This window comes from Tenrec ecaudatus, chromosome 5 (genome assembly GCF_050624435.1).
Source record: "Tenrec ecaudatus isolate mTenEca1 chromosome 5, mTenEca1.hap1, whole genome shotgun sequence".
In the NCBI taxonomy this organism is placed as follows: Eukaryota; Metazoa; Chordata; class Mammalia; order Afrosoricida; family Tenrecidae; genus Tenrec; species Tenrec ecaudatus.
This window is the reverse complement of record NC_134534.1, coordinates 152,506,890-152,608,354: the sequence shown is the minus strand read 5'-3', so window position 1 is coordinate 152,608,354 and position 101,465 is coordinate 152,506,890. Positions and strand designations below refer to the sequence as shown.

General features: G+C 46.5%; 3 protein-coding genes and 2 non-coding genes across 7 annotated transcripts; 2 read left to right on the top strand and 3 right to left on the bottom strand.

Annotated features, from left to right (window-relative positions):
- Positions 1-10,408: 10,408 nt before the first annotated feature.
- LOC142449709 (small nucleolar RNA SNORA48) lies at positions 10,409-10,552 on the bottom strand. The gene has a single exon (XR_012784827.1). It is a non-coding gene; the product is annotated as a small nucleolar RNA SNORA48 (small nucleolar RNA).
- Positions 10,553-21,058: 10,506 nt separating this feature from the next.
- On the top strand, positions 21,059-22,544 carry H1-10 (H1.10 linker histone). The gene has a single exon (XM_075550112.1). The coding sequence runs from the start codon at positions 21,381-21,383 to the stop codon at positions 22,032-22,034; it is 654 nt and encodes a 217-aa protein (XP_075406227.1). The 5' UTR covers positions 21,059-21,380; the 3' UTR covers positions 22,035-22,544.
- Positions 22,545-38,928: 16,384 nt separating this feature from the next.
- HMCES (5-hydroxymethylcytosine binding, ES cell specific) lies at positions 38,929-57,160 on the bottom strand. Of its 3 annotated transcripts, none has more exons than XM_075550109.1 (7): positions 57,028-57,160; positions 56,158-56,359; positions 52,043-52,186; positions 49,190-49,315; positions 45,407-45,588; positions 41,927-42,119; positions 38,929-39,814 (listed from the first exon to the last, which is right to left on the bottom strand). In XM_075550109.1, exons 2-7 carry the CDS (start codon positions 56,338-56,340, stop codon positions 39,578-39,580), a joined length of 1,065 nt encoding a protein of 354 aa, XP_075406224.1. In that variant the 5' UTR covers positions 56,341-56,359; positions 57,028-57,160; the 3' UTR covers positions 38,929-39,577. The 3 variants fall into 3 exon arrangements, with proteins under 3 accessions (XP_075406224.1, XP_075406225.1, XP_075406226.1); XM_075550110.1 differs by lacking the exon at positions 57,028-57,160 and adding an exon at positions 56,676-56,955; XM_075550111.1 differs by lacking the exon at positions 49,190-49,315.
- An 834-nt stretch (positions 57,161-57,994) lies between these two features.
- Positions 57,995-82,687, bottom strand: COPG1 (coat protein complex I subunit gamma 1). The gene is made up of 24 exons (XM_075550108.1): positions 82,532-82,687; positions 81,685-81,737; positions 80,340-80,420; positions 80,081-80,152; positions 79,809-79,888; positions 78,145-78,220; positions 77,789-77,881; positions 77,300-77,386; positions 75,984-76,141; positions 75,755-75,888; positions 74,973-75,040; positions 74,568-74,756; positions 71,768-71,863; positions 68,912-69,155; positions 68,189-68,264; positions 66,341-66,444; positions 65,827-65,952; positions 65,509-65,577; positions 64,842-64,984; positions 64,366-64,537; positions 63,098-63,195; positions 60,563-60,701; positions 60,235-60,333; positions 57,995-58,441 (listed from the first exon to the last, which is right to left on the bottom strand). The coding sequence occupies exons 1-24, from the start codon at positions 82,566-82,568 to the stop codon at positions 58,311-58,313; spliced, it is 2,625 nt and encodes an 874-aa protein (XP_075406223.1). The 5' UTR covers positions 82,569-82,687; the 3' UTR covers positions 57,995-58,310.
- Positions 82,688-91,645: 8,958 nt separating this feature from the next.
- Positions 91,646-91,707, top strand: LOC142449550 (U7 small nuclear RNA). Its single transcript, XR_012784699.1, has one exon. It is a non-coding gene; the product is annotated as a U7 small nuclear RNA (small nuclear RNA).
- Positions 91,708-101,465: the final 9,758 nt, after the last annotated feature.

Below are 101,465 nucleotides of genomic sequence, written 5' to 3'. Positions count from 1 at the left end.
TCAGATTTATCAAAAAAGGACAATGGAAACAGGAACAGTAGTTGGAAAATGTGATTGAAGAGAAAGCTGGAGATTGAAAGAATTTGCAAGACCTACAATTTCTTCATTGTAATACCTTTTAACAACACAAGGTGACTAATGTGGACTTCTCCAGATGGAATACATCGAAGTCAAATTGACTTCATTTGTGGGGAGAGACGCTGGAGAAGTTCAATAGCAGCAGCTGAAGAGAGGCAGGGGCCAGCTGTGAAAGAGCCCATCAATTGCTCTATGTAAGTTCGCATTAGAAATTAAAACAAGTCCTCCAGAGTCAAATTGTGGCCTTAAGTTCATCTCGTGGTTTTCAACCTTCCTAAAGCCTCGGCCCTTTAATACAGTTCCTCATGGCCTGTCACCCACACCCCACCCCCCAACCATAAAATTATTTTCACTGCTACTTCACTGTAATTTTGCTACTGTTATAAAATCAGGCAACCCCTGTAAAAGGGTTCGACTCCCAAAGGGGGTTACAACCCATTGATTGAGAACTGATCTAGAGAAACATTTGATGCATTGAACACTAATGACAGGATACCTTATGGACTGTGGATAATATCAAGAACACCATTCATGAAGAAATCAGACTCCATTAACAGGAAAGCGGATGGTTTTTTTCGAGGAGGTTGGAGATCAAAATGGATGTTAGAGACTGAAACTTGGTCAGTTGTAAGTTAGCTAAGACATGGAAGCAATGAAACAGTTGAACAGAAATGTGCAAAGACCTAGACTTAGAATAATAAAAGGAAGAACATGCTAAGTGTATATTAAGCTGAAAGAACTAAAAAAAAAATAGCCTAGCACTGCAATCTGGAAAGAATCTATGGGCAAACTATTGAGCCATGCAGGAAAAACCAAAAGAAAATGGAAACCAATAAGAACTAGCTGATATTTCACCATTTAGCTGGTAGCACATAAGCAAGAACCAATGGTGCTGAAGGAAGAAGTTCAAGTTGCACTGAAAGCATTAGCCAAAAACAAGGCACCTGGGATTGATGGAATACCAATTGAAATATTTTCACGAGCTGATGAAGTACTAGAAGCACTTTTTTATGCTGTGAAATTTAGAAGACAGCTACCTGGTCAACTGACTGGAAGAGATCTGGATTTGTGCACATTCCAAATAAATGTGATGCAACAGAATGCAAATTATAGAACATCATAAATATCACATTCAAGTACAATTTTGCTGGGAGATCATTCAACGACAATTGTAGCAGTACACTGACGGAGCTGCCAGATTCAGCAGAGGACTTGAAACAAGGGATGTCATTGCTACCCTCTGATGGATCTTGGCTGAAAGAATACTAGTAAAATGTATAGTCATATTAACTATGTAAAGGCCATTTGACTGTATGGACCATTCCAAACTATGGCTAGCCTTGGGAAGATGCGAATTCTAGAACATTGTGTTCATAGAACCTGTACACGAATCAAGAGACACTTGTGCAAACTGAATAAGGGACTGCTGACATGTTTTATAATCAAGAAGGGTGTACACTTCAGGGCTGTAGCCCCTGACCATACTTGCTGAATCTGTGGACCGAACCATGAAAACTGGGTTATATGAAGAATATGGCGTCAGGATTAGAGGAAGGCTTATATACACTTGGCCCAGCCTTGCTTGTGTGAGGAGGACTTGATCAATGATTGCAACCTTTAGTATGGGTTTCAACAATTTGAAGACCAAAATCCTCAACCAGATCAGTGAATAACGTGGAGAAAGATTGAGGTGGTCCAGGATTTTGTCTTGCTTTGATCTCTGGAAGCAACAGTCAAATGATTGAAGGACACACTGCATTTAGTAAATCTGCACAGACCTATTTAAAGTATTGAAAAGCCAGTATGTTACTTTGAGGATTAAAGTGCACCTGACCCCATGGTATTTCAATCACCTCGAAGCATGTGAAAGTTGGACATTGACTAAGGAAGACAAAAAAATTCATTGAATTTTTGGTGGCAAAATGTTGACAGTACCATGGACTGCCAAATGAACAAATCTATCTGAGAAGTACAGCCAGGATGTTCTTTGTATATGTTATCAGGAGGGACCAGTCCCTGGAAAAGGACTTCGTGCTTGGTACAGTAGAAGGGAAATGAAAAAGAAGTACTTTGACAAGGTGAATTGACTTGTTAGCTGCAACAGTAAACTCGACCATAAGAACAATTAGGTTGGTACAGGACTGGGCAGTGGTCTCATTCTGTTGTATTTGGGTGTCACTGTGAATAGGAACCAGTTTCACAGCACGTAGTAAGACCACCACCGTAGATGGTGGGCCATGGCTTCTCTCCATCGTTTGGCCTAATCAGATACGTGTTTGGCCTAGAGAACAGCAGAATCCCTTCCCAGTTTTTGTGGTTTTAACGTTACAAATTAGGAATACCGAAATTTAACTGTTCACCTGGCCCTGAGCTTGAACATGACAGTGAAACCACTTTAAAGAGTCAGCTTGACATTGACTTTATGACCTTGAACTTGAGTGTGAATGTACACCTCCATTGTATCTACCATATCTCACTCTGGTTTTAAGGTTGACTTTGAACTGACTGCATCCTGGGTCTTGGCAGTCACGGTGACACCCAGCAATAGGCTGTGAAATGACTTCATATCCATCCTTTCATATGGCACCTTTTTTTCCTTACTCTTAGATTTCATCATGTGCTTTCAAGACAATGGAGTGGCACGAAGCAGAGTGGTATGGGCTCATCTCAGTAACCTCACGAGAGAAATCAGGATAAGCTGACCAAGTCTTATGCCTCTGAAGTCAAATGCTTGCACCACCAGCAGCCGTATTCATGCTGACCCCACCCTGCTTTCCCACAGCACTTTTCTCCTAGGTTCAAAAATTCATCTCAATAGCCACATAGACCTTGGATGGTACTCATAATTATGGAGTTTATTAAAGAAGTTAACAGGTTATAATTTAGATGAGAAGTACTCCGGATACAGTTCTGTCTGGGCAGCCTCTTTGCCCTGCTTAGGCAATGCTGCAAAGCCACTGTGCTGGACAAAAGCCTAGAGCAGAGAAGCTTGGCTCTAGTTCTGAGGGTCAGCAAATCATTCCTGAATGAAGTGCCTACTTGTAGGCATTCAGCTTCAACTTGATCTGTGGGTTGGAAGCACTGCTCTCGCTCTTAAGTTTGGCTGCTGGCACTTGTCTGCTACTCTTCTAGTGCTACAACTGTCTCCTGGACGGAAAAATTCCTTGCTGATAGTGAGACACCCCTGCCCCTTCCTGTTTCTGAGAGAGCTCATATACAGAATGACAGTCACTCAGATGAAAGACAATTCTCTCCGTGTAGGCCCATCAGAAGAATTTTTAACTATTTCCCCCCCAGATTTTAGTTTACCTTTTTCCTTGTTAAATTTATTATTTAAATTTTTATAATTTTGCTGGGGGCTCTTACAACTCTTATAACAATCCATACATCAATTGTATCAAGCACATTTGTACATATGTTACCATCATTTCCAAACATTTTCTTTCTACTTGAGTCCTTGGTTTCAGCTCTTTTTTTAAAAAACATTTTATTAGGGACTCATACAACTCTTATCACAAGCCATACATACATCAATTATGTAAAGCACATCTGTACATTCTTTGCCCTCATCATTTTCAAAGCATTTGCTCTCCACTTAAGCCCTTTGCATCAGGTCCTTTTTTTCCCCTCCACGCTCCCCCCTCCCTCATGAGCCCTTGATAATTTATAAATTATTTTGTTTTGCCCTGCCAAACGTCTCCCTTCACCCCCTTTTCTGTTGTCCGTCCCACAGGGAGTAGGTCACATGTAGATCCTTGTAATCCGTTCCCTCTTTCCAACCCACTCACCATCTATCCTCCCAGTATCGCCCCTCATAGCCCTGGTCCTGAAGGGATTATCCGCCCTGGATTCTCTGTGCCTCCAGCTCCTATCTGCACCAGTGTACATCCTCTGCTCTATCCAGACTTGCAAGGTAGAATTTGGATCATGATAGTTGGGGAGGAAACATTTAGGAACTGGAGGAAAGCTGTCTTCATTGGTGCTCCATTCAGGTTACACCTGACTGACTCAGCTCCTCCCCTAGACCCCTCTGCAAGGGGATCTCCAGTGGCTGACAAATGGGCTTTGGGTCTCCACTCTGCACTTCCCCCTTCATTCACTATGGTAAGATTTTTTTTTTTCATGATGCCTGATACCTGATCCCTTCAACACCTCGTGATCGCACAGGCTGGTGTGCTTTCAGTTCCTCTTATTTCCCCACTCTCCCACCCTTGATAATTCAAAAATTATTTTTATACTTTACACAATCTGCTATCTCCCTTCACCAACAATTTTTTTTGGTTTGGTTTTTGGTATTTTTTTACACTATATTATATTGTTTTCCTTTCAGGAATGTCCTTTAGGGCCATCTACAATTTTCTACCTTAGTAAACATGTGAATTAAATTGAATGTATGCCCTTTACATTTATCTAATTCCTTTTTTTATAGAACATTATGGTTTGGGATAGAAATCTCCCATCCAGTGATTATACACATTTCTGTTCATATTATTTGTAATCCCTTCTATGTAATAAGTCTTCCCACGTCCTGACCCCCAGGGAAGTCACCTCCATCTGTGAGGCTTGGGAGGATAAGAGGCACTCTTGCCAGGGACGTGAGGAGCCTGCATCTCCGAGAAGTGCAGATAATATTAGTGGACTCCGCTGCTCACAGGAAGGTTGAGCTTGAACCCACCCGAAATGCCACGGAAGAAAGGTCTGGTGATCTCTGAAAAATCACCCATTGCCAACCCTGCAGGGCACAGTGCTGCTCTGACAGACGTGGGGTCTAGTTGGAAGCCACTTCCAGACACCACTGAGGTTTCTCCAGACAGGTTCTCCTGTCCACCACATGGTGTCCATTCTGTTGTTTCCTGCTATGTGCCTCTAAATGCCCTGGGCTGTGCCAGATGCCCTCGGGGCAGCCTAAGGAGTTGGCCTTGCCATCTATCTTACTATTACTTACCGTGTATACGCTGTATAAGCCGAGTTTTTCAGCACATTTTTAATTTAGTTTTTGTTGTAAAATTAGGTGCCTCGGCTGATATTCGTGTGAACTTATACTCGAGTATAGACGGTACTCGTCAGGCATCGTGAGGAAGTTTGCCCTGTCTTTGAGTTATCTTTTTATCTCTCAGGGGAAGTCATTTGATAGGCTTACGTGTTTAGCTCTTAAGTCCCCCAGTCATCAGGTTTATCTAATGTTTGAAGATTTTTAGTTTTGTTTGATTTTATAGGTAGTTTCTTGTGAGAAGAATATCTGGGAATGAATTTGCTTGACTCATACAGATGTGTTTTAATAGTACTGGCTAGTTTGAGCCAGATAGTACCATGGGGAGTCGTTAGAAAATTCTTGGAAAAGTGGAATTACAAGATGGCATTTTTCCATGGACATTCTGAAGACCCTATACATTCTGAATGTGTGCGTTGTGTGCCCCTATCTATGCCCAGTTTTATTTGTTCCAACCCGCTATTATGAGGTGGTCATTTGGGACTGAGTATAATTTTATCTGTACTGCTCAGATTCATCTTAAATCATACTACTCAGTAAGTATATGCCTTGAAGATGAGTATGTACTACATTGTTAAATTAACTAGCATGTAAGATTTTACTTTTGAGAGAATTTTTTACTTTGTGCTTATTTGCTTGATTGTGGGTGATTCCCAGTAGCGTTAATTAGGTTCATCCTAATATGTTCCACCTCCCAGAAAGAATATGCCCCAGAGGTGAATGTACATTGCTTCCACTCATCTCAGTTTACACCAGCAGACTGGGAGTTACACGAGTCAATGATGGACACTGACCATCTTTGCATGCACACGGACGATTTCCACTACTGCTATTTGTTCTCACCTACTAGAGTGAGGGCATGTTTTAGAGAGAAATGTGTATCGCTGAGTTTGCATGCATCTAATTTCACTGATTCTGGCCCAGCCCTGATGCTCTGCAGAAGCACTCTCGATAGGACTTGGCTCCCAAGATGGCTCGCCTGAGGTCTGACGTTGACGAGTCATTTTCTTGATTCTTCATCCTTCCCTGTATCATGACCACAAAGATCTCCGAGGGCCTCACATCGACCCAGATCCTGACCTGTTGCTTCCATTTTGAACCTCACTTTAGCCCTGCGCCTCATGCTTGATGCTGAGGCCAACCAGAGTGGGTGGGGGCGGCACGACTTCTCCCTCTCCTCTCCCAGAATGTCTGCCTCCATCCGTAGATGGTCTGTCGGATTGCCATTTGGTTTGCCTGTGTCTCCTACTTTGAGAAACCAACCTAGCTTTCACTTCAGAAATGTACCCAACCCTCCAGCCTTTTTTCCTCTCCAGAAAGGACTGTTTGGGTCTCGTTTTGTTTAGGAGTATGGAGAGATGAGAAATTCACCGTCAATTCTGGTGATCTAGGTGAGCCCCCAAACCCTATTGTTTCTATGGCAACTTTCCCAGGGATCCAGTAAACTGCTGAACTCGAGTCCAAAGCAAATCGGTGTGGAGAGCACTACCTTGTGTGCTCCCCTCCCACGTTAGCCACTCTGCCTGGCTGTCGGGCTGGGCCTTGGGTACTCAGAATGACCCATCTTCAGGGTTGATACTGACTCAGTACTGCTCGTTAGCCTCCTGCTGCAGCCCTACCTCTGCAGCCCCCATGCCTAGAGAGTGCAAGGTTTTTACAACGTATGTGTGGGGAGAATGCAGGAGGACTCATTCCTTGGCCACACTTTAATTTTAATAAGATCCTGCCTTTACTCTCCTGTTTTGCTTTGTCAGGGGCTCTGCAGAGAGCTACAGAGAATGGCTCCCTGAGCCATCAGCAGGTACTTTGGCCTGTGAAGCAAGGCCCCTTCCCTTCTCTCCCAGCTTCAAATTGCCCTCCGCCTTTGCAGCCAGACCCTGCGTTCAGCACTTGATAAAACGGGTCTGCTGACCAAACCAACCCACTGCAACCCCAAGAACTAACTGCCCCATAGGGTTGCCAAGCCTGATCTTTCCTCCAGCCGATGGTCCTGTGTTTCTCTCAAGGGAGCAGCTGATGGGATCAAACGACCAGTCTTCCTTTAACCACTGTGCCACCAGGGCTCCACTCTGGGATACCCCAAAACCAGACGTGCTGCCATGGAGTTCACCTCAACTCATAGTGACCCTATACAGCATCGGTTCTCCACCTTCCTCATGCCGCGACCCTTTCAAACAGCTCATGTAGTGACCGCCCCAACCATCACTGTCATTTTGCTACAATTATGAATCGGGCGACACCTGGGAAAGGGTCATTCAACACACACACACAAGGGGTCGTGACCCACAGGTTGAGAGCAGCTGCTATAGAGGATTTTTTTGCTTTGTTTAAAAAAAAAAACTGCTATACTAAAAAGCTACATCTTTATGAGACTGGACAGCCTCATCTTTCTCCTACAGAAAGGTCGGTGGGTCTAAGCCACTGGCCTCATGATCAGCAGACTAAGCCCCAGCACCCTCAGAGCAACTAAGCCCCTGGGATTTTTTAAAAGCTCACCTGGTGATGGCAAGGTGTAGCCTACACTGAGGTACGGAAGCCTTGCCGCAGGGATGAGGTCTTTCTTCCTGCGTTCTGGCCCGTGGGATGGCAGGTTGGCCAGGAAAATTCAGTAACAGCAGACATAGATGGCTGGTTTTTATTCTGGCTTTATCTCTAGGGGGTAAGGGGGTTTCTTAGGGCCTGGAACTTGTGCAGCCTCTCCTCCACATCAACCTTATCGTTCACCCGTGAATATGGCTGGTGGAAGGAGCCACATGGGTCCCTGAGCTGAGGTGCACCTAAGCAGGGTTCTAGATTCGAGGTAGAGGCGGCAGGCAGGCAAAGAAAGACAAGTACCCAAGTTTGAGTGGCAGTTTTGTAGGGCTGTGTTTAGGCACCTCGGGCTAGGTGTGGGCCAGGCCTGGGGAAATGGCCCTCGGGGGCTGTGCTGCCAGGAGCCACAGAGAGGCCTGTTCGCAAGTCTGGGGCGTTAAGCGCAGTGAGAGGAGAGGCTCGCGCCGAGTGGGCCTTCGGGCCAGTTCCCTCTTTCCACAGGGCGTGCCCTCTGGGCTGGGCGCGGCGCTGTTTGGTCAGGAAGCTGGCTCGCCACGTCTTCTGTGCCAATAAGAAGGCACCAGAAAGCCCGCCCTCTGGTTACTGCGTACTCACTGACCTTCCGGGGCGGGCGCGCGCGGGGAATCTCCGACAGCAAGTTCAAAGGGAGCCTCCCAAAGGTGGCGGGTGGGACGGGGAGGGCTTGCTGACAGGCTTCCGGAGAAGACGTCGGGAAGAAACGACGGGTGGGGGGGCAGCGAGCAGAGGCTGCACCGAGGGCCGAGTTCTCGGGACCCCGAACTCCCTACCACACCAGCGTCCAGGGCTCGGCAGTGACACCCCGAGCCGAGGAGGAGCAGGAGGAGGCGGCGGCGGCGCGGGCGCTTCCCGACCCGGCCCGTCTGGAAGCGGGAACCACTGGGCCCGCCACGCGGCTGCGTCACGTCCCCGCAGACGCCAGTGGGAGACTGGGGGCGGGCCCGGCGCCTCCCTCGCGGTCTCCATGGAGACGGGGCGGGGCCTGCAGGCCACGCCCCCTGGCGGATTGGAGCCCGGGCCTGTCCGCCGGGATCTCGTGTGGGACGCGCCGCGCCCCACCTCTCCCAAGGCCACTCGGGGTCGCCGTGCTGCTGCTGCTGCTTCGCTCCTTCCTTTCTGCGTTTGGAAATTCCCTGGCGCCCCCGAATCTGCCGGGCGCCGACGAGGTCACAACATCAGCCTCCCCGGGAACAGTGGCACGCAGTGGGCTGCGGCTTCCAAGGTCAGCCGTCCGCGGGAGAAGACTGGACGGTCTGCTGCGCGGGCACTTGCCGTCTCGGTACGCCCCGGCCGCCCCATCGGCCGCTGAAGGAAGAGCGAGGGCAGAGAAACGCTTTTCCTGCCTCAACGCCAGCCGTCCCCGCCCGACACTTCTTACCGCCCCTTGTTCCCAGCTGGTGAGGGAAGCCTGGACCGACTGCACCGCCTGCTGCCCATGGAAGGCTCCCTGTGACGTCCCATCCCTGGGCTGTCGTCCCGGGGGCTTGTAAGATGCCAGGAATGAGCCACGCTGGCACCCTCACGTTGCGGCAAAGAGGAAAGCAAAAGTTTTTTTTTAAAGAGGAATTTATATTTTATTGTCTTTTAAGTATTCAACTCACCAGATCAAAAAAATGATGGATTGAAAAACAAAGGCCCTGGATCAGTTATCAGGCATCAAATAACAAAAAAACATATCATTGTGTGTTCACCTCCCCTAGACAATCACTGAAGACAAATGGGTACATAGCAAATGTGAAGAAAGCTGATGGTGCCCAGCTATCTAAAGAGACACTGTCTGGGTCTTAAAGGCTTGAAGGTAAACAAGTGGCCATCTAGCTCAGAAGCAAACCCCACATGGAAGAACACACCAGCCTGTGTGATCATGAGGTGTTGATGGGAATCAGGTATCCGGAATCATCAGAACAAAAAATCATATAGTGAATGAAGGAGGAGTGCGAATTGGGGACCCAAAGCCCATCTGTAGGCAACTGGACACCTCCTTACAGAAGGGTCAGGAGCAGGAGAAGAGCCGTCGGGGTGCTGTGTAGCAACAATGAAACATACAACTTTCCCTAGTTCCTAAATGCTTCCTCCCCCCTCCCACCCCACTATCAGGATTACAAATCTGGCTAGACTGGTACAGATAGGAACTGGAAACGGAATCCAGGGTGGATGATTCCTTCAGGACCAGCAGAGAGTGGCTGATACTGAGAAGGTGGGGTGGAAAGGGGAACCGATTACAGGGATCTATATAAAATCTCCCTGGGGGATGAACAACAGAAAAGTGGATGAAGGGAGGCGTGGACAGTAAGATATGACAAAATAATTTATGGATTATCAAGGGCTCATGAGGGCGGGGAGAGGGAAAAATGAGCTGATGCCAGGGGCTTAAGTGGAGAGCAAATGTTTTGAGAATGATGAGGGTAACAAATGTGCTTTACACAATTGATGTATGTTATGGATTGTGATAAGATTTGTATGAGCCCCCAATAAAACGATTTAAAAACAACGGTTCAACTGAGGCACTTTCTTTTCCTCCTTGTAAGTATAGACGTAGATTTGAGATTGCCCTGTAAATACTTAAGTGCACTAGGTTAAAAAAGTTAATTGTTTTAACGAGTTGAAAACCATGTTAAATCATTCATACTGGTTGCCAAGCTTCCACTGTGGACATGTCCCCCCACCCCTTCAAATGATGTTATTTGGAAGATGCTAACCTTCACGAGATGAATAAAAATTCCTCCGAGGACACTGAAGAAATTGGCAACAGGCGTGTGAGAACTTTTTAAATGTGCCTTGGGCATGACACAGCTCTGGCCACAATCCAGGCATCAAGCTAGGATGAACAAAGGACTTCAAGTTGGCTCTGTCCCTGACTGATGTAAGAGCACCACCACCAATCAGGTGTCTCTTTGCCCATAGGCTGGGGGATGGGGGGGGGTGGCAAAAGCTTTTTTAAGCGTAGCATAGACACACGTCAACAATAAATGATGCGGCAAACCGAGAAAGGACACTCTCTCAGGTAAGGTTTCTTGTTTTTAAAGGAAGGTGGAGAGGAGTTAAGCACATGGGCAAGCAACTTTCTAATTAGTTCGCTGAGTCTGTCCTTGGGTCTCCTGCACATTTACTTTCAAATGTAGCTTGGCAACCACTCTGTGCCAGGTTGTTTCACATTTATTGTAGCTCCAGTTTTGTCAGGATGCTCACCCAGAGTTCACCAGGGCTGACTCCCGAGGCCAAGATGTTGGTCGGGCCTGTCATCTCAGGGTCCGCACTTCATTCCCTTCACAGGGAGAAGTCCCTATTCAGTGCCTGTCGATACCACTATGTCGCCTGGGAAGGATCCAGCAGTAAAGCTTTACTTTTAGGAAAGATGATCTAGTTTTTCTAGTGACCCTAGAGGACAAGTCGAACTGTCCCTTAATGTGGGGTACCAGCCCCACAATTGAATGGGTCCAAGGGGCCGTTGTGTAGTTGAGAGACAGCAGACAAGATCAAGCCTCCCAAGTCAGGACTAGAGTGACTTCAGGAGCCTGGTCCGTGCAGAGAGAGGGGATACATGTCCAACCAAAGCTTATATATACTGGAGATGGGGGGTGGGCAAGCCCCCCTAGTTATAGGTAGCCAGGTACCTAACAAAGTGGGCTGTACCCTAATCCTAAAGATCTCTGCGTACCTAACACCAGTGCTGGGGGCAGGCAAGGGGGAGTGGCTGTCTTCAGAGCCCAGAGAGCAATAGCACGTGTCTGCTGCTACACTTAAAGCTGCCGGCTAGATAGAGGTCACTGTAAGGTAGCACTATGATGGGGAGCAATATGAATGATGAGAATGTGATGGGGACTCACCTCCAACTCACAAGGGTGAAGGCCTCCCTCCACCCCAGAAACCCAGCCTGTTGGGCTCCTTAATATAGGATTCGTCAGAATACATTCTCTCTACTCCCCACACCTTAGGACAGTGGTTCTCAACCTTCCTCATGCCGTGACCCTTTCATACAGTTTCTAATGTTGTGGTAACCCCAACCATAAAATTATTTTCATTGCTACTTCATCATTGTTATTTTGCTACTGGTATGAATCTGGCGACCCCTGTGAAAGGGTTGTTTGACCCCCCCCCAAAAAAAGGGTCGTGACCCACAGGTTGAGAACTACTGCCTTAGGCTTCCCAAGGCAATAAATCCTGACAGAAACAACTCCTCTGGGTGCCCCCTGCTAATTTCCCAGTTAACCACTGAGCGCTTTAGTCACTGCCTCTGAGCTTCCCAAACCCTCACTGCAGAAGCCACTGCAGAGCAATGAGTGTTTCCCTGCCACTGCATGCTCTACTTACAGCAGTGGCTAAGAGGCAATTGTGGCAACCAGGTGTTGCAGCCTCTCAAACAGAGACCCGCGCAGGCCTTTCACTACATCCTGATCTGGACCCAGCAGTGAACACCTTTCAGATGAATCTCTGGGATTTTTCTATGTGCCTTCAAATGCCTCCAACACTGTGGGTGGTCCTAGCCTTGGCCAAATTGATCTATAAAAAGAAAACACAAACTTGTCTATAGTTCTACAGCATTCTCTGGGTCATCTGCTCCCTCAGTGCCATCCTGTCAGAGTAACCAGCCTCTGACAATATCATGGGTTCACAGGTGCAATTGTACAGTGATAATATATAAAGATCATAGGAAAGTCATAGAGAACAGGGAGGGTAGGAGAGAAGATAAAGGACTCAGACCATTTAGGGTAGCATGCTCACCTCCTGGATGGCCATGATAGCAGCAGCCAGGTCGGCGCAGAGAGAGGGAGGAGGAGAGAGCAAACCTTTACTGTCGGGCTGAGGGTGAAGGTGTAAGGAGAGCACTTTGGTTGGGGACTGTGTGTTGCACACAGCTTGCGCCGAGTCTTATCTCCCCTAGTGGACTGGGCTCTCCTGGTGCAGGGATCCATCCCTTTGCCCTGGGCCAGAGCCTCGGACCATGGGCCTAGGAAGGGCTGCTGCGTCCTCAGGGACGCTCTCCGAGGCAGGTTTGTGTCTCGGGAGGGGGATGGTGTGGGAAATTCACGCGGAGGGAAGCATGAGGAGGACTAGATTCCCTAACTTATAATAACAGAGGGAGTCTGGAAAGCTAGTATTCCATGGTAGGAAAGCCTCCACTTGGGTAAGTTAGAGATAAAGTACGTTATCCTGCTTTAAAGATCACTCCCACAGATTCTCCCCTAACAGCTATGCTGCCTTAGTGAGCACACGGTTGATTCTGTCTCCCTGTAGAAGCAGACATCCCATTACCTCCATCCCCCCTCATACCTTCTCCCAATGCAGGTATTGGGTTTCCTCCCGTGAGCTCAGGGACTTTACTGTGGTTACCGTCCACCTCATGACCTATGTAACTGCTGCATATGCATGTCTATTGGTTGTTTCTGCATGCTGATGATAGACAAGATCACATTCTCACCAAAGGTAAACAGTGTTACCTACACAATCACGCAGGCCTGGTCTATGCGTAGATGCAGGTACAGTTATGCTACGCAGACTGGGTGTGGGAGAGAGTGGAAGTACAAAGAGAAGGGGAAAAAACACAAGCCTGTATGAACGCTCCCAAGGACAGAAACCCCACTGAGTGCTGAGCACTGGAAAGATACTGCCCAGAGAAGTGGTCGCGAAAGAGAGATGGGGAGGGGGACTCTGCTTCCGACGGGATGTTCAGGGAGGGCCTCCGAGGAGGCGATTCTCACTGGCAAGCCATTCTGAGAGCAGAGAAGCGGCCGTGGGAAGCACTGCTGGAGGATGGGGCTTGGTCATCCAAGGAAGAGAAAGAGGGCCACTCAGTGAGGTTAGTGAGGCGTGGGAGGCACTTGGGTTTGACCCTAAGTGTAAGGGGAAGCCACTAGAGTTGTGGGGCGAAGGCAAAGGCAGTCTCAGGTGGGACGTGCGGTGACAAATGCCCTAGCTGCAGGCAGGCTCTCAGTCCAGCGGGGCCCAGGACACAGCGCTCGGGTGCTGTGTGGGTTCAAGGCTTCTGCACCTTTAGGTTTTCCAGGAAGACAGATTGTGGGTCTCCTTGCCTTCGGGTGGCTGTCTTCAGCTCACATACCAGGAGGGCACAGGCTGAGTGGCTGGTCTCACAGGGGGCGCTTCTCTCCAGCTGTGTCTCCCTATGACATGCTCCCACCCAATGCTCTAGAGTCAGCCAAGGGCAAAGAAACCTTGGTTTCTTTCCCAAAAGAGCACTGTCATGGGAATTAGATTGGAGTATAATTCAGGGGCTCCCTGGGGTCTTCCTGCATTTGCATCATTGCATGTGACTGTGTGAGTCCTGAAGAGGGATTCAAGGACTAGTATCAGACTTACAGGCTAATATAGGACTTATGGACTTGACCTGGACTGAGCTGGGATGTTTTCTCAATATACAATTGATCTTTGATATAAAGCTCTCTCTTACACACACGAGTGTCTCTAGATTCGTTTCTCTAGTCAATCTGGTCTAAAGCACGCATTCATGGTAAAAAAGAACATTTTTAAATCTATCTTGAAGTACAATGCTGCCTGTGATAGGATTGTGTTTGTGCTCATTCAAGGAAATCCAATCAATAAAACCCGCATTAAACTGGGTAGATGGGCTGGCCGAACCCTCTGTAAAGTGTTGACAAACATGGAAGACCGGAGAAGAACGGGTGCCTTTGACGGTGCTGGCGAAGAAGACTGAGCGTGCCATGGACTGTCAAAATGCACCATCTGTTTGGGAACAAGTAGAGCCAGAATGCTCCTCAGGGGCAAGGGTGGTGACCCCTGCTCCCACACACTTTATCCATGATACATGCAGTCGGGCGAGACCAGGCCCTGGAGTCTGCAGAAGAGGGCTGCCCAGGGGAACGCGATGGCGCCGGACCACAGACTCCGAGGGGAGACTGCCGGACCCAGAAGAGACCAGGGCGACACGGGATGATGGGGGTTAAGAGGCGTTAGTGATGAGGTGATGGTGTGTGTCCTGGAGTCGACTTGACCCACAGTGAGTACCCCTTGGGACAGAGTAGACCCCCCTCCACAGGGTGTCCAGGGCTGCCGAGTCTCTTCTCCCAGAGCCCCTGGCTGGGTTTGGATCGCCCGCTTTTGGTGGAAGTGGTAAGACTTGGTCCAAGGAGAGAGGATAATATGGAGGGAGAGGAGCCGTCCGTGTCCTCAGAGTGGGATGGTGGCAGGTGGACACGGCGCCCCCCCCCCCCCGGGGGGGGGTACACACAGCCCAGCTGGGGGCTGGCTCCGTGGGGGCGTGCTGTGTGGAAGCAGGCTGAGCCGGGCCGCGTGGACCCCGAGGACCTTGGGCAAGGGGTAGGTTATCAGTCCCTCCATGGAGAAATTCCGCCAGAGGAGCCACCGAGAACAAGTACAAACACCGCAGGTCCCACGCGAGAGGAGGGTGGACCGGCACACGGTTTGGGCCACTCTGCAGTTCTAAAAGGAATGCGTTTTGTCTGAGCGCCGATGTAGATACCCCGAGGATAGTGTTCAATGAAAACGAAAAAGGGGAAAAAGCCACAGAACAGTTAGGTCATAGCCCGCTCGGGAGAACAGGTAAGCGCCCAGTGTTGTCTGACCCCGTCGCCCAGCTGTGCCCGGGCTGCTTTCCAGTCGGTGGTCCTGGGCCACAGGACAGGGCTTGCTTTCCACCGACCTCCTTCGCACCCAGCTGGGGTTCTGTGCCAGGAGTTAACAGAAACGGTGCCGCCAGCGACTGCAGCCCAGGGACTCCATCTGCTCACTCAGGGAACTGACAAGGAAGGGGGGTCCAACCTCTCTGGGGATGAGCGCCCAGTCTCCAAACCCCTACCCGCTCAGCCTTTCACGCCCTCCTCTAGCTGGGGCTATGACCTCGGCACCTGTGGGTCCTCAGCTCTGGTCTGAGGTGGCTTCGCCCTGAAGGTCGCATGCAATAGCTCGCAGGTGCAATGCCTCCCTGGGGGAGGGGGGTGTCAGGCTGTTACCTTTAAGGGCTGTGGGTGGGGGCAAAAGAGCACTCACAGTAATACACATCAAGCCCAACAGAATTCTATTTCTCTGTATCAACTACTAATCCCATTCTTGAGAAACTACACTAAACACAACACTGAAGCAGTCTGTCTGCAATCAGTCACTTCTGGTTGTGGGAGAGGGACGTGGGGTTTGGATCACTTGGGATGCAAGGCCCTCCTTTCAGCTTTGGCGCAGAGGAGGCAGCCCCGGATCCTTTGATCTTGAAGTCCTGCATTCCACTCACATCACTTCCTAACCCGAGAAATGCACAGGTAGGTCGAAGCCCCTCACAAGTTGTCCATCCTGAATGCCAGTCACGTTTGTGTCTTAATGGCTGCCTCCCACCTGGTCTCTACAAGTGACTGAAGAATGTCCCTCTACTTATATTTTAAATCTTGACTTCCCCTTCAAGGGAGATAGGCATGTGTGCCCTCCCCCTCCCAGGTCACATACCCCTCCCAGGGCCAGCCTCTGGCCCCCTGTCCTGAGCCTCCAGCTGCAAACGCCCTTCCTGCTCTAGACAGTGAGAGTGGAGTCCCTGCAGTGCACCCTCACCTCCCTTTTCCGAGGATCCAGAGCTGGGACCCACATGGTCCCTGCCTGCCTGCCCAGCCTCCCTCCCATCCACCATCCTTGGCCTTCAGATCCTCTCTGGTGAGCCCACCCTGGAGGATCATCCTGCCTCTGCAGGAGGCTGGGGATGACAAACAAAGTCCCAAATCCATTTGCTGTGTCCCCACTTGGATTTTAAGGCTCCATTGACTTGTTCCTGACCATTAACCTGCGAGGTGAGGACTGTCTAACTCTCAGGCAGAGTGTGTTAGAAAGTGGATCACCTCCACTGACCCCTGACAGACCCCTCAGGGGCGTGCCTGGGTGTGTTCTTGATGCACTGTATGGGGTGCACACAGTCCTGAGTCATGCCCTGACTGCTTTGGTCAGAAGCCCATTCTGGCATAATATACCTGTCCTGGCCACGGATCCGGTCCCATGTGTAACTCGGAAGTACTGATCAGCCACCAGTCATGCTGTGGTGACAATTTCCTTAGGCTTCTTATGTCCTTTTTATGTCCTGGAATCTCAGTACAGCCTTGGACGTCATTTTGACCTCATGCTAGGTCTCCCTCATTTGGATGAAATGCCTGATGTTGTCATAAGACATAATAAATGTTCCCTTGAAATTATATTAGAGCTTTGGTGTCTCTGTGCCCTAAAACAAGACAGGCTCAGAAGGCAGAGCCAGCCCAGGGCCCTGACATTCGGGCCCCAGCGTTCATGCATCCTCTCTAGCAAGGCTGGATTCTTTGTCCCTGTGTATCCCTGCACCTCCTGAAACCGTCTCATCTCTCCGGAAGCTGGAAGGATCATTGAAACACCATACAGCTACCATGCCCCACCACACCCCCAGACCCCGCTGTCTCTCCATGCCAGCACCATTTGTTGAAGAGATCGTGTCTTCCCATTTAATGTTTCGTTTTTTACAAGTTGTATGGGCATATAGTTCACATATCATACAACTCAATAGTTAAGTCACATCCAGACATGTTGTACAATCATCATCACAATCCATTTTAGAACACATTATTTGTAAAATTTTTATAAAAAGATCATTTCATTGGGGCTCTTATTCATGACTATTAGCTCCCCATTTCCCGTCAAGCCGCTGCCATATCCCCAAGGATCCATTAATCCAGTTACTGTCGATAGTTACCTATCCTGGATTTTATACACAGAAAAATAGTAATCAATAACAAAGAAAACAGAGAAAAACTCAATAGAAAAGAAAGCAGAAAATATTCAAATCTGGAACAAATTTAAAATAGATCAAAATGGAGATCAAATGCTAAGGCATGACATTTTAACCTAACGCATCTGCAAGAATCCACTTTCTAATGCACTCCCCATAACAGCAAGCCTGTCCACATCCCTGGTCTATAGTCAGAGGGGATTCACCAGAGGCGTCATCCATATGTATTTCCTTTCACATTAAAAAAAACACTTTAAAATTGATCAAAAGGGAAATCAGACGATATTACGTTTTAACCCATGTCTACCATAATCAACTTTACAGTGCTGTTTGGTAACAAGGCTGTTCACATCCATCAACTATGATCAGAAGGGGTTCACCAGAAGCTAAATGCAGGTGTGGACCCTGAAAATAGATTTTGGGTTTCCACTGTCATCCATAGCCTTCTGCAAACCAGGTCTCTCACAATTTAAGCTGATACCGTTCCCTCCTTCGGATTTGATCATTTGCGATGCTTGGATCACACAATGCCTTTCCCCATTACATGGTAAATCTAGTCATCACGTGCTGATTTCTCAGTGCTTGATTTCAGACTGTGTCGCTGGTTTCAAAAAAAGCCCCTGGAGCATCATGTCATCACTCACTCCAACGCCTTTCAGGGCTAATAGGTGTGCTTCTATTATGGAATGTCCGGATAACCCAGATAATTGAGGACTTTCTCTGGAAGGAGTTCCTAATGTGGATTGAGGGGTACCTCCAGTGGCTTTCCTGCAAGGCCATTTTGGATTGTTGATGTTATCTCAGACGTGTGGAACACGCTGCGGTTGCTAATTAAGAAATGATAATAGGGGGGACTGATTAGAAGGATCTACATGTGACCTCCTCCCTGGGGGATGGACATCAGAAAAGTGGGTGAAGGGAGACATCAGACAGGGCAAGATAACAAAATAACAATTTATAAATTATCAAGAGTTCATGAGGGAGGGGGGAAGGGGAAGAAGGTGAAATGAGAAGCTGATGCCAGGGGCTTAGGTGGAGAGCAAATATTTTGAGAATAATGAAGGCAATGAATGTACAAATGTGCTTTACACAATTGATGTATGCATGGATTGTGATAAGAGTTGCATGAGCCCCTAATAAAATGATTTTTTAAAAAAAGGCTTACAGTCTTGGAAGCTGCTATAGTACAGAGTCTTCATGGGTCAGCACCAGCTCCACCACAGTGGTTCGCGGTGGCTTTGCAGGGGCCGTGGATGTTTTGGTAATCTTTATGGGAGCAGATTGCTGAGTCTTTTCTCCTACAGAGTAGCTAGTGCGTTCAACCCCTGACTCTTTGGTTAGCAACCCAATACTTACCCATTGTACCACTGGGCTTCTTAAGAAACGTAGAAGGAGAAAAAAAATCTCTTAATTATTAATGAAAATGATTCATTGATATGCAGAGTAATTTGAAAACCCACCTTTCAATGAAATGTTGATTTTTGGAAAATTCCTTGATTATATATGTATTGGAAATAAAAGGAATACATAGCATAGAAAAAGAAAAGAAATGATAGTGGGGGGTGGGGAAGCATTTAGGAACTAGAGGAAAGTTCTATGTTTCATCGTCGCTACACTGCACCCTGACTGGCTGTCAATTGCCTGTGACCCTTCTGTAAGGGGATGTCCAGTTGCCTACAGATGGGCTTTGGGTCCCTACTCTGTACTCCCCCTTATTCATAATGATATGATTTTTTTTGTTCTTTGATTCCTGATACCTGATCCCACTGACACTTCGTGGTCACACAGGCTGGTGTGCTTCTTCCATGTGAGCTTTGTTGCTTCTCAGCTAGATGGCTGCTTGTTCACTTTCAGGCCTTTAAGACCCCAGACGCTGTATCTTGTGACACATTCCCATTTCACCTCTATGTGCCCTAGGTAAAGTTGCCACATCCCGCCCTCATGGCAGACCCTTTTGGATGGCTCCAAATTCCTTGGGAAATTGTTCCCCTGGGCCTCATCTGGCCCCAGCTGGAACATGTGGTCTCTGCCCTTCCACGCAGCCCATCTTGGAGGGCCTTGTCCTTCTGGAGCAGGAGGTCCTTAAGCTGGCTCACCCACCAGGCACTCCATGGGGCAGTGTCCAAGGTACAGGACGGCGGCACTGTCAGGAGTCCATCCTCCTGCCACCTGTTAGGGAAGTGAATAATGGCATCGCCTGCTCTGGGTCCTGTGGATCCTCAAGGTCTGCCTGCCCTTTACAGAGGATCCATTCGGTGGCCCTTCATTCCTTCGGCACACCCGCTGTCAGAAGTGCCGAAGCCCTGACCTGTGCATTGGGGTTCAGTTGTTCGTGTGCTGCAAACACCGCGCCCCCAAACACATCAGTTCCTACTTCTCCCAGCCTCACTTTCCCCATTTTTGTGGGCTGCCTCTCTAGCCTGTTAGGGGTACAGGGTGGCTAGGGAGTCTGTGAAGGAGTTTGAAGTGGAGTGGGTGTGGGGAAGAAGCCTAAGACTAGGGGCCTTGCTCCAGGAGCCTCATCCAGGGGCCCAAGTCCAGAACCAGACCGTGGGAAGTATCTCCTTTGTGCCCCTGGGGTCTCCTCCTCACCAAATAGCCCTTCCTGGAATCCTGGAACTCCAATTCCCTGGGGTCCCGTCCTGCTCCACCACTCTATTGCCCACCCTCACGAGTGCCTGGCTCTGAAACCACACTCCACGGGGGGGGGGGGGGAAGTGGGGGGCTTTGGTCCTCCTCCAGTGTCGGCTCTCCCTGGCTTGCACAGGTCTCTCAGAGTGACTGTCACCATCAGACCCATCCTGTGGGGCTCCGCTGCCTGGGGGCCTCTCCCCAGGGATCTCTCTCCTTCTATGTGCCCGTTGGATAATTTTCCTTCTCAGACTAGAAGGGAGGCTCGGGAAGAGAACTCTTCCGTCCTTCCGCAGAAGCTTCTCTGGGGGTGGCAGCCCTACAGACACCTAGCTTGGAGGCCTCAGTTGGCTTTGGGCTGCACAGGGTCGTGTCGGCTATTTGAGTTATAAAGTAAGTGGCATCAGCAACCGGGAAGGATGGCGGCTAGGAAACGTCTCCGAGAAGCCCCGCGGTCGTCCTCTCCCACCCGCGACGTTGCGCCGGGATGCCCAGCGCGCAGCCCCTGGCGGTCTCCCATACTCTCAGCCCCTTTGGATCTGCGGAGACCCCCTCCTGCGGTCCCAGTGCACTTCACGTTGCCCCAGCCGACCGCGTGAGGGCGTGCCCTGTGTTAGTTGGGACAAATTAAAGCCCGTCCTGCGAGCAAGCCCGGCGACCCCGGGGCCCGGCCACGGCGCGGGTGTCCGTGGCGTACTCTTGGCTGCGGGCTGCCGAGATCCGGGGCCCGGAGCGGCCCCCGGGGCCCGCGCTATTCGCTCCCAAACAGGGTACCCCCATCCTCTCGTGCTCCCACAGTCTGGGGTGACCCTCTCCATTGCCTTTTGCGGAGCCCATTCTGGGCGCAGGCCGCCTCTCCGCGGCGCCACGGGCTCGGGCCGGGTCCCGGGCGCACGGCGGCGGGCACCGCGGCGCAGGGGAGGCCGAGTCCGGGAAGCCAGTGGCCAGGGAAGGGGTTCCAAGAAGCACAAGTTGGCGCTGCCTCCGGGCCAGGCTGTTGTTGTTCTCAACTTGGTCCGCGGCGAAGCCATAAAAGCAGAGAGGGGCGCCCTCCTCGCGAGCAGCACGGCGCGCACGCCCAGTGAGCGCGGCCTGCGGCGGCGGCAGCAGCAGCCCAGTGGCGTCCCCGGCCCGGTCTCCATCCTGCAGTCCGCTCCTCGCCCTCCGACTCCGGCCTCGGCTCCCGCCCCGGCTCCCGGGCCCCCGCTCCGCTCCGGCCCGGCCCCCGCCCCAGCCCTGCCGCCAGGCCCCAGGCCCGGCCGCGGCCGCTCCCGCCTGGAGCCGCCGCGCGCCCCTAGTCCCCCGGCGCCCGCCCGGCCCCTCGCCTTCCTCTTCCCGGCGCGGCCCCCCGGCTTCCGCGCGCCGCCCGCCACCAACCCGCTCGCCACCATGTCTGTGGAGCTGGAGGAGGCCCTGCCGCTGACGCCCGCCGTGGGGACGGCCAAGAAAGCGGCCAAGGCGGGCGCCTCGGCGGCGCTGCCCTCGGCCAAGAAGAGGAAGAACAGCAAGAAGAAGAACCAGCCGGGCAAGTACAGCCAGCTGGTGGTGGAGACCATCCGCCGGCTGGGCGAGCGCAATGGCTCCTCGCTGGCCAAGATCTACACGGAGGCCAAGAAGGTGGCGTGGTTCGACCAGCAGAACGGGCGCACCTACCTCAAGTACTCCATCAAGGCGCTGGTGCAGAACGACACGCTGCTGCAGGTGAAGGGCACCGGCGCCAACGGCTCCTTCAAGCTCAACCGCAAGAAGCTGGAGGGCGGCGGCGGCGAGCGGCGCGGGGGACCCGTCCCCGCGCCCGCCCCGCACAAAGCCAAGAAGGCGGCTGCGGCCCCGGCCGCGGCGGCGCCCCGGCGCGGGGACAAGACCCCTGGGAAGAGCAAGAAGCCCGAAAAGCACTCGCACAAGAAGGACCCCGGCGGCGGGGCCGCCGCCACCAAGAAGGACAAAGGCAGCAAGGCCAAGAAGGCGGTGGCCGCCGCGGGCAAGAAAGTGAAGAAGACGGCCAAGCCCAGCGTCCCCAAAGTGCCCAAGGGCCGCAAGTGAGGCGCCCGCCCCCCCTGCTGGGTCTGCTCGGTCTTACGGTTTTTTTTACACCCCCCCTCCCCCCGCCGTAAGTTTTGTACAATTTCCCCCGGGCCTGAGCCGCAGAAAGGGAACCCTTGCCCGCCCTCCCCCCACCCCACCCCCTGGCCTTTTCCCTTCTCAGATAATGGAGGGTTTTTTTGTTGCTTGCTTTAGATTTTTGAAACAACCCCAGAGACGGCCCTATTGGCTCTGGCCATTGGCAACGGTTGTCGCCATGGTTACAGACCTCTAGGCGCCAACGGCCCTGCCTGTGCCTGCCCACCCTGTTTGACCGAGGTAGTCAGGGCCCGATGGGGGCTGCTGTCCTGCCTCTCCCCGAGTCGTTCCCCCACCCCCCTGCTCCTTTGGGTGTGCGACAATCGCTCGGCGGCGCGTGCGGCGTAATCTGACATTTCACTTCACCATTTAGCCCCATTGGTTTCTTCCCTTTTTTTTTTTTTGGACACAATAAATTGTTTAAACCTTTGAGCCGTTCTGCCTCTTCTTTCTAGTGGACTTGGGGTCGCCACGGTGGGGGTATGGGTTGGGTCGGGTGGTGGGCCCTCAGATGCAGGGTGCAAGTCTCAGGAAGTTGGAAGAGGGGCAGCTGGGTTGCTTTGCAAGGGAGCTGGGGGGATAGAGGTGGCAGATGGCTGTAATCTGACACCTGACTGTCCCTGGGAGCACGATGCTGGAGGGTCCCGTTAACCTGTTGGGAACCAGGAGTCTAGGGTGGGAGGAGAGCAGTGGATTTGTGGGGCCTACTGGTAATCTAGTAAGGGGCGTCCTCTTGCATCCCTTGGGAAAGCTTTGACCGGGTGGCCTCAGGTATTAGTTGAGGTTATCAATTCTGAATCTAGGTAGACTTTGCATTGGTGTTACTACAGAAACCCTAAGGTATAGTCAGGGAGGTAAGACTGGAGACTGGCCTGCCTTGGCCACAAATTGATCATCTTTGAGCCTGCTCGGCAGCCAGAAGGGATTCGTCATGCAAACAATGCTTACCCAAAGAGTTTCCAGAAAAGCTAGGGACAAAGTGGCCCTAGCTCTAAGACACTTCTAATGTCCAACTGATGAGAAGGTGGGATGGTTGTTCACCCAGGTGGTCAATAGGCTGAGGCCTAGTCTGACAGAAGGGAAAACGCCTGCCAGACTGGGAAAGCTCTGGTGGCAGTAGGAAGCCAGGGAAAATCCCAGAACAGTGGGAAACGTGTTCCAGGCTGGGTGAGAGGTGCAGGGTAGGTCTCTGCCTCTGTCATACTTCATTCTGAAATCAGTACAGGGAGACCTAGAAAACCATAGGTTCTCTCCGGGAAATCAGGTTTGGGGAGCAGAGAATCACTGGAGAGTAGCTTTCCTCCATTGCTGGTACCCAAGACCTGAGTCAGGCCATTGCCTTCTAATAGGGTAAGACCAGAACAGGACTGGCCCACTCCAGCGCTCACCACTCTGCAGGGCTAGTCTAGACCCTTTGCTTGGAAGTTCCCTTTACCCATGCTGGTTGCTCCACTCTTCTGGCTCAGGATTCTCCCCAATTCGGGGAACTGCAGAAGCCATGTGGAAACATGAGTCCTGTGCCAGGTGCTGAGAATTTAACAGTTGGCAAAACCAGTGTTAGTGCTTGCCCTTCCCAAGGTCCCGTGCCATTGGGAGACAAGTCATTACACTCTCCTCAGCACACTGTGAGCAGGAGTTCAGCAATTGGACCTGAGTGTGAGGCCCTGCTCTGGCTCTGGTCACTGAAGGGGGCAGAACTGGACTTGACTGTGGCTATTATGGGGGCAACAACTCCACCCTCCCTGCACCTCTACTGACTAATAGGAGCGTCAGCAACTTAAGAGCTCCTGTCGGAGAGCAGTGTGCCTGTTCCAGGGCCCCTGGGCCAGCCCACCCCTGTCCAGACTGCTGCAGGGGCAGCAGAAAGGACATCAGCTAGGAAAGACCTTGGCCTGCCAAGATTGATGGGGTGGAAGTAGGGGTGCTATTGACCTGCTAAATGGGATGTTTCAGGTTCCATTAGCCCATCAGCCGCCAGACAGCTAGAGGGTTTGTTTTCCTCCCAGATGCAACCCGGGCTTCTGCTAGTTGTCTACATATGAACCTCTGGGGCTAGCCCTGGGGCTCTTTTCTTGGGTGGTTCGGAAAGATTAGGACTGCTGCAGGCCTGAGCCTCTGCTCTCCATGAACTCCGATTTTCGGATCCAACTGCTCTCTGGATGACTCATGGCCCTCTTTCTGAGCCTCCAGGAACTACTCATGCTAACCAAAGTCCCTGCCCTGCTGACTGCTGGTCCCCTGAGGACATTCTAGCAGTTCCAGAGTCCTAAAGTGCCCTTTGCAGCAGTACACTGACAGAGAGCTGCCAGAGGTTCAGGCTGGATTCAGAAGAGGATGCGGAACAAGGGATATCATTGTGGATGTCAGCTGAGAGCATACCAGAAAGATGTTTACGTGCGTTTCATTGACTATGCCAAGACATTCAGCTGTCTGGATCATAACAAACTATGGATAACCTTGAGGAAAAATGGGAATTCCAGAACACATTATTGTGCTCATGGGGAACTAGTAGTACATGGTCAAGAGGCAGTTGTGAGAACAGCACAAGGGACTCCTGCATGGTTTGTGTCAGGGTTATAGCCACTTAATATATTTAACATTTAAGCTGAGCAAATAATCAGAGAAGCTAGATTATATGAAGAATGCTGTATCTGGATTGGAGGAAAGCTTATTAATAACCTGCTGATATGTAGATAACACAACCTTGCTTGAAGGTGAGAACAAGCACGTGCTATGAAGATCAAGAATTGATCTTCAGTGTAGATCAGATGTCAATATAACAACAACTCAACTGGCTACCATTGAGTCAATTCTGAGTCATAGTGACCCTGCAGGACAGGATAGAACTTCCCCCGTGGATTTCCGAGTCTGTAACTCATTATGGGAGTAGAAAGCCTTTCTACTATGTAGCGGCTGGTGGTTTGTTAGCAGCTCCACGTGTGCCAAGACCCCAACAGGACCAGTAGGAAACATCCAGGTAAATGAAGCAAAGATTGAAGTTGTCAAGAATTTCATCTTGCTTGTGTGCACAATCAACACTCAATGCTCATGGAAGCAGCAGTCAGGACTCCACCAAAGTCTGTCCTTTGATGCTCACATGTGGGATTATAAAGAGACTTTTCCCCAGCTTTGTCTCTCCCAAAGACATGCCAACTATTAGGGGCTTTTTGCTAGCATATAGGGAGAGGTCAGATGCTTTCAGACATCCTCCCTGAAGGCAACTATACCCTCCCCCCCCCCTCTGCTGTTAAGGACAATGAGCTAGAGGCCTGCAGTCATTGATTTGGTTTCTGTGGGTGGAGTTTACACCCTACTGATAATGGTGCCAAGGGACAGGTCCAACCAGTTCTTAACAGCCAAAGTTAAGCTGCCATCCTGAATCTATGATCTGCCCATCTTGTCACATGTAAACCCCCAATCCCTCCTCTTCCTATTGTGTGTATATCCCTAGATTGTCCCCCTTCCATTGCTGTATAACCTATAGTGCAACCCCTTCCTGTGACGTATGTCTTTACCTGTAATTAGCGGGCTTGTACACCCTCCAAAGGTATATAGGCCTGGGTTAGCAATAGAGAGCTCTCTGCTCCCCTGGTAACCTCTTGTTGGTTCCCCCTCTCCTCTCCAGTCCTCACTCCCCTGTTCCCTTGTCCTTCTTCCCTTCCCCCTCTCTCCACATGGACCACCAAGCGGGGCTGAGGTGAGCATGCTACCATGAAAAGTGTCAGACTCTATTATTTCAATATCTTTTCTATCTCTCATGCTCTTGATGACTTTGTTATAATATATTTGTATATCTCAACCGTACAATTGTGCCTATTGAACCCATGATTAGTGGTGGGGGGCTGGCACCCCCTCCAACATACTCAAACAACCTGGTATACCAGTTGCTCCCTCTGGATGCTGCTGGCCTCTCCCCTCCACATTGTTTCTTCTCTTTCATCACCTGTACATTCCTTGAACACATATGCCCTGCTCACGGTCTTCTTCATCCTCTGGTCTTCATCTTTCAGGAACAGCCAGTGGCTTCATGTTCAGTAGACCCACTCCCAAGCCCCACGCTCAGGCCTCTGGTCTCTTGCACCTCCTCTCCGGGGCTGGTCTTGTAATACCAGGGCTTCAGTCCGTTGTTCTCTTGGTCACAGGGATTAGATCATAGTTTTGTGGCCCCAGTTGGTTCAATGTGGATCAATCCTGGCATTTTCCCTATAATTACTGAGAAAGACCTTTCCCTTGAGATCACAGAACTGTGCAGGGATGTGGAGTTAGAATTGCCAGTGTTTTCTTGTCAACATACAGGGATTGTTCACCTAAAAAGGGGGCCAAGAAGTGGAGGGACAGAAGCCAGCCAACAGAAGAACACCTGGACCCAGCTATGCCTGACGACAGCATAGACCTGAACTATTATTATAAACTGATACATTGTTTGTTTGTTTTTAACTTTTCATTGTGAATTAAGGGAAGATTTACAGAGCAAAACATCAGTTTTGCATATGATAGTTCATACATATGGTTTCAACTGATCCATTACAATCTTTTCAATATACTTACTCCACTTCCTCCCTCCCTGTGTTTCCAGTTTATTCCTCCCTTTTCCCAAACCCTCTTTAGTTTGTCCTTTTGTAAATGTTGCCCTTTCAATCTCCACCATTGATTATTCTAACTTGGGAATTAGTTCCAGACCTGCAGGCTGACTAATGGTCATTGTCTTGGCAGTTCCACCAATCTCTATTAGCCAAGAAAGCCTTTTATGATTGAGGGTTTTGTTCCACATGTTTCTCTCACTCTATCCAGGACCCTCTAATGTGATTCTTTTCAGAGCAGTTGTTAGTGGTCATTGGACACCATCTAGTTCTTGCTTTGCATCATGGATCCATTGCTTTGTATGTACCACAGTCTGCCTGGGTTTCTGTCACTTTGATCCTGGCTGGTGTCCCTCTCTCTCACTCTCTTGCTTTGCCCTACATTCTCTCATATCCATTCTGAATCTACTCACCCTCGGATATGTGTCTCCCTGCAAACTCTCACCTAAGTGCTCCACTCTCGATTCATAGGTTGCTCCTCTCTTCCTAGCTTGTTGCTCTGACTCTTCAGCTAAGCCTTCCTGGGACTCCCCAGAGTGGATGAGGTCTTGGCCATGAAGGGAACCCCAAATTGAAAAATGGATAGCAGTAACCAGCCACACATGAGCATTCTCTGAGGAGGATCACACAGGTCTTATCTCAAGTCCCCAAACCTTAATGAAGTGGCAGCTGAGACTTTGAGATGTCAAAGAGCTAGCAAATGGCTAGCCAAGATTTTAAACCTAGTCTTCCTACCTACAAACAAAGCTAACACCACACTCAGCTCCTGGCCACAAGGTCTGGGTCATAATAGAGTTGTGGCTCCAACTGGTTCAGTGAGAGTCAGTCTTGGCATTTTTTCCTGTACTGCCTTGATTTGGCTTCAGGAAGCATCCATTTGCACACTGGAGACACCTGACATTGCAAAGGGGAAGAGGAGGACTTCCTGGAGAATGTAATCCTGGTGCCGAGATGAGGCAAAGGACTGGGTATAACACTTTCGGTTTACTTTTCCGTGGAAAAAAAGGGAGAGCAATAACACACGTCATCCCCCCCCCTCCCTGCACCCACTAATCAGGATTAGGTTAGTGGGACCAAGCCCTTAGAAGTCGAGGTCGGGGTTCTGAGTCTGACTCCATGGTGCTCTCTTTGCGTGGTCCAAGATTATTCTTCTCCAAAACAAGCAATTACAAGTGGATCTCTAATCTAGCAACAAAAATTGTCTAACTGCAATATGAAAAATAATCACACAGGGCTCTGAAGAACTATACTACACCAAATTTCAATATTATTAATAACCTGCTGATATGTAGATAACACAACTGCTGATATGTAGATAACCTAGAAGAAATGGACAAATTTCTAGAAAAGGCTAGTTACATAAACTCGGATTAGATTTTCAGTGGCATCTTCCTCCACAGGGGAGACCTGAGTTCTTCTTCACTGTCTTAGTCTGGAAGCTCCACTGAAACCTGGCATTTGAAATAGCAGTAACATAGTTTCCAGCATCACAGGAACAAACAAGCCATCACAGTATGACAAACTGACGGACACGTGGTGGTAAAGTGGTTGGGCAGCAAAAAGGAGGAGGGTCCTCAACAAGCTGCACTGACACAATAGCTGAATCAGTGGGCTCAGGCATAGGGACAATTGTGAGGATGGCACGGGACTGAGCGGTGTTTCATTCTGGTGTGCACAGGGTCCCTATGGGTCAGGGCTGACTCAACGGCAGCTAACAACAAGACCCAAGCCAACACGGACTTAGGTAGAAATCGGCCCATAACAGGGAAAGGGGAGGGAGCAATCTTTAGAACTGATGACGATGAGGACTTCCGGGAAGATGGCGACAGAGTGACACATACCAGAGGGAACTCCGCAGACTTCAGCCCAGGAGAGTTGCTTAGAGGGAAATTCAACGCTGCTGGAATGCAGGAAGAGCATCATAAAGATTAGTAGGCACAGACCCACGAGGTTTTGAGGGGCTGGGGGCTTTTGGCTTACCTCAGTGGGGGCCGGCTGGGGCTTGACTTTGGCCCCGCCAATGTCTCTGGCGGAGCCTGAACCATTTGGAGCCTGTAGGGCCGCTTGGTCTCAACACAGCCACAGTTTGCCACCACCCGCCTCGGGGCAGGGACTGAACGCTTGCTCCATTGGCAGGAATCTGGGTTCAGCTACATTGCTGTGCTTGTTTCCTTCTCTTCACTGTATCCCCCTTCCCCCGGCCCCCGCAGGCTCAGCAGGCTGCTCAGGGGCCTTCTCTCAACACAGCCACAGTTTGCCACCACCTGCCTCGGAGCAAGACTGGACACTAGCAGTTCTGCTAGCAGGATCGAGACTCAGCTACACTGTTGTGTTTGTTCCATTTCTTCACTATATTCCCCCTCCCCCCAACCCACAGGCTCAGCGGCTTGCCTTTTAATTTTTTTCTCCTCTTTGTTTCTTTCTTGGTTTCTTATACACTACTGCTAACCTCCAGACCACTGCCCTTAGCCTAGGGCATTTACGCTTGTGCCACACCCAGCTAGGTGAGCTCCACTCTGTGAAGCTAGCCCTGCTGACCTCCACCAGGGGATACGCTGCTCAACAACTTACAGGGGAATTCCTACCCATGTGCCTGGGGCCCTAAGGCAGCTCGGCAAACACTCCTCAACATTCCAAACTGCTGCAGGAGCATCTGCCCAACCTCTGAAACGCCAAAGCAGGCAACCCACCAGCCTTCTGGGGCACTCCCCTAAGAGGGAAGCCACAGGAGGATAAAGTGGTAGGTTAATTCCATACCGAAAAAAGCTGTAGGTAGTTTGAAGAAGCATTCCTACAAGTATCCCAGAGAGAGCCAGTGCTCTTCGACTCCCTGGGAAATGGCACTTGGCTCCTCTAAAACATCGCAAAGCAGACAGCCATCAGCCCCAACGATGTCAACGGAAAAAAAAAAAAGGAGAAACAAAAGGCAATGCCAGAAGATGTCCTGAACATAATGACATGCATAGAAGAAGCAGACATTGAGCTGCCACAGAAAGAAATTTTCAGAATGTTACTTGGAGTCATACAGGATATGAGGGAAACAAAAAAGAAAAAGGATGAAATGATAGAGGAGATAAAAGCCATAAACCAAAGGGAAATACAGGAGATAACAAAAACAAAAACCAGTAGCAGAAACATGGTCCTCGAGAATCAACTGGAGGAAGCAGAGAACTACATCAATGACTTGGAGGACGGCCAAGCAGACTTTAACAAACGTGAACAAAAATGTAATAAGATCATCAGATAAGCTGAAGAAAACTTAAGAGCTATGTCTGTGCTATGAAGCAAAACAATATTAGAATTATTGGCTTACCGGAGGAAGACACAACAAAGAAGTCATCTGCAACAATAGTGAGAGAATTCTTGGAGGAAAACTTCCCCTGCTTAATGAATTAAAACCAGGCAACCATTCAGGAGACTGAAAGAACACCAGCTAGACTGAATCCCAATAAGAAGTCACCAAGACACGTAATAGTTAAACTATCCAACTTTGAGGAAAAGGAGAAAATCATGAGAGCAGCCAGGGAAACAAGCAATCATATATAAAGTTTCCAAAATAAGAATATACTCAGATCTATCAGCAGAAACTATGAAGAAGAGGAGAGAGTGGAGTAACATATTCCAAAAATTGAAGGAAAACCATGCAAACCCAAGAATACTCTACCCAGCTAAATTATCGATCAAGATAGATGGAGAAGTAAGAGTCTTCCCAGACAAGGGAAAACTTAAAGACTACGTTAGAAGAAACCCAGCCCTACAAAAGATCCTTGCTGACCCAGTATGGGCAGAAGAACAACATTCACCAAGCATAAATAAGAGACCGCCACATACAACAACCTTGCCCAGAGGGCAAAAAAGAGAAACAGACCTCAGGATAGCACTGACTTAAAGATGGAAAGAATTCAAAGGCTGCTGTGGTAAGCTTTAAAAAAAATGCAAAAGGGGCATAGGGAAAAAGCTATGGCATACAAACATTTCTACAGTGAGAATCAGGTAAAATGGCAGGGACCAGACCAAAGACAGGGATACACTTGGTAGACCATTAAAAAGGAGGTAGGGAAAGGAAAAAATAATAATAATACAAAAATAATAATAATACAAAATGGTAGCGGGGGCATAGGGCACTAACCCAACCAAGGGGAGGGTATTGTTAATATCTCCACAGGGATAGAGGAATAAGACTTCAACCCAGTGCTCCAAGATGTGAATGCAACATGCTGACATGGAGTAGGGAACCAGTGGAGAGTTCTGGGGAACCGGCCCCAACCCCAGCTACTAAGTGGACACCTGTCCCTCCCGTCAGAAAAATTTATTTCAAAGGACAGCAATGAATCTACAGCTCTGGGAGAAGGACATATCTGATCAGAGCACACGGGAGAAGATGAAGGGGCAGGAGGAGAGAGTGGAGCACAGCCTGGCCCACCAGGCCGTGATGATGATGTTCCTGAGTAGAGCAGCCAGTCCACAGAGAGAACAATATGGCTGGCCCCACTATGAGAAATGATGCCAATCAGTGACTAAGGGCGATACAGGGGACAGCACCGGAGACACAGTGTGGGAACTGCACCTGACCTGATCCCACCACACCGAGGCAAATCACTGGGGGAGTGCAGCAGAACAGCAAGGGAATGGAGTGGCAAGGTCCCCAGGGAATGCTGAAAGTGGACTTTGGGGCCAGGGCCTGGTGCCCCAACAGACTGGACTGGAAAAACGCTCCTAAGGGCCAGCAAACGATCCCTGAACTAACTACAAGGGGAAATGGTAGTCTCTCCAATCAATGGTGATGGCAAAATTAGAATTTCATTTACCGAAGAATTAATCAGGACCCATAATCACTCCATTTTCAAAAACCAACTCAAGATGGGGATTAAAGGACTAAAAGTAAACCTTAGAACAAATATATGGCACAAACACATTTCAAACATAAAGAAAAGCGTCCGCACAGCAGGAGACAAAGTAGATGACAGGGACCTCCTGAAAATAAGAAACTTCTGTGCATCACAAAATTTAACAGAGTAAAAAGCAAAGTATAGACTAGAAAAAACTGGACAATGACATATTGGATGAGTAACCAATCTCTAAAACTTAGGTGGCCAACAAACCCATGAAGAAATGCTCAAGATCACTCGTCATTGGAGATGTAAATCAAAACAGTGATGAGATGTCACCTTACTCCAGCATCTTAGTAAAGTTCATGAAATGCTGGAGAGGGTGTGGTTAGGTGAGACCGCCTCATATGCTGCCTGCGGGGGTCTGTAAAACTGTACAACCAGAGTGGAAACTCTTTTTTTCTTTTTGCATTCAACAATTTGACGTATCAAACCTCCCATTGGTTTCCCTTGTGCCCCCCTCACCCACACCCCCATCCTTTTCCTTCCCCATCTCCCTCTTGTCCTATATTCCCCTTCCCCCACTTTAACACCTACTCATATCTACCTACCTTGTGGCCTACTGTATCCTCTTCCTCTGTCTTCCCCTCCCTCCCCTTCAATGATCAAAGTCTGTAACCATCAAAACCCAACTCATTGCCATGGACATTAGAAATAGTTGTTTTCTTGATCTCCTTTTCAGAGTTCTCTTTGTTAGCATAAAGGAATCCAATTGATTTTTGTATATTAATGTTATACTCTGCCACTTTGTTGCTGAATCCTTCAATTAGTTCTAAGTTTCTTGCTCCCTTACTGAACTATGGTGGAGCAGGGGACAGCGCTGGAGGCACAGTGGTGGAATAGCACATGGTCTGGTCCCATCACACTGGGGAGAGGCACTGAGGGCATGCAGCAGAGCAACAGGGGAGCAGAGTGATGAAACCCCCAGGGAATACCAAAAATAGACTTGGGAGACAGTGTGGCATCCCATCAGATTTGACTGGAAAACACTCGTAAAGGCCATCAAACAGACCTTGAACTATTTATAGGCTTTTCCATTTTTGTCAGTGGCTTTTTTTTTGTTGTTATTTTGTTCAAACTTTCTGCTGCTGTTGTTACTGTTTTGTTGGTTTTGACTTCCTTTGTTGTTTTATTTGGCTTTCCTGGGATTTTGCACTTATTAATGTATCTGCATGTCTCTCTAGATAAGATCAATGGGATCAATAATTCAGAGATGAACAGAACGGGACCAGTGGTTCCAGGGGGATACCGGAGAAGGGGAGGAAGGGCATATGATGCCTAGTGGGGCTCAGTCAAGGGCAATGTAGCAGTGAGAAATTACTAAACCTGAATAAAGGCGGAACATGATGGTGGGACAAGAGCGAAGTAAAAAGGAAATAGAGGAAAGAACCAGGAGGCAAAGGAAATTTATAGAGGCCTAAACACAGGCATGTACTTATGTATGTGTATATATATATAATGAGAGGGGAATAGAACTATGTACTCATATCTAAATGTTAAGAATTAAGGTTGCAGATGGACATTGGGCCTCCACTCAAGTACGCCCTCAATGCAAGAACACTTTGTTCTATTAAACTAGCATTCCATGATGCTCAGCTCCCTGACACTATCACTGAAGACAAATGGGTGCATAAGCAAATATGGTGAGGAAAGCTGATAGTGCCCAGCTATCAAAAGATATAGCGTCTGGGGTCTTAAAAGCTTGAAGGTAAATAAGCAGCCGTCTAGCACAGAAGCAACAAAGCCCACATGGAAGAAGCACACCAGCCTGTGTGATCCCAAGGTGTCAAAGGGATCAGGTATCAGGCGTCATCAGAACAAAAATCATATTATTATGAATGAGGGGGGGAATGGGGAGTAGAGACCCAAAGCCCATTTGCAGGCCACTGGACATTCCCTTACAGAAGGGTCTCGGGGAGACCAGCCAGTCAGGGTGGGAGGTAGCAATGATGAAACATACCACTTTCCTCTAGTTCCTAAATGCTTCCTCCTCCCTCACTATCATGATCCCAATTCTACCTTATAAATATGGCTAGGCCAGAGGATGTACACTGGGAGAAAAGGGAAGCCCTGCCCTGGTTGGCTAGGGGACAGGACCCTACGGAGAGCAGGCCCCCTTTTCTCTTAGCACCAACCCAGGGTGGGAGGACCTCTCAACTTCTGCCTGACTCCCCACTGTCCCCCCATCTTCTTTTGAGGAGTGGAGGTCAGTAGTTGAAGCTCAGGTTACACATTTTTACCCCTTTTTACATTTTTTGGATAAAAGTTGAAATAAAATGGCATGTGTGTTTAAAAAAAAAGAAGTGTTTAAAAAAAGTTTCTTGCTTTGGGATTTTCTATGTATTTAATCATATCTGCAAAAAAAGAGAGGGTTTTACTTCTTAGCATTTTAAGACTCTAACTCCTTGGGATCAAATAAATTCTGCCTCACAGCGATGCTGAAGTCAGAGTAGAACTACGGCTGTGGCTTTCGGAGGCTGTAAACCTCTCTGGGAGCACAAAGCCTCATCTACTTCACTTCTGCCCCAGGTGAGAGCTCTGTAACTATAGTAGTCCCTCTACTTACTTTGTAATTATCTTCATGACAACGTGCTAATATCGATGGTCCCCTACTTTCAGTCTGGTAGATCTGTTTTGCTTTAGATATGTGTTTGTCTGGGTTGGCTTTGGGTGATGGGATCATGCAGAGTAATCTTAGGTTGTGTCTACGGTTGTTATTTTCTATCCAAAGACTCCGCTTTAGAATTTATGCTAAGGTTGGTGATGTTTTTCAGATTCCATTAATTTCAGTTTATCTGGAAACCGTCCTGATTTCACCATTGTTTTTTAGTGTTTTTTTAAAAAAATTTTATTGGGGGCTCATACAACTCTTATCACAATCCATACATACATCCACTGTGTCAAGTACATATTGTACATTTGATGCCATGATTCTCAACACATTTGCAGTCTACTTGAGCTCTTGGTATCAGCTCCTCATTTTTCCCCCTCCCTCCCTGCTCTCTCTTCTCTCATGAACCCTTGATAATTTATAAATTATTATTATTTTGTCATTCACCATTGTTTTGAGGTACAATTTTGCTGGATATGATTCTTGGCTGGCAATTGCTTCCTTTCAGTGTTAGCTGCCACCTCACTGCCTGCCTAGTGAATGCTGAGAAATCTGAGCTGAGTCCTACTGGTTCCCCTTTGTGGGTAACTTTCTGTTTTTCCTGACCTTGGGATTCTTTCTTCATCTTTGGTTTTGCCAAGGTTGATATTCTGTGCTGATTTTCATTTGGGGTCCGTCTTGTTTGTGGTTTGTTCAGCTTCGTGACTGCCTATATTCTCATCTTTCACGGTGTTAGAGATGTTTTTCCCAACAACCCTGGCCATTATCTCTGTGTTTGGTTGTTTCTTCCTGGTCTGTAATTCAATTACACATAAGTTCAACCTCTTGAGGATGCCCTTCATAATTCTTAGGCTTTCTTCAGATTAAAAAAAAATTGTTCCTCTAGCAGATTAGTATTGAGAAATTTGTCTTCAAGCTTCAATCAGTGATTGATTCAGTTCTACTCCTTTGCTATATCAATGCATTACCTATTTCTGAAATCTTAGTATTATTTTTTACATTTTTAAATTTTATTTTTCTTAGTATTATTTTTACTGATTTCTATTTGCTGATTTTTACAAGTTCTCATTTTTATTTTGTCAGTGTTTTTTGTATACTTTTCCAAAGTTTATTCTCCTGTGTTTCCCCTTGATTTCATCTGCAGCTTTCTCTCAATCCTTTGAAGAAATATGAATACCATGTAAAAATTTGGCCTCTAGATTAGTTACATGTTTGAGCCACTCTTATTTTCTTCAGGAGAAGTGAAATGATCTCTGAGATATTGTTGGGTGGTTCTACTTGTATTTGAGAAATAAAACCAAAGTTGTTCGTGTGAGGTGCCATCTAGTCAGCTCCACCTATAGTGACACTCTGGGGACAGAAGGAAACAATGCCCAGTCCCACGCTCTCCTCACAATCTTTCCAAATCTGGGCCCATTGCTACAGCCACTGTGCGAATCTTTTGCTTGGGAACCATGGGAGCCAGCAACTGTGACCACAGGACCCAGCCAGAGGCATTCATCCTGCATCCACACCTACTCCCCTATCACCTGATCATTGATAGATAACCGAAACACCAGCTGTGATTACATTGTTTGAGCAAATTAATACTTCTCCTGGTACATGGTATGCAGGTATTGATCTGGCTAATGCCTTCTTCTCCATACCAGTCTCAAAGGAACATCAGATCAAGGAGCTCACTTCACAGCAAATACAGTGTGGCAATGCACCCATTCCCATGGAATCCACTGGTGATATCATGTTCCTCATCATCCTGAAGCTGCTAGCTTGATAGAACGATGGAATGGGCTCCTAAAGACACAATTACGGCGCCAACTAGGTGGCAACAACTTGCGGGGCTGGGGCAGTGTTCTCCAGGAAGCTGTATACGCTCTAAACCAGCGGCCAATATATGGTGCTGTGTCTCCAATAGCCAGAATTCATGGGTCCAGGAACCAAGGGGTGGAAGCTGGAGTGGCACCACTCACTATTACTCCTAGTGATCCCCTTGCAGCATTTTTGCTTCCTGTCCCAGCAACCCTGTGTTCCTCAGGCCTGGAGGTTCTGGTCCCAAAGAAAGGAACTCTCCCACCTGGAAACACAGCACGGACTCCACTGAACTGGCAGCTGAGAATGTCCCCTGGCCACTTTGGGCTTCTCATGCCTTTGGATCAACAGGTCAGGAAGAGTGTCACCATACTAAGTGGTGTGATTGATCCTGATTACCAAGGAGAAATTGGACTGGTACTACATAATGGAGGTAAAGAAGAATATGTCTGGAATCTAGGAGATCCCATAGGCCGACTCTTAGTGTTACCATGCCCTGTTACTAAAGTAAATGGTAAGTTGCAGCAACCCAATCCTAACAGGACTTATAATGACCCAGACCCCTCAGGAATGAAGGTCTGGGTCACCCCGTCAGGCCAAAAACCACAGCCAGCTGAGGTGCTTGCTGAGGGCAAAGGTAATACAGAATGGGTAGCAGTAGAAGGTAGTTCTACCTATCAATTACAACCACGTGATCAATTGCAAAAGCGAGGCTTGTAACTGTCAATGTATTTTCTTTGTATGTGATTATTGTGTATATTTCCTTTGTTCAAGTATGTTATATCAGATATAATTTGACTCAGTGTTTTCATTTATATGTATGATAGATGATTAAGTATAAGTGTGATTTCATTAATATCTGGAAATTATATAAGTATATATTGGTAAAGAATTGTGTACAGGTGCCAGGCTGGCAAGGGGTGGATTGCTATAGTTTATTGTGCCAGCCTGGCCGATAAACACAAGTAGGATTAACTGAAGGGCAGAGGGATAAATGGCTTGGTGAACCTCACCTTGGTTGTTCTGTGCCTCAGTTTAAAGGGGTACACTACCTGTGGGATGCCTAGCCTGTGGACTGTGTTGCTATAAGTTGAGGTCCCTTTAAGCCCACAGGATTGGAATGTTCCTCTCTGGAGCTGGGGACTGACAGTTGATGATAGTTGGGGACCTGCCTTGCTGTTTGCTGCCTGAGTATATATAGCCCAGCTCTCTCTACAAAAGGGGACTGGCACCTCGCAGCTCTCAAAACTTGAAGGACTGCTAGTGTCTCACTGCTTTATAATCTGTTAATTTCTTATATTATCTATCTGTATATTATTTAATAGTTTACTTCTTGAATTATATATCTATCTTTATAAATATATTTATATATAATTACTAGCAATCTGGTTTGTCTCTCTAGAGAACCCTGTCCAATACACCAGCCAAACCAGCCCTCCGAGGTGCTGAATGAGCAGCTAACAGAAACATGCCCAGAAAGCCCTATTCTCTTTTACACCAGCCAGAAGACAGAGTGCTAAGGTCTGACCAACATACAATCACCAACTAAATACCAGGTGGGCGAGCGACATCAATGGCATCAAACATGAAGTAAGCAAAAGGTCCTTAGACACAGGAAAGAAAGACCAAAATGGATGCCAAGGAGGGATCCTGAAACTTGCCTTTGAACACAGATTAATACATAATGTAAACAGAAGAAATAAAAGCTGAGCAGAAGATTTCATTGACATAAACCTGGAACTCATAAAAGATTCTAAGATTCTATTCTTTGAGAAGAGGACGTGTGTGTGACATTTCTCTGTGGAAGTACAAAATCCTGAATGAAAAAGATACACGCCAATGCGAATTTTTCATAAGGCCTCACCAAACTGATAAGCTACTGCAAAACCCAGAGAGGTAGTCAGGAGAAGGGGAATTTCATTTTGTTACGTTTATTAAGCTTAAAATAAATCCCACAGCAAAGAACCCAAACGAAAGCGGAGGCCGGGAGCGGGAGGCAGTCCGTCTTCCCAGGCGACTCCCACGCGCCAAGCCGCCTCCACGGGCGGAAGGGAAGGCGCTCGGAGCCAGGCCGGCAGCACAGCGCAGGCCGCACGCCGGGGTGGGGACACCGGACACCGGGGCCGCCAGGGCCGCCGCTCGTCCCGCCCCAAAGCGGGCTCGAAGCTCCCTTCCAATTGGTGAAAATTCCTATCCCTGATTTGCATAGGCCTCGGCCAGACTCCGCCCCCGCCCGCAGCCCGCGCCCGCGGAAGGCGGAGCATGCTGGGCCCGCGGCGCCGACCTGCGCTGCGTGCGTCCGTGAGCAGCCTAGAAGCTAGCCTGCGGCGGCGGTCGCCTCCGCACTTCCTGTCGCCGGCACGGTTTTCTGGTTCAGAGTTCTTACCTCCCGGATGCTTCAAGGGGGACGGGGACTAAACCCACCCCTTCCTATCATGACGATCTGCCAGCACCGCCCTTGTGCTCACTCCACCCTGCTTTGAACCATCCACAGCTGCCCCGTTTCACTGCTCACTGTATACATTTAGTATACAAGCATGTCCTTAATCTGATTGTGCCCCCCCTACCCCCGAGATGTAATCAGGCCTCAGCATACTCTTAATAAATTGGCACAACTATTAGGGACTCTGGGGACACAAGTGTAGCGGGCCCTATTGTCATGGAGGGAAGTCAGGGTGGGGATTCCTCCCAGGCGGCCTCAGAATGAACCCCTAAGCCATCCACAAACGCATGGCACCCTCTGCCTGCCCTACCAGCGCCAGAATCCGCTGTGGGACCAGATTAGGGATTCTCTGCGCGCAGATCCTGTTAACAAGAGGATCAGGGCTAGCTTCTTCCCCAGCCCCTGTTGATGGCAGGTAATCGATCAAGTTGGTTTTAATTTAAAGGATTTGTACACCCAAGTATTATGTGAAAAGAGAAGAAACAAGTTGTCTGCAACCAATTCTTTTTATTTCCAAAAAAGTTTTGTCCACAAAAGGCCCCAGGACTTTTTTGTGATAAAACCCATTCCTTAGAACTGAAGCCAGGAAACAGGTGGTAAAATCTAGAACACCCTCCCCAGCATCATTTTCCAAAATGCGAGTAATTAAATATCATTTATACCATGAAAAAACAAACTGATCTTAAAGAACTTATTCTAAAAGACAGGGAAACCAAAGGCTAAACAGTCAACAGCTTCATACTGGGAACAGCAGGCTGGACTGTGAGCTCCTTCAGAAACCAGAAAAGGTCTATTCATAGTGCCTTGCGGGTCCTGGCAACCTTAGATAAAAGACAGTGGCCTCTCTTCCTTTCAGGAATACTCCCAAGGACACCCATCAGCTCTGCACGATGCTGAGTTCCTAGTCACAGCCAGGAATAGCCACTCCCTCCCTTTCACCCCTCTTCCCCCCATAAGCCCGCAACTGTCAACTAAAACTGCCACCTCTTTCATGTCAGAAAGAACCCAAAGCAAATGAACCTCACCCTCACACCAGTGTGTACGTACACACACACACACACACACACACACACACACACACACACACACACACACACACAACTTCTAGAGAGCAGCAAACTGAAGTCCTGGGTTATTTATTGGCAATGAGGCCGTTTGGTCAGGGGCTCATCCTCCTTTTCCCGCTTCAGCCATCGCTCCAGGAGTGCTGCGCTGCCTCTCTTGGTGGGGAGTGGGCTTCTCTGCAGGAACTGACTAGACCACTGAGGCACATCTGACTCTTCCTTTTGCACTGTTTTGTAATTTTCCTTTTTGGGTGACTTTGTGGCTAGCCACTGCAACATTTTCTGGCTGCTGCCACTTGCCTTGGACTCCTAGGAGAAAGGAGGACAAAGTACAACCATCTGCTCCAGCATTTAGGAACAGACTAAGCAGGTGGTTAACTTCCAGCGAACAAAGGAGAGCGGCCTTAGGTACTGACCCAGGCTTGAAACATTCCTAGGGCCAGATGAGGTGCAGGCAGCATCTACCTCCTAATGCTACAGCCCATGACAAGATGGAACATTTTTAGATTAGGATTAACTTCTTGATTATTTCTTCCTTCTCTATACATGTAGACCTCGTTGTAATAAACTGAGGGCCAACAATGAGCTATGTCGACTTCATGATTTAATCTTCTCATCAATATAAGTAAATACGATTTCTACAACCTCATAAAAAATGGAAACCAAGGTTCTGAAAAGTTAACTCGCTTTCTGAAAGTCACACTATGATTGCTGGTAAAGGTGCATGGATTTGAGTCCACGCTTTGTGATTCCAAGACCTATAATCTTAATAGTAATTAATTACATTAATTGCAACTGCTTCACAAAAGGAAAAGGAGCCCTGTTTACCACAAGGTGAGACTGTTCAAACCTACCAGCCACTCTGGGAGAGAAAGATGAGGTTGTCTGTTCCCATCAAGGTTTGCAATCTTGGAAACCCCTGAAGGGTTGCTAAGAGTCAGCATTAACTCAATGCAGTGGATCAACAAGCATACTTCTTATTAATTTTCTTCATCTCCTTAGCCACCTTCTTTTCCTTCATTCAGTGATAGTTTAATTCTGAGGGTTCAATGATGAATAAGGCACAGACTCTAAGCTCAAAGAACTCACAAATACGTGAAGGAGATCAGCATGGGTAAGAAACACCAGTTAAGGCACGTGGAGAATACAGAAGGAAGGAGCGGTTGAGAGGGTGCCAAGCAGTAGGAGAGTAGGTTTCCGAGGAAGTGTGTTGCACTAAGCCCAGAGGATGGCATTCCAAACATGTGCAGAGAATGAACAAGTGTGTAAGTCAGCGTGACTCAGGAGGAGTGTTGGGAAATGAGGCTGGAAGAGAGATGGATGAGACTCAAACACCATCGGGGATTCTGAGCCTACAGCTCAACAAGCTAACTTGTTTCCCCATTATTCAGCCCCTACGCACAAGCTCGCCCTGTCACTGCTCCCAGTTCACCTGTATTCTAACCCTGAACTGATGAGCTCTGAACTGATTAACATAATGCAACATCTCTCAAGCACGAGCTTTCCCAGAGGAAAGGCCATGACAGAGATAGAAATATCTTTATAAATAGCTAAAGGTGGCAGCGGGGAAAGCATCAAAAGTTGAGAGTGCAGATAAAGGAGATGACACTGACTGAGGGGGCTGAAAAACTAAAAAAAAAAACCAAAACACTATTTTTTTTAACGAGGGAAGGGACCGCTGTTCTTGTGACCATCCTCTCTACTACCTCTCAGGCATTCTGAAATGTCTATTCCTGAAACACTCAGAGGGATTTCCTCCTTGAGACCCTCCATGTCCCTTAGAAACAACTGCTGCTCCTCCACTTCTCCCCTGAAATGTGAGTGGGGCCAGTGTCGGGCTCAACCTGGCCATTTTTGCTCCAAACTTCCCTCCCCATTTTAGGCCTTTTGTTTGTTTACCCCCCCTTCAAAATAGACCTTGTTAATTTGGAATCCTTGCTAATTTTAAGAGGTCAAAACCATAACCTTGATGCTCTCAAATCCTCCTGCAGGAGATGAGACCTACAACACCTTCTCCAGCTTGTGGTTGGAAATAGGGGTAGCAGAAAAGGGATGTGACCAGGCACACCATGGGTGTGGTTTGGAACCAGAGATACAATTATGATCTTCTGCATTAAGAGTTCTCCAACTTGGCTTATTGGCAGCATCACTGAGGGAGCATCTTAATGACACAGAAGCTTCAGCAGGTGTCGGGAGGGGCCGCAGTTACCCTGTGAGAGCTCCCCTGGAGACTCTGCATTGCAGCCCAGTTTGGGAATCATCGCTCTACTCCCCTCGCCACTCCACACACATGGAATATGTGAATAGAGTGTTTGGTAGTTCCAATTAAAGCTCTGAGTGTAAGAGGCCATATCCTAAAAGACAAGGCTATACCGACAGAGAGAAAGTTCAAAAAGGACTATACTGATCATAGGTCCGTACCTTTTTGACGAGAATGTCAACAGGAGCCAAACACTGAGAAGTGTTGTTTCGGGAATTGTTCACCAAAGAGGAGACTGGATGGAAAGTGATGTTTTCTGTGGGGTGGATTAACTTCAACGCTTCTTGAGTGGAGACCTCACCAAAGTCAAGCCATTTTGAGACTGCCTCATCCCCATCCAATAAGGCAGGCATCCTAGCCAGGGTGGTCACACATGGGTTGGGAGAGGTGGGGTGTGGGTAGTGAGAGAAGGGAGAAAGACATGAGTCCACTGAAAGCTCAAATCATCACACGGTCCAGTTCCCCAGCACACCCTAGAAGACTAGTGCTTTGACTAGAGCCCAGTGTGTTCCAGTACATGAATTAGCCTGCTGGACGCCCTAGTATACTAGGACGCCCTAGTACAGAATAACACAGATGCTGAAAAACGTTGTCTATCCACAACAATCTCCTGCCTCCCCTGAAAGAGTCACAGTAAAAAAGGGCTATTCATCTAATCTGGCAACAAAGAACAGCAGAGATGTCCAAGAAGACATTTGGACAAACCCTCAGGTGTGAGTTTCCAGTGTGGTACACACCTCATGGGCAAACAATACTGTTGGTTTCAGGAAATATAATCAACTTCAAAGAGTTTATGGAGAAAAAAAAGTTTCTGCAAAATGGCATGAAAAAGATTTTTTTCTATGAAAAATTTGAAGCTCTCTCATATATACATAAACATCTATTTTAGTTAAATGCTGTAATTTTATCAAACAAGTACTTTTTAAAAGTATTCTAAAATTTCTGAAACCCCGCTGTATTTTATGAGGAAGTTTTGTATTGCATTATATTTAGTTGGCAGTAATTACCAGCACTGCACCTTTCTTAGCATATGAAATATGAACATTTAAAAATCAGTAGTATTCTATTTTTCAGTAGTACTTTAGATCAGAGGAATTAAGGGAATTTATTTTAAGATGAGCTAGGGAAAATATGATTACTATTTCAAATAAAAGTATTATTTCATAGATATACTCAGGACAAGATTAAAGTAGGTAATCCTGATGTATGCAATGCGGCATACGTTGCAGCAAGACATTAAAAAATCAATTCTAAGGACACTGGCAAAAACTCTAAGTGTTACACAAATATAGTTATTTCTGCTAGTGCTTATTTTTAAGATGTGAATCTGTTCCAGTGTGACTAACTTATGAGAGAACAATCTGAGCAAAACAGATTATACATAAATGTTTTTTAGTTAAATACTTTTATTGGGGGCTCTTACATCTCTTATCACAATCCACACATTCATCCATCATGTCAAGCACATTTGCACATATGCTACCATCATCATTTTCAAAGCATTCTCTTCCCACTTGAGCCCCTGATATCAGCTCCCCACTTCTTCCCCTTCCCTCCCCCGCATTCCCTCCCTCAAACTCTTGATAAGTGATAGATTATTTTCTATATACTTGTTATGCTTTTGTTGCAAAAAAAAATTAAGTGAACACAGAACTGCACTTGCTTAACAGAGATTGGTAGGTACACAAAACACAAATGTACACACATCGAGTATTTGCATGTCTTGTCTTCAAAGGTATATTTTGTTATTTTGCATCTGTGAATTTTTCTATATTAAGAAAAGTTTAAAATATGCCAAGCAGTGCATGAAAATAGAAAACTCTTAAGGACTGAGGAGAAGCTTGAAATAATAAAGCATCTTGAAAGAAGGGAAGAAAGAAGTGCTATTTTCTGAGCACGAGGCATACTGGTACTGGTGAGACATACGGAATACACCATAGACTGCAAGAAGAACCAACAAAAGCACACTGGGAGACGGAAAGCCAAAATGTTCTTTAGAAGCGAGAGAACTGGACTTGTTACCAGGAGGGACCAGTCCCTGGAGAAGTACAGCATGCTTATAGAGGAGAGGGTCAGGATCATGCTTTGGAAGAGAAGACCTTCAAGGGGATAGACTGACGTAGTGGCTGCAATAATGAGTTCACATCTGGCAACGATTGTCAGGATGATGCAGGACCGGGCAGTATTTTTTTTCTATTGTACACAGGGTCGCTATGGGTTGTAACAGACTATGGCATCTAACAACCTAACATTAGTTTGTTTGTTTTTAATCATTTTATTGGGGGCTCGTACAATTATCATTATCCATACATATATCCATTGCATCAAGCACATATGTACTTTTGTTGCCATCATTATTCTCAAAACATTTGCCTTTCACTTGAGCCCTTAATATCAGCTGCTCGTTTTCCCCCTCCCTCCCCACTCCCCTAACATTAGTTTTTGATGCATCATTGGTGAAGTTAAGTGTGTGCATCACCTCACTTTTTCCATAAATACTGTGTTTTTTATTTATTAAGTTTTTCTTGGGGGGTGGGTATAAAATTTCACACAGTACAGTGATTTTTTAGGAATGCATGTCATGTTATAGCAGAACTGACTGCACACTTGACCCTTGAACAACATGGGCTTGTACTCTACAGGTTTCCATATAGACAGATTTTTTTAAAAATGACATAAGCTGGGGGGCAGGGAGGGTGGGAGAGGGAAAAAAGAAAAATGAGGAGCTGATTCCAGGAACCCAAGCAGAAAATGAATTTTGAGAAAGATGAAGGCAACGAATGTATAAGTGTGCTTTACACAATTGGTGTATGTATAGATTGTGGTAAGAGTTGTATGAGCCCCAATAAAATGATTAAAAGAAAAAGAAAAAATGACATAAGCTAATCATTTTCATGTGAGCAGTTCATCTCTCTAGTAAACTGTGGATTGTAGTAAAAACGTGGTCCTCATATACCACTTCCAATGATTGTGGAAGTATCTCCAAGAGGTAGAGAAGTCATGACAATACAAGAAAAAGTTCAACTGCTTAATTTCTACTCTGGATTTAGGTCCCCAGCTTCAATTTACTGCCATTTCAAGATAAACGAATCCAGCATAAGGATCAACCACAGTGAAAAAAGAACAGTACATTTTTGAAGGCATCACTACAGCTGTGCCAAGGGATACCAAAACCTTGTACTTTTTGCAAAACTCCTTTTAATCTTGGACTGAAAACGTAGCTTTCACGTAGGTGCAGAATATAAAGTAAGATTATATACAGGTAACATATGACAGGTATATATACACACACACACACACACACACACACACACACACACACAGGTAACATATGTGTCAATGTACTGTCAGTAAGTTAATAGTAGGCTACTGGTAGTTAACTTTTGGGGGTAATCAAGTATTAGTTAGACTCTAATTTTCAACAGTCTGGGATTGGGGACTAGAGGTAGGGTGGTTGGTGCTACTAACCCCAACATTGCTAAAAATGTCATTTCTATTTGTATTTTGAAAATTGTCTTAGTTTTCCATTCCATAAATTTATGCATAAAGAAACACTGCATTTCAAAAGCTACTTATTTAAAAATGAAGACGCAAACCCTCCTCTCAATCTTTTTGTACAGAGGATTAAGAGTGTGACTTGCCTGTGGTGAATATCATTCAGGCCTTTGCAGGAATCCACTGTGATGATGGTATAGGAATACAGGGTGTCTCCTCCCTCTGGGGGTGCCCAGCAGTCAAAGATCCCCGCCATTGTCAGTAGTCTCCAGTTGTCCCATACTTTCTCCCACTCCTCAGGACTGTCCAAGGCACCAATACTGTCTGACTGGGAGCAAAAACACAGGGCAGATTAGATATGCGGCAGCCTCTTCTATACAAAGATTGGGTACTACTGACTGACTTAAGAGGCTTGGTGGCAAATACCTTCCAAAACCCTAGATTTATGGCTCTCCAGTACTTTTAGAATTCAATTTAACACCTTCACTGGGCATTCAGGTCCTTCTAGGACCGAGCCCACTATTACTCAACTGACATTCACAATGTTAATCTGTAAATGAGACTTTCATGAAACTTAATGCCCTTTGCTCAAGTTATCTTCCCTACTTTTCTCACCATGCTAACTACAAGCAGGAGTGGACAGAACTTCGTTCTGTGCATAAGGTCGGGATGGACTCTGCAGCCTCCAACAACAACGTTGCCGTGCCATTTAGTTCAAGACCTACAACGAAACACTGGAAAGGGGTCTCACTCCCACCCAGAAACAACATTAGAGGCCTAGATCACCTTCAGAATTACAGCTTTTGTTGAACTTATCAGTGAACTAAAGTCACAGGCTCACCAATTAACCTGATTAGAGCCTCCAAGGAGGAACAGAAGCAAGTCAAAAAAGACCCCATATAGGAAGACAGAAATCTACATGAAAGTGTCACATTGCTAAAAATAATGTAGGTTAGTGTGGGAATCCGTGGGAATTGCAGACATGAGGGGAGCATACACCAGCCTCTGCGGACGTCCCTGGGTGTTCAAAAGGAAGCCCGCAGATGGAGCAGGAGACTGGACATAGCCCGATTTGGGGTGTTTGTCCAGAAGATGGGTAGGAGTACCTCTGCCCTGGGAACAGCATGAAGTCTCACCTGACTGTTTCTTCCCTAAGGGACAAATGCCTTAAGTTGTGGTGTGAAAGGCAGTAAGCCCCATCACCCCTCACTTAAAGGTAAAAATTAAAAGCAAGCAGCAAGCAAGCAAGCAAACAACAGGGAAGCAGGATCACGAGGAGAGCCTGGGCCTGAGCCCCAGAGGCAAAAGCCAACCCAAGACTGACTCTGAATGACAACACTCTTACTCAGTGCCATCAGGCTGATCCAACTCACAGTGACCCTACAGGACAGAGCAGAACTGCACTTTCCAGGTTTCTGAGGCTGTAAATTTTTCTTTAAAACAGTTTTATTAGCACATAATCCACATATCATATAATTCAATAGTTCAATCATAAAAAGAACAGTTGTACAATCATTACCACACTTAATTTTAGAGCATTTCTTCTTTCAGTCATTTCATTGGGCATTTCTTCTTTCTTGTACCCATTGTTATTAGCTCCTATTTTACTCCCCAACGTTCCCTGCCAAACTCCTAAGGAACCATTAATCTGGTTTCTGCCTACAGACTTACCTATCCTGGATTTCATACACAGGAAAACATACCAAAATCAAAACAAACAAACACAAGAACACCAACAATAAATAAGCAGAGAAAAATCTCAATTGAAAAGTAGAAAATATTGAAAAGCTAGAACAGATTTAAAATGGGCCTAAAGGCAGCTCAGATAAGGAGTTCAATGTTAACCTAACTACAACTGCAACCATCCACTTTCCAAAGCCCTCTGCCTCACAGCGCGGCTTCTCCCGCCCTCGGTCTATGGTCAGAGGGGATTCACTGTATTCACACGTAGTTTCTTTGCTTTTTTTAACTGAAACAACTTTAAAATGGATCATAAGGGAGATCAAATGATAGGATAATAAATGTTAACCTAATTATATCTACCATAATTGATACTATAATGCTCTCTGGTTGATGACAAGGCTATCATATCCCGATGCCTGGAGGAGCTTCTTGGAAGGCTTAATTTTGTGTGAAGCCTGCAAATGGATTTTGAGCTTCCACTGTTGTTCATAGCCTTCTGCAAACCAGGTGTCCCCAATTTAACCTTTGATACCATTCCCTACTTCAAGTTTAGAGTATAATTCATAATCCTCACAGGCTGGTGGGCTTCTTCCATGTAGTCTTAGTTGACACCTCACTTAGTTGGCTGCTTGTTTGAAGATAAGACTCTAAGATTAGCCTTCAAAATTGAAACCTGTGTTGGGTGGAGAGCAAATGTTTTGAGAATGATGAGGGCAACGAATGTACAAATGTGCTTTACACAATTGATGTATGTATGGATTGTGATGGGAGGTGAATGAGTTCCTAATAAATTAATAATAAAAAATAATTAAAAAAATTAAAACCTGTGTGCTTCAAAGGACACTACCAACAAAGTAAAAATGCAATCCACAAGCTGGGAGAGAAAATATGTGCATATTATATATTTAGTATGGGTCAAATACTATAAATCTCTTATAACTCAAAAAACCAAAAAACAGACAAACCAATCAAAACCAGTTAAAAAGAACAAGGCACAATTAAAGAAATTGTTATGACACTGGGAAAAACTTAACTAATGCTACTGAACAATGTGAATGGAAATTGTCAAATAGGATCCAAACTTGCTGTATAAACTTTCCCAAAAAACAATGGAATGGTGGTGGTAGAGAAGGTAGGAGAGAGGCAAAGGATCTGATCAGGCAGTTTCCCAAAGGCAGACAAGTTGTCAATTAAGCACATGAAAAAATACTAAACATCATTAGTCAGTAGGGAAATGCAAATCAAAACCACAATGAGATACTAACTCACACCCCAAACCAAACTCACTGCCACTGAGTCAATGCTGACTCATAGCAACCCGCTGTGGTTTCCCGGGCTATAACCGTTTAGGGGAGTAGAAAACCCAGCGTTCCTTCTCCCAAGGAGCTGCTGGTAGTCCCTAACTGCCACCATGGAGATCGTGACCCTACTCATTACCACTCCACCACAAGGGTTCCTTCATGAAGGAGATGAAAAATAACAAGACTTGGTGAGGAAAAAGAGAAAATAGATTCTATCTTTATTGACTGCTGGTAGGAATGCAAAAATGGTGCCATCTGTGAAACTGTGAAAAACCCTTAGGCGGCTCTGTAAAATTTTAAACAGAATTCTCATGAGAGCCAGTAGTCCCTAGCTTAGGTATACACCTACGAGAAATGCAAACCTGTATTCAAGGAAGCCCTTTCAGTAAAAGAATGCTCATAGTCAAAGTAGAAACAACCCAAATGCCCATTCACTGATGAATAAACATATACCACAAGTCTAACAAATTGTGGTACAGTTATAATTGAATATTATGCAGCCCAAAGGAATAAAATACTGCTACATTACGCTGAGTGAAAAGGAGCCAGATACAGAAGGCCACATACTGCATGCTTACCATTTGGTGAAATATCAATATGCAAATCTATAGTGACGTACAGATTAGTTGCCAGGGAACAGATGATGGGGTGAAATAGGGAGTGACTGCTAATAAGTGTAGGTTTGTTTTTTTCCTTCATTTTTGGTTGATGGAAATGTTCTAAAACATAGTATGGTCGCTGCACAACTCTGAATTTAACAAAAGCCGTTGGATTGTATACCTTCAAAGGGTAAATTTTCTGATTAATTACATCTCGATAAAGCTGTTATTAAAAGCATCAAAAACAACAAATGCTGTGAGGGACGAAAAAGGAATGCTTTCCTAGGATTGATTTGTTCCCGCTATCTTTCTAAACATCTGCTGAGAGTTCTGCTGTCTCGGATACCTTTTCTGTCTTGATTTGGGGGAAGTAGATGAAATACGGCTGCCTCTGGCTTGTACCCTGACATCTCTGCCACTCGTAGAATCCATCGGCTAGAATGACACAGCGCCGTCCCTTTCCCAGAGGCACCTAAGGCAGAACATGAGAAGAGATGGTCTTGGTGACAATCATGTTTTATGGATTTGAGTTAAAATCTCAGCCATACCAATGTGTCACCTTTAGAACAGTTACTAACGTCTCTGTATCTCAATTTTCTTAAGTATTAAGTGGAGATAACATACCCAGTTACATAGACATTGAAACAATTATATATAAGTATATCAAAGCAACTATCTTTCTGTGTAACAAGTAACAGATACTTACGATGTCTAGTCTCCTAAATCCCCCACCCCACCCCCCTAGTGAACCAGTCAGAGGCAGCCATCTTCACATAGTGCCGCCAAATCTATTTGGGCTGTCTCTGTATAACCAAGAGATTATAGTAGACACGACTGTTCTGACTTTCAAAGTAGGTGACAAAGCTTTGCAGCTTCTGCCCTGGTGTCATGAACTCTGAACACTGCATTAAGCGAGACACCATATAAACAGCTTAAGTACTCTGAGACTGAAGCCGGCATGTGGACAGGATGCCAGTTGTTCTAGCCATCCCTGATGAGGTACCAGGCTGTGGGTGAAAAGGTCCTATTGGACATCCAACCATACCATGTTATCTCATCTCAGCACAACTACAGAATTCCCAAGTGAGACATGTCCAACCAAGCCCAGTCAACCAACAAAATGTGAGCAACGAGAACAGTTTTAAACCACTAAGTTATGCATGGTTTGTCAAATGGAACAGCACTCGACATGAACAACTAGGAATATTATTTGCAACCTGGAAGTCGTGGCTATCAAGTCAGTTCTGCCTCATGCAGAGTTGACCCTACAGGGTGGAGTCAAACTATCCCAGAGGATGTCCACGGCTGTACACCTGTGCAGAAACAGACCACCACATCTTCTACCTGGGGAGCAGTTGGTAGGTTCAAACTTTGACCTGCTGCTTAGCAACTAATTGCCTAACCACTTATTATTGGAGGTTCTCTTTGTAACTTCATCTTCTTTAAAAGTTCCAAAGCAAATCTCCTTTTATTTCTCAGGTATACAGGACAATACTAGCTCTGTTAGAAACAAGATAAAAATACTGAAGCTAAGTAAAAAAGTATCAATACTGGGATTATTCAAGTCCATACATGCACAAGTTCATTCTAAATAAAACATGTTTAAACATGTCACTGCCATGAGTGGATGGCTACACTCAAATTCTCTCAGTATGACACATGTCCCAGTAGCCAGAGGGTGCCTTCACAGAAAGTTAAAAGCAAAGCAGAGTGGTTACTCAAAGTTATGATGACTTGTGGACCACAAAGGGGTAATCTTAGATAGCCAATTTTTAGGGTAGAATTGGGATCATGATAATGGGGAGGGTGGGAAGAAGCAGCATTTAGGAACTAGAGGGAAAAAAAAGGGGGTTAATCTTGATAGATTTTTCTCAAAGGACACAAGATGATCACGGGGGCTTATAAGAGGGGAGCAAACACAGAAGTTTTTTACTTGAGGGGAGCAGACAACAGAATTGTATGTGAATGGCTACATGGGATAGTGTAAGATTAAGTAAAAAGATATATATATAAATATCTAAAAATAACAAGGTTCCGAGGGGTAAGGGGGGGGATACATGGGAAATAATACAAAGGAGTTCAAGAAGAAAGAAAATGTTTTGAAACTGATTGTGGTAGCAATTGTATAATCACTGCTTGATGTGATTGAACTATGGATTGTTTTATCAGTAAGAGCTCCCCCCTTGGAAAAAAAAGATTAATGATTAATAAAAAAAGACATTTTTTAAAAATTGAAAATTGCATTGGGCAGTTTTGTTTTCTTCCATCACAATGATTGCTTTTCAAGAGTAGCAAAGGATGTCTGTTGAAGGCCATTAAGACAGCCTTGAAGTGGAGAGCAAATGCCTTGAGAATGATTGGGGCAGGGAATGTATGGATGTGCTTTATACAATTGATGTATGTATATGATGGACTGTGATAAGAGTTGTATGAGCCCCTAATAAAATGTTTAAAAAAAAAAGACAGCCTTGAAATGGCTGAGAAGTCTCATGACCTAGGTGTCAGTGTTTGCTGATTTCTACTTTGACTTTACGCTTTGAACAGACTGTCAAGTACAAGAAAGTATGCAAGGTCTGGGAAAAACAGGTGGTTTCATTTTCTCATGGATGTCTGGCTTGGCAGAAGATAGAGTTGCTATGTGTATCAAATGTGCTTGCTTAACAATGAAATAATTAACCCCGGGTTGTTTCTGCATGGATAGAAGGAGTGTGTAGAATAAACTCGGGTGCTTCAGTCCATCAGACTGCTGCCCTCCCAATACTTTCTCTCTTTTTTTCCCCTTAATCCTCACTCCCCCTTTCAGGACTGTTCGACTCATCAGCTGGCTCCGACAATGTCCTAGAGAATTTCTTTGGGAAACCTTTCCCCATTCACCTTAAAGCTCTGAGCTTGCCCCTTCATAGCTCTTTATGTTTCTAAAACTCAAAGAACATTTTTTTTAAAAATAAAATTTTGCCCCTCTGTTTTGACATGGTATAAATCAAAGAAGGAATTCTTCAGGGAAGTAAGGTTATAGAGATGGAAACAGCGCTGTCACGAGTTACAGAAAGCTAAAAAAAAGAAAGAAAGCTAGATGGAGGTTATGTGGAGAAACAGCCTCATGTTCTGATATTTTTGTTTTATGAAGGTTTCTATCACTTTGGAGCAATACTTTTAGACTTCCTCTCATATGTGCATTTCCCGTAGACCAGGTACCTACCTTGAAAGACTGCTTCTCCAGCATGGTATCACTTCGACAGTTGGTGGTGTTGAACTGCAGCTTAGAAGGATCACTTTCCTTGAACCAAGAGGGAACCAGGCCCCATCTCATGGGAGCAATAATACGCTCAGATGAGTCTGCATTCTATCACATAAAAAGGAAAAATCCAGTGAGATAATAATAAACCAAATTTAGTGTGTGCATTGCATTATCACCAGTAGTTAGGATAAAAAAAATAGAGACTATTAAAAAGAAAACATTCTGCTACAAAACAACTTGTGATTTATCATGGTGCGAATAACTTTTGAGTTCTTCAGCAACCATATCTCAGGATGTAAGGCATTCTGCTTGGGTAAGGGGGGGATCCAAAAAAGTTTCGTTTCTGTAAGCTTTTAATGAGTTCTCACTATGAGGGCTCAAGGAGTCCTAGTGGCATAGAACAAGTTGGGCTGCTACCCACAAGGTCAGTGGTTTAAAACCATCCGCTGTTCCACAGGAGAAAAGATGAGGCTTTCTGTTCTCATAAAGCTTTACAGCCTCCAAAACCAACAGGGCAGCTGGGCTCCGTCCCACAGAGTTTTTAGGTGTCAGAACCAACAAGGTGGCACTGAGTGAGTGAGTGAGTGAGGCTCTGTGAGTTATGTGTTGAGGTGCTAAACACAGGTTGGCGGTTCACACCTACCAGGTGCTCCTCAGGAAAAAGATGAGGCTCTTGGCTCTCATAAAGATTTATAATCTGGAAACCGCCTATAGGGCTACAATGAATAGGCATCAACTCAGTGCCAGGGAGTGAGTATGGCAGAGACAAAGCACTCTGGTAGTATAATGGTTAATAAAGTGTCAGTGATTCCAACTCTTAAGCTGCTTAGCAGAAGGAAAGACCTGGTGATCTGCTTCCTGAAAGATTACAGCCTATGAGGCAGTTGTAGCTCTTCTTTGTCATACAGGGTCATGAATCAGCCTGAGCGCAGACAACTCTGGGAGAAACAATGCTAGGCTCTGTACTTCATACAGCTCCGACTCTCACGAAGCAAAAGCTAAAACCATAATACTCACATAGTGAGGTATAGACTATGCTCAAGGGGGATGCACAAGGTATTAACTAATGGGGCACTCAAAAGAGTGTCTAACCTAAAAAACAGTATGTAAGGACAGAGAGAAAAAACCATTAAAAATATAAGATACTATAGGATAAGAATTGGATAGTGGCTCATACAATGACTGTCTTCAATAGTTGGGTTTTGTGTCGACTTGATTATACCTGTGGGAAGATGTGGGTAGAGTCCAACCTCTCCATTGGGACACAGTTCCTCACTACAAAGAATTATTCTGCCCAAAATGTCCATAGGGCTGAGGTTACAAAATCCTGCTCTCACAAATTCTAATGATGATCTTTAAAGTAATTTCTGGAATGTGTTCAATACCCAAACCTCACTGCCATCGAGCGGATGCTGACTCATAGGCACTCTATAGGGCAGGGTAGAATTATCTGTGAGTTTCCGAGATGGTAGCTGTTTACAGGAGTACACAGCCCTGTCTTTCTCCCTTCGAGCAGCTGGTGGTTTCGAACTGCTGATCCTGCAGATTGTATAACCACTACATAACCAGAACCCCCTCTAAATGTATTCAATGGGCAACTGTAAATACATTTCAACATAAGGAACAATGAATAGAAAGTGTCTGAGCCCTGGTGGCTAATGGCTAAGTTAGACAGCTAACCGAAGGCCAGCACTTTGAAATCACCAGCTGGTCTTTGGAATTAACAAGTGAGGTTTTTTGGGGTTTTGTTTTGTTTTTTATAGAACCCAAATGGGCTCCTGTAAAGATTTAGTCTCAGAAACTCTGTAAACTCATAGGCTCATTATGAGTCAGAATCAATTAGATGGCTGTGGATTTGGTTTTTGACTTGAGAAGCCAAAATACTGAAATATTTATTACTCAGTACAAGTCATCTTTTCTTCCACCATTTTAGATTTCTGACCAGACAGCTGGTGGTACTGGGGTAGAAAAATGAAAGAGGAAACCATTTACAAATCAGCGGTTTCAAATGCAAATATTGCAATCTGTACTCATGTGCTGGCCGCTGATGATCTGGATGAGTGAACTACTGATAGAGTTCTCATTTTGCTTTACAATTTACAAGGCTGGGGAAAATAAAACCCCATATACTTATTAGGAAGGTTTAACCAACCTTAGTAAAACTTAGCAACAAATGCATACTGGTCCAAAAGAAGGCTGCGTTTGCTAGAGGCTCTCCCTCCTCATTCTAACTACTCCACGTGTCAGGGGAATGGAGAGATGTCTGGACTTGAGTCACAATTCTGCCTCCCACTGACTAATAATCTACAACAAATCTCAATCTTTCTATACGCCTCACTCCAATTATGCCTTATTCTGAGGCATTTAAAATTTTCCCTTTTCTTGTTCCAAGTTTCACATGTTTATCTAACTTGATTTCCCTCATTTTTTTTAAAAGTTTCAATAGGGAAGTATGTGTCCTCTAAAAATGACTCAAAGTAATTTAATGCAAATTGCATGGTCTTGGCAAAAGAGACTGCATTTTAAATTCAGTGCCTTCAGCTTGGCTTTTAGAATTCACCTCTCATCGACCTCCCTCACACTGACCTTCTCCCTCCCCTGCTCAACCCCAACACCTGGAGCCGGCTCATCATCTTGAAGCCAGAATGTTTTCTGAAGATAAGCGCACCCCTCTCTCCCTATCCTGGATGTATAGATAAAATTAACAACTCTTCCCTGCTGAATCCCGGTGTGCACAGATCTTCCCCAGCTTTGATCCTTCCCAGCTGTGCCTGCCAGCAGGGGTATAAAGACGCAGCCCAAATTTCCCAAAGTGCAGTTTCAATAGCTCAATTCCCTGAGTTGCTGAATCTGCCCGCAAGCCTCCCAATAAATTTGCCGATTGGATCTTTGGTTCTGTTTCACGCCCCAAAATTCCTTACACAAATTATTTCAACCAAAGAGATCAAGGTTATTTGGTATGTTTATTTTAGAATTACTGTATCTGTATAATGTAGAAATAAGTCTTTTTAACTATCATAAGAATTCTGAAGGAAATGTACCAGAAATATAGCCAACTTTATAAAGTGATTTCAGCATGTGGGCCAAACAGGCTGAGGGGGGCCAAAATTCAGGGAAAAAAATATAATTTTTAGAAATATAGCAAGTGAATTTAAAACAAGAGCTGGAAAAACTATTACCTTCAGGAATGATGTTATCTATTACATAAGACACATACTAGACACATTCAAGATACAAGGTGAAGAACTAAAACATGACTATAATTATTGGTTACACTAACAGTGTAAGTGTCTGGTACAAGGAGGCTTCAAAAAGTTTGTGGAAACATTCCATTATCTTTCAATTCCATTTTTGTTTTCTTTTAAAAATATTTTAAATTAAAAGATCATATTATTGGGGGCTCTTACAACAACCAATATATCAATTGCATCAAGAATATTTGTAAATATGTTGCCATCATTATTTTCTAAACATTTAAATTTCTATTGAGCCCTTAGTATCAGCTCCTCTTTATTCCCTCCCTCTTCCCCAACACGCAAACTTTTTGAAGCCCCCACATATAAACATCATATCACAATTACACTTCAGACAATTACATACATCTGGTTCTAGTAAACTTAAAATTAAGATTAAAAACACAAGAGGAGCTTTTCAACGTTCAAAATTATTTGAAATGTTTAAACTGACTTAAAGTTAATCCCATCTCAGTCCTTAAGATACCGATTCCGGTCATGTTTTTAGAAAGATACAGAAATGGCCCTGAGGGATCAATTAGGATTAAAAGCTGTCCACCTTAAATTTTTAAAAAGGATTTTAAAATATAACGGTTATGTAAATTTGACATTCATTCACTAAGGCCTTCGGTGGCAACGTTATTTAAATGGAGCCTAAAGAATCGTCTCTAAGGTTCTAAGGCAGCGATAACACTTCTTTCCGTGAAGCCCAGGACGTTCTCAGAGTGGGGGCCACCACTTGTCAGTAAAGGCTCGTGTTTAACGTCATCTCAGAGGCTGAGCATCCCCAAACCAGGAGGACCGGACGAGTCCACGGGCTGGCGCGCACCGGTCACGGGTTACCTTGTCGAAGTGCAGGCGGGACAGCAGCACTGGGCTGCTGGACTGCGGGCTCTTGTTGTACGACGGCTGATACTTGTCGGGCTCTCTCCACTCGGGGACCTGCCGTCGGCCCTGCCTATCCCGGTAGGCACAGGCTCGGGTGAGCGCCTCTCTGGGCAGGTGGCAGGACGTCCGCCCACACATTCTCCAGCGCGGCTCTAACCTGGAAGCCACCAACCCGCGGTCACCGCGGGGTTCCAACTTGCGGGGCCGCGCGGGGCGGAGTGCAACCGCGCAGCAGAGCCACCGATTCCCAAGGGCAAGCGCGGCCCTCGCCCCGCTGACTGCGCACCAAGCCCCCTTCCTCCAATACACAGAGGGGCTGGCCGCTCGGCTCCGGGAGCCCCCTCGAGGTTCCCCGAGTGCCCGCCCGCACAGCACCCACTGCGGTCCCCACTCGCGGCTGCCTGGTTTCCCCGGACCGCCCCTCAGGGCCGGGACCACGGCCGCTCCGTTCACCACCCCTCGGGGGCCACCACCTGCAAGAGGCGCGCCAAAACAAGTTGTGGACGCAATCCGAGACCGAGCTTCTCCGTTTACTGCTTCCGCCCAGAAAGGTAGCACCAGGTCCCTGGGACTTCGGGCACCTTCCACCCCGCGGCGGCCCCGTCCTCGCCGCCCGCCAGTGCCCTCCCCGTGCCTCGGGTGGCGCGCCGCTAACCCCGGGCGGCACCCCTCACCCCGGCCGGCCCGGGGGCGCGACCGGAGGCCCCGCCCCTCGCGGAGAGGCTCCCACCACAGAGGACACCGCAAGAAGGGGCGCCAGCTCCCGGGGCCACTCGCGTCAGCAGCAGAGGGGGCAGGGGCCCTGAACGCGCCGGCCCGCTTCACCTCGGCTGCTCGCCCGCCCGCCCGCGCGCCGCCTCCGTCCTGCTCCGGCGGCCCCGCGTCGCCTCCGCTCAGCCCGGCCGCGCGAGCGCGTCGCGGTTCCGAGCACGACGTAGAGCCGCGCTCGGCGTGGGCCCCGCCCCGTAAGGCCCGTCCCGCCCCCGAGGGCGACTAGCCACGCCCCCTTCCGCGGGCCCGCCCGGTCCAGGCTCGGAGCGCCCGGGATTGGAGCGGAAGTAGGTTGGGAGTGCGCAACTGCTCTTGGAGGTTTTGGCGCCGATTCTGAGCATTTCGGAGAGCCGGCCCCACCCTCCGCGAGCTGCGCGCCTGTCTTCACCCCTGCCCAGGGGCCCTAGGACTGGGTGCTTCCCGGTGGCTGTGTTTGTGGCGGGAGAAACCACAGCTCTGGGCACCGGGTCGGGGTGAAATCAGCAGTCGATGTTATTACGAATCATACTTTGACGCAAAAAATAAAGCCACCAGGCAAACTTACAGGCATTACACACATGCCCCTCATTTTGGTGCGCAGTGGAACGAGTGCCCTGGGCCCTCTCTTACGTGCATTTAAGCAGCAAAACCCACCTGCCATGAGTTTGAGCCCAGCCCTCTGAGCCAGCTCCTCCTGCAGCCAAGAGAATGTTCCCATTTCTTCTGGTCACATGGTTGGACGGAACCTCAGGGCAAACTTACCAGTCAATCGATGCCAGGTAACACTCAGGTAAATCACCCCATCCTTTTTGGGGGAGGGCCTCGGTTGGTAAAGCTCTCATGAGTAAGAGTGCCAACTCAATACCTGTTGGAATTTGTTCTCAGCGATCCTTTTCACTGCTCCGGTCCCTGGGCTCAGTGCCAGGGACATTCTCAAATACAACAGCAAAGTTCGACAGCACTAGTTGAAGTTGGGGAGGCAAGGGGGTCAACAAAGGGGAAGGCAAACCATCACGCAACATGAGTCTGTAGAAGTAGCAGCTGTTTAATAAATACATGCTGATTTATTTATGAGATGGTGATTTCAGGATAGTGAAATTCAAGAGGTATAAATATTTTATTCATTTACAATGTCCCTCCCTTCCAGCCAAGTCCTGGCACTCTTAGGAACGGGGGGACAGGGGCAGGGGGTGGTTGGGAGCAGGAGACCTAAAAAAAAAAAAATCCTAAATAATTCTTAATCATTCTTGAATATAGAGAATGAGGGAGGAATTTTCACTGTGTTCACCAGGAAGGCAAGACTTCTGTGTAGTGGTGGGGAGAAATGGGTATGAAAGGGGCTTCTATACGCTGGCCCCTTAGCCCACAGATGCCAAGATGATATCTACTGGCAATTCTTCTGAGCTTCGGGCTGTCACCTGCATTGTCACTGTGTCCAAAAGCAGCAGCCGGGAGCGCACCAGGATGTCGTGACCACCCCGGAACACACCTGGAAGGGCACGAGAAGTGGAGCGTTACAAGGCAGGAGGAAGCTGTGGAGATGAGGCTGGGCTGGCAACTGTAGCCACGGGCCAATGAAATGGGCAGTGAGCCTGGAGCAAGAGCTGGGCAGAAATCCCTGAGTCAGGAAGGCCTTGGGCAAGTCACTTTACCTTCCAGCGTGTACAACTACTAAGGGAACACTGCTACTAGCCCTATCTCCGGCCCCTGCTAAGGCTCAAAGGATGTAACGACACGGTAAGACTTATGCTGATTGGTCAGAGGCTCTCACATGTGGGCTGAATCTTTGAACAGATGAAGGGGACTGTCCCATGAGAGAACCACAGAGCAGGTGTCGATGAGTCCCAGGGGACGGGGGTGGTTCAGGGTGGCTAGATGCAGATGGGTTTGAGGGCTGCCAGCTGAGAGCAGGGCACTGAAGCAGTGCATCCTCTCGCAGCTCTGTTTATAAACACTGGTGGAAGTTGGGGGGGGGGGGGGTGTCCCATCCGTTAGGTGTGACAGGTGTACTGTTTTTTTTTAAGTTTATTTAAATTTTTGTACTGTGTTGAAGGTGGGTTTTTTGTTTTGTTTTTTAAGGGTAATGCCTTTTAGTGAAATACAAATATAGAAGCAATTATGATAAAATGCTACACTGAGATTTGCTTTATCTTGTGCAGGGGAAAATGGATAGGGGCCTATTGTTAGTTGTTGAAAACTGGAAAATGAATACATGGGGGGTTCCTTATGTTATTTTTGTGTATGTTTGAAAATATCTATGATGAATTACTTTTTAGAAATCCTACTCCTGCTAGGAAAGACCTACAACAAACCCAGTAGAAAACCGAGCAAAGCACATGAAACCAATTCATAAAGGAGGGAATACAAATGGATCTTCAATGACTGAGAAGACAATTAACTTCATTTACAAGAAGTTAATACAAGAAATGTAAATTAAAACAACCTTGTCACTGAACTGTACAACTAAAGACTGCTGAAATGGCAAATGTTTTGTTATAACAAAAACCAATATACATTAAGATACTCTTGTCAGTCAGACAGCAAAGGTTCTAGTTTGATCACACGGTATTGGCCAATGTCACTAGAAAGGACTGTCATTCCTACAGAAGGCAACCTGGAACTATTACCAAAGGAGAAATGCAAATCAGCTTGACCTGGGGAAGCCATTTTTAGCACTTTACCCTACAGGTGGCCTCAGTGCACACATGCAAAATAAGGGCTCTGGGGGGAGGGGCTGGGGAGGGGTTATAAGTACGCACATGCAGGCACACACGTGTGTTTGTGTGTCAATATATGTGGTTATAGCATAGTTTAATAATAGATTGGAAACAACCTAGGTGTTCATCACTAGGGGACTGGATTCATAAAACACAGTATATCCACACAGTGAAATACTGTAAAAATTCTAAAAAAGAATGAGGAAATCCTTTGTACTAATGGGGAAGAGCTCCCAGATGCAATGGCAGGTGAAAAGCAAAGTGCAAAACAACACACTCTACTTGTGCATAAACATTTGAGTCAGAAAAGGGGAGTGGGATTCACACTGGTTCTTACAACCTCTGGAAGGCTGTACCACCTGCCTTGTCTAACGAGCAGTAAGTGCCTGTTGGGAGGGGAACTGGCTGCCTCAGTGGGGACGGAAATGCTTTATTGTAAATCTTCGTACTTTATGAATTTGAAACGATGGATTTTGAACCCCCGCATTGCCTGTGGGTACCTCAGCGTAGGAGCCAGTGGCATCTAGGATGTAACTCCCCCTCCCCACTTAGAAATGCTGCTTACCGGCCAGGAGCAACGTGTGAGTATTCTTGTTATCCGGTACTTTGTCTGACCTCTCACAAGGATGCATTCCCAAGAATTTCACGATATTACCCACAGCCTCTGTAGGGAGAAAGCCCAGCACCTTTAAATCATACGTGTTGTCTAGCCACCACTCCCCTCTCCCCAACCCTGCTCTGAGGGGCTAATGAAATGGCCTTTGAAGCGTGTGCTCTAGACTTGGTGCTGGACCCTTAGGTAAGAGGAGGGAAAGAAGAAATGAGGGGCACATCCATAGCAGCCCAGGGTCTTGAAAGGCACGCCAGCCAGAGAGGGCATCCCTAGGACTTACCCTCAAGTGTTTTGATGGTGGACAAGGTGAAAGTTTCTTCTTTCTCAAACTCATCCCCTACTTCATCCCAAGCTGCTTCAAAGTTCATCTTCATAACTTTCTGGATATGATCAACTACAGTGACTTCCAGATCTTCCAGCTGAGGATAGGGGTGGAAGTTAGGCACACATGCCCAGGTGTCCCATGCACCCTAGTAAGATCTCACTACTACATTTGTACCGATCCAGGGTTGTCCACCGAGAGACAAGTCAGCATTCCTTCTAAAGCCTGCCTGCAAGCAGTGCACCAGGGATCCAGGGGCTCGCAAGGAAGGCTCCTCAAGAGCACCCGCACATCGCACACGTCAGCAGACCCTTCCTTCTGCCTCAGCTCTACCCTCTGGCCTAGCATATGCAAGACCCCCTACTTCCATCTTAGCTGGGCCCTCTCTGTACCCGACACATTCACACACCACCCACCTTGACTAAATCGACAGACAGGTTTCCTATTCATTCCAGCAGATCTTCCCTGAGCACTTGGCCTTGTGGATGTTGAGGGAATATAACTAAAGTCATCTTCACAGTAGAAGGAATATCTTGGAGACAGCTTTCCTAAAGCGCTCACTTGGTCCTAGGGCAGTTCTTGATTCTAGCAAGGGCCATTTTCAATTGTGCAGGGAAGTGACTGACCCTCTAGTCATGAAGAACTCTAAAAATTCCTATCCCAGGCTGAGCATATGGTCTGCATTTTAAAGGCAGTAAACTTCTATTCCGTGGTCAAACCCCACAATAATCTTGCACTCAATTCTATCCAAGATTAGAAGTGAAACTGAAAAGGTGATTTCAGTACATAAAAGAACTACCCCAAGATGCAAATTGGCTCAACCTATCCAGCAAGCGATTTGATAATATGAATCACAAAGTCTTGCAATTGTGCCTACCCTTTGACTCAATTATTCTCCTGGGGATCTCTTTCTAGGAAATAATCTAAAATGCAGATACAAATTATAATCAAGGGAGTGAGGGGGGAAAAAAGAGGAGCTGACACCAAGGGCTCAAGTAGAAGGCAAATGTTTTGAGAATGAGGATGCAACAAATGTACAAATGTGCTTGACACAGTGGATGGATGGATGGGTTGTGATAAGAGTCGTATAAGCCCCCAATAAAATGATTTTTAAAAATTATACTCAAGGGGACAAACTTAACACTTAACATAGCATTATAAAAGTAGAAATTTGGAAACTCAAATGTCCAGCATCAGAGGAATGAAAGGGCTAGTGAGTTATGATATCTCTATGTAATCGAGTATTTGAAGCCATTAAAAATTTGCGTTTACCAAGTATTTGCAATTATGTGGGAAAATTACTTACATTATAATACCAGATCTACAATGTATAGAATTACACTGTATAGAGTTATGCTATTCCTCCTGACCCACCCATAACCCACAGGACAATTGGTATGTTTCTGTTGGTTTACACTTTGGGAGACATACTAGGCTCGACCAACTGCTCCTCAGGGGAGAACAAGGTTTCTGCTCTTTCAGATTCACAGCTTTGACAACCGTTGGGCAGGTACACTCTAGGCCACTGTAGTTAGTACCCAGTCTGAGTTAAAATGAGTCTAAAGTGACTTGAAGGCAGTGAGTTTGGTTTTAAGTTGTAACTTGTCTGTCTCTCAGTCTCTCTCTCTGTCCCACACACACACTTTAAAAGAAATCTATCACGTTCCCACCCCCAGCCAGTCTTGGGGCTTTGGGGCTCAACTCACGGGAGTCCCTCTGGGACACCGGGGTACAGTGAATGGTGTGACCCTTTGCTGGGCATGCCTACGCAGTAGGCTATGCTGGGCCCCTCTAGGGTTTCCCGTATGGGCTCCAATACATTTCTTCCGCTTAAGCTTAAAAATCAATCAATCAATGAGACCTATCATGCTAAGAGTAGGGGCCCCGAGGGAAGAAGTGGTTATGAGTTTGGCCGTTAACCAACCACAAGGCCAGCAGTTTGAAACCATTAGCTCCTTGGAGAGATGTGGCTTTCTAGGCTCTTAAAACGCAGCGGTTCTCAACCTGTGGGTGGCGACCCCTTTGGGGGTTGAATGACCCTTTCACCGGGGTCGCCTGACTCATAACAGTAGCAAAATGATAGTTATGAAGTAGCCACGAAAATAATTTTATGGTGGGGGGGGTCACCCCAACATGAGGACCTGTATGAAAGGGTCACGGCATTAGGAAGGTTGAGAACCACTGTCTTTGAATGCAACATATGTAAAAGTGTGCTTAATACAACTGAATGATGGATTGTCATGAAATTTGTAAGAGCCCCCCGCCCAAAAAATGATTTAAAAAAAAAAAGAAGAATTTCAGTCTCTGAAACCCACAGGGCCAGTTCTACGTTCTACCCTGTCTTATAGGGTTGCTATGAGTCAGAACTGACTTGAAGGCAGTTCACTTGGTTTGGTTTATAGTGTCAAGAAATCAAGTCTGGTTGCCAGCTCCGGGAGGGAGTTGCTTTGCAGTCTCAGGCACCAAACAAAGTCTCTTGACCTAGCATCTTACCACGTATTCATCTTCATATCCTTCGTCGTCGGTCTCCCCAGTTGTGGGGTCACAGTCCTTCACAGTGAACTTCATCATGCAGCTGAATGTGCAGGCCACTGCAGGAAGAAAGGATGAGTGGTCAGGATGAGCCCAGACATTGCAGGAGACAGCTCCTCCTTAAAGCAGACAGGATGTCTAAATTTATACGGCTGGTTGGAGGCAGAACCCAGCTGCTTGGTTCTCAAACAAGTGCTCCTTCATTCTGCCACTGTGTTTCCCAAAGACCACGACCTTTAACTACTTACTATCTCCAACTCAATTGTGATCATGTCTCAGTAGTCTCCAGGACCCAGCAATCAGAAGAAATCTAATAAATAACAGTTCTTACTCTTATTCCTAAGGGAGCAACTACCCCAAAGCTGAGGAAGCAACCTGCTTTCCAGGCTTCTGCTACATTAACATCGGCAATATGCCACCAATCCAAACCCCTCGTGTCCGAGGGGGGCAGGAAAGTCAAGTCATGGGTTCAAGGAGTCCCCACATGGGGCAGGAAAAGGGGAAAAGAGAGGAGAATAAAGCCGAGATAAAGCAGACTAGCTGCCACCACATAGTCACAGGCTCTCTGTGCAAGGCCCGGACAAGAGACTGGTGTTTTCATTAGGAGTAATGAGTTCAGGGCGTTTGAGCACTTGTACGTGTGTCTTTAGGAGACAACACGGCATGAAGAGTGCTGCTGAGACAGACCACGTGGCCAGTGATGGTGTGTTTAGTGCAGGCTCAGCCACCAGGACTCCACCACTTGTTCCCCCTGGGTTCTACCTCTTACCAGCCACATATATAAACGTAGACAAGTTGCTGAACTGGTGTTTCATTTTCCTCATGCATGAAGAGGGACACCCAAACCCAACTTCCTGCCATCAAGTCCATTCTGACATCGTGAGCCAGAGGGCTTCCAAAGCTGCACGTAACTCTCTAGGGAGAGGACAGGTTCATCTCTCTCTAGTAGAGCAGCCGAGGGGCTTGAACTGCCCAGCTTGCTGTCCGCAATCCAATGCTTGCCTCACTGTGCTAGCAGGGCTGCTTAGGAAGAGGGACAGCAATCCTGATTCTCAGAGGGTATATGCGGCCAATGAGAAAATAGATGGAAAGGACCGAGGACTTAGCCATTCTTCTTCTTTTTCTCAGGACTGAAATGCAGGAGTTGAAGCTCTAGTAGATGACAGATAGCTGGTGCCCAAACTGCCCACCCCACCTAATCCCAGGGTGGTATCTAAAGGGGAACTTGCCAGCTGTGGGGTCTTCCTTGGGCAGTGCCACCAGGGTGTAACAGGTCCCCGGCTGGTTGTAGGCTAGGCTCCGGGCCGGGACATAACAGAGCACCTCATAGGCCTCAGTGGGCTCCATCTGCACTGTGACGTTCTCCAAGGTCTGGTCGTTGAGTGTGTTAATGCAGTCAAACTGGACCAGAGAGGAAGGAAAGAGCTTAGGACATTGTTCAGAGCTTAAGACTGGCTGCAGGGAAGAGCCAGAAGGGTCTGCTTCCACCCCATGGGCTAAGCAGCCTCTATCCCAGTTCCCGTCTCCCAATGAACACTCAAGAGCTAAGAGGTTCTGGATCAAAAGGTACAAGAGTTTTACCACTTGGTGATATGTCTTGTCATCAAGTAGGTCTCCCAAGTAGCTCAATGTGGGATTCCATGGTCCATCAGAACTGGGACACCCATGGGGCATGCCCCAACAAGACCAACCCCTCCCTGCTCACCTGAAACACCATGTGGTCAGTGAAGGTATGTTTGGTGCAGCGGATGACGTACTCTGTCTCTGACTCGGTGAGGGCCACAGGCTCAGGCGAGGACTTGAAGAGGGGCCCTAGTCCATGGAACTCTGGCACTGCTGCCAATTGCTCTGAAATCCACAGGTCATCCAATCAATTAAATTCTTGACTCCCAGACTAACTTACGAAGGGGCCTAATAAATTCTCACAGCCTGGCCATTAAACAGTCTTTCTCTTTAAAAAGAATACAGGACCAGAGAGGATACCAAAACAGAAATTGATAAGGCAACCTGGACTGGATACATCTGGAATCCCCCCAAAAAGAGACAGTTTCTTGAGGATCCCACTGTAATGCATCATGTATCCTGAATGGATCTGGGCTCCAAGGACTCTCAGGGCTTAGGTGGGGGGGCTGCTCTGAACTGGATTTGATCTGGATCTTAATTTTAGCCCCTCCCTTTCAGGCTGTGAAAACTTAAGCAAATTATTTTCTCTTTGGACCTCTAAATCTTCAGCTGTCAAGTGGGCCTAATAATCTCTGCCTCTCACTCAAAAGTCTAAGTAGTCTACCCTTCAGTAGAAGCCCAATAAACTACCATTTTATCCCAGAGCTGAGGAGATGGCGCCGGACAGTCGCACCCAACATTCCACTCACCCTGGAAGATCTCCTGCCGAGAGGCTGCCACTTTCTCAGGCTGCTTGACTGCTGTGATGGGGGTGCTCTCTGCAGGACAGATACACATGGAGGCTACAGTCAGGAGGAGGCCCATCAGGGGTGAGAGCTTGCAACACTCCAGAGGCCAGTGAGAAAGAGAACAAGGGTGTGGGTGCACATGGGGCTCTGCAGCTCCGAGAGCCAGACCAGACAGAGGAGGACTTCTCCCTTCTCTGGAGAGGGTTAGACTTCACAACTCATGCACACTCTCCAGGGGAGGCCAGACCTGAGGGCCCGAGAGGAACACATAGACATTACCTGTTCTCTGCTCTGCAATGGGCGTGGTGGCCAAGGGGACAGACTTGAGGTCAAAAGGTTTCTCCGATGGTTCCAGAGTATACTGCTGTAGAGCCCTCTCCAGACCAGGGATGGACACAGTCAGACCTGGAGACCAGTGGGAGAGAGGTCACAAACCGGGAAGGCGTGACAATACTCCAGGAGCCCTCTATGAAAGACCAAGGTGCTCAAGTCCTCAAAGTACGCATCAGGGTGGTAGGAGCCTGGGTCACTTAAAATTCTGGCTTCCACTTTCTCTTCCACATCCTCTTTCATAGGGTCGTTCCTATTGACGACGAATGTTTCAACCCAGTGGGCTGTTTTCACCCAGATTCGAGTGACCTGCATGACTCTGGGTCCTCTGAGGTTATAATGATGCCATGAGGTCACCACTGATGTCCAGCTGGGAGCAATCTGCCCAGGGAGGTCTGTTCTCAAATGAGGACGGCCACAGCTCCAGCAGGGCTAGGTCAAAGACAGTCACGGGAAGACTCACCATTCAGGATGTAGCCTGCATTGAAAGCCTTTTGCTTCTGCTCCAAGACTTTGAGATAGAAGGTGGCTCGGTCCCTTACTTCATTGTCATCATCCATCACGCACCTGCAGATGGAACACAGGTGGTGCTGATGGGGCCCAGCAGGTAGTGAGAAATAGCAGGTCTCTTAAAGCTCTGAGAACTTAGTGCTTAGGTGTGGGACTGCGGCGTCTCTTTAATGAGGCTATCAGATTGCACTGAGGGGCCCTGAAGACCAGAACTAGGAGATGGCCACATTCACCGTTACTCTACTTTTTAGCCCTCTCCTTAAAGCCCACCGAGCAAAGGAGATTATCCTGTTTCCAACAACACATGACAGAAAAAATTGACTTAGAACCCAGTAATCCCACTCTTAGGTACACACCCAAGAAAAATGAAAAGGTATGCCCACACAAAAACTACAAAAATGGTCAGAGCAGCATTGTTCCTAACCACCAAAAAGGAGAAACAACCCACGAATTGATAGCTAGATGGGCACAATATAATATGCCATTGTAGTATAACCATACAATGGAATATTGCCCCCCCCCAAATCAAAATGAAGCACGAATACAAGGATGAGCCTTGAAAATATCACTCCAGGTGAAAGAAGCCAGTCACCAAAGGTCACGTGTTGTGTGACTCTGTGTGTGAAATGCTCAAAGGGCAGGGGCAGGAGAGTTGGCGGGGCAGTGGCGGTAGCTCCTCACGTGATGCATTACAAGTTATGGACCACATGCATGTGGCTATAAACCCATCCTGGAGGCCGTCCTCGGTTATGCCAATGGCATGGCTGAGCTGAGACTAGGTCTCTACCTAGTAAAAGGTATGAACCAAGCCACGGCCTTTGTGTCCTTGGGGGGATGGACTGCTGAAAGGCAAAAACCATCTCCTTATCAAAGCCATCCTCTGTGTATCAGCGCTATCTTGGAGGCACAGAGAATAGTCCCAGGACCACCAGAAGTGGAGCGTGTCTGAGATCTCTATCTGCGTGGTGGAGGCCCAGACCAGAGGCACCAGCGGCTGCAAGCAGCACAGAGACCATGGGGCACAGGAAAAGAACCAGAGGCCGGGGCAAGGAGGCCTGAGAGAACAGAGCAGCAGCATGGACCGTGAGACTGGCAGAACAGTGAGAGGGCTTCCTATGGGACAGAAGCATGGGACCTCTCAGGATGGGAGGCTGAGGTCTGGAGAGCAACGTGGCTGCTGGCGGAGGAGAGGCACTGATGTGGACCAATGCCTATATCCTTTCTGTGTATGGGTCCTGGCTTGTAATAACCTGCTAACGTCTGCAGGAAACTCCCTTAATTAAGCGCACTGCCTGAGAATTCTGTGTGGCCACTGCAGCGTGTATTGAGCCCAGCGCAGACGTAGTGCTGTGGGGGACCAGTTGGTGTCAGAACAGGTAAACAGAGACGGAGGGTGGAAGTGTGCCTGACCTCTGCCTCGTGGCCACAGGAAAGCCTGAGGAGGCAGGATATGGCCTGATCATGGTTACGGGGTTTCTTTTTGGGGTGATAAGAATATTCTAAACTTAGAAGATAATGACACCTGCATTATTCTGTGACAATACAAAAAACCATTGACTTATACTCTTTAAATATGCTAATTAAATCTCCAAACTTAATTCAAGTTAACAGTCACCTCCAGATTTTACATGACAATTTTCTCCTGGCTTTTCTATATTTGTCTATTTCTCCATTGCACCCTTTCTAATTAACTATATATTTTTTTCTCTCCCTTTTTCAGGTTTAAAAAAAAAAAGGAAAGGAAAAGCTGCTGGGCTTGGGAGACACTGTTTCCCTACCAGGGCCTCTGGCAGAGACTCACCTCTCCAACAGCACCAAGATGCTGGGTAGCATCTCTTCATTCTGGGCTCCAAACTTGGCCAGGGCACTCACAGCACCTGTGTGGAGGAGGCAAACACCATTCATCGAAAGCACCCCGACAATTCACCACCCAGCCACTTCTGGTGCTCTGTGCATCTTCTCATAGAAGAGCTCTCAAGAGCAGTCTGGAGCCACAAGCCCAAGTTTTTTCAGTGCCTCTTTGGTCTCAACTTCCTCATCTGTGTGATGGAAAAAAAGAGCAATGGTTCTTGTTCTAGGGTTCTTGCAGCTATTTTTCAGCATTCAGGAACTGGCAATGGCATCAAGCTTCGCAGCTTCTGTATCCAAGTGGCCACAATTTGCCTTACGTTACTATAAATGAGAAAACGATCTAATGCTTGATTGCTGGAGGAAGAAACTCTGAGAAAAGTAAATGAAAAACAAAAATTTTTAAATGATGGCTGTGCAATGAGTTGCACATTTTAACTGGGTGAATTTTAGAGTATGTAAATTACATCTTAATAAACCTATTATTAAGTGTTAAACACTAACATAGTAAAACTTAGAGAGAGAAAAACTAAAACACAAAAAGGACCGGAACTACCCAACTGTAGAAGCTCTAAGGTCCTTACTATATTCGTATTAAAAACCCCGTGAGACAAGGCCCGGTGCTTTGTCAAAGGCACACTAGAAGTAGCCAGATGCAGTCATGGCTCAGACCCACCTGCCCGGACCTCCTCATGCTCCAGGACCACCCGGTTATAGATGAAGCGGATGTATTTGGAGGGGTTGTTGGTCTTGGGTCCCTCCTGGCCCAGGAGGTGCAGGATGCGCGTGGCCAGCACAGTGAACTCGCAGTCTTCAATGAACTCGCACAGGTGGGACAGTCCTGTCTCCTTGCTCTCCGAGTTCTCCTCAATGATGCTGATGATGCAGTCCACAATGGCACGCTTATACTCAAAACCACCCTGCGGGGGGTGGGGGGAGGAGTGAGAAAGAGTGGGCAAGGGGCCTGCTCTCTCCCCGAGTCCAAACAACGAACCTGGAGGCAGAAGACATGGCTCCTTGTCCCAAGTTTGCTACCAACTCAAGAGGCCACTCTGAGTAAGTCATTAATATCTCCAGACTTCCGCCGGCTTTCTGTGTTAAACACCAGGCTGGGACTGAAGGCTATGGGTAGCCCTTCCAGTTCCAATAGAAGATGCCTTACTAGAAACATTTGGGATTCTATTTTGCTTCCTAACTTTTGAGATAAGACAAAAGATAGATCCTCGGTCAAATCAGTGCTCTGCTACCTACAGACTTAACGACAGAGGTGGCAACTCTCAGACACCAACCGGTGCCAGGCATGCAAACTGGTAGCCTGAGGCTGGCTGGACGAAACCCTTGAGGTAATGGAAGAGAGGCCTCTTCTACAGAGAGAGGCCCTCCCAGTTTACTGTTGCCAGACCTGGTGCATTTTTCAAGAGAGGATTGACCATGTTGGTCATTGTCTTTCTAACTTCCTGGCTTTCGAAATGTTGTTGCCGAGTCAGCCGATACCTAGTGATCCTATGTACAACGTAGCACAACACTGGCCAGTCCTACACCAGCCTCACGGCTGTTACGTTTCAGACCACTGTCGTCCCCGTGGCGGCAATCCAGTTCCCTGATGGGCTTCCTCTTTTTCACTGACCTTCCATTTTCCCAAGCATGATGTCCTTTTCCTGAGACAGGTCTCTCTGGATAATATATCCATTGTAAGGGAGACGCAGTCTCACCATCCTTGCTTCGAAGGCACATGCTAGCTTTATTTCCATCCGGCAGATTTATTTGTTCTTCCGGCAGTCCCTGGTACCGCTGGAAGAACAAATGCTCCCCGCCAACACTAAAACTCAGATGCGTTCACGCGCTCCTGTCTGCCTTCGTCACTGTCCAGATTTCATATGCATACGAGGTGCCTGAAAATATCCTGGCCTGGGTCAGGCACACCTTAATCTTCAGTCAGAGCTTTGCGCTTATTAGAATCACCCAATCCAATCCATCATTTGATTCCTGAGTGTCCTTCCATGAATATTAATGGTGGATCAAGTAAATGAAATCCCTGACTTCAGTTTTCCCCAGTTATCATAATGCGGTCTATCGGTGCACTTGTAAGCATTTGAGTTTGCTTTACATCGACTTGTAGTCATCATGAAGGCTAGAACTCTTTGATCTTCATTTTTAAGAAATATTTCACACACCATACAATTGTTCAATCATATCAAAAAGACTAGTGCAATCACCACCACAATCAATTTCAGAAGATTTCTTCTCTTCCTCCTTGTTCTTAGCACCTCCTTTCCCCCAACCTCCCCTGCCACGCTCCTACACAGTGACCAATCCAGCTACTGTCTCTCTAGAGCTTCCTGTCCTGGATTTCACATACAGAAAATCATACAAAACCCAACCAAGAAGCAAACAATGACTAGACAAAACATAAAAACCTCTATCAAAAAGAAAGCAAAAATATTAAAAGTTGAAACAAATGTTAAGATAGGGCCTTTTAATGAAACCACATCGGCCGTAACTGCCTTTACAATGCTCTGTTTGCTAGCAAGGCTGTTCACATGCCTACACTGTGACCACAGGGGGTTCACTGGTGGCCTATTAGTCCAGTTAAGTACCCTGCAAATGAATTGGGGCTTCCACTGGTCATCTCTAGCCTTCCTCAATCCGGGTGTTCACAATTAAAGCTCCGGTACCATTAGATTTGGGGTTATTATTTACCATATTTGGCTCACACAGGCTGCTGTGCTTCTCCCACGCGGACTTAGTTGATGCCTCATTTAGATGGCTGCTTGTTTGAAGACAAGCCTTCAAGACCCCAGGTGCCATTCTTCCTGCTACCCGGGCACCAGCTGTTTCTTCACTGCACTTTGCTATGGCATCCATAGCTTTACTTACCTCCTCAAAGTCAGCATCACGAGCGCCCTGATCTTAAACAGGGAGATTACTATCTGCCAATGGGACCTGTTATAAGCATTCTAAGATTGTGCACACCTTGTAGTGTCTACAAAGTGCCAGGCTGAAGGCGCACCAAGCATTAGTGCACTTCTCCCCAAGGCAACAGGTCCTGTACTGCCTCAGTCCAAGGCCACTGTGGAGCAGTGGGGAGAAGGAGCACGGGATAGGGTGTGTGTGTCCAAGTAGCTGTTCCTCTCAGTTAACGAGTGATGTCGTCACATCTGAGAAAGCCCGAGTAAGTGACTGATTAATCAGTGTTAGGACAGAACAGAAACAATGTCCCATCACTACTCTCAGTTTCACAAGAAGCCACCCCTGGAGCACTGGAGGGGTCCAGAATGTTTATGCACTCACTGCACTGCACCAGCAAAGACACTCACGTGCCCACCTCCGCAGAAGCACAACCTTAGGGCATCCACTGCGCCTTTAAGCCAAGGTGCTGGCTGAGTCATTACACTCACTATGGTTATTACTAGCAGGTGTGCCTGCGTACACCACCCAGCCCCAGGAAGGACCGCACCAGGACTCCACCAGAGCCTGCTGCCAAGTCCCTCTTCTCTCAGGAGACACGCCAGGCCCGACGCCCTCTTCTTACCTCTTCCCGCAACATGGTGAACAGGAAGTTCATCAGGACGGCGTGCTTGCGAGGATACTTCTGACACAAGGCGCTAATGGCCTGGACAACCACCACCTGAGTCAGACAGACAGACAGACAGACAGACAGACAGATAGATGTGAGCAGGGGGCCTCTGCCACCAGGCCAGTTACTTGAGTCACTCCATTTACAAAGTGCCACCTGAGTCCTGCTTTATCCTACAATGAGGACCCACGAGCACGTCGCTCTCCGCCGCATGGAACACACAAGCCTGGTTCACTCAGTCCCAACAGCCCCAGATATGGACTCTGGGTACCCAAACAGACTTCCGACTTGGAATCAAGGTAAGCCTGAAAGCTTCTCCCCATTCTACTTGTCTTGGTTATTTCCTACCCATTGCCCTTGCTGACCCCTCTTTTATCAAGCCTGCCTCTTTCGACATTCGGTCATTTTGCCTCTTTTCTTCTCCAATAGCTTTGACCATCTCTTGTTTGCCAATTTCTTGTCTGAGCTCAAGGCCCAGTAGCTTCAACTGTCCAGCTAACGACTTCATCGGTGGCCATACCCCAAAAGCCAAGTGTGCACAGAGACCCGAGGGGAATGGCAGAAGGGTTCCGCAGGGTTTCCAGGGCTGTAAATACATGTATTTTTACAGCTCTTAAAACATTTCATACATCAATTGTATCAGGCATATTTGTACAGAGGTTGTCATCATCGTTTTCTAAACATTTACTTTCTATTGGAGCCCCTAGTATCAGCTCATTTTCCCCTTTCCTCCCCTCAAGGCTGTAAATCTTCATAGAAGGAGCTGCTTCCACTTGTTCCTATGAAGTAACCGGTGTGTTCAAATCACTAACCTTCTAGCAGCCCAATCCTTCACCTCAGGATTCCTTCTGGTGCCCACAAGCAACGTGTCTGCAATAAAGGTATCATATACTTCCTCTTCCTAATTCCCCAAATGATTAACCACCAGCAACCCAAACTATAAAATCGCATCGTCTCTGATGACAACCGTGCCCTTACTCATTTGCCCACGCTCTGTCAACTGGCTCTAGCCTTCAAAGAGCCTGAGTCCATCGCTCCTCTCTCGCGCTTACTGCCCAGTGTGGGATGCCCATCTCTTTGCCTCTGGGAGTCTCCCTCATGAATCCCTTAAGCTGTGCCAGAGGATCGTTCTGATATGCAATTCGCTCCGTGTTACTTCACCATCTACAGAGCATTCTTACATGCCACAGGCAGTTTGTTTCTGCCCACTTTGACCAAACTATGTTTATAAATCTTAGCACACTGTATTATAATTATCCGTATTACTAATTGCTCTGATTAAAATTCTCTATAGGATTCCCTATATCTAACAATTATGAAATAATTATAAAAATTAAGAATAGCTTAGGGGTTTCCAGGGCTAGGCACTGGGAAGGGAGTGGGTATGGCTAGAAAGGGATAACACCAGTGTCACACTGGTGACAGTGTGTTTGAGGATGGTGGTTGTGACACAAAGTCACACACGTACAAACCCGCAGCAGTACCTGCACATGAGTACATGTATACATGGTGAGGGCGGAATGGACTAGGGATCGTGCCGACGTCAGCCTCGTGGCTTTGATACTGAACTATAGTGATGTAATGTGGGTGTTGGCAGGGGGAGGTCATGAGAGAGAAGAGAATGAGTACTTCTCGGTACATTTCTTTGTGCTCTCCTATGAATTATTTCAAAACATACTTTAAAACGAACTGTCATGGATTAAATTATAGCCTCCCCCCACCCCCCAATTTGTATCAACTTGCCTGGGCCATGATTCTCACTGGCCTGGCCAATCCATTGTGAGGGAGTCAGAGTTGGGGCATACCGATAAAGGGAGTTTTCCTGGGCTGTGCCCCGAGTCACCCTCCATCGGATAAGCGGGGCTCCAAGAAAGAAGAGCTGGGAGTCAGTGAGGTCCTGGGCCCTGGGCTCCTGGGCGGTGAGCTGCCTGGAGCTCGGGAAGACTGATGCTTATCTCTCAGGAAGGCCAGGTACACAAACATGGAAAGGAGACGAGGACCTTTCTCCTGGGCCACCACTCAGAATTTAGACTCCGAGCCTTCTGAACTGGGAGAAACGACATTTATGTTTGCTAAAGGCACCCTGTGACATTTCTATGAAAGTAGCACCAGATCACTAAGACAAGAAAAAGCAAAAACTCCTTCGATTTACAACTATTCATCATGACCCACAAAGGCAAACACGACCTAGCCGCTGGCTACTCTGAAGTCACAAACGCACACCCTGCCTCAGAACTCACAGCCCTTCCCTGCCGTCCCCCCCCCCACCTCTCTGTTTCTGTTCTCAAAGGGCTTGCTCCCTTTCCTCTAACAGTGCTTGCGTCTCAGATCCAATGTTACCTCCGCAATGTTCCCTGTGCTCCTTCCGCCACCTCTCTTGGGCTCCTGTTTCATTCATTTCCTTCACTGGCTTACTAGCGTCTGAGATTACCCAGTGCACTGTTGACTCCCCCGCACCAGAAAGCTAGTCCATGCACTGACTGTCTTGCTCCCTGCTATGCTCCCCTCTTCTAGCACTGTACACAGCAAAAACACTGATGGGATTAAGGGATGGATCCCTGACTAGACAGAAAGGGGTTGCCCTGCATTACAAACAATACAGACAAAGGCACAGGGACGTGCCTAATTCCAGATGACAAATCTCTCCCAAATCCTCAGGCCCGACCAGCTCTCTTCCAGCGCCCTACCAGGAGAGCAGGTGCACGGCACTTTGCTTACTTGGGAACAGTGAGTGCTCCAGAGAGTGCCTCAGTACCTTGAACTCATCGGAGATCTCTGACATGAAGGAAGATATCTGCTTCATGAGGCGGTCGATGCTGCTCTCGCTGCCCGTCTTGAGGAGGGTGGTGATGGCCAGCGTGGCAATGCTGCGATTCGAGTCTGTGACCAGGTTCTCCAGATCCAGATTACAGGCTGTCACTGCAGACGGGTGCTTCATGGCAACCTGTTTGCAGCAAAGAGAGACAGGTTCCCAACTGAGCCACGCCACAGGAGAGGTTTGGCCAGGTCAGTCAACCTTTAGAAGAGGTCACCTTGGTGCAAGAAGAGTCCATGGGACGGCCCAGGTCACACGCTAGCTAACACTCCAAACCGGCCAGGTCCACCTCTTCCTCCCCTCCCAGGTGGCTGGGCCCCCATTCTTCCTACTGCCTACGCTTACCTTATTGAGGGTGCGGACGGCAGCGTAGCGGAGAGCGGCCTTGGGGGAGCTACAGAAAAGCTGGAGCACTGCGGGGAGACAGACGCCTCTCAGGGTGTGGCAGGGAGATGGGATCAGGGGTACACAGGGGCTCTCAGGCTGTTCACTCAAACCCCTGGCTCAGCTGATTATCCCCCTCCCCAGCCAGGAAGGCAAGTTCCCCTCTCCATTGGCAGAGAGGCCCTGGTCCGTTCGCAAGAACGCAGTCACTCCTGTGTGCCAAGCCCCCAGGGTGTGCCAAGCACTGGGTGAAGCACGTCAAGGGCCTTGTCTCACTGGTCCTCTCAGCCCTCTGCCTATGAGCAGCCAGCCCGACAGGCTCCAGAGCAGATCGCAACCCCACCTCAGCTCCTTTTTGGGGTCAGCTGACACTAAAAACACCCCATGCTTAAAATGCGATGAAAGTCCAGTGGGCCAAGTTCTCAGCTGCCAACTGCAAGGTTGGCAGCTCGAATCCCCCAGACAGAGACATCAGGTCTGCTTATGCACAGTTACAGGCTTGGCAACCCTGTGGGGCAGTTCTACTCTGTGATGCGATAGGCTGGCTGTGGGTCGAATCCATGCGAGAGCAATGGGCTGAGGTGTACCCACAGGGCCCAGTACGCAGCAGTAGCTTAAGCAGCACAAAATCCTTTTCTGAACACTGGATGGTCAAGCACCTTTCCCCAGTACCTGGGTCAGGGCCGCACCCCTAACAGGCACCCCAACAAACGTGAAGAGGGTACGAAAAAGGGTGTGGTCACCTGACACAGCCGGGGCCAACTCCTTGGCACTGCAGCCAGGCAGGTTCACGATGGCTGAGGCGGCCTCGTACACCACCATCTCGTGCTTGTTGCGCAGGCAGCTCTCGATGAAGTCAAACAGCGGGCTGTCGTGGCTACAAACGAACACGGGGTAGGGAGGTGGGCTGGGCCGGCCCTGCCTAATGGGATGGCCGTGGTCTCATCGTCCAGGGAGAGGCAGGCCCCTTACCTGCCATCCTCCTCCTCCAGCTGCTTGCTGGCCACCCGGATCATCATGCAGTAAGCAAAGGGGGACTTGAGGCCGTGCCTGGTGAACTTGCTGATCATCTTGCTGACAGCAAGGCGGTCATTCTTGCGCACGTGGTACAGAAGCCCCAGTGCATGGTACTAGAGGGCAGGGCAGCAACAGAGGACAAGGGTGTGAAGCCCAGGTTCCTGCTTCTCTCAGCGCCAGCCTCCTCATCTATCACTCGGGCAATCTCCAAGGGCACTCCAGACATACAACCCCTGGCACAACTGCTTACCAAAGCACACAAATGTGTCTGTGGTTTCCATTCCAATTGCAGAAAGTCCCTGACAAGCAGCAGGAGTGTAGCTGCGGGTGTGGCAACAGGAAGGTGGAAGCTGGGGCCCTGGACACTGCTGTGCTGTGCGGGTCCGAGCGGGAATCCTAGCAGGTTCAACCTACCTTAAACCTCCCAACAACCCCAAGGGTAATGTTCTTATCCCCGTGAACTTGCCCACGGTCTCATGGCAGGGGCTGGCAAAGCTAAGGCTGTAACACCAGCAGCCCAGGGGTCTCCTCTTCTGAAGGGATACGGTATCCCATGAACAGTTACTTCCTCTGTGCGCTGCTCTTTTGTTTCCCTACCAGGTTGGCATTGAAGCTAAGATGTGGCAGCTGTGGGTACGATCTATGTAGGAAGCTTCTCTAAAGGAAAGATGTGTGAGGAGCCTGAAAATAAGAATCAGCAAACAGGCAGTGAAGGACAGAGAGAGAGACACATTTAGGAAATGCCGATGGGCATGTACCTGACGAGTGAGGCATTACATGCTATCTCATTAATCCTCACAACTCGGGGGAGGAACTTTCATTCCCATTTTGCAGACAAAGAGACCAAGAATCAGAGAAAGAGAGATGGCAATAATGAAGAGTTTCATATATGTAATAGGCATCACCAAAACATTTTCAAAGCCACCCAAGGACTGTGTTCCAGACCACACAGCTTGACAAAGACCTGACTTTAAGAGACCCACGTCCTGTCTAAGCCAGATTGCCACAATATCACGTGGTCTAGAACACTGTCCTTGGGTAGCTTTCAAAATGTCTGGATTTTTCAGCGCTAGATGACAGGGAGTCTTTAACAACGCTGCATCCCTCCCAAGAGGTCACCTGGATTCATTCTGGGTACCTCCCAGTCCGCTCCACAATCCAATGCCTGAGGATGAAAATCTGCAAGGGTCAAGGCCCTCTAGCATCTCCATAATGGGGAATGCCACGCCAGAAGCCCAAGTATCTCAACTCTCTCATCTGCCGCATCTCACCTGCACCATGATGTTATCACTGGATGCTGCCTCCTGGGCCTCATTCACCCAGCGCTTCACCACGTCGAAGCTGCAATTCAGCAGGTGCTGCGGGTACAGGGTGCGTTAAAATATGGGCAGGCAGGACGCTTCCCAGATCAGACCTCCTGATTCCGTGCCTGGTCCAGGCCATGTCTGGTGTCTCCCAGGCCTTAAATGCTGTCCTGACCATGGTTCCAAACTCAGAATGGCTTTCACGCGCACACTCCCTACCATGACAGAAGATTTGCTGGCAGCTTCAACCTTCAACCCTCTGTAGCCCCAAGGGATAGGCTAAGGCCATCCTGTCTTCCTACCAGGCCCCACCACTGATCCAGAGTCCCTGGATCTCTTAGTGAGAGGGTGAGTGAGAGCCTCATCCTCAGACGTGGGGATACAAAATACTTTTCTTCTAATAGTAAGTGGTTCTGAGATTTTCTCCGAGGTTCCATCCCACCTGCAGATACACACCAGAGAGGACACCAGGGCGGAGCTGGAGACGCTGGGCACCTTATCCACAATAGCCTGCTTCATGTAGCGCTCAATTGCCTGCAGCATGGTGCTCTGTGGAGAGAAGGAATGGGGACAAGGGCACCTGTCACCTCTCAGCAGCCCCCAGAGGGCAGGCGCTGGGCTGTGGAGGAGCATGTGGGAAGAGGAAAAGGCTACCCAGTTCCATGTGTTCCCACACACCACCCTCATCCCATGTCACAGAGCTCTGGACGATGCGCAGGAAGTGAGGGCCCCCCTAATGCAGGCCAGGCCAAGACCGTGGCTCAGTGAGCAGTAGGGCAGCAGGGGAGGAGCGGGTGGCTGGCAAGACTCACATCGGTGATCTGGCAGAGGGCACGCACAGCTGGGCCCCGGTAGTTGTCCTCTTTCCCAGTCATGTCTTTTGTCAGGCTGTGGGGGAAGAGGCACTTTAATGTGGGTGGGGGCCTGCCATCCCCCAGTCCTCATCCTTTCCCACGTCTTGCCAGGCCCCATTATCACCCTCTCCAAACTATTCTTGCTCCTCCGAACCACACTCTACCCAGCAGCTCAAGGGAGCTCCATAAACTCGGACCGACCAGTTGGGGATCGTGTGACAACTGTGGCTTGCTACTGTCATGAACGTCAAGCACACCTCTTTACAGTGGAGGTTCCCCAGATAGACTGTGTTTGCCTCCAGGCCTTTGCAGGTGTTGCCTCAGCCGGGAGCATCCTTCACCCCTCACCTCCACTTGGCCAGGCTAGTTCACACTCATCCTTTAGGACTCTGTTTGGACAGCTTCTTCTAGGAAGGCATTCCTGACCCAAATTCAAGTTGAGGGGTGTGGTAGTTATATAACGTCAATTTGAGATTATGAGTGAAGGGGTAGAATCTAGCTTGTTAATCATTGTATAGCCAATGAGGCTCTGTGTGGGCATGGCCTTCCCCTGAGGACTCTGGGAATTGTATTTCTTCTTTGGAGGCCAAAGACACTTTCTCCCTGCTCACTTTTTGAGACATGCTCTATTGACAAGACACATGGCATTATGCTGAGAGACCCCATGCTCTGGGAACTGGAGGAGCCATGTGGAAACCTGTCAGCACTGAGATGCTTCTACCGCCCTTGCTTCCACAAGACTTTGCACCCACTGGCCTGTGATCGTCCTCCATTCGGCGTCATTGCATGTGTTTCCTGAGTCTGAAGAGAACTTTATGGATTGATATCGGATAAATGGGCTAATATCGGACTTATGGGCTTGATCAGGACTGGGCTGAGATGTTTTCTCAATATTTAACTGCTCTTGTATATAAAGTTCTTTCTTATACACATGGGTGTATCTATGAATTTGTTTCTCTAGTCTACCCAGACTAATGCATATGGTACCAGGACAAGGGGACCTTGGGTCAAGCTCCCACAATAAATGTATCACATCTAATCTCAATATTATCTAACCGTGTTTCTCTGTAAATTCTGGCAATGCAGACTACTATAGCCCTAGAGCTAGCCACAAAGACTAACAGATATGCAATCCATGTTCTCCAAATGAGTCCATAAGTGGGTGCAAACCCCTCTGCAAAAACTGGGGCAAGAAAACAGCAGAGGTCTATGTCCCAGTTCTTAAGGAAAGGGTAACACTTCAGCCACATTTGCCTCCTGACTCACCTAAAGCAGTACACAGTAAGCATGCCTGTCTGCATACCACTTGGATTCTCTCTGTTTTCTGTTACTCTCTCTTAGTACTCACTGAAGTGTTTGTGGAAGTACAAGGCTGGCTTGGTGACTATAAGGAACCAAAGGAAGGAAAGGTTCATGCCCCAGTTATGGCCAGAGAGTTAGAGGAAACAGCACTCCCTGAGGGCTGGCAGCAGTAACTGAAGGATGAAGAGACAGAAACGGAAAGGACTCCAGGCACATATGCCAACCACAAGTCTGATACACATCAAAAATGTACACATGAGGGAAAATGGTCTGTGCCAATGGACCCATCAACGGAGCCATGTACTGTCCTAAATACTCACCTGCTGGTGACAATGATGACATCTTCTGCGATGCAGGACATTTCCTTGATGGTCAGGTAGCACATCCGACGGAGAGTGGGCTGTTAAAGAGATGGGGAACCCCTCTCACTCCTTGCTCAGCATGAGGGCTAGAGGCGGGAGAAAACCCCACTCTGCACAAAGGCAGTGGTACTGACTGCTGGGTTAGCTTTCCTGGGCTCTCCCACCAACCTAGGACTAGGAAGGCACAAGCCACGGCCACCCCCAAGGAAAGGTGGGGCTGCGGCACTTACATCATTAGACTGAAAGAGCTTGGTCATGGCAAAAAAGGCCTCAGTTGCTTCGGTGGTCCCCAGATGTTCCCCCTGTGGTAATCAAGAGCGAGACATCAGCCTGAGCCAGAGGGGGCCAATGGCTCCTGCCAGGTCAGCCTAAGCCAGACCCTCAGACCCTGCAGAAGTCCCAGCAGAGACAACACACTAGGATAACGCGTGTAATTCCTCCAACCTCCCTCAGCACGAGTTTCCCCATCTGTGAGTCTCGCCCTCTTACCTGGTTTATGAGATAAAGGATCTTGGTGAGGATATGGGCACATTTTCGAGGGTTGATGGGAGTTTCATTAAATACACGGGCCTAAGAAGAAGCAACCAAAACTATTACCTTCCTGAGAAGTCCCAGGGTAGATAAACACACTTGCCTAGACAAGTTTATTTCCATAAGGAGTTAAAGTTTTCTTAACTCATCTTAACAATTCTCCTGAATGTTAAGGAGATGCACACCTACTGATCAGCAAACGATTAAGAAATGATCACAGTGATTTACCTATAATCCCTTCCAGGGGAATGGACAACAGAAAAGTAGGTGAAGGGAGACATCGGTCAGTGTAAGTCATGAAAAAATAATTTATAAATTACCAAGGATTCATGAGGGAGGGGAAAATGAGAAGCTAATACTAAGGGCTCAAGTAGAAAGAGAATGATTTGAGAATGATGATGGCAACAAACGTACAAATGTGCTTGACACTATGGATGCATGCATGCATTGTGATAAGAGTTGTACGAGCCCCCAATAAAATCATTTTTTAAAGTGCTTATTAACTGGAAGGAGAGTAACAAAATTACAAACATGTAGACACCATCTGTCTGGGAAAAAGTTTCTTCTCTGTCTTTCTAGGGACAGGTTTCTCTCCTATTGCCTTCTCAATCAGTACTGAACATGGTTCTACTGAAGGAGCTCTGGTGGGGTGGTGGCTATGCGTTGGACTGCTAACTGCAAGGTCAGCAGTTCTAAAACACCAGCTGCTCTGAGGGAGAAAAGAGGCTTTCTACTCCAATAAATAGTCCCTGAAACATATCGGAGCAGTTTACCCTGTCCTATACAGTGGAGATGAGTCGCAACCGATTTGAAAGCAGTAAATTTGGTTTTGGTTTAGTGCAGCAGTTCTCAACTTGTGGGTCAAGACCCCTTTGGAGGTCGAACAACACTTTCACAGGGGTCGCCCGAATCATCACAGTAGCAAAATGACAGTGATGAAGTAGCAATGAAAATAATGTTATGGTTGGGGGTCACCGCCACCTGAGGAACTGTATGAAAGGGCTGTGGCATTAGGAAGGTTGAGAACCACTGGTTTAGTGGCAGAGTGAGTTACACCTTGGACTGCTAACCTCAAGGCTGGTGGTAAAAAATACACCAGCCTTTCCAGGGGAAAAAGATGAGGCCTTCTCTTTCTACCAGGTTTTACAGCCTCAAAACCCCACTGGGGCTTTGTCCTATAGGGTCAATAAGCATCAGAACCGACCTGACGGCAGTGAGAATGGCTTTGGCTTGGGTACTATTCCCCGAACACCCATCATGAGCATTTACAGTGGGAGACGGAGTGGACACAAATGACACTTGCCTCCTGGAGTACCGCACTCTTCTCTAGGTGTTGGAATGGGTTGGAGCCTCCACCTACAGTCAAGGAGAAGAGAGAATGAGTACCATTCTGCCCCTAAATCTTAAAAACTCTATCAAACATAGAAAGACAACAGACATCCTTATTGTCTATTTAGTCAAGTTCAAACTCCTCAGGGCTGGCTATCCAGGCTCTGTAATCGGCTCATAGATCGACTGCAAGGAGCCTTTGCTCCAGCAGCCCTGGGACAGTCCTCTGTCTGCTACGGGGGCATGGCTTGCTCTCGTTCACACAACCCTCACTTAACTGAGTACCCACCACAGGCAAGAAACCACAGCTTCTCATGACTAGGTTTTTCTTCACTGCAGAATAATCAGGTGTGTCATTCTCAGGTTGATGTCTGTGAGCATCTTACTCATTGCGTTCAACAGTTCCCGCTTAAAGGATCCAAGGTCTACTTTGTTTTGCCGCTCCGACATCAAGGGGCCCGAGCAGTGCCTGGCACACAGTAAGGGCCCCAAATACATTAGCTAAGTGAATAGAGAAGTCAAGGTTCTCAGCCACCAGACGGCGGCTCTACAGATTACGCTGGGCTTGGCAGGCAGCAAGGAAGTCGCAGAGAATACCAACACGGGAGCATCTAGCCCCGTTCTCCCGCTGACAGGTGCGGAAACAGGTCCAGTGAGGCGCCCTGCCCGTGTTCATCAGGCAGGTCAGTCCGAGCTTAAAAATGGGGGCCGTGGAGGATGCTCGGGTTCAGCTGCGGGCCTTCGCCAAACCCCGTCTCCCGCTCGGGGCCTCGGTCTCTCGGTTAAGGCGGGGGCTTTAGACCGCCCCCCGCCCCGCTCACCCGACTCCTCGTCCTTCTTGTCGAATTTCTTAAGCATGACGGTGCCGACGGGAACACGAAGCAGCAACGCCAGGACCCGCAGACACGGCTTGGAGTGCAAGCCTTCCTGCTCCACTGGGGTCACTTCCGGACTGGACCGGGCCACGTCGCCCGGCGCTCTGCGCAGGCGCACTCCGCAGCCCGCAACCGCGCGTGCGCAGAGTTGGTCCGCCCCCGGGGGGCGGGGCGTCCGTTCTGGCGTTGACCCTTTCCTCGCTGGAGAGGTTGGAGAGGCTGGAGAACCCGGAGACCTGCGACGTGGCAGCCTCAGTCTGGGAAAGACAACAGCCACGGAGCTCTGCACAGCCTCCTTCTGTGTCCAGTGTCACCTGTGCGCCCCTCCTGAGGAGAAAGATAAGGCTTATTGCGTCCCTAAAGAGTTACAGGAAACCCAGGAGCAGTTCGTGAGGAGTCCATGTTACCATTGGAATCATTTCCCCCCCCCACCCCCCTGCAATGGATTTGTCTGGTTTTCTGAATTTTGGTCATCTTGGGAGACCTCCTGAGTCACTCCTCGATTTCAGTCTTCCTTCCCTACGTGATTTTGCTCCCAAACTGGAGTCACTACCCTGCACACAATGTTTTTAGTTCTTGTATTAATGGTAGGTGGCTCATGTTGGCCAATAGTTATGACAATAAATATTTTCCATTTGTTTGAAATGACTATGTATGCCACAAAAACTACAAGTCCACGTCATTTTTGCTTTTCCTCACGTTTTTAGTCATTTAGACCAATACTGAGGCCCAAGGGGTAAGGAATCTGGGTTTTGTTTTTAAGGTTGTGAGCATCCTTTTTTTTCACTCGTTATTTTCTTATTTAACTTGTTTTTTTTAAAAAAACATCTATCACACAGATGTTCCGTTAAACCCTTCATTAATGTGACTTTATATTATTTTTTCCCTTCTATCCTTCTTCCCTCCTTCTATAATTTCCTATCCCTCCCTCATCCTGTTCCTGCCCCTGCCCCTTGGTCTCCTCAGAGTCTTCAAAGTCTTATCTTTTGGTATAAAACCCACATTTATTTTTCTCTTTCCGCATCCTACGGTGTTAAGTATTTCTCTGTATAAGATTAAGTTTGCTAAGCAGTGTTCTTTAGTTTTGTCCGTGTCCTGCGTGTGAGTGGTTTTGTTGTATTTCCCCACACTGTAAATGTACCGGACCTTCTTCATCCATTCATTCCTCTGGAGTCCAAGCTTGTCTCCATGTTTTTGCTATTAGGAAACTGCTGCAGTCAACCTAGGTATACATAGGTCTGTTCTTGTTGTAGTCTTTGTTTCTTTAGGGTACATGCCCAGTGGAGAGATTGCTGGACCGTAAGGTATTTGTATTTGCATTTAAGGAAGTGCCATAGTGGTGCACAGTGGTGCAGTCTCACACCAGCAATGTCTCACACCAGCAACTTCTGAGCATCCACTCTCTCCGCATTTATTCTTCTACATTTTATCGAATTGTGCTAAAAGTGTCAGTGTGCAGTGATGTCTCATTGCTGTTTTAATTTGTATTTTTCTTATTCCTAATGAACTTGAACATTTCTTCACAGAGTTTTTGGCTGCCTGGATGTTGCCTTTGGTAAATTGTCTATTTATGTCTTGTGCCTGTTTTTTAAATTGGGTTATTTGTATTTTTCTTGTTAGATGTTAATAGTTTTCTACAGGTTTGGGAGATTAGTCCTTTATCTGATACATTGTTACTAAATACCTTTCCCCAGTCTTTGAGTTCTCTTTTAACTTTTTTTGAAGTCTTTATTTTTAAATCACTTTATTGGGGGCTCTTACAGCTTGCATAACCATCCTTACATCAATTGTGTCAAGCACATTTGTACATATGTTGCCATCATCCTTTTCAAAATATTTTCTTTCTACTTGAACCCTTGGTATCAGCTCATTTTTTTCTTCCCTCCCACACTCTCTCACCCTCATGAACCTCTGATAAATTATAAATTATTATGTCCATATCTTACACCATCTGCATTATGAATTCTTTTGATATATATAAATGTATTCTATTTTAGGTTTGAACAAACAAACAATTTATTTTCTTACGTTTGAAATTGTTGTAAATTTGTCAGCATTAAACTTCACTTTCAGGATGATGATCAAGAAATAACCAGTAAACCCAAACTCGGAAATTATGCAATGCTATAATTTCCTATGTTGCTTCTTCTTCTTTTTTTTAATCATTTTATTAGGAGCTCTTAAAACTCTTCTTACAAACCAAATATCAATTGTAAAATGTTGTATTTTTTAGAAAGTCCCAGTCCTCTATTTTGTCTTCTGTAATGTGGATTTTTTTTCATTATGTTCTGACCACAATACATTCTTGTTGAATGAGTTAATATTTTCTGCTCCTGGAGCAAAGGGTTTGTATTTTATTACCTTGTTGCCCAGGGCATCACTGTCTCCAGCCAATCCCTCCCTACAAAGGAGAAGTCTTGCTTTTTACTAAGAATGACCAAGACAGGCCCAGTGTTCCTGTATAAGAAACATCTTATTACTGAAGAAGCCAGCTGGTGACAATGAGGCAGGCCTAAACAATATTTGATTTTGTCTCCCTGAAGCTGGGGCTCAGGGTTTTTAATCCTCCCCAAAGTGCAACCAGGGGGTTAATCACGAAAGTTTGGGCAAGCACCAGAGCTTTCTTGGAATTGGCTGAGTGCATGAGCAGTGGTATTCTCAATGGATCCTGTTGACAAGGGATCCTGGTATCAGAGGGCCAGGCATCTTTTGGAATATCAGGCATGCTTGCTGGGTCCCTGGTGGGTAGGCACGCTCATCTCTGCACAGTAGCACCTGACTGGGCCCGAGCTTCCTGCAAAGCAACATGAGAGGAATTTAAGGACTCAACTTGCCTATTTGTCACTGCCCTCTACCTACCACTCGCATCACTGCCCCTCCCTTATCTGACAAAGGAGAGTTCTGGCCTCTACTGGCCAAGAATGACCAGGAAAGCCACAAAGTTTCCATAGGAGCAAAGTTTTATTCAAGAAGAAGCCAGCTATTGGCAGCGATGAGGAGGGCTTCAACGTTTGCCCTGGTTTCACCAAAGCTGGAGGAGTGTGTGTGTGTGTGTGTGTGTGTGTGTGTGTGTGTGTGTGTGTGTGTGTGTGTGTGACGGTTTTCGTCCTCTACTTTGTTGTTTTGTTTTTTAAATATTTATTAAAATTTTGGAGAAACGTGAAGTTTTCTTGGAACAGGCTGGCTAGGTTAATAGGGTGTGTGGGCACTTGTCCTCTACAATGGATCCTGATTGCGAGGGATTCTGGTATCAGATGGCCTGTGATGGGCTGTCGCGCCATGCTTGCTGTGGTCCTGGGAGAGCAGCCTCCTCTGCACGCTGGCACATGGCGGGCTTAGCTTCCTGCAAAACACCTCTAGAGGAGTTTAAGGCCTCAACCTGCCTGTTTGTTCCAGGATGTGGGTCTTCCTGTTTCTGTGTGGTTGTAAGCTTTCGCTTACTGCAAAACTTCTGCCTATCTGTAATCGTTTCTGGAGTGAATTCAAAGGCGACTAACTTCAGTGAGCCCCAGATATCAGAACTACCCCAAGTACCGGTCCAGAAGAGGATGGCAAAGGGAATTGTGGTGCATCCTCGCTGAGGAACGGTTCCGACGACTTGGGAAGCAACATGCAAAGTGATCGCGAAGGAGGAGGGCCTAGAATGAAAAATGAGAGGAAATCAATAACAACAGTAACGAAACAATAACACTAACGAAACACCACCACCTAATGAGGCTGAACATCTTTTCCCTTTCTTGATAGTGTTCTTCTAAGCATAAAACTGTTTACTTTTAATGAAGTCCTATTTTCTTGTGCTGCCTGTACTTTTGGTGGTGTATCTTAAAAACTATTGCTTTGGGAACAAGGGGGAGACTAAGAGCCCATCTGTAGACAATTGGCTATCCCCCCACAGAAGGGTTATAAAGAAGATGATTCATCTAAGGTGCACTATAGCACCAAAACACATCATTCCTCTAGTTCCTGAATGCTTCCTCCCCATTACCAGTACTACCTTACAGAAGCTGGCTAGACCAGAGAACACACATTGGAACAGATAAGAGCTCTGGACACATGGAATTCAGGACAGATAAGCCCTCAGGAATAGTAGTGGGAGTAGCAATGTCATGAGGGTAGAGGGATGGTCAAGGAGGGGGAAGGGGGAACTCACACAAGGTTGGATATATAACCCACCCCACCCAAAGGGGACGAAAAACAAAAATGTGGGGGAAGGGAGACAACAGACAGTGTAAGATACAAAACAATAATAACAATATACGATTGGTCAAGGATTCACAAGGGCGGGAGGGTGGAGGAGGGAAGGGGTGAAAGAGTAGATTATACCAAGGGCTCAAGTAGAAATGTTTTGGAAATGATGATGACAACATATGTACAAATATGCTTGATACAATTGATGTATGGAATGTTATAAGAGCTGTAAGAGCCCCCAATAAAATGTTTTGGTTTTTTTAAAGAAAGAAACACAAGTAAACATCTTTCTGGTAGTCTCTGCTTTGAGCTAAGACCCATCTGACGTCAGCATTGATATCCTTTGTTCTACGTCCTCTTCAACTCTGAACTGAACTTCTGGCAGTTCCCTGTCAATGTGCTGCTGAAATCGTTGTTGGAGGATCTTTTTTTTTTGCTGTGTACAAAAAAACAAACAAACTTTTGCTTAACCCAGGGTCCCAATGATTTACCTTTATGGTCTCTTCAAAGAATTTTGTAGTTTTAACTCTTACATTTGACTTGTTTCAAGTTTTAAAAAATTTAATATAATGTGGGGGTAGAATTTATCCTTTTACATGTGGATAATAGTTTTTCTGGTATCTTTTGTTGAAAAGACTATCCTTGTCCCTATTAAAGGAGCCTTGGTGGTGTGGTTGGTTATACCTTGGGCTGTAACTGAGGTTCAGCAGTTCAGATCCACCAACTGCTCTGTGGCAGAAAGAGGAGGCTGTCTGTTCCTGTAAAGATTTACAGTGTTGGAAACCCTAGAGAATAATTCTATTCTATTCTCTAGGATCACTATGAATCTGAATTAACTCAGTGACAAGTGAGGTGTTTTTCCTTATTGTATCAATACTCGAAAGTAAATTTATCACAATTGCATGGGTTTATTTGTGAACTCTCAATTCTATTCCATTGATCTATCTACTATAGTTTCACAAGATTTTGCCATTGGGGGTAACAGTGGGCAATGAGTACAGGAGTTCTTTCTGTGTTATTTCTTTAATAACTAGTCATCTCAGTTGTATTTTTAAAAATGATTTACTGAGGGCTTACAACTGTTATTACAATCCATACATACATTCATTTGTGCATTTGTTGCCCTCATCATTCTGGAAACATTTGCTTTGTACTTGAACCCTTGGTATCAGCTCCTCATTTTTTTCCATCTGTGTTATTTCTTTCTTTAAAAACATAATTTTTCTTTTCTTTTAAAAAAATTATTTTATTGGGGGTTCGTACAATTCTTATCACTATCCATCCATCCATCCATTGTGTCAAGCGCATTTGTACATTTGTTGCCATCATCATTCTCAAAACATTTGCCTTCTGCTTGAGCCCTTAATATCAACTGCTCATTTTCCCCCTCCCTCCCCACTCCCCCCTACCTCATGAACCCTTCATCATTCATAAATTATTATTATTATTGTCATATGTTACACTGTCCGCTGTCTCCCCCTGCCCTCTTCTCTGCTGTCCCTCTCCCAGGGAGGAAGCTGTGCGTAGATTCTTGTAATCAGTTCCCCTTTTCTACTCCATATTCCCTCCACCCGCCAGGCATCGCCACTCTCACCACTGGTCCTGGAGGAGTCATCTGTCTTGGATTCCCTGTGTTTCCAGTTGCTATCTGTACCAGTGTACATCCTCTGGTCTAGCCAGATTTATAAGGTAGAATTGGGATCATGCTAGTGGGGGCGTAGTAATCATTTAAGAACTAGAGGAAAGTTATGTTTCATTGTTGCTACCCTGCACCCTGACTGGCTCGTCTCCTCCCCACAACTCTTCATTAAGGGGTGTCCGGTTGACTACAGATGGGATTTGAGTCTCCACTCTACACTCACCCACATTTACAATGATATGATTTTTAGTTCTTTGATGTCTGATAACTGGTCCCTTCTACACCTCATGGTCAGACAGGCTGGTGTGCTTCTTCCATGTGGACTTTGTTGCTTCTCAGCTAGATGGCCACTTGTTTATCTTCAAGCCTTTAAGACCCCGGGCGCTATATCTTTTGATAGACAGGCACCATCAGCTTTCTTCGCCACATTTGCTTATGCACACATTTTTCTTCAGCAATCGTGTCAGGAAGGTGTTTCTCCTGGAATGCCAATTTAATAGAACAACGTTCTTGCATTGAGTAAGTGCTTGAGTGGAGGCCCAATGTCCATCTGCTGCCTTAATACTAAACCTATAAATATATGCACATAGATCTGTTTCCCCACACTCATATAAATAGATTTACATATGTACATTCCAGTCTTTAGACCCCTTTAGACCTTTGTCACCTAGTCCTTTCCTCTATTTCCTTTTACTTTCCTCTTGTCCCACTGTCATGCTCAGCCTTCATTTGGGTTTCAGTGATTTCTCTTGCCCTTGCTGAATCCCTACCAGGTCGGTCTCTCACACCCTCCTTGCCACTGATTTTGGATTACTTGTTGCAAAAACATAATTTTTCAGTGGTGTTTTAGGTGAAAGTTTTTTTTTTTAATTTTAACAATTTATTGGGGCTCATACAATTCTTTTCACAGTTCATATATATACATACATCAATTGTATAAAGCACATCTGTACAGTCTTTGCCCTAATCATTTTTTTCTCTTTTCTTCTTTTACATTTTATTAGGGACTCATACAACTCTTACCACAATCCATACATATACATACATCAATTGTATAAAGCACATCCATACATTCCCTGCCCCAATCATTCTCAAGGCATTTGCTCTCCATAGGTGAAAGTTTACACAGCAAATTAGAGTCAACCATTTGTGTTGGGCTGGGTTCTTTAGAGAAAGAAAACCAGCGACCCTAGTAAGTCTATTATCTAGAAAAAGATTTATATCAATAAATGGCTCACAACGTTGTAGAACTGAGTGAGTCCAGTTTGTTTCAATCCATAGGTCAAGTTGTATATATTGGCCTATGTTATTTATTACAACTGTATGTAAGTTTATCATTATCTCAATAAAAACTTAATTTAAAAAGGTAGATATATGAAAATAATAATAATTTATAATTTATCAAAGAGTATAGTATGATGGTGGGAGGGGGCAGCGAGGGGAAAAAGAGGAGCTCAAATAGAATGTAAACGTTTAGAAAATAATGATGGCAACATATGTACAAATATGCTTGATACAATTGATGTATGGATTGTTATCAGAGCTGTAAGAACCCCCAATAAGATGATCTTTTAAATTAAAAAAAAAAGGTCTATATGTGTTCCTCCCTTGCATCAATAATTGAAAGAACTAAGATTGTGGGCCAAGAGTTTACCCAAATATCCATACTTGACCTGCAGGTGGCACCAACTCTCTTTTCACCTCAGGTTTTCAGAAGCCAGACCCAGTTGAGACTTGAAGCAGCCTTGCCCAGGCCCTGGCTGTCCACCAGAATAACCCAAGGCAGTGTTCTAGAAATGTAAAATAAAAACCCAAATCCACTGCTATGAGTCAATTCTGAATCCTAGGAACCTTGAAGGTCAGAATGAAACTAAAAATGGTAACAAAAAAAAAATAATGGTAACAAATCCCCAAGAAGGACGGAAGCCAGGCCCCAGTGGGGACCCATGTCAACTAAAGTGCTCTCTATCTAGCTGGAGGGCCCCGCCTCCAAGTGCTGGCGTTTGTCCAGGTGCAACCTATTGGTTTCAGGGCTGGTCTATATTGTAATCAGGCCCGCACACAGTTGGTCCCTGTGAGGTGGAGGGTAGTTATATCTCCATTCTTCAACTTCATCATTTTGACAACAGCTGTTCCCCTCTACAGCGCCTATGTCTCTGCTGGGTCCAATGATTTAATGCATTGTACACAGAGATCTCACAGACCGTACTCACGATTGTGTAGTTTATTAGGGAAGTGGCTTGGGACTAAGTTGGAGGTAACAGACTTACCAGGATGGTTTCCAACCAAGATAGCCTTCACTTTCTTACATCCACAATTACCTGGGGAAATGTCTCTTGCTATATTTAGAAATAATTTACAAGTAGAATTTGGTTCCATTTCTCAACGGGAACAATGGTATAAGGAAAGTATAATTAAGAGGCTGACTTGGTCTCCCAGGTCATCTCATAATTGTGTGTCCAAATTGACGTCACCCTGAGCTCTCCTTCAGATCTTGGCTAAGGCAAGCAGCAGTCTGAAGTACAGGAACCTTGATTGGCATCTCTGCTTTGTCTCTTTCAGTAGCTGTGTGTCTGTCCGTTTGGCCTCATTCTTAATTTCTCCAAGATTCACTTTCTGAGACTAAGAACTCAGTAATGTGTGCCTTAATGTTTCATTGACTGTTATAGCTAAAGCCCATAAAGTCCCCGTGTCCTGGTAAGTGCTTGTGTAGTACAATGAGTTTCTTATAACTTTAGCCTTGCTGGCCTTGGGTTTATAATTCTGCCAAAAAGAATTAGTTGGGCCACATTCTGCTCTATGATTGGTCTATTTTACAGACCTTACAGGGATCAGTTCACTATATAATATGCATAAAACTCTTTGGGGATTGATTGATTGCTATGCAAATTATGGTGTCTAGGGCCTACTGAGGATATTGGTTAGTTTGTGGTCTTGGTGGGAGGAGTGGGCTTTTCAAAGGGTCAGTCTAGACAGTGAAGTAGGACGGAGAACACAAATGTTAGCCGCTTTCGGCTAATTGTCTGAATTCACCTATGAAAGCATGACTCTGAGGGTTTTGTACCAACAAAACAAGTCTCATGAGGTGTTCATTATATACATGCAGAGCCTTAGCAACAACTCATCCTTAATGTTTTGTAAAGCCTTAGATTGCATATTACATAAACACAGTAGCATTCACTCACTAAGGCACAAACTGTTCTTTTGGACGCTTATCAAGAAATCTTAATGGCAAGTGTAACAGCTCTTTTAGAGTTTGTCTAGCAGGTTTTCTGGTTTTCCCCGGAAAACCCCCCCACACCAGTAAAACAGTTATTTAACAAACAAAAAAAAAGAAATCTTAATGGCATTCTATTTTGTAAAATCATAGTTAGAAATTCAGACACTTCACTAATTAGTTACTTATAGCCTTGCCAAACTTACTAAGAAAAACACTTATTTTCTTTTTTGGTGACAGAATTCTTTTTTTTTGACAGAATTCTTTTCTATTCTTTTGTTTATTATAAGTTGAGACCAAGAAAAACTTTTAACTTCAGAGTTATATGATCCAAACTCGTTAAAAGTTTGATTATTTCCTTTAATGTAAGAATCAGTTATTTCAGTAGCTAACAGCACAGGACTGGCTATAGAGTTGCCTGTGGTAAGAAATTTTTTGTCTCTTAATTTTTCTTTCTGAGTTGTATGAGCCCCTAATAAAATGTTAAAAAAAATTTTTTTCTTTCTGATTAAAAAATATTTTTTCTGGTGTCAATATTACCTCTCTCACATTTAATGGATCACAAAAACCAGTCCAATTCTATAGGTAAAAATAACAAACCCGCAGATTCAGACATGGATTCCGTGAAGGAACAACTCCTAAACCCAAGAGGGCAGCGGTTGCAGCGTCAAGTTCATCTTAAGGATTTCAACATTTAGTTGTGCAATAAATGTTCTCGTATTAAAAATAATAATAATAATAAATCAATTAGATATAGGAGAAATGGTATAAAAATAGTATTTTTAAAAAAATTGTATCTAGAGAAAACACATAAGAGGTGTGGGAAATAGAAAGATTTCTCCCCCAAATAGGACACTGCTTGCAGCCAATGGTAAATAATTGTCAAGTTACCTCCCTGAAGGCAGTCAGTTGCCAGACAACTGTCTGGACTGGTAGGGCCTGCTCCCTGCTTTAAGGGCAATGGACTACTTCTCCCTCAAGGCTTGTGACCATTAGCTTGGTCCCTGTAGGTTGGGTTTACACCCTACTGATAATGGTTTCTATGGAGATCCAGAGAACAGATCAAACCAGCTCAGTGACATCCAAAGTTAGGCTGCCATGCTGAATCTAGGATCTGCCCTTCTTGTCACATGGATACCCCCAATCCCTCCCCTTCCTATTGCATGTATAGCCCTACACCACCCCCTCTCATTGCTATATAACCTAAAGTGCAACCCTGTGGAAAACAGATTTCTCCTGAGCTGTCTCCCCCAAACATATCCCAAACTTAGCTGCTTGCTAGGAGGTCAACAGAAGTAGATCAGGGGTTATTCTCCCTAAGGATCATCAGCCATTTAGAGCAAGCAGTCACCACTGTTTATCCCACAACAAGTAGGGCCCACTCCCTTCTGATAAGGATAGTAGTTGACTGTTTCCTTGTAGGAGACCCCTGAGAGGTCAAGCCCACCCTAGGGTGGCCAAGGTTAGGCCGCCATCATGAATCTAGGGTCCGCCCTTGTCACATGTATAGCCCTAGTCCTTCCCCTTCTATGTGCACACCCCTAACTCATCCCCTTCCTGTCACACTTATGCCTATTGTACAGCCCCTCCTGTGACGTATGGTTACCTGTAATCACGCCCCCCTAAATAGATCTAACCCTTGGTTAGCAATAAACGGGGTTCTCCAACCTCCTGCCAGGTCCTTGAGCCTGCTGCTGGGTCTCTGCCCCACCTCGCCTACGTGGACCTGGCCGGTAAGGTTATGGCCATCCAGGAGGTGAGCATGCCACTATGAAATGTGTCCGACTTCCTTATTTGACTCTCCCTCCTATCTCTCATGCTCTCTATGACTTTATTATAATCTTTATGTATCTCAACTGTACAATTGCACCTATAGAACCCGTGATTAGTTGTGGGGGTCTGGCACCTCCCTCCATAGCAACCTCTTCCTGTGACGTATGTCTTTACCTGTAATTAGTGGACTTGCACTCCCCGCAACAATACACAGGCCTGGGGTAGCAATAAAGAGCCCTCTCTTGGGCTTCCATCTTGGCCTCTCATCGGCTCCCTCTCCTCTCCCATCCTCGCTCCCCCTGTTCCCTTTCCCCTTGTCCTCCTTCCCCTCCCCCTCTCTCCACATGGACCACCAAGTGGGGCTCAGGTGAGCATGCTACCATGAAATGTGTCTGACTCCATTATTTCAGTCTCTCTCTCTCATGCTCTCTATGACTTTACTTATAATCCTTACTTATTATCGCTGTGCAATTGCACCGATCAAACCCGCGATTAGTGGTGGGACCTGGATCCCCTTCCAACCACAAAGCAGCATTTCCACTAAAAATCTACAATAATGTTTTAGACTGTTCAGTCTCAGTTTTTGTACCTCATTGATGTGAGTCCTGTCACCTTCTACACAAGAATTCTGAAAATTTTGACTCAGTCTAATGGGATCCAAGTTCAAAACATCATAGTGTGTCATGTAAGCCCAATGCAGCCCATCTTTCTGTTGGGATATTTAATTCAAGTGTTTCAGTAAGTCAGCAAAGCAAAAACTTTGCAGTAGGGGACAAAAGTTAACATTGCCACTCATAATTAACATTTATTAACTCATGATAACATTTTAAAAAGTAAAATATCTGATGATAATTGGTTACAGAAGTAATACAAAGCCAACGTCAAATTAAACAGAATGTTAGAAAAGCTGAAATAGAATTATTAACCTCATTTTTAAAAAGCTTCAGATATAACACAATAATAATCTTGAGGAATACTACATACCAAAATTATCAAGTCTGTAAATGTCCAAATTAAATTTTATAGGTAAGTGGCATAATTCTCCCAGTTAAACAATACATTAACTTTAGGGGTTTTTTTTTTAGTCATTTATTGGGAGTGCTTACAGATATCATAACATTCCATCATTCAATTACATCAAGCACTATTGTACAATTGCTACTACAATCAATTTAAAACATTTTCTTTCTTCTTGAACTCCTTGATAACAGCTCCCCTTATCCCCTCTTTCCCCCACCATACCCCCCAGGAACACTTATTTATTTTCTCTAATAGTTGGGTTTGGGGTCCCCCCTCATATCTTACACAATCCAATGTGTGCATTCACATACCATTCTGTTGTCTGATCCCATAGAGTGGGGTTATACAGTCATCAGTGTCATCAGCTCCCCACTCTCCCCTCGTCCCTCCACCACTCTTCCTGTGCCCTCAGGGAACCATTGCTCTTGTTACTATTTCTCAAGGGCTGGCTATCTTGACTTTCATGTATATAACCATCTTAAATATACAAATGAACAAACACAAAGCATATATGATTAATGAGGTAAAACAAAAACCATAATAGTAAAGGGAGGAAATAGAGGATAATTATGTGGTTCATCGGTGCCATACCATACCCTGAATTTATCCTCCATCCCATGTGGCCCCTTTGAGAGGGGCCGTTCAATTTTCTTGGTGGGTTTTGCATCTCCACTACAACCATACTCCTTCACATCGATTTGGTTGCTTTTTAAAAAAATCATTTTATTGAGGACTCATACAACTGACAATCCATGCAGACATCCATTGTGTCAAGCACATTTGTACATTCGTTGCTCTCATTATTCTCAAAACATTTGCTCTCCACTTAAGCCCTTGGCACCAGCTTCTCATTGGTTGCTTGTTTTTGAACTTCTGATACCTCATTCTGTCAACGCCTCATGATCACACAGGTTGGTGTGCTTCTTCCTTGTGGGCTTTGTTGCTTCTCAGCTAGACGGCCACTTGTTTAACTACAAGGCTTTAAGACCCCAGATGCTAGCTAGATCTTTTGATAGCTAGGCACCATCGGCTTACTTTACCCCATTTGCTTATGCACCCATTTTGTCTTCAGCAATCATGTCAGAAAGGTGAGTATCATACAATGCCACATTATTAAAACAAACTATTCTTGTACTGAGGTGAGATTTAAGTTGAGACCCAAATTCCATCTACTTCCTTGTTGCATTTGCATATATATACATATATAAACAAATATGCATTTTTCCTCTTTTTTTTCTCCTACCTCACTATCATGTCTACTCATTGTTCACCTCTTAGACTCAATTCGATTGATCAAACATGACCAGAAAAGCTACACACTCCTCGCCATCAATTTTAGAACTTACTATTCCCCTGTCATTGTTGGCTCCCTGCTCACCTCTCCCACCCCCTCCCATGCCCCCTAGGAACTGTCTCCAGTCCAGTCACTGTCTCCATGAGATTGCCTACCCTGCAACAATACATGAACTTTTATGTTGCTGGTTAAAATAACAACAAACAGAGTTGTGTCCAAGTTAGCAATTAAAGTAACTAAAATTGTAATGTAATCTTTTGTTGTATAATATTAGGCAAAAACATAAAAGGAAACATATAAATCTTTAGTTCTAAAGAGAATCAGACATATCTCTTGACTTGAACCCATCATCTATTAAATAAATTTCTTAGCACTTTGCTTTCATAAAACAGGGGAAAAATCCTTTGAACTTTTCATGAAGTTTCCAATTGTTTAAATCTTTAATTATTAAACATTGTTCATGTCTGATCAGAACTCACTGCCAGCTTTCTCCCTCTGAGTGGCTGGTGGTTTCAAACTGTTGACCTTGAGGTTAGCAGCCCAACACATAACCCCGACACCACCAGGGCCCCTCTATGTTGCATAGCTCTCTCTCTTTTCTTTTTTCCCCCCAAAACTTTATGTACAGCAAGCTCCAAGACAAGACTTCACTCTAACTAAAGGTGGCAACCCATCAGGGAATCCGGATGCACACAGGGAATGGAATCAAGGGTCGCCATTGCCTCTGTCACCATGAACAGCTGACTTTGTCAGGTTTCTTCAATCCACCTGTCCCCGCCGGGGCCCTTCCCCGCGGCCTTAGCTTTTAACAAGCTCCTCGAGTTTCTTTGGCTCTTCTTTCTGTGTCTGCTTGAAGCCTTATCTTCCTCCTCCGTTGCCTGGGTCTGCTTCTTGGGTGGTTTCAACGGCTTCTTGCCACCTTCTTGGCTGACGTGGCGCCTGCTGCCCCTTCCCGGAATAGCTCTTACATAATACTTTAAACTGCGAAAATGGGCATGCCTATCAGCAGACCTGAAGATGTTTATACCCTTCTCTAAAAAACCAGGTTTATGAACTTAAATGATTATTTATTAACTGAATTTAATGCCAGCTGTGTTGTATTGATTAGTATTCTCTGCTTTATCTCTAGGTTGTAACATCCAGTGCAATGGCTCCACAGAACTCACAGACACATTTATGATTCAGGGGTTTATTAACGAGTGGACAGATCCGTAATGCAAGTGAGTTGTTTATCAGGAGAGGTGATGAAGTTCTTTCAGGTCTGCTAATAATTGCCCAGGGGCCACATTAACTCTGCCTGAAGGCATTCAGCTCAAGCTCAGTGGGTCAGCAAACTCAGCTCCCTGATTTAAGTGCCCAGAGACACCCCATTGCACTAAGCCTCAACCTGAAGGCGCTGGGTTCTGCTTCATGGGACACCAAGCAGTTCCCCCAGTTAAGTGCTCAGAAGACTCCCCTCCACAAGCCAGCCGCTGCCCCAGCGCATTCGGCTTTACTTGTTTTCTGGGAGGGGAAGCCCATCGTTCTGTCTCGTGTTCTGGTTTTCATCTGGTGCTCTGTTCCTCTGATGTCATAGCGCTCTTCTTTATCCTGGGGTTCACTGCGCAGAGATTTGGGGTCTGGAGGATAGGCTCCACTTCTGGTTTTTGCCAGTAATGAGATCCCTCCTCCCTGTGTTGCATGAGTCTGAAGAGGGATTAATAGTTTGGTATCAGACATATGGGCGATTTTATATGTATTACACCCCAAAGACTTGACCCCCCCAAAGATTTTTTGGAAACAGTCTGAAGATTCAGCGATGTGGCGGGATACAAGATTAACACAAAAAAATTAATTGGACTCCTGCACAATACCTTTTACAATAGCCACCCAACAGATGAAATACTTAGGAGTAAACCTAACCAGGGCAACAAAAGACTTGTACAAAGAAAACTATAGAACATGATTATCAGAACCCACAAGAGACCTATATAAAGGAAGAATTGTCCACGTTCACGGATGAGAAGGCTTCACATTGTAAAAATGCTAATACCACACAAAGCAATCTATAAATAAAGTGAAATTCTGATCCAGATCCCATCTCCATTCTTAAAAGAATTGGAAGAACTAGTTACTAACTTTATTTGGAGAGGGAGTAGGCCCAGGATTTTAAGAAAGAACTTCTTAAGAACAACATGGGAGGGGTCTCACTATCTGACCTCAAAGCCTTTTACGTAGCCACGGCAGTCAAAACAGCCTGGATATGGTCCAGTAATAGGTACATGGACCAATGGAACAGAAGAGAGCTCCCAGAAATAAATTCATCCACCTACAGACAATGATCTTCGACAGGGACGAAAAAGTATTCAATGAGAAAGAAATTGGCTCTTCAACAAATGGCACATTCTCTAACAATGACACAATGGACAAAGGACTGGTCTCTAAAAGTCTGTAGAAAACCTCAATATGAGGGAAAAGAATAATCCAATTTAAAAGGAGGCTAAGGACATGAAGAGACAATTCACCAAAAATGACATCCAAATGTCTATCAAGCATATGAAAAGCTCCACAATCAGCCACCCAAGGAAGCTTCAAGTCAAAGCAAGGACATGGTGCTACCTTATACCACCAGCGACAGCTCAGTGACACCACCAGGCACAGAACACCACAATGCCGGAGAGGGTGCGGGGAAGACTGGGATTCTCATCAGAACGCCGCTGGTGTATCCGGAAATATGTACAACCATTAGGAAGAGGAATATGGTACTACCTTAAACAAGTGGGAGAAGAAATTCCATGTGATCCAGCACTATCTCTACTGGGTACAACACCTAGAGAAGCCAGAGCCATACCATGAACGGACATAGGCAATTCCATGTTTGCCACAGCATTGTTGGCAATAGCAAGAAGGCAAAAACCGCCTACATGCCCACCAGTAGAAGAATGAGTAAAGAAACTTTGGTACATACACAATGGAAAATGCTAAAAAACAACGATGAAGCTACAAAACATGGGGAGACCTGGAGAACATTATGCAGAATGAAGTTAAGTCAACCTCAAAAAGACAAATATTGAATCTTGTATGAGACCATCCCTGTAAGGATAAAAACAAGACAAACACTTGCATTTTGAAGGAAAGAGACTATGGAAGTCTCTCTCCCAAGGCAGGAAAGATGAAGCAACAGACTGGAAGGCTGATGGGTGGTTGACTTGGGTGAAATAGAGGGTGGAGGTCCATAAGAGCCAAGAGCACTTACCCACAGGTTTCCTAGGGGTCAGAGGAAATGTGGGTATAAGAAATGCCTTCTCATATCTATTCCTGTCTTTGACCTCTAGGGGTCCTGCTAGGAAAGATCTTCTTTCCTCGCATTAAAGTGGGATGGGGGTGGGAATCTCAGGTTCAAACATATTCTTTATTCTTCAGGACAAAGAGAAAACAAAGACAGTTGTCCCAGAAGAAGGAAAACCATCAACATGTACACATACAGAGGCCAAATTGGAGTCAAAGATGGGGATAATGATATATGATGAAAAACAAAGAAAATCATCCCATATTCATGGCCCATTTATCACTGTTGCTGGCAAGGCTTCAGAAACAGCGAAAGGATTATGGTTGGATCACACACACAGTTGAAGATGTTAACAGCCTACAGGATTAGTTCTCGGGCTTCAGTCACCTGGCTGCATTGTAGTTGTGGTATGACTCACGACCATGTGGCCCTGAGTCATGTTCAGCAGGACCCTAACTTTTCATTTAAGCATGCAGTTTTTTTCAGGACATCATTAAGGGCATGCTCCAGCAAGTCCCCAAGCCTCAGGGCAAAACTGCACCTCTCCAGGTTTACCCTGGGCTTGTCTAAAAGAACACAAATGGGTATGAAATTATGTCAAGACACAAAATGGACTGAGGACTTCCAAAGTAGACCACAGCATACCACAAATCACTTAGAATTTCAGCTCTAATACAGTTTGTTTTTTGAACGCTTGACCTTTCAGAAAGCACGCCAGCACTTAACCATCACACCACTAGGGCTTCTTGGTACCTACTCGACCTGTTTCTTTGCTTTGAGAAGACTCAAAACAAGAGGTGGTGAGTGGGGGAAAGAGAGCATGATGCTGGTTTGCCCAAAAGACAAAACCAAACAGACTAAACATATCACAGCCAAGCAGGAGCACTAAGGGTACGTGGGGGAGGAAAGGTGGGAGTAAAGGGAAGGAGAGGGGAAATATCTTAAAGTAATTAAATATTCGATATTTACCACTTTTGTTAGTCTGGGTACTTTAGAGAAACAAATCCACAGAAATTCATGTGTACGAGAAAGTTTTATATAAAGGTTAAGTGCACATCAAGAAAACATCCCAACCCAGTGCTGCTCAAGCCCACAAGTCCAACATTAACCCATACATCTCACACTAATCCACAAAGTCCTCCTCCATCTCACAAAACAGACACAATGATGCCGACTGCAGGAGGAAAGCCAAGTCAGTGAATGTGTAGGCATCTCAGCGCTGCCAGGGGTCTCCACACAGCTGCTCCAGCACCCAGGGCTGCATCTGGGAAGGTACATGTGGCTTCTCCTCAGGAATATCTTGCAGGAAGTGAGCCTTGCCAGCTAAATCAGGGAACTGGCTAAGGCAGCTGCACCCTGGTCTGGCCATGCTATTAGCCCCCCCCCCCCTTTCTGAACCCTCAGGGCTGCAATTCTGATATCTGGGGTCGGAAGGGAATGTGAGGATGAGCAGGTTGGTCACCTTGCTGCCGTAGGCTGAAGATGTCCGCAGAAGCGGACTCAACTCAGTATCCACAGCCAGGAGAAGACAAGAGCGCTGCTCCGGATCTCCGACCTACTCACGCACGGGTCCCCGGATGCTCCTGATCCTTGGCATGCTCACGGGTCTCTGGGCTGCTCCCCGATCTCCCGCCTGCTCCTGAGTTTCTGGTCAATTATTTCCTATCTTTAAAAAAAGATTAAAACCTTCCGAGAGAGGAATTTTAAGAGAAGGGTTTTTAATAAGTCTTTAAAATAAAATATTATCTAAGAAGATGAAGTAGATACTATACTTAAAACTTTAATTATTATTCCTGATCATTACTGCTCTGACTAAACATTCCTATGTATACATGTCCTGGAACATATGGGCTGAGGGATTATTGTATGGTGTGGTCCTCACCTAATCTGGTGTCCATTTATGGATGAAGAGTGTAGGGGTGGAGTCTAGGCTTGTCAATCTGGAAATAACCAATGAGTCTTCTGTGTGGACATGGCCTTCTCCTGAGAATTCTGGGAAATCTGGTACTTCTTCCTTAGAGGTAGAAGACACCTCTCTCTGACACTCCCTGGGAGACATTGCAGAAGACAAGCCAAATGGACCCAACCAAGTCTTGGAAGCCGGAGAAGCCACAGAGAGAACCCTGCCAGCACTGAGGTGCTTACAATGCCACTGGACCCAAAGACTTTCTACCCACTGGCCTGTGATCATCCTGCATTTGGCTTCATTGCATGTGTTTCATGAGTCTGTATTGGTATCAGACATATGGGCTAACATCAGACTTATGGACCTGATCTGGACTGGGTTGGATATTTTCCTCAATGTTCAATTCCTCTTGTATATAAACCTGTCCCTTATATACATATGCATGTTTATGAATTTGTTTCTCTAGTCTACCCAGACTAACACATATGGTTGCCTCAAACCTAATCTAAGGGAAGTAACCATAAAGAAATTAAGGAGCTTATTAGCTCATGCATTTAAGATTGTACCCTTAATAG

Bases quoted from the DNA above. Each gene is read 5' to 3' on its own strand.
- H1-10 (XM_075550112.1), top strand. From the start codon at position 21,381: ATGTCTGTGGAGCTGGAGGAGGCCCTGCCGCTGACGCCCGCCGTGGGG.
- HMCES (XM_075550109.1), bottom strand. From the start codon at position 56,340: ATGTGTGGGCGGACGTCCTGCCACCTGCCCAGAGAGGCGCTCACCCGA. The intron at 42,120-45,406 runs GCAAGTCACACT...CACCCTGGCTAG, and splicing joins CTGAATGATATTCACCACAG to GATGCCTGCCTTATTGGATG. The intron at 39,815-41,926 runs GTACGGACCTAT...CCTTTCTCCTAG, and splicing joins TTGACATTCTCGTCAAAAAG to GAGTCCAAGGCAAGTGGCAG.
- COPG1 (XM_075550108.1), bottom strand. From the start codon at position 82,568: ATGCTTAAGAAATTCGACAAGAAGGACGAGGAGTCGG. The intron at 78,221-79,808 runs GTGAGTATTTAG...CTTCCCCCACAG, and splicing joins GTCATCATTGTCACCAGCAG to CCTGACAAAAGACATGACTG. The intron at 74,757-74,972 runs GTAAGCGTAGGC...TGCTGCAAACAG, and splicing joins CCGTCCGCACCCTCAATAAG to GTTGCCATGAAGCACCCGTC.